This window comes from Camelus bactrianus, chromosome 2 (genome assembly GCF_048773025.1).
Source record: "Camelus bactrianus isolate YW-2024 breed Bactrian camel chromosome 2, ASM4877302v1, whole genome shotgun sequence".
NCBI classification, from domain to species: Eukaryota; Metazoa; Chordata; class Mammalia; order Artiodactyla; family Camelidae; genus Camelus; species Camelus bactrianus.
The window spans coordinates 58,948,733-59,070,504 of record NC_133540.1 but is presented as its reverse complement, the minus strand read 5'-3'; the positions used below and the strand labels follow the sequence as shown (position 1 = coordinate 59,070,504).

The following is a 121,772-nucleotide window of genomic DNA, read 5'->3' as shown; positions in this document are numbered from 1 at the left end:
CATACTATTTTTTTTAATTGAAGTACAGGTAGTTACAGTGTGTCAACTTCTGGTGTACAGCACAGTGTCCCAATCATGCATACACATACATATATTCTTTTTCATTAAAGGTTATTACAAGATATTGAAGATAGTTCCCTGTGCAATACAAAAGAAACTTTTTTTAAAATCTATTTTTATATATAGTGGCTAACATTTGCAAATCTCAAACTCCCGAATTTATCCCTTCCCACCCCCTTTGCATGGTAACCATAAGATTATTTACTATGTCTGCAAGTCTGTTTCTGCTTTGTAGATGAGTTCATAGTGTCCTTTCCTCTCCATTTTTTTTTTAAGATTCCACATATGAGTGATATCATATGATATTTTTCTTGCTCTTCCTGGCTTCACTTAGAATAACAATCTCTAGGTCCATCCATGATGCTGCAAATGGCATTACTTTATTCTTTTTATGGCTGAGTAGTGTTCCATTGTATAAATGTGGCACAACTTCTTTATCCAGTCATCTGTTGATGGACATTTAGGTTGCTTCCGTGTCTTGGCTATTGTATACAGTGCTGTTATGAACATTGGGGTGTATGTATCTTTTCGAATTAGAGTTCCCTCTGGATATATGCCCAGAAGTGGGATTGCTGGATCACATGGTAAGTCTATTTTTAGTTTTTTGAGGAATCACCATACTGTGTTCCATAATGGCTGCACCAAACTACATTCCACCAGCAGTATAGGGGGGTTCCTTTTTCTCTGTACCCTCTCCAGCATTTATCGTTTGTGGACTTTTGAATGATGGCCATTCTGACTGGTGTGAAGTGATACTTCATTGTAGTTTTGATTTTCATTTCTCTGATAATTAGTGATATTGAGCATTTTTTCATGTGCCTATTGGCCATTTGTATGTCTTTATTGCTTGTTTAGTTCTGCCCATTTTTGGATTGGGTTGTTGTTTTTTTCTTATTAAGTTTGTTTTTTTTCTTATTAAGTTGTATGAGCTGTTTATATATTCTGGAAATTAAGCTTTTGTCAGTCGCATCATTTGCAAATATTTTCTCCCATTCCATAAATTGTCATTTTGTTTGGCTTATGGTTTCCTTTGCCGTACAAAAGCTTGTAAGTTTGATTAGGTCCCATTTGTTTATTTTTGCTCCTATTTCTATTGCCTGGGTAGACTGCCCTAGGAGAACATTGCTAAGATTTATGTCAGAGAATGTTTTGCCTTTGTTTTCTTCTAGGAGATTTATCATGTATTGTTTTATATTTAAGTCTTTAAGCCATTTTGAGTTTATTTTTGTGTAATTTACATACTACTCTTAAGGAGTACATCCATAGCACAAATCAGGTGCACTGATGGAAAAAGAATTCTGTCTTTTATTCATAAATCAACATATATTTGTGTGCTAAAAACTATTTGAAAGCTATTTATAGATATGAATCTGTTGCAGTGAATTCATGAGGCTACAAAATGTACATATTAGCAAAGTGTTGTTAAGAAAACCAAGAGTCCTCTATTCAAAGTAACTTTTGAAGATGTTAAAAATACTTTTAAGGCAAAAAAAAAAAAAGATGGAAACTAACAAAGCTGAAAACAATACTGCAGATACTATCTAGCTGGAATTCTTTTTTTTTAAGTTGATATGTTTTTCTTTATTGGACACTAACAGATATTTACTCCATTGCTTTTCACATTTGTCTTTGCACTGTGATGGAATTTCTAATTACTGAAAGAAGACAGAGTTTAAGATTTAAAAAAAAAACAACAGTCTTTGGCACATGAAACAGAAACCTCCTGAAAAATAAAAATGATAGGTAGATATTCTATGGATTACTCATCTTTTATCACTGAATTAAGAGGTAGAACCTGTATCAACCGGAACATTGGGTGTCCTCCTCCTCCCTGCCTTATTATAATACCTGTGAGAAACTTGACATAAAACAGGTGGGCAGGGAGTGTACGTGTACATGGCTTGAGGGGAAAGTTAGCGGTCATTAGGGGACACAGCAGCTGTTAACGCATTGCCTTATGATAGGTCATAAGCTGATGCAAAAAATGAAAGCCCCTTCTTTAGTTCCTTTAGTAAACAATGCACAGTTTTACAGATTTTCATTTCGGTTTTGGGGCCAAAAAACTTTGCTTACTACTAGAAACCCATTGAATGAGTTGTTAAAAGATTTCTAAAATTGGTAGTCACAAATACAAAGCCTGTGTTTTATTAGAGATTACTTGATACTCCAGTTCTATTCTCCTAAGTACCCTGTTCCTGCGCAAGTTTGTAATTCTGCAAAAACTCCCCAACGTGCATATGTACAGATGTTGGGTTGCAGCCTCCTCAAGAGCATCCTGGGTGTAATCTGAAATGTGCCCCGACATAGGCAGAGGGCAGGCAGAGGCCGAAGAAAGAGGCAGCCACCCCAGATTGGCAGGTGGCAGGTTTAATAAGCAAGGGGACTCACTTACCAGGTTTGTCTCGGGTGGTGGCCGCAAGACCAGTAGATCTCCGCAACACCTGCCGGGATCTTAAAAGTTTAGAGGCCTTAACTGGGTTCAGTCACATAACCAGTCCAGGTGGCCTCAACAACACATTTCTGTTTCGAGGCTGGATCCGTGGAGCAGCTTCTGGGAGCAGGGGAGCCACGCAGAATATACAATCCAAGCACAGAGGAGCAGGTGGTGGGGGCTCCAAAGGCCCGTGTCCAGCCCTTGGGTCAACTGGCGGTCACATGGGTTTGATGGCCTCCTCCAACACAGACACTCTGCCTCAGGTAGTCTGTCAGGTAACTGACGGAGATGACCGCGTCAGTGACCAGCCGTTTTCTTATAAGTGCATCATCACTGCTGGGATATATTTGCGGTTTTTGCTATTTTCGCTTTTCAGGTTTGTATTATGTTAGCTCAATAGACAATTTCTTGTTGATAATTTGATTAGTGTGTGGTAATGTATATGCTTATTTTTACACTATAATTTTCTATAATTAGATTTTATATATTTTTTTATTAGAACAAAATGATTATACTCATTGCTAAAACAGAAATATGTACAACCTACACTTCTACCTTGCTTGTAACACTTACTGATGATTTGGCTAGTACATATTGCTAATTTAAGTAAATAGAATTAATGTAAGTGCAAAATAATAATTAGGTTCTTTTAAAGTTAATAGACTGTGGCTTTAAGTTCATGTGTTTGAGCTTATTCTCTTTAGAATTATATAATAAGCAAATTCTATATGTTCCTCTCAATTCTTTATTACATAGAAAGTTGCTTTAAGTCAGGGATTGTATCTTGTCTTTTTAGTACTTACCTTATTTAGTACCTCACATATCTTGAGGCTTCTGTCCCAGGACAGGAACACAGTAATTTAATTTAATTTAATTTAATTTAATTTAATATAATTTAATTGAGAACTTATTAGCCTTTCTTACAATCCTTTCAGAATGACCCTTGGGAAAACTATAAAACATTGTACCAGTTTGGAAAGTCTGTCCCATTTTTTAATGCAATTTTTGTGGATTTTTTATTTTCTGTATTCCAATTTCTTTCATATCTTGCTCCATTGGAACTTATGCCTTATGACTTGCATAGTAACAATAGGAAAGGCCCATTACTATGTGTTTCCTATTGAAACCTGAGTGATTTAACTAGTCTGAAAGATACTGTGCCTCTAGACTGTCTCCTGTTACCAGAAACTGGTAAGTAATTGTTTGCAGAGTCAAGAATAACAGGGAGAAATGGAGAGATGGAGGAAAAAGATGTTTATGCAAGAAAGATCAAAGTTTAGATCTGAGTTATTTAATTGGGACCCTGAGTACTGTGTCCCCAAGCAATAAGAGTCTGAAAGGGTGTTTTTTCCCCCAAATGAAGTAAACCTAAATTGTCTTCATAGAAACTCTGGCAGTCTTTTGGATGATAATTTGGGAAGGAATGGGAACCAAAATGGGATGGAGAACAGGTAGGAACAAGAAGGGTGACTCTGAAACAAAAGACTGACTGTACATCATTATAGGAGCTGCCCTTCCTTCACATGAGGCTTTGCAGCTGTTGCTCCCCAGATCTGGAAACCCTTTTGACCCCTTCCTGTCTTCACTCACTGAACCCCACTTGTCCAGAATTCAGCCCAAAGATCACCTCCTCCTGCTACACTGCCACTTACCCCTCAGTCCACATCTATGGACTCATGAGGTATTTCTCTACGATAACTTAACGAAGGAAGGGAAAAACAGAAACTGATTTTAAAACAAAATTATAGCACCAGCTGGACTCCTGTGTTGAAGGGAAATCTTTGTGGGCAGAATTTCAAGCCGAACATTTGTCTAGACTGTGAGACAGCCAAGAGATGTAGACCTATACAGCTTTATAACCTAGTTAAATGGTCAGGGACTTGGATGGAACAGGATTGGAAGGAAGTTGGTGACAAAGAGGTTTAGCAAACAGGTATTTGGATGGATTTCATGAAGTGGACACAGTGTGAAGATATTTGTATTCCATATGAATACACCACAGGGCATCTGCAGCAAAAAATGTCTACCTTAATCAGGAGGACAAAGTGAGCCATCTGTGGATGTCAGCCTCCTTCCCTAGCCACCCCAGTATTTGCTCAGTGGCCTACGTACAAGGTTGCTATACCTGAGAGGACAGAAGCGATGCTTGGGCTGAATTACCGTGGACATGCCCTCACCAAGGCTGAAATGGCTACATGACTGAATTCCTAACCGGTCCTCAGCTGGGACCTACTATGATTTCTCAATGTGGCATTATTCCTCGGGGAAACAAGGCACCGCTTGATAGCAGGTTAATTACACTGGACCCGTTCATCATGGAGCAGTCTGTCCTCAGTGAAATAAACACACAGTCTGGGTATGAATTTGCCTGCCCTGCCTGTAGCATTTCTGCCACCACCACCATTCTGTGGGCTTACAGAATGCCTTCATTACCATAGGACTTCCACATTTTTTCCAATCAAGTAACTCATTTCTAGTCTTGGTGACTTTGAGAAGAAAAAAAAAAACACTTTTGGTTTTATTGACTCACTATTTTGAGGAGGGGTTGCTTTAGGAAAAGTGTAGAGGAAATTTGATTTAATTTCTGCTTTTCCTTTTATCATTTTCTTCCCACTACAGCCTTTAGGTTTATTTCTTGCTGCTCTTTTTATAGCTTCTTAGATTGTAAGCTTAGTTTACTTGCAGGTTTTCCTATTTTTCTAATAAATGCATTTAAGACTATACATTTTTCCAGTTTTAATATTAAGTGCTTTCATTGCTATGCAGTTTTTTTTTTAAGGGGAGGTTTATTTATTTATTTTAATGAATGTACTGGGGATTGAACCCAGGCCCTTGTGCATGCTAAGCACACACTCTACCACTAAGCCATACCTTTCGCCCTTGCAATTTTGAAATAGTTCTCAATTTCCACTTATTTCCTACTTAGTCCATGAATATTTATAATATATGTGTTATTCAAATTCCATTTCTAGTGATGTTTTATCTTTTTGTTAATTTCTAACTTCATGAACAAAGCTTATGTGTTAACAAGTTAAAAAATATTTTTGAGATCTCCTCTGAGGCCTAATATAGGGTAACTATATTGTGAATCTTCCATATGAGTTCTAAAATAATACATATTCTCATTGGGGTACAAATTCTTTATGACTCTTAATTGTTAAAAAAGAAAGGCCTAGGATCTGGAGGCAGAATAGGGAAAAGGAATATGCCTCTCCAGTTACCACTAGAATTCGATCAGTGCTGCTGGCATCTGCAGAGGATATATGAGAAGTTGCTCAATTCAGATGGCTTTACAAGTAAGACCAGGTGACATAAATATAAATCTTCTTTTTTGTAAATGAATTTTCCTTCCACCTTGACTGAAGCTAGCGCCTTTGCTAGATGTAGGTAAGTGATACCAACAGTAGATAATCCAGTATCATCATTGGTTCACTTATCTGTGAAAAACCGAGTTCTCAAATGATAGTCTGAGGACATAAGTGAATAATGTCTGCAAAGGCAGGTTGTCTGAAAGCCAGTGGAAGAAATTGCTTTATTAGAAGCTAAAGCACAAGTCTGAATGTTCATGCCCTAATCAAGGATGTGACACACAGCTAAAACTAGCATGAGGCAAGCGAGGCACTTGCCTTGGGCACAAAATTTAAAGGGGCACCAAAACACTGAGTCAATGAGATATTTTAATATATTAAAAACTCAAAATTAATGCAAAAAATCCATGATGAACAGAATATCAAAATTTTAAATAAAGAAAGGATTTGACCCCACACATTAACGATTCACCTCACATCACCTCACCCTAATCCCAGCCGTGTCTATGAGTTGGTCAGGTGGTTAAATGATGTCAGAAGAGACAGGCAGTGTAAGGTCAAATCTACCTTGGGGTCTTGGAGTCAAAAAATCTTGCGTTGATAGTTATCTAATTCCAGACTTGAATTCTGACTACGTGACCTTAGATAAGTTACTTAACCTACTAAAGTTCGTTTCTTCATCTGTAATAGGGAGCCAATAACACTAATCTAACGAGGTTTTTGCAATGACTAAACAAGGCAACACAAAGTGCCTATGCTTTGGACCCAAAGAGGCAGATCCAAATTTTGTGGAGCCTGGGATTATATAATTTGGGAGACTTTAAGAAAAATATAATAAAAAGTTAGGAATACAAAATTGGTGTGGTAATGAATATTTAGAGTGAGGAAATAAGTCATAAGTAGCAAATTTTTTAAAAGCATAAAACTCCCCCCAATAAAACATATTTAAAATTAGTTGCCCCTATACATCACTGTCATACTTTTTTCTCCCTGCCAGCTTTTTGGCTACATTCCCTTTAACTATCTTTTCATAGGACAACAATTTTGTAATACTTTTTAAATTTTTTAAGATGGGGGTGGATAATTAGATTTATTTGTTTATTTTTTTAATGGAGGTACTGGGGATTGAACCCAGGACCTCATGCATGCTAAGTATGTACTCTACTACTGAGCTGGACCCTACTCCCCTTGTAATACTTTCTATAGAGAGAATGGAAAAGATCATATTCTGTAGCACTGTAGTTTAGAAAAGTGTCTCTAAGCTTTACAACTCACTATTGGTAATGTCATGTCAATTCTTAAAAGTGTTTTTCGTATATGAGCTGTAACATTTGGAAGACTATTCCACAGACTAGCTTCTGGGCATTCATTTCACGTGTTGCTTCTTTTTACTAGCCACACACCCAGGTAACCTGGGGAGTCAACAAAGCAAGAGAACTCTAGACACTGCAGATGGAAGGGCGTCCTGGGGCTGCTATGTCCACACTGTAGCACAACGAACTTCACCACAATGTGTGAGAATCTTGGTGAGACAGAACACTTACTCTTGGTGAACTAGTTCATTAGTACTACTTACATATTACAGCCTCTTCATATTTGAATCTCTGTTCTCACTTTGCAGAAAAAAAAATTCTTAAACAGCTTTATTTGTATCATTTACGTACAATAAATTTCACTCATTTAAACTGTACAAATGATTTTTAGCAAATTTATAGACTTATGCAACAATCACCACAATCCAATTCAGGACATTTCCATCACCCCAAGAGGATTCCTCACACTCATTTGCATCACTCCCAATTCCACCTCCAGCCCCAGGCAACTACTGATCTACCTTCAGTCTCTATAGATTTGCCTATTTTGCATTTCTCTTTGGTCCCAAGGTCTCTGATCTTTGCCCTCCAGCCCTTGCACAGCACTTCATTCTCTGCATATTGTTACCCTTTCCATCTGTATCCACAGCTTCCGGACTTTTCCTCTATTGCATCTGTTTTAAGTTGCTCTTCCTCTCTATTAGCATAATTTCATTTATTCCTTGTTGACTGAGTCTCTAATTGAAAGCAGGAATTGTGCGAGCACTCTGACACAGCACCTGTCCCGCTGCAGCTATAATCTATCTGGAGAGCCAGACATAAATGTAAATAAACAGTGTGGTAAGTTCTACAAAATAGGCAGGTACTAGGTGCTATGGAAAGGATTGGAGTAACAATAATAGCATTTATTGAGGACTTGGGTGTCAGCAAACTTGATTTAGCTTAAGCTTCAGGGTCTTCCCTTGCACAAGCCTTTCAAAGGCACCTGGTTGGAAGGAGGTTCCCTAGCAATGCAGTCATTCGGTGATAAGTTTTTGCGATATTTCTAAAAGTAAGATATTGTAACTGGAATCACTTAAGATCACTGTCTGGTTCTTCTTCAACCACCCCTCTGTCACATCTCATGTCAGATGGCTGAGTAGCCATGGCCGTTTTCAAGATCCAACAAAAAGTAAGGTGAGTTGGAGATACACTTAGTTTGGGTTTAGGAGGGTAATTTTATGTGGCTCACAGTCATTTCCATGTATTATGAAGTATTGCTAGCCATGCCCATGCAGGAATGCCTTCCAAGAATACTCCTATCACCTACTGGGCCAACTTACCCAGTGTTGTGACAAAAGGGCAGGGCTCCAGAGATTGCACTGCAGTGTGAATGTGCCCTATGGTGCCAAGTGACCAGAGTGTGTGGCTGGTAAAAAGAAATGATGCTTGAAATAAATGGATACAGAACCTAGTCTGTGGAATATTCTTCCAAATACTACAGCTCATGTATGAAAAATACTTGATAGAAGTTTGCCCAAATTTAAGAACAATTGTAAGAACTGACATGACATTACTAATAGTGAGTTGTAAAGCTTAGAGACACTTTTCTAAACTGTCAATGATATGTAAAAACAAATCAACATGCTAGAGAAAAGACAATTATCTTTTCTATCCTCGCTTTAGATAGTATTACAAAATTGTTGTCCTATGAAAAGGCAATTGTAGGGAATGTAGTCCATAAAAAGCAACTGTTGGAAAAAAAGTATTACAGTGACGTATAGAGGCAGGTTCTGTGCTCAGAAATGGACACTTTCTCCTCTTCTCCATTTCTCTCCAAATGAAACTCATCTTTTTTTTTCTTTTTTCCCTCAGCTCTACTGAGGTATAATTGACAAATAAAAAGTGTATATATTTAAATTATACAACATGATGGTTTGATTTATGTATACATTGTGAATGATAACCACAATCAAGTTAATTAACACATCCATCACCTCATAGTTACCTTTCTTTTTTTGAGGTGGTTAGTACAGTTAAGATCTACTCTCTTAGCAAATTTGAAGTATATAATACAGTATTATTAATTACAGTCACCATACTGTACATTAGATCATCAGAAGTTACTCATAATCGAAAGTTTGTACTTTTTGACCAATATCTTCCTACTTCCCCACCTCCCAGCCCTGGAAACCACTGTTCTGCTCTCTGGTTCTATGAGTTTGACTTTTAGATTCCACATATAAGTGAGATCATATAGTTTTTGTCCTCCTCTGTTAGACTTATTTCACTTAGTATAATGTGCTGCGAGTCTGTCCATGTTGTTGCAAGTGGCAAAATTTCATTCTTTGTATGGCTGAGTAGTAAATCATTGTGTATCTATATTGTCACCATTGGCAGGATTTCCTTCTATTTTTATGGCTGAGTAATTTTTATATATTTTATATATATTACATTCATTCCTTGATGGACTCGAGTTATTCCCATATCATGGCCAGTGGAGCAAAGGGAACCCTTGTGCACTGTTGGTGGGAATGTAAATTGGTGCAGCCATTATGGAAAGCAGTACGGAGGTTCTTCAAAAAAATTAAAATAGAACTACCATAGATCCAGTAATTCCACTACTGGATATTTATCCAAAGGAAATGAAACAAGTATCTCAAAAAGATAGCTGCACTTCCGTGTTTATTGCAGCATTACTCACAATAGCCAAGATAAATTTATTTATTGGGAGCACTAGCTAACAGAAGGAAAGAACTCGGGTTAAAGTAAATTACTTCCCACGTGGACTCTGCGTTTAATGTGTCACTAACTGTGCAGGGCAATGGTGTTTAGAAACACGGGTGCTAGTTAACAGATATGAATCAGTCTTTAATGGTGACAGAATGTTTGCTATCATAGAAACTGGCATCTTCTTTCAATAAAGGATCTCATTATTAGGAGAGATTTGCCATTTGTTGCATTGTTGGCCAGCTTGATTCACTCAAGCCTCTTGCAGATTGAGCAAATGAAAATACCGAATGCCCAGCTAAATTTGAACTACATATTAAGAACAAATAACAGTGTATCACAGATATTTCTTTTTTAAAAAAAAAAATAAGTGTGACCCATGCAATATTTGGGATATACTTTTACTAAAAAAAAAAGGTATTTGTTGTTTATCTGAAAGTCAAATTTAACTGAGCAGCCCATATTTTATCTAGCGACTCTGTTGTAAGTAAGCTATGTGAAAGCTTGGATTAGGTTGCTCTTAAACAGTTCATGTTTGTTTTTACGAACAAAAAGTCTCCAAGAAAAAACATTAGATTTTCCAATTGTTGGGAAGACTAAGTTCTTTCGGTTCCCTAGCTCCTTCAGTTAAAAACGTGCTTCAAAGGAGAAACCAATTTGGCTGTGGGAGAGAGTGTCCCAAAGAGCTCTGGGAGGGACGCCACCTAGTGAACCGCAAACCTCTGGCTGAGGTAGGCCTGGGCGACCGTCACCGCGCTCACCAGTGAGCAGAGGATCCAGCCATCGCAGCCCACGGCCCACTCCTCGAGCCAACTGAGAGGTGGAGCCATAGCGAACCTGCTTTCTTTCCTTCCTTTCCTCTCGGCCCGGGAGGGAAACTTCCAGAGAGACCGTGCCTCTCTCCAGATCCCTGACGCTCTTTTCCGCTCGCCCCCACGCGTCCTTGCCCTGTGGTGGGGAATGGGGAAGACTGCCCCTAGGGCACCAGGATTAATAGCGAGTTTTGAAACCAACAGCTCGCAGGTGCGAGTTGCCGGCTCTCGTTCATTTCAGAAGGCGCTTCCACGGGGAGAGGCGGGCCAAGCATCCGCGCTGCCCCCTCGAAACGCGAGATGCAGGGGGCGGGTCCCTCGTGCCCTCTTTCTCTAACCCCTCCCTTTTTAAATTTTGGTCGGAGGAAAGAAAACAGCCTCGCGCCCGGGTGTGAGCTAAGAAGGGAAAGGGACACACCCTCCCTTTAGCCCGTCCCGCCCCGCGCTGCGCGGTTCGGGAGGCGGGAGGCGGGGGCCGGGCGAGGCTGCGCCCGCGGAGGACGCCAGTTGCCAGCCGCCAGGCGCCGACCATGGCTCGCTGACTCGGGCGGGAGCGCCGCGCCGCGCCGCGCAGGATGATGCTCCGGAGGGGCCCCTGGCCGTGGCGCGTGAGGCTGCTGCCGACCCCCAGGACCCTAGGCCGAGCGTATCCGCGGCCGCCGATGCCCCAGGTAAGCCCAAGCTCGGCGTCGGGGGAGTCGGCTGGAAAAGTTTGCGTGGGGCAACTTCGCGGGAGCCAAAGCCGAGCGGCTGGGACGTTCACTGCGTTTTGCTGTCTTGTTCCCAACCACGAGGTGGGCGCCGGGGCCGAGTCGGTGTCACCCCCAGGGATGGAAGGGAGGAAAGACCAAGACTGCGGGGACGTGCGCCGGCGCATCACCTCAGTTAAGTTGGGGTGCGGGGACCACTGGGCGGTGGCCCGGGGAGCAGCACAGTTACCCCGGGAGGCGCCTTCTCCACGTCCAAACCGCGGTCTGGAGTAAGTTTTCAGAGCCGCTTTACTGTCGGCTGGGTCGTTGGTGCCGAAGTGGCCCAGACGGGTTAAGAAAACGGTAGAACCGAGCGGAGTGACTGCCCTGAGCGTGCACTGTCGTAGGCGAGTGAAATTTCCATACTGAAAACTGGGAGCACTTCCCTTTCAGAGAGGGAAGAAAAACTCGCGTTTTGTTCCGAGACCCGAGAGACGGGTGAATCATGAGTGTGTGCTGGTGAGTAACAGTTGGCCTGACACAGTTGTAGTGCAGTTTGTAGAACCGTTGCTTGAGGGAGGGAGGAGAGTGGATGTGAACTTTAAAAGACACAGGAAGACGGGGGGAAAGTACTGATTGTAACTGGGCTTGTGATGGAGCCTGGAAGGAGACCAGGAGCCCTCACTTTGAGCCTAACGAGGAAAGACAGCCTTTTAAATAAAGCCTTCCAGGTGTGTGCGTTGGGGAGGGCGTTGTTTGAGTTTTAGTTCTGAACACCGCCTCCCCACCCTCATAAATCAGTTTCAGATTGTTAACGAGAAAAAGATTTATTTTTTCTTCTCAGTTGTGCAGTTTGAAAGAAAAGCAGAAAGTAAACGATGCCGGTTACCATTATCTTGTCTCTTTCACTTCCTGGTTTTGTTTTGTTTTTTTTTTTTTCCTTCAATTCTCACAGGTCCTCAGAGTTTGGAATGATGGAGGAAACATTTAAAGGCGTTTAAAAAATGCCTTCCCTGAATGTCTGAAAGAGGGAGGGCATTTTGTTCCTTTGAACTAGGAAAGGGGCAAACTTCTTAAAATGTGAAAGGGTAGACCTAATAGAGTAATTGGAGAGAGGCTTTTTCCACTTTGTGAAATTTGCTCTTTAATTATAAACATTGCACTTTACAGTTAAAGATATACCAAACAGTAAAACAGCCCAACACAAGGAACCCCCTTCACTCTGTGCCATTTAAACTTTAATGATTGATTCAGTTTCTTCTTAAATCCATGTAACACTTTGAGTAAGATGTTTATGGCTCCCAAGACTGGCTGCCCTTTCTCAAGTAATTGTCAACTCTAAGCTCCTTTCTCCATGTTCCCCACCTGATGCTATCCAGGGTGGTGCCAATGCATGCCCCAGCAGGAATTGGACACTCCTTAAAAGAGGTAGAAAATGACACGGTGGGGCTTAATAGGGCTTAATCATAGGGGAACAGTGGTCAGTACTTTGTCTTTAGGTAATCATCTTAAGAAGTCTTACTGTTTCTAATTTGCAGATTTTTGTTTTTTAAGTCTTGGCCGTCCATGCTATTAAGTCAGTTTGCGGAACTTTAGAAATAGCTGCCTTCCATCATTTCACTTGTCTGGTTGAAGACCCCCAAAGAATAAAGAGAAGCCTTTGAGTTTGCTTCTTTATATGCTCTCTGAAATTGTACCGTAAAGAAACTGACAGAAACATCCTGGCCACCTAGGAGATTTAGCTAGGGCTACTGAACCATTTTCTGCAAATCACACTAACTCGTTGTAGGGACATTTTTCATTCTAAGGTCTCACTGTTTTTTGATTGCCCTATTTGATATGAGAAGTCTTATGGCTAAAAACAAGCATTATTTCTATATATTTTTGCTTATCAACATTCAGAGCCTCTGAAAGCAGCAGGGGGGAAAAAGAGAAAAGGTGATATATGTGACCTGACAGCTCATAAAATCCTTGCTTGAAAGGACTTGTCATTAATAGTATCTCAAATAAGCATTCCCGATTATATTTGGCTTTTTCTGAAAGTCTGAGTGTACTTTATAGGAACATTTAGTAATTTTGAATAATAGCCATTTATGCTTCACATGGTAGGTGAGTAATTGCCATTGTTTTGTGGGTAAAAAAAAGTTTGTCAACACGAATGTGTTTAGGATAGCAGAATTGCTTTTGAAAGAACACATTTCGTCTGAAGCATGAGAGAGCGGGAGCATGTTGTATTACCTTTGGTCAAGGTATTGCTTGCTGTCCATGGTCACGTTCCAGGGTCAGCATCTCTGCTTGTCAGCAGCACTCCGGCTGAGTGGTTGTCACGGCAATCCACGGCTCCTGCTGGCCGTTCTGTTGTGGAGGGCGCAGCCTTGAGTGATTATGGTACCTGGTGAATTATCACTAAACACAAAGCTTTTGCCTAATCTTGCCTTTCTTAATTTGGGTCTTGGTTGGAGAGACTCCCTGATATGATTTCAGGCTTCCAGTACAGCATTTGAGTCCCTACATAAGCTATGTTTAAAATTTTTTAAAAATCAGGTGTACTTTGCAGAGAAATTTAAGTATTGAGTTTGCTTTTTTGAAAACTAGAAACAAAGCGTATCCATGTTTTAATTCCACCATCAAATGTTAATTTAGAATTTGTCTTCTATCTTTTGAATTAAATAAACATGTTATTCTTGCTTGACACTTTCCTACCATTCTACATCTTGTGTTTCTACTTGGCGCATTGCGTTCTGTAATACCAATTTCAGAGCTCTCTCCCAAGGGCAGTGATTGCTTTTACATTGGTGATTGTACTTACAGTGTAGAAAAGACACAGATGCTTTGCTCTCACTAATTGTAGACCACTTTGTCTATTAAATGTTAAACATTACCACTTTCCCAGCACTTAGATATTAGTGCTGGAGTTTTTGTTTGGGTTTTTTTTTATTTTTAAACTTTACTGTTTATTGCAATTTAACAATATTCTGTTTTACAGCTAACTCTAAGCTAGGAAATCATTTTGTAGCTTGGCAGATAAATATTTGCTGAATGAGGTCCCTGTGAAACTAAGGGAGACAATCAGAGGCTAAGTATTGGTCTATCTAATAGCTATATAAACCAAATGTGTTTACTTCGTACAGTGGAAATAAGCAGCTAATTGAGTTGATGATGGGCAGTTAAAACATCTGAGGGCCGAGCTGGCCCCGCCCCACTGAGCTCCTGAGCTTAGCCAAGCCGTTCAGTCTGTTTGAGCCTATTTTACTCCCTTTTCAAAACAAGATTTGTCTAATTGGTCTCCAAAGCCCTTTCCATCCTAAAATTGCCATTTATTTTATTGAGGGTTGTAAGTATACTATTGAATAAAATATTGTCAGTGTCAGAATGTTTATCTCAATGGTGGAGAATCCTCTTTTGTGTGATCTTAGGCAGTCAGTAGAGCGGCAGTTTTAACTAGTGATTGTAGTAACTGTTTTCCGCCTTGAAAAGAAATTGGAATTTGATGGGGTGAGCATGTCATAATGGTATTCTGTTATGAATTGTCTTGCTCTAATACTTCATTCTGTCATTGCCTGTGATTTCATCTGTGAAATAGTGCTTATTTAAGAGTATCTAGTATTAGAACCCTAAAACCATTATATACTAGGCAACTTAAACTAACCTGCAGGCTGTAACCAATAGATAAACAAAATAGCATTATCTCAACCGTATTCTAAAAATATCTAATTTTTGATCCCATTTGACACAGTATTTTCCTGGTTTTTTAAGACAAATACTAGCTCTCTGTTCTCTGAGCTCCGTATGTAGACTGCGTGGCTTGGGACCCCCACCCAAATGTTTTACTGAACTGTTCATTGGTGTACCTTTTAAGAAACAGGCCAATGAGAGGTGGTAGTCAGTTAAGAGGTGCCCTTAATGAGGACCCATGGGAGAAACTGCTGTCTAGCTTTAGTCTTAGAATCATTGGGTTTCTCCGGCAGGTGCTGGGTTTACTGTGCAGACTGAGGTTAACAGCCAGTGGTGGTCTCTTATGCACTGGCTGCCGGAAAGCTTAGGGTCAGATTTTCAACCCACCTGGTAACAGATGTGAAAGACCTTATGACGTGCATTTTCTGTGTTTACCATGCACGTGGTTTCATCTCTGCCTTTGTTTCTCCCTCCATTCATATCATCACCCATTTTTCTGTAATCATCTTTCAATTGGAAAGAGTGGTGCATAGGTAAGGGTTTGTTAAATTTCAAAAATCAGCTCTTTGGTGTTGGAACAAATCCAATCTGAGTAGTTAACGGTGGAAGTGGGGCAAAGCAGCCTCCACATTGACACAGCCTCCTTGGGGCTTCACCTGTAGAAAGTTCGCCACATATACTGACTGCGTTGAATTGAGTTGCTGTAAGAATCTACTTTTGATGCCGTGGTTCTTTGTTTTGACTGAGATATGCTTGACAAACACGGTTGTCTCTTAAAGATGGTGGTCCTGAAGTTGTTTGCTCTTCTCTCACATTTTCATTCCTCCTACCCTCACCTGTCCTAAATGTTACTATTTCCTTGCTACCTCCGCTGTCCTCAGCTGAGTAAAAGTAGAGTTTGGGTCAACTACTAAGGCCCGTTAAATCTCTTTATTCTGAGTTTCCCTATTTAAATTAACTCATAAATTGATGTTCTTTTATTTTACATCATTTTCCCCTTAGCTTACAGGTGCATCATAAAGAGAGTAGAAAGCATGAGTCCAGCTTTTTTTTGGCAGCTCTTTAGGGGATGATTGGGACTCTATCTAGGATTCACAATATTGTGAGAAGAGATGTGTGAAATCTCCACTGTAAACCAAGTCCCTTGAAGAGAATTTCTCTGAGTAGATCTGAGGGCAAGAAATAGGGAGCAGTGAAAAGAGAGGCAAGAGATGGAGCAGGAGCTGAAATTTTCATGGCCTGTGAGCAGAAACGAGAAGTGACATAAAACATTGACAAAAAACTGACAGCTGCACAAAGCTTTATTGTGGCAAAATTAAGGGAGGAAAAAGTCTCTAAGATTGGCAAGGGTCACATGGTGAGTATGAGTTCCACCTGAAGGTCTTAGGATGCTTACCAGATTGAATAGATGGTTTGGTTTATAAAACTGCTGTGGACCCAGGTGGTAATCCTAATATATTTAACTCCACTGAGAACTCCCAATTATTTTGTTGTAATAGGGGCGTTCTTTATAATGAGTGCCTTGCTCAAATTGCATTTCTGGGACCTAAAGATGAATTTGCTTATTTTCAACCTCTTAGGCATAGCAGTAAATAATAAATGTCCTGAACTCTGTTTGGAGGAAGGAAGGAGTTATCATTCTTCTTGACGAATCACTGTTGTTTTTCTGACTCTACGTGTATGTGTATGTCCGTGTGTGGTTGTCTCTTCTGTTAAATATTTTGTTTAGTTTTGGTATATGAGTTTCTCTGGTAGATGAGTGGGATATCTGAAGAGGGGATTTTAAAAGATGTTGGTGAATAACTGCTTTTTCTGCCAGTAATGCAGCTGGAATACAAGCACGCATTTTTATTAGACTGACAGTAATGTGACCATAAACCTTGAAAAAAAAATTTGTTTCAGAAGGTAAGTGCAAACAGATCAGCCTAGCATTGGATCCCTAAGCCCTTGCTAGAGGATATTTGTTGTCACATTTTGTAATTTGATAACTCATCTCTGCAACCCTGCTTTGGGAATGTCTCAGACAGTGTATCATAAAGCAGTTTTCATTTTTCAGGAGAAAGTACGGTTTCTTTTGATCTTGTAAATATGCTTTTATGGGTTTGTTATTAGTGAAACTAAGGTAAGAAAGCTTTAAAACACAACCTTCAGCTGATCCAGAAATCCTTTGGCCTCACCCCTCCAGTTCGGCTTTCTACTCCGTGCCCTACCAGTCCCACGATCCTGTCGCCATGTGCTAACTCCTCTTGTTGCATGTCCCTGTGAGTGTTTATAATGTTTCACAGGCAGCATTGCCCACCCCCCATCCTCCCTTCTTCACCCTCCTGAATTCTACTCTTCCTCCAAGTCTGAGTCCCAGTACCCACCCCACCCCAGTGTTTGAGGTCCCTATTGGCCTCTACCCGCGGGATTAATTACACTGTCCTTTTCACGCCCACAGTATCTGCAGCATCTCATTCTACTGTGAATTGTAGTTGACTGGGTTCATGTGATTTTCCCACCTGGATTTTCTCAGCTTTTTGTGATCAGAACTGTTTCTCCTCATCTCTTATGGCCTCTGCCCTTCCACAGTAGGTGCATAATAAATGCTTGTTGGGTAAAAGAATGGAGGAATGGATGATAAAGAACTAAATATTATATAGCCTGCCTTAATGATGTGTTCGCTTTAGGTCTTACATTCTCAGTTTCCTCCTCTCCACTCCATCTAGCCGGGGGAACACCTGAGGCGTTCTTATCTACCTCTCATGATATGAGCCTTGATCACTGAAGATTATTAAAAAGTTAATCCAGATAATGTTTATATGTATCGTGTTTTCTATTAAAGGAAAGCAGTAGTCTTCATTGTATTTTGGTTCTTTGTTTTATTTCAGATATGCTTTCACATCAGGATCTTTAAAGGACATGATCAACATAATTTAATGAAACATAAATTCTGTAAGGACCACTTGGCATAGAAATGTATTCTTGGCTATTCTGAAAGTGCGGTGGTGATTTAGGATGACTGTGGGGAAGGGAACGCTTTTCTCCCTCTACCAAGACTTTCCTAAATGGAATTCTCAAAGTATTAGATCATGTTGGTTTTAGTTTTGTGAAGTGCTGTTTTGTGACTGCCAAAAATTACTAGTGTTGATACTAAAAGCTTAATCATTAAAACTTACATAATTTAGAACAGTAATTTAAAAATCAATTATAGGAGTAGGCGGTATAGCTCATTGGTAGAGCATGTGCTTATTAGTGTGTATGATGTCCTGGGTTCAATCCACAGTGCCTCCATTAAGGAGGAAAAAAAAGAAATAAAATTAAGCTTTTTTTAAATAAGAAAAAAAAGTTTGAAAAAATCAATTATAAACATGTTTATTTGTAAAATACAATTCCTGGGCAAAATAGAAGATTAACCTTTTTGAAAACCCTGCCCCCTCAAAAAAAAAAAAAGGAATATAATTTTTGACATTAAGAAACATGCAGACCCTTTCCTATTACAAGGCCCCCATTACCATTCAGAAGTGGGGCATACTCCTTTGGAGCTTGGAGTTGCTGTGAGTAAGATTATCATCCATTGGTCTTCGTGCCTGGGGGCAGTTTAGGGAGTCCCTTCAGGATATGTAGCAGAATTTGTTAAGTGCTGTTAAATGTTCAAGTGCTGGATAGATAACCCTGGACAGTGGTTGCCATTCATCTGTTTTACTTATACAGCCTAGAATCTGAGTCTTTGAATAGACTTTTTATGACTCTAGAAGGTTCATGCCATTGTCCCCATACTCCTGGACTTCGGGGGCCGAGTGGATGAACAGAACGGCCCCACGGTTCCTGCTGTTGCTGCTTGTGCTGCCATCACCCTCCCCAGCTCCAAGAGCTGCTTCTGGCTTGATTCCTAAAAGTGTTTTAGCTGAAAGTTTGGCCTCTGTTTTCCCCATCCTGGGGTTAGGTTAGTTTACTCTGAGATGTATGTAGGTGCCACTTCTCTCACTTTTGGTCTTTCATAGCTGAGTCCTGGTCTGTCCCATTTTTGTTGCCCATTCTTCCCTTGTCCCTAAAGTGGGTTTTCACTCTTATCTAAGTCCTGAGATCTCAGCGGAGGAGTTGTGGTGGTTTATGCTAGGTCTGAAACCTCGCAGAGAAGATCCTTATATGTTACATGGAAGACTAGGTACCTACGTGTAAAAGAGAGATGTGTTCATTCACTAGTTGGCTGGTAAGTCAAACATCAGAGATGATACTAAAAGAATTCAGAGAAAAAACATCATTAGAAATTGAAAAGATGAAAAGAGGTGAGATTTCTCAGCTCTGAGAGCAGGATAGGGAAGGGTTTAGTAGGCACGTTTGGAGAAGGAAGAAAGGGTATAAGCACAGAGAGTGGAATCTGAAGGGGGTTGGAGGTCCAGTAGGCACTCTGATCGGGCTGCAGGGAGTATTCTCTGTGAAGGGTGGTCCTTGATTTGACTTGGATTAGAATTTTAGACTTCATTTTAAAACCTTACAGTAATTGTGTTTATTAAACTCTGTATCTCAGACTGATACCCTGCAGAACATTGATTCCTGTGATGTTACAGAAAAACAAATTCTCTGTCCTTACAAGTTTGAAGAATTCTGGGCTAAGCCATACCACGTTAAATGGTTTCTTCACTACACACCTCTGCTCATGGGCATCAGCACAGTCTCAGAGTGGGAAGGCTGATCACGGACCTCTGTTATTCCACAACAGTCCTAATAACTTCTCCCAGAAAAGTGGTGCACAGGATGCAATTTTGGAGAACACTGCATTAAAAAATTAGGTTGGGGATGGATTATGTTGAAAAACACATGAAATCCTCTTACTTCCTCGCCTGTTTCCTCAGGCCTAACTAATCATGCCACTCTGGCAAGTGTATTGGACCATTCCTAATGCTGCATTCTTCAGCCTCCTCTGAGCCAGTATGTGACCAAGTTCTGGATAATCCCACATGGCATAGAAGTGTAACTTCGGGTTCACATCTTTAATTAAGAAACTGACTTCTCTCTTCTACCATTTTCTCCCTCCCATTGGGCTAGAATATAGACGTGGAAGGGGTGAGCTAGCCTGGACCCTGTGGAAGCATACAACCCTGTCGGTGATGGTGGAACAACCAGATAGAGGGGACCTGGACCCCTGGATGGCAGTAATGTCCTCTTACTCACCCTCAACTGCCTACCTACTAGAAAAGCAAACATCTCTCTCCAGTCCCATGTGTTTTGGGGTCTCTTTGTTACAGCAGCTTAGCTTGTGCCTTATCCTGTCCAAGGAAAGAGCAGCCCAACCAGAAGTCTGAGAGGAGAGAGTCAAGCAGAGGAGCCAGAAAAGAAGTAGAAGAACCAGAGAGATGATGAGACCGATGCTATTGGAGGCTCTCAGAAAGCACTGCTGCAGAAGCCCCAAGCATGGTTACCCATGGTTGAAACCTGAAACTGAAAAATGACCAATGCATGGATAGAATGTGTTTTATAGAGCCATCTCCACCTGCTATGCATGTGTTTTATTCCTGGTTAAAAGTCCATCTTTGACTTCATGGCTTCATAAATAAAACCTGTCTTGGTTACTAGATGAGAACCATCTTCTTTTTTTCTTTACACTGAGATATAATTGCCATAATACATTATATTAGTTTCAGGTACACAGCATAATTGTTTGGTTTTCGTATGTTATGAAAAGATCATCACAAACCATCACCACACATAGTTATAATTTCGTTTCATGTGATGAGAACTTTTAGGACTTACTCTTAGCAGTTCTCAAATACAGTGCAGTATTTTTTTATTGAAGTATAGTTGATTTACAATATTGTGTTAGTTTCAGGTATACAGCAAAGTAATTCAGTTATATATATATTTTTCAGATTCTTTATAGGGTAATAGAAGATAGTGAATTTAGTTTCCTGTGCTAGACAGTAAATCCTTGTTTATGTATTTCATATATAATAGTGTGTCTGTTAATCCTGTGCTCCTAATTTATGCTCCACCTTTCCCCTTTGGTTTGTTTTCTATGTCTGTGAGTCTGTTTCTATTTTGTAAATAAATTCATTTGTATTAGTTGATTCCACATATAAATGATACCATATAATCATCTTTCTCTTTTTGACTTACTTCACTTAGTATAATAATCTCTAGGTCAACCCATGTTGTTGCAAATGGCAATATTTCATTCTTTATAGCTGAGTAGTATTCCCTTGTGTATATATATACCACATCTTCTTTATTCAGTCATTTTTTGATGGACACTTAGGTTGCTTCCATGTCTTGGCTATACAATGCAGTATTATTAGCTATAGCCACCATGCTATAAATTACATCCCCAAGATTCACTTACTTTATAACTAGAAGTTTGTACCTTTTGACCTCCTTCATGTGTTTCACCCACCCCTCAAATGGCAGGATTTCCTTCTTTTTATGGCCGAATAATATTCCATTGTGTAGGTATACACCGTATTGCCCTTATCCGTTCATCCATTGCTGGACACTAATGTGGTTTTCCTGTCTTGGCTCTTGTAAGTAGTGCTGTAGTCAACATGGGGGTGCAGATGTCATAACAGATAGTGTTTTCATTTCTACTTCCCAGAAATGGAATTGCTAGACCATATGGTAGTTCTATTTTTAATTTCTTGAGGAATCTCCCTACTGTTTTCCATAGTAGCTGAACCAATTTACATTCCCACCAACAGTGCACAAGGGTTCCCTTTTCACTCCGTCCTTACTAATACTTGTTATTTCTTGCCTTTTTGAATATAGCCAAACCTCAAACAAATATGAGGTGATGCATCATTGTGGTTTTGATTTTCATTTCTCTGATTAGTGATGTTGAGTACCTTCTCACATACCTGTTGGCCATCTATATGTCTTCTTTGGAGAAATGTATGGTCAGGTCCTCTCCCCATTTTTTTCCCTATCTGTCCTTCCTGTCTGCCTATACTTTGCTCATTTTACTACTTGTTTGGCACTTGTAGACTCCCTTTTATTAGGGCTTTTTGTGTATATTATCAGCATGCCTGCCTTCCCGCGTGAATATATGAATATATTTTTTCTCTGTACACTTATAACTCCTTAAGAGCATGTATTTTATCTTTGGGCATATATATGTGTATATATATATTTCTTTGGTATTCCCTATTCTGCTAGTACAGGTGCTTGTAGTGGTGCTAAATCATGAGGTATAAGAAGATATAGGAACTGGTGTTGGTAAACTTCTGTAAAGGTCCAGATGGTAAACATTTTAAGCTTTGTGACCTGTGGTTTCTGTTACAACTACTCAGTGCTGCCACTGTAGTGCAGAAGCAGTTATAGACAATACATTAATCAATGGGCATGGCTATGTTCTAGTAAATTTTATTTACAAAAATGGCGATAGGCCAGATTTGGCCCATAGGCCATAGTTTGCCAACCTGTGGTCTGTAGACTCTATATGAAGATTTTGGCAATAGCGATAGAAGATGCATCTGGATTTACAGTGGGATGAGAAGTGAATACATAAATAAGGGCCGATCACAAAGTCATGGTCACCTTACCTGGAGCTGGAATAACAGGAACTGGTCCAAGGGAAAGACAAGGGGAAGAATGGGAAGACGTCTAGGAACGTCAGCAGTTTTCCATGTTTAGACTTGTACCTAACTGTGAGGCCACGGTGCCTGGCAGGTGAGAGCAGGAGGAGCATGGACAGCTGGGACTGAGATAAGGAGCTGCTGCCTGAAATCAGGGGACAAGTCAGAGTCCTGTGGTTCATCCTCATTCCTGTGGGGGAGGTGACATGATGGGTGAAAAGTTGAGGACTTGGATGAGTGATGTTCAAGAGGTAGTGTGTTGGCCAGGCGTTTATTCTTCTAGGTTATTTCTCTCTGGAATTATTAAACCACGGACATCATTTCTCTTTCATTGGAACCCAGCTTTATAGCTTACAGTCAGTGCATGTTTTTCTTCCCTTTTCCTTCCCCAAACCTTTTTAAAAATGAATTTTCTATTATATCTGTTGATTAGAACTGTGCTGCTGAAACAAAAGACCCAGCAGTAATTAAACATCTGTATTCTTTAAGTCAGTTTTCCGTCTCTCAGGAAATGGTTCTGAGGTCAGCTTTTCAGGTGAGCTGTAGCTCTGCTCCACACAGTCACCCAGGGACCCTAAGCTGGCCGGTGCCGCCATCATCTTCAACACAGGGCTTTCAAATTCACAAGAGCATGGAAGGGTTTTTTAAGGCTTGCAAAGTGTTATGGGCTAGGCTTGGCAATGTCACACAACACTTGTGCTCACGTTCCAGTGAATATTTCATTGACTGGGTCAGGGGACCACATTGAGCTGAACAGGGGCTGAGAGATGTAGTCCTGGCTGGGGGCCACATTCCAGTGAAAACTTGACAACCGTGGAAGAAGGGAGAAAGGATTTTAGTGGACATTTAGCTGTTCTATTGCAGCCCCCTTGGCCGGAAACAGGACAGTTTTGCTTTTTGTGGCCACTCAATTTCCACGGCTCTGTTGTGCTTCGTTTGCATGTGCTCCTCAGCAGGAGAGATTGACAGGGAAACTTTATTTCTCCCTGGAAAACTTAAAAAGAAAATGGTGGAAATTCAGCATTTTTAATTTGGGCTAGAACAGGAACATCTGACACCTCACTGGGTTCATTATAAGCTGCCCTCGGGGCTGTAACTTAATAGGAAAGGGTGTGGTCTCACTTGTTCACTCCAAGCTAAGGAAGAGAAATAAATTCTAATGATTCAGTTAGGATTTGAAGCCAGAATTCAAGTTTATGCAATGACACCTGATAAGGAGGAAAAAAAGTATTTTTGAGAGAAGATGCTGACGATGTGGTCTTGCGGAAGGACTTCCTTTAGAGGAGTTGTGGTGATTAATAGTAAAGGGGCGGTAGTAAAAGTTATAAAGGTATCATAGCTAGCATATGAATTTAGTGGCATTTTGTAGGCTAGCCTATTATAAGTATGGTCTAAAAACAGAGAAATCTTAAACAGATACTTAGGATGGTTGAAAGATGCTAACTGTATGTCTTTGAATAAAATGTGTCTTACTATATAACATAATACCAAGACTGATCTGCTATAGTTCAGAGCATATTCAGAAAGAGATTTACTAGCATGACCTTGTGACCTTGTATAATGTCTCCTTACCACATTATTAGTCACATCTTTTTGGCTTATACACAGGGTTTTTAATTTTAATTGATGAGGCTTGGATATCACTGTTGATCAGTCTTAAGTGCATAATTTTGATTGACTTTGAAATATTAGAAGTGTTTTCCTTTCTTGTTGTTTTTCATGCACTTCAATATAGTTATTGTTTTATATAATGAAGTGGCTGGATTGCCGTAGATACCTCTATATTCCTTGAACTTGTACACTGTGTTGTCCATGAAACATTAAATCAGGCTCCAGTGAAAGAGTTGACCAAAGGGCTATTATATATATATATATTAGGTAACATATAAAAAAACATACGTTAAATGTGTGTGTAGTTGGGAATATATAATGTCACCAGTATGAACATATTATGATACTATGAATTGGGCCTGGGCCTGGGCCTGGCTATGTCCAAACATAAAAGATCAGCCTAGGTCCTGTGGAAGTGTCTTTCTGGAGGCTTTTTTCTCAATCTCTACTGCAGCAGATTAATCTGGGCTTCGTAAGCATGTATCAACCATTGCTTTCAATGTAGTAGGAAAAAAAAACAATTCAGCAGTGCGAGAAGAAGGCAGTCTCTCCTGGTGGGGACAGAAAAGTGGAAGACAAGCAAATCCCGCCTGGTAGGCAGTTGTGTGCAAGGGATTTGGGCGTTGCAGTTGGCCCACAAGCCACCTCTGAACACTGACTTTCCAGAACGCTAGTGCAGCTCCTAACTCATTGGAGGGAGTTTGCAGAATCTTAATCACAACAAGTGATTGGGGGAGGTATAGTTCATTGCTTAGCATGCATGAGGTCCTGGGTTCAATCCCCAGCACCGCCATGAAAAAAAAAAATCACAGCAAGTGATACTCCTGTTACATTGCACCACGCTTGTCAGACTGCATCAGGGCCTTGTGTCTTGTCATTGGGACAGTGCTTTAGAAGGGATGCTGACAAACTGCTGGGACAGAGGTGCATTTAGAGGGCGAGTAAGATGTTAATAATTTACACTGAAGATGATTAAAGGGGCTGGACATTTTTAATCCTGTGAAAAGATAAAGAAGCAAAATATTTTCAAACATCTGAGAAGGTACCATGTGAAAGAAAGTTGTCATTCTGTGTTGCTTCAGAGCAAGGAAATCACTCCTAAGATTGGGCAGCATTGGTAGGCAGAGTTCAGCTCAGTTTAAGAAACTATATGTATATTCTGCCTGTTTGCCGGTGCATAGACTGCTTTTTAAAAAATTGAAGTATAGTTGATTTACAATATTAGTTTCAAGTGTACAACATAGCGATTTGATATTTTTATAGATAATACTCCATTTAAAGGTATTATAAAATATTGGCTGTATCCTCTGTGCTGTACTTTACAACTTTGTATCTTATTTTATACCTAGTAGTTTATACCTCTTAATCCCCTTTCCTTGTCTTGTGTCTCCCCACAACCCTTCTCTCCAGTAGTAACCACTAGTTCTCTGTATCTGCAAGTCTGTTTCTGTGTTGTATTCATTTGTTTTATTTTTTAGATTCCACGTGTAAGTGAAAACATACAGTATTTGTTTTTCCTCTGACTTAACTTCACTAAACATAATGCCCTCCAGGTCCATCCATGTTGTGGCAAGTGGCAAAATTTCATTCTTTATGACTGAGTAGTATTCCATTGTATATACATACCACATCTTTTATCTGGCCATCTGTTGATGGACACTTAGGCTGCTTCCACGTCTCAGCTGTTATAAATAATGCTGCTGTGAACATTAGAGTGCATATATGTTTTCAAATTAGTGTTTTTGTTTTCTTCAGATATATATCCAGGAGTAGAATTGCTGGATCATATGATAGGTCTATTTTAAATTTTTTAAAGAATGTCCATACTGTTTTCCATAGTGGCTGGCACCAATTTACATTCCCACCAACAGTGGGCTAGAGCTCCCTTTTCTTCACATCCTTGCCAACATTTATTATTTGTTGTCTTTCTAATTATGGCCATTCTGACAGGTGTGTGAGGTGATATCTCATTCTGGTTTTGATTTTCATTTCTTTGATGATTCGTGGTGGTGAGCATCTTTTCATGTGCCTGTTGCCCATTTGTATGTCTTCTTTGGAAAAATGTCTATTCAGGTCTTCTGCGCACTTTAAAATCAGATTGTTTGGTTTTTTTTTGATAATTGAGTTGTATGAGTTCTTTGTATATTTTGGATATTGACCTCTTACTGGTCATATTTTCAAATATCTTCTCCCAGTCAGTAGGTTGTCTTTCATTTCGGTGATAGTTTCCTTCACTATGCAGAAGCTTTTATGTTTGATTAGGTCTCATTTGTTTATTTTGCTTTTGTTTTCCTTGCCTGAGGAGACAGATCCAAAAAAATACTGCTAACACTTTGTCAAAGAATGTACCGCCTGTGTTTTCTTCTAGGAGTTTTATGTTTTCCAGTCTTACATTTAGGTCTTTTACCAATTTTGAGTTTTTTTTTTTTTTTTATGCTGTGAGAAAGTGTTCTAATTTCACTCTTCAACATGTTCTAGTTTTCCCAGCAACATTTACTGAAGAGCCTGGAGAGACTTCTCCTTAAATGCAAGACTCTTAGGTTACTAGACAAACTCAGGCAGAAGCTAGAGCAGCACCGGAGAATCCTCTGGTGCTGGAGATGCCTTCTCTGCTCCAGGAGCCTGCTTGGTGAAGACACCAGAAACAGGAAGCAAAACCCCTTTTCTTCCTTCAGTGTCTCTTCAGTGCCCCCTACCGACAAAATTTTAGTGCCAAGCAGCAAAGGAAAAATACTTAGAGAACCCAGATCCATTTTCACCAAGCAGTGGAAAAGGGTGGATTTGGAGCTTACGGGCAGTAAATTGATAACCATCACAGGAGGAGTGAGGCTTGGAAGTGGCAGCTGCACTCCTGGGTCAGGCCAAGGTGAGATGGGAGGCAGACCAGACTGGCTGGGGCACTGGTAAAGGAGTGGTAATTTTGAATACAGTGCTATAGTCTAGACCAGAAATCGGGGAACTTGACTGTTCTAGAAACAGAGAATCCAACCCAAACGGGAACAGATATGGCAGAGAGACAGCAAAAAAAAAAAAAAAAAAAAAGTATGAGATTTTTAAGTGTATGAGGAAGCTAGACTGAGTAGAGAGGATGATGGAGAAGCCAAGAAGTAGGCTTAAGTAGAGGTGGTTGGAGCCTGGGTTGGGTCCAGGTCAAAATGTGAGGTCGGCTGAGGTGACCTCTGAGGTTCCTTTCATCTCTGGTGTTCTGTGCGGCCCCTCAGGTGCACAGTCTTGACACCCATCACAAAGCCAGGGACTGCTGCAGTCTGAGGACTCATCAACCCAAACAGCTAAAAACTGAATAACTGCTTGCTGTACATCCCTCACTGCCCGCCCCTTACCGCCTGTCGTCCCACCAAGAAAAGGCTTTGGGTTGTTGGTAGTGTATTAACCATTTAGTTGGGGTGGTTTGTGTTTTGGCCTTTTGTTTACATGATATCTTTAATCTTTCTGTGAAGGTTTGGGTTTAGAATGTTTGCTGGGAGGTGTCGCCTGGAGGCCACCCAGGCGTGCTGCTCGTAGCTTGTCGGTTAGAGCCTCAGCGTGGATGTGCTGCTGACAGGCCGTAGCCCTTCTTCGCATATAAAATTCGCTTTGTAATAAATCCAGGCAGTTTTGTTTAATTAGTTTATTCTATTTAGTGGGATTGTGCCGCCATTTAATTAGTGAAGTCTGAGTTTGTGCCAGCGACTAAGCTTTGTAATCAGCCGTTGTGATGTCTGCAATTATGTGGAAACGTCCAAGCCTAACCTCTCTTGCAGAGAAATTATATTATCTTTGAAACTGAATTAGGATGAAATATCTTGATAGTTATAATTATTCTGCTTATTTAGAGATATTAGATCTCAGAAAAAGTCTTTTATGGGTAGAACAGTGACAATTTAAACTATTACTGTTATATTTTAGCATAGTAACGCTCTTGGTTTTGAAACTTTAGAAAACACCTTTGTGGTCTCTGCTAGTCCTCTCGCTTTCTCCTTACTCTTAAATACATGGTTACAGCAGAGTTGGCCATCTTAGTAGGCATGACTGTCATTCAGCTGATCACCTGACTGAGGAATTTGGAACTGGGAGTAGGATTGCTGTCTCTGCTGGCTGCTCTTTTGAATAGTGGAGTTGTACGCTTGGAGCTATCGGGTAATGATCATTTTCTACCATGAGGACCAGGAAGCAGTGCACATCATTTTGTGGCAGTAAAGCAGAATGACACTGATGTACAGAAAAAAAGAGAAAAGAAATATGGATCAAGAGGACTTCCGAGTCTTCTTTTTTTTCTTTTTCTTTTGGTTGGGGAGGTAATTAGGTTTGTTTGTTTATCTTTAAGGAGGTACTAGGGATTGAACCCAGGGCCTTGAGCATGCTAAACACATAGTCTGCCATTGAGCTATACCCACCATCCACCTCCCAGGACTTCCCAGTCTTAATATGACCCTCCAGTCCCTAGTTCTAGTCCATTCCCAAAGCTCAGTTGAATCCTTCATTTAGGCTCCATGCAAGACACTCCTATGTCCTTAGAGTAAACTCTGATTCTTGCTAAAGTGAAGTCAAGTTCATGTTTATTCCTTTCACTGAAATAACAAATATATGAAGATCTTTCAAACTTATTAAAAAAAAAAACCCACTAAGATCTCAATGGGAAACAGGCAAAAGGCATAAGTGATTCTTGGAAAAGTAAATTTAAAATGCCTAATAAACATACGAAAAATAGTAAGCATCACTCACTGATAGTCACAGAAATGCAAAAACAACAGTGCAGTAGACCCCATTTCCTTTTTTTAACCTATCAAATAGCAAAGATAAACAAAGATAATACTCAAAGCATAATGCATGTCATGATGCGGGAGCTCTTCTGGACTGCTAGTGAGAGTGTAAAGTGATTGTATAATTCAGAGTCCCAACAGGAAACAGATGGCTCAGTCAGATAAGGGTAATTAGAGGAGCCTTTATATACAAAGGACTATTCACAGAGCTGTGGGTGCAGGGGAGCTGCCAGGGATGGTGCAGTAACCCTGGGCTGGTAGTGGGGATTGGAGTCAGGTGGACCCAAGGCCACTTCGAGGGGAGTAGGAGCCCTGAGTTGAGGGACCTGGCCGGACAGTCACTCAGAAATTATCTCCTGATTATTCCTTTAAGTATTATCATTCATTAAAACTGGCATTGCAGAATTCTCAGTCTTCCTGGTCCAGCTTAAGCCTTCAGGTGCTTTTTTTTTTTTTTTTTAAATGGAGGTACTGGGGATTGAACCTGGGACCCCGTGCATGCTAAGCATGCACTCTACCACTGAGCTATACTTACCCACCCTCAGGTGCTTTATTAAATTATTTTTTAAGAAAAAGCTAGTTTTTTCAGTCAAGCCCCTAGGTATTGTTTTCCCTCTTTTTCACTGGTGGAAATTGATGTCAGCACTCCTTTTGCTGGACTCATAGTTCACATGATGATGGCTAAGATGCAACAGAGTCTGGACACCGCCATCAGCTCCTGCTGTGCATACTGCACAGTCCCCCTCCCTGAAGTCCTGGGAGGCAGTGCCCACATCATCCCCCACTTACTGAGCATCTCATGGAACACTGAGGTGTAAACCCGGCCTGTCCCCTCTCAGACCTCCACTCCCAAAATCTCTTCTGTTTTATAGTCACAGAATCTTCTCTCTCTTTGAAAAAAAATTATAAAATGGTATATCTTCAGGCTTCGATTGTGCTGATTCAATTGAAAAAGAGCTTTCAACTCTACTAAAACTTGATGGGTTCATAGTCTGAAATGTGTACTTGAGTTCTATAAGAGCTATGAGATTAAATTTTAAAATGTACCACAAAGATGACCTAGCTGTACCAATTACATGTGGAAACTCGTTTATGATCTAAACGTATAAAGTTGCCTATAGCCTTTTTAAAAGATTTCTAAGCAAGTAAATAAACTTTAAAATTTTTTCCCTTGTTTTTATAATATATCTTTTTTGAAGAGTGATTTACATATGAATTTTTTAGGGGGTGGGTAATTTGATTTATCTCTTTATTTTTAGAGGAGGTACTGGGGATTAAACCCAGCACCTTATGCATGCTAAGCATACTCTCTGCCACTTGAGCTATACCCTCCCCTATAAATAAACTGTTGAATAAAGTTTCAAGTAAACTTCTTCTCTGAAAGAAGTAGTTGGCTTTCAAAAGAGAAAATTAAGTTAATGTCAATTAATCTAACTTTAATTAATCTGACTAATTCTTGGTGCGAAGTCATAGTGTCAAGTGTGACTTAAGGCAACCTGAGAATACTGGGCAAGGAACTTCAAAAGACAGTTTGGGGTCAGCATCATATTTTTTTGTAGCAAGATTATAGCAAAATTATAGTTAATCTAATATGTAGCTGGCTCCTGTCACCTAAAATCAGTCATTCAATCTCCCTCTCCCCCACAAAGAAAGTAGTCCACTGTCTTAAATTTTAAAGTTATTCTCTTAAGTGCTCATAAAATAATACATAGTAGTATAGTTGTTGAAATCTGAATTTCAAGATGGGTGATGAAAATTTGATAACTCACTGAGAATAACTTATTATCTTAATGTTTAAAAGGTACTTTCTGTACACATGACCTCACGTAACTTCTGTACAACCTTGTCATATGGTTATTACTCTTTTCTAAATGGGAACACTGAGGCCCAAAAATGTTAATTAAATTATTCACACAGTAACTTATGGAGCCAGGACTTAAATCCAGGTCCTCTGGTGATGAATCCCATATGTGCTTTCAGTAAACTATACTGCCCCAGTTTTTTCCTCTCTCTTTTGGAGTGCACAAATAATAAACTAGACTTGGGCAAACCCAGGATTAATCTTACAGAGGAAATTCTCTTAATTCCCAGATGATAAAAATGAACAAGACAAGTAGCAAGAAACAGCTTGATGTTTGAAGGTACCCCGATTTTCATGTCCATTTCTTTCTATTTGCGTATCCAGACCCTGCCCATTGGAGCCCTGCCTCCAGCATTCCTTAACAGCTCTGTGCTCTCTCACTTGTCTGAGCTTTCATTGGTACAATGCCACTAACACTTGATTCCACTGTTTCTATCGTCAATGATTATGGGATATAGAATGTAGATTTCCTGCTGTGTTTTGTACTTGTTAATTCAGTTAAACTAGACATTCTCTGAGGTCAGGGACCATGTGTGATAACTTTTGTACTTTGAAGTGCATAATTCCGGATTAGAAACTCCAAGTGTGGGGATTGATTTCTGTTTTTCCTTCACAGCATACTTTATTTGTTGGAACTCTGACTGAACCTCACATTTAAAGAAAAGCAGGACCACTGTGTGGAGTGAGCACACAAAGTTTCCAGGCTTTGTGCTTACTCAGGGGCGCACATCTAAGAGGTGGCATTTGTATCGTGGACATTGTAGACAGGTCAGTTTATGATGCTTTTCTCTTAAATGACCGTAAATGTATCAATGGAAGGAGAACTGACTTTTATATTCACTCAAAGACCACTGTGGGTCAGTGCGAAAATCCTGACCACTGCCACATAGAGGAGATACGTGTATTACAGTCAACTTTAAGTTTACCCAGAGATTGAGTCAAAACAAAAATATTTGAAGTCTGACTGAAAATGGCAATTGGATGGGAGGAGAAATAACCAAATCCCTGTAATGGAGCATAAAACTTTTCTAAAATTACTTTCACAACAACCTTGAAAAAAAAGTTTATTGGAAATAAGAGTATTCTCTTGAAAGATAGTTCTAGGTTTCAATAAGAAACAGTGACTAAATGACGAATTTGTAAAGCTGTGTTTTAAGTGTTACACCATGATTGAGTTCACACTCTTAACTTTTTCTAAGACCTGGGCACGTATGAAGACACATCTAAGTTGGGAGAGGGTATAGCTCAGTGCTAGAGTGCATGCCTAGCGTGCTTGGGGTCCTGGGTTCAATCTCCAGTACTTCCATTAAATAAATAAACAAGCAAAAACCTAAGTACCTCTCCCCTGCACAACAACACCCACACATCTAAGCCTAAGCTAGAAGCTTTGTAAATGAATTAAACCGAAAAGTATTTTCTTTTCTCAGACGTTATAAGTAGTAACTTTGCTGCCTTTGTACTGAAAAAACTCACAGTAGAACTGAAAACATACTAACTATTTCAGTTGACATATCTGTCAAAATTAGAAGCAAAATCCTGAGTAGTCAATGACTGTAGTATCTAAAATACAGAAACTTCAAAGAGCTACATCCAGTATGTAAGGGACAGGTCTAAAAAGGTTCATTTGTTTGTCATGTAAGAAGTTAGTTTTTTTAAAAACCACTTCGTTTAATGGTCCCCTTCATCTTCTGGTCATAGAAGCCAGATGCCAACTCTGTGATGGCCTCTTCACCTTCACGTCCTAACTGAAGGGCAGTGTGGAATTGTGCCTGACCTGATAAGAATACATCTTGAAAAATGTTATCACCTATTTCTCATCTTTAAAAATATTCATGCTAAAGGATGACACATCAAAGGGAGAGTGAAATTTTGGAGCCGGTGGATGTGTCTCATCTGGCTGTGCTGATGCAAATCGTCAGGTGGCTCATTCTGTTTCCTTGGGCAGCAGTCTAGAAGTTGAGTGTGACTGTAGTGGCACGGTGTTTGAGTCACTGAACTCGGTTGTTGTTTTACTCCACGTCAACTAAACTTACAGTTCTGTGTTTTCTGTTGAGTTTTTGATGTTTACATTCTGATGCTAAAATCATCAGTTTTTAGCAAAGCTTGATATTGGAAATAGCCAAGTGAAATAAAATTTTGTTTTCCACCCCCGACCCCAAATTGAAGATTCTGTTAGCAATTTTTATCTCTTATGAAGGGTTACATTTCCTAGTTTAGGACCCAGCAAAAATTCTTTTGACAAACTAGTTCCTTCCTGTTAGGTGATAAGAGGGAAGTAAGACAGCCTGACCTTCCTGCCAGACCTTTTGAAGGCAAGAGCCAAGCTTTATGCCTCACTATGATAGCTTTCCTTGGCCAAACATCAACAGTTCTTAGCTTTTATTTTTTAACACCTGTTTTAAATTTTTGGTAACTCCATATTCTGTGGGAACTGAATGGGATCATAAATAATGATTGATAAATCAATCTGTAATGTCAATGCAGTTAAGATTTTCATGGAGGAGGATGAGCACAGCTCAGTGGTAGAGCGTGTGCTTAGCACACATGAGGTCCTGAGTTCAATCCCCAGTACCTCCATTAAAAAAAAAAGGAAAGCTTTTCATAGAACCTGATAAACTAATTTTGAAATTCATTTGAAAAAAATAGAATAGTCAAAATTTTGAAAAAGAACAATGAGAGGGACCTGTTCTAACAGGTGTCACCTAAGATTAGCATAACTAAGACTGTAGTATTGATTCAGGAATATCTAAATGGATGAATATCTAAAAAACTGAGTAGAGAAACAGACTATATATTAGCGGGAATTTAGTATTATTAAAGGTGCATTTCAGACCAGTGAGAGAAGGGTAAGTTATTCGGTTAATGATTTGGGGATAATTGATTATCTATTTGTGGAAATAAAGAAGTGTATGCTTGTACTTCATACATTCATAAAACAGATTTCATATGATTTTAAGAACTCAATATGAGAAACTTTGGAAGTACTAGAAGAAATTATAGGAGAATATTTACAATCTTAGATATGAGCTATACGTGAAAATATTGATCAATTTCATTTTAAACTATTTACACCCAAGTCATCAAATTTGTAAAAAGACTTGTCCCATTATTAGCATATTGGTAAAACTCTTAATAAACCAACCCATACTTTTAATGGCAGCATACTATTTCATAATGCAGCTGTACCATTGTTCACATAACAATTCTCAGTTGCATTTCAGATTCTCACATAAAATTCCTTATACTCTCGAATGAATTTGTTTTCTGAAAGACGATGCTCTGCACTGGTTCAGAAAATCCAGGAAAAGCATGAACTAGAAGACCCTCTTGATCCAGATCCTTTCTTAGCATTTCACGTTTGATTTTCTGATTAGCTTAAGAAGTACCCTTTCACATTTGTTCTTTTTAAAAAGTGACTTTGTAAAATTGCATATTAATATTGCTCTTAAAGTTAATTCATTTTTAGTAAGTATTTTATTGTTACTAATTTATTTGTTCCCCTATTTTATATGTGACTACCTGGTAAACCATCAGGAATCTAACAAGGTATAAACAATCTAGAATTAAAAGATTTTCAAATTTAAGTACTGGAATCTTGTTTTCAAGGGCTGTGCTTGGGTAAAACAGATGAAATAGACACCTGTGGCAAGTGGTGCTGGGGTTGCAGACTGGTCTGTCTGTGCTTTCCATCTGGCCATCCCTTTAGGTTTATGGGGCACCTCTGCAGATTTCTTGAAACATGCTTTGAAAACCATTGATTGACAGTAACGGTGCCTGGGTGAATAAAGCAGAGAGGGGTAGTGAATCAGTGAGTAGACTAGTGAGTTCCCAGGATTTAAGTGCCAGTCTTCTTGAAAGTGAACGTATTGTGCTTTTGGAAGGTATTTTTGTGTCACCATCTTGTCATTCTTCTAACAGTCCTAAGACTACTGATGCCCTCATAAATTTCTTTGAATTGGAGCCTAAAGTATAAGGTCTTCAGCTGCTTCTTTTACCTCAAGGTGAGGTCCACGCCTGACCCAACAAGTCCCGCCTTATGTGAATGAGTTGGGCTGACGCTGCAGAGAACCCCGCTGGTCAGAAGGCAGGGTAGCGTGGTCTGACTCCCTAGTTCAAGGCAGTAACTAACTGTGTGCTGGCGTTTATCTCTTCTGTAGGAATAATTTTGTAAGCAGTATGTCTGCAAAAGAACACTTGTCACTCCCTCACCCAGGAGGTGCTCAGAGCTTCAGTGTTTTCTCTCTTCTACAGACATGGATGCCACGCTGGGTACCTCAGCTTTCACCCCACTTGCTTTAGTTTAAAGCAGTAGAGAAAGCCCTTGGGTCCAGCCCTTGGGCAGAGAGCTGCAAATAACCTTCACCTCCGTCACCATCTCCTGTTCGTCTGGGATATGGAAACTAAGAGAGACAGACTTTCTTTTATTGAATTGAGTCTTTTCATGAGTGTTGCTTAAGATTAATTCCTGGGTGAGCTTTAATCACATTGCTGATGATGTTTTTCTGCTGCTGACCAGTCGGTTTTATGAGAGCAGGGATCATGTCCCTTCTGCGTCCGTAGGGCCTGGTCTGGTACCCGGCACATACATGTTACTTACTGTATGAATTTTGTCCGTCTGCCTGACCATGTGGGAGACCTCATATTTCTTTCTTAGACATGGCCTGTATTCAGAGCTGCTTTTTCATATCTTAGATAAGAATGCTAGGAACATTTTTGTTTCTTCCCCTCTAGTTGATACAGATCCAAAAAAATTACCATTGACATTTCATCTGGTGGTAGGTTCCCCACATTGTTTCTTTTTTTAAATAGGGAGAAGTACCCTCAAAAGACAAATTCGTATCAGTTACCTGTTTTGTTTTTACTATTTTGTGAGGGAATATTCTTAAAATATTTTCTACTGTAAGACTGTTAGAATTACTATTTTTATTATTTTTATTGAAGTTTGGTTGATTTACAATGTTAGTTTGAGGTGTACAGCAAAGTGATTCAGTTATACACACACACATATATACTTTTTCAGATTATTTTCCATTATAGGTTATTATAAGATATTGAATATAGTTCCCTGGTTTTTTCTCCATTATATTTAAATTCCAGTGTTAAATCCAAGGGCATTCTGCTTCTGGGTTCTTGGTGTGTGGCCTGTTTTTTATTTTTATGTTTTTGCTTTTTCTGGGGGGAGGAATTTGTGGGGCCTTTTCTTTGCCCTGCCCTACAAAGAAATGTGGTGCTCGGAAACGTCATAACGATGGGCCTGGGGCAGATACCTTCATGATTGTGCTGGCTGTTGGTGGGACCTTTGAATCTGGAATCTTATGTTCTTTAGTACTGGGAATTTTTTTTAATTGATGAGTTCTGATGTTCTCTGAGTGCTTCCTCACTTTGTGGTGCCACAAGATATTCTAGCTCATTTTATATTTTTGCTGCCATAACCTTGGACTTATCTTTTTCTCCAAAGAACCTAGGTTTCCTTTAGTGGCTATTGGTAATTTAAGAACCAAGATATGGTGGCTGCGTGTGCTCCTTGCTACCAGTTGAAGACCCAGCTAGTGAGAAAAAAGTAATAAATATATGTATTATCCCTGTGTATTTTGTAACACACTATACATATTTTATGTAACACATATATATATACCATGAGTTCATATGTGATCCCAAGATTCCCATCTAACATCAAGGGTTAGTATCTAACAGTGAGGAACCTGTCTGCATTTTCTCAATTTATTTAATAATTTGTTCCAGCCTTGAATGCATAGAAAATAGAAATTTTAAAATAAGCATTCTGTGCCACTGCTTAGAAAACCTACTCCCTAGAGTTCAGTGTTTGTTTATAGTTCTTTTTTAGGTCAAAATTACATATAATGAAATACACACTTCTAGTGTGTATTTTGATGAGTTTTGATAGTGTTTATTTAGACCTGTGTAACCTACATCCCGATAAAGATGAAGAACATTTTCATCACACCAGAAAGTTCCCTCTTGCTTTTCTCCATCAGTCATGGGAAAAACTTAAAAGCAGTGATGTACTCGTGGAGATACTGAAGGTAAGAAAGCCAAGAAAAAACATTTTTAAAGTATGTTCTGTGTTATAAATTCAGTGCTTTTTTAGGCATTGACTTGGGAGACTCCACTCATGGTTTAATGTTTTCTTTGTTATTTCTAGACAGTAGACTAATGTTTCTTTCAATGCTGGAAGTGCCAATGGTGACTTCAAGGCTGGAGCAAGTGGCTCTGGGTGCATGTGCAAACACAAACACATCTCACTTCACGTCAGTCAGCATTTAACTACATAATTAAGAAAAAGGGGGCACTTTCCCTAAAGACTGGGGCCAATGTGCAGAGAATCACTAGAGTAATAAGAAACACTGTAGTCCAGTCTTTGGTTGAAAAGCGAACTTGGGGAAAGACAGCAAACACCCTTTATTTCTAATTTCCTCACGAAGCTGGGTAGAGCAGCTGTTGGAACTTGCAGACCCACTTGCTGCGGCCCTCTTGCCTCTCAGGTTTGTGTAAGACTGAGGGGCTGAATGATTGAGGTCACTGCCGGGCCTTTGGAGAAGTAAAGTAAGGGTGTCCCATTCCCTTCTGTGTCCGCATCTAACACTGATCAGGTAAAGCACCCAAAGTATGATTGTTTTTAGTAGAATTTATTTAGAACACCAAAGTGAATGGTCTTACTCAGAATGGTGGAAAAGACTTATTTGTCAACTGGCTCTATGACTGAGAGAACTTGATCATCCTGATTGTCACTGCAATAGTCACCTGTATCTCCTACTTTGGATCTAGTCATAAAGTGAGCTAATGGGGCCACATTAGATGTTTTAGCCATTTTGAATATTTCTATAATTTGTTAACTTCTATAATATAATATAGTAAATTTTTTTCTAGATCATTTTGCTCATTTGCTCCCTGGCATTTTACCAGCAATATGCAGTCAGGGAGGCAGAATTTAAGTCTGTAAATTTCCCTGGTGCTGCCTCTCTGCCTTTTGAATGGTGTAGTCAGTCCAGGGTGGTGTTAACACTCTGAAAGTACTTGTCAACTTGACTTGTTCCCAGACACAATGATCGGCCAAGTGTCTCCTGGTCTCACTAGAGGAGGAAAGCCTGAGGGGAGAGGTGTAGCCTTACTTCTTCCATGTACATTTAATGACACCTGCCGCCTGGCAGGCTGCCACTTCCCTTCTAAAAATTCAGATCTCAGACTTTGTAAAACCGGGTGTTTACTGTGGCGTGCTTTTGAATGCTCAATAAATATATGACTAAAGAAATCACTTCACAGATTCTGTTCAGGTTGTTGGGAAGTGTGGTTCTGCTGTGAGGGGTCCAGCGGGTCTGGTTTGCCTGTGTTCTTCAGGAATGTCTCAGCGGTCTACCTGGTGGCCTCTCTGCATGAGATTCTGCAGCTTTCTGTGAGCGCAGGAGGGCCAGCATGGGCCTTTTGGGCAGGTTACCAGACTCCGGCACTAAAGGAGGACAAGCAGCCTCTTGACCAGCCCCTGGAGAGAGCGCCTCACAGACAGGGTGGCTCAGCCTGAGATGCAGATGGAAGGGGGGTGACCAGAATGACATACGTCCCCAATTAGGACACAGATGGGGACAGTGGGGAGGACTGGTACTACAGTAAATATGAACGAGGGTCTTCTGGAGTTGAGTTTAAATCTCAGGAACACTGAGTCAAAATTATCCTTTACTTACGATCTGGGCCCTTGATGTTTCACATTGCCACTGAGGCCTGATGAAAAAGGATTTGTCTGAGACCTTAAAGCTGAGACTTCTCTCACTGAATTCCTTTTACTTTTAAAATACATACATGCAGTTGTCTTTCCGTAGTCAAGTGGCTAGTTTTGTTCTGTGATTTGGCATCAAAGGAATACCTTGTGAGAGTGTTTCAGCAGACTGCTCTCTGTTCAGCATCAGCCAAATGTTGTGTCAGAATAAACAGGCTGGACATTTATCATCTCTGCAGAATGCTTAAATTTAATATTTAGAGGAAAAAAGCATTGGATGTCCTTGACATTTACCATGTTTAAAAAAACCCAGCTATCACTTCATTTGGAGAAAATGGAGAAGGTAGAAGGTATTCTTAACGATGGATATTTAATTAAGCCTTGTTGTCCAAGAACAGAACTGAGTAACACACCTTACAGTGGAATTTGAAGCCTTATTTATTAAGTGCTGAGCTTTGCTGGGGATTGACTGTCCAATCAGGTGAAACTTGTTATACATCGTTTCCAATCCAAACCCCATTCCATCCCTCCCAGCTTTATTTGGTCCTCTTGGACCTCTTTTGGCTGCACGTCTCATATGATAGAAGAAGTCTAGGGAAGCTATGGAAAACACCAGAACGACTGGAAACGACTTGGCAGTCTTTACTCTTTTTTCCGAAGTCAGGTATTTTTAGCTCCCAAGCACGTGTGTTTAGAATATTCTGTGGTTTTTGTGCTGCAGTCGTGTTGGGGGAAAGCTGTCTAGAAGGTCTTGGAGGCGGCTCTGCCATAGGGCGGTCTTCGTTGCTGGGCCCTCCGGGTGGCCCAGAGGACTCGGAATCCTGGGTCTGTCAGTTCAGTGGGCTGGTCCAGCCCCAGTCAGAACAGAGCTGTGCGGGCCCAACTTAGACCTCTTCTTAAAACCATGTTATTAATTTGCAGTCAGCAATGTTGTATGTTAGCTACAGGACAGTGTTTTCCTTGTATCGAGATATTTTGGAGACGCCAGTAAATCAGAAGGTTGCTCACTGAACAAGGACTCAAGAGATGTATTGTCCAGACTGCGATGAACAACCCATTTCTCCTACAGGAAATGCAAATTCTTAGTGATTAAATAGCAAAGTACTTCATGGTGACTCAGGAGACCTGGGTTCTAGTTCTAGTTCTGCCTCTACCTGTGCAACCTGAGCAGTCCTTTTACCTTTCAGGGCCCTGGTGCCCTTGTCTGAAAAAGAAGGGATAGAACCAGGTGACCTGGAGTCTGAGCCTTGGCAGCTCGGACACGGCGTTTTCCTTTCCTTACTGTGCTCCGTGCCTGTGATAAATTCCAGCTGTCCTCCAGATGCCAGGAGTAGCCTGCATTTTCCACTTTCTCCTTTCTTGGCTGTTGAAGTGAAATGGTCAATTCATAGATTAAAAGCTATTTTAAAGATCACTCCAACACAATCATCCATCTCATGCTTTGGGGAGCCCACACTGACTTAAAAGTGATCAGGTCTTTGGGGCCGAGACGTTGCGTTAGGTACTTAGACATCCCTGGGTCCCTACCGGCTGGTGGTAGTCAGAGGTCTGCAAGGGGGCTAGAAAAACCCGATTCCTGAACTTAGCTTGGAGAGCAGGATCTAGTTGGGATGGACTAGAATTGAGAGGCCCACAGCCCCTCCATGGGGGAATTTGGGGAGTTTTGAGACATGTTTTTATTATCTTTTAATTCCATGACCCCGTATGAACCTCAGTTCTAAGGAGGCTTTTTCTGAAGACTTAATTTAAAATATATTGAGGAGTCTCGTTTGCTTCCTAGTGGATGTTCCTTTTCTGACTTGCTTGTTTGCTCTTAGGTCTGCTAGTCCGCACTGGTCCGTCGGGAAGCGTGAAGGGTTTGAGATGTTAAGCTACTGGTGCAGCCATGTGGTGGATGTATACACGTGTGTGAGTGAGCGAGCGCTGTAGGAAGATGGCATCTGGGCGAGTGGAAGGAGTGCTGCTGCAGCCAGATCAACAGCTAGAGCTGGTCCCCGTCCCTGGGCCCACAGGCAGCGCGTGGGGGCCTGTGGAATTTCTCTATGCAGGTTTCACCCCACCGATGAGACAGAACAGTGTGTTTTCTTCATTTAGAGGCAGTAGCTCCCTTCTCTCCTAAAAGGAGGGAGAAAAAACCTTTGTTCCTTTGAGATAGGATGGAAAGGGTCCTGGGTTCTGACCCTAACCTTTTAGAATGTAAATGAATCTTTGTGAGGGCAGATTAAGCATTCTTCTCTTCAGGCTGTTATGACTGGGCGATGTCTCCAAGGTGTGGGCTTCGGTAAATACCTAGAGAGCTAGCCATAGCTATCTGGAGATAGCTCTTTGGGAACTCAGCCTCCGGGCCTAGTCTGGGCTGCCACCATTTGGCCTTTTGTGGAGATAAGTTTTATCATTCCTTTCTCAGAGCAGTCAGAGAGTCACTAGACAGATGGCTGTAGATCTAGTCCTCAGGGTATGTGAAAAGCAAAATGCATCTAAGTGAAGTGAAAGCAAACATTCTTTATCTTTATATCGTATATATTTCCATGTCTCAGGAGATTAGGGCTTTTTACAGAAGTATTGAGAAATCCAGGGAAGTTTTATGTCCCCACATCCACCAAGGATGCTTACACAATTCTGATATTCCTTTAAAAAAATTAATAGCAACTTAATAAAGAGGTAAAAGGAGTAATTCAGTTGCTTCTATATCATGAGAGTGAAGGTTTCTGGGAATTAGGGCCAAATCTCACTGTGATCCAAATAGAAGCCATAGTCTAAGCCTGTATTTTTTTTCTCTCTCTTTAAAAAAAAAAAAAAGCTGATGGTTTGAAGGTTCATTCTTTTTATTGGTATTGCTCATGCTGGTGAAAATGAAGCAGATGGCAAACTGGGGCATTTTAAATTCCACTGCTGGCTAAAACTATAAGAAAATAAAGCCCTCTGATTATGCTACATTGATCAAGTGATTAAAATGAGAAGGATCATTTTGTAACAGAATTTCTCCTCATCTTGACTAGACCCGTGACATGAAAATTCTAGAATAAAAGGACTGTCATTTAAAAGAGACTATTCATTAATTTGTTTCATTCATTCTGTTGGTCTTACGATAGATCATTCATTTCAGGCTGCTGTGACAAAGCAGCACTGACTGGGTGGTCTAAATAAGAGACATTTATCACAGTCCTGGAGGCTGGAAGTCTGAGATCAAGGTGCCGGTAGATTTGATTCCTGGCAAGAACCCTGTTCCTGTCTTCTCTCCTTGTCCTCACCTGGTGGAGAGAGAAAGCTCCCGTGTCTCCTCCTTTTCCTCTAAGGGCACTGATCCCATCATGGGGCCCCACCCTCCTGATCTCATCTAAACCTAATTGCCTCCCAAGACCCACCTCCAGATACCATCACATTGGGAATTAAGGCTTCAACATATGAATGAGGTTGGGGGGGAGACACAGTTCATCCATAACAAGATTTGAGAGTGACTTCCAGGAAAAAGTGGCAGCTTCAACAAATACATAATGGTTTCCTAAGAAAAAAGAACACAGGAAAAAAAAAAGAGATATAAACCCACAAGAATAAAGGAATTGGGAAACAAACAGCAGCAACAAAATATTGGCGTTAGAAAGCAGAGGGACAAAAATAAAAAGCCTGGATTAGTTATGTATTGTTACATAACAGAATATGTCGAAAGTTAGTAGCTTAACGACTGTGCACGTTGCTGGTCCTGTCTCCGGGGTCTGGAATCCAGGCATGCTGCAGGGTCTCTCTCAGGCAGAAGTCACCTCAGGGCTTCCAGGCTCACCCAGTGGTTGCTGGCAGAGTTCGGTTCCTCACCAGGGATGGGCTGCAGGCTTCCCTTCTCGCTGGCTTTTGGGCAGAGCTTATCTGCAGTTCCTTGCCCCCGGGCCTCTCCAACACAGCAGCTTGCTTCATCACAGTGTGCAGGCTGAGAGGCAGCAGGGCTAGTCCAGCAGACAGAAGTCAGAGTCTTTCAAAACCTAATCATGGAAGTAACATCCCATCACTTTTGCTGTATTGCATTTGCTCGAAGCACGTCACTGGGTCCCACTAACACTCAAGAGGAAGGGATTATGCGGGGGTGGGGTGTGGAGTGCCAGGAATGGGACCTCAGAGAGCCATCTGTTTTTCATTATTGAAATATTTATTGAGATAATTGCAGATTCACAGGCAATTGTAAGAAATAATACAGAGAGATACAGTGTACACTTTACCCATTTTCCCCAAAGGTGTTATTTTGCACAAGTAGTGTAATAGCACAGCCAGGATGTCAATATTAACAGTGATGTAATCCACCAGCCTTAGTCACATATCCCAGTTTTCCCTGTACTCATTTGTGTGTTCAGTTCTGTACGAGTTTGTTCAGTTTGGTCTCATGTGTGGGTTTGTGCATCCGCCACCTTGTGTTGAAGGATGGTGTTTGAAAACCACATACAGCTGCCCGCCTGATGATTCATGTCCCTCCAGCGCAGAGATACGTTCACCTCCACCCAAGGCCCCAGAAGCCTCATCCCGTCACAGCATGAGCTCGAAGTCCAGAACTGTGTCATCTGGATCAGGTCCAGGCCTTTGAGAGCAGCACTTTGAGGCCAGTGCCTCTCCTTGTGCAGACCTGTGAAACTAAAGAGACAGGTTATCTGTCCCCCGCCCCCCGCATCAGCTGCTCTGATGACACTTCGTGGGTGTGAAGCAGCAGCTGGGCTGCACCTGCTCCGCCTTCCCCTCCATCCTCCTCGGTGTCTCAGACTCCTGGGCCAGACGTGTGTGTTTCTGTCTGTGAGGGAGGGCTCCAGCTTCTGCAGAGTATCCTTGTCACCAAGGTCAGGAGCAGCAGGAACTGACAAACTGACACAAATTGCAGTCTGTCTTCATGGGCTCCAGGTTGTGCTGTGGTTTTTAAGCTTTTCTCTCCTCTGCTTTACATCCATCTTCCTTTCCCACCTGCCTGCCCTGTGGACTTCAGCTTCAGAATCAGACAGCCTCATAGAAACCGCTTATCCAGTTCCCACAGTTGCATGAGGCCAGATCTCGGGAACAGATCTCTCTGGTCACACACACACTCACAGAGATTCGCTTCTTCAGTTGAATCCCAACTGATAAGGCAGTCCAGAAGGCTTATCATTAGGCAGCGATGGGCAAAGCCAAGAAACAGCCAGTTCACACCATTTAACTTTGGGATTTGATGGAACAAGTACTTCCCAAACTATGGTGGGCTGTAAGCTGAGGATTGATTGAAAATCTGATTAAGAAGCTATTAGACCCCAGGCTCTCTTTCTACTCTGTACAGCTGGGCGGGCGCCCTCTCTCCTACGTGGAAGGAACCCATCCCAGAGTTGTATTTCCTTGGGCTGGGGACATGAGGCACAGTGGAGAACAGGCCTACTCTGGAAAACAGGAGGATGGATTGAAAGTTCACTGACTGAGGTTGAGACTCCAGCCATCTTTCTTTAACCATATTGCAGAAAGCTGGCCCCCAGGATTACCTACTCCAAGCAGATTAGAAGAGCCTCTTGTGTGGATTCTGGCCGTCTGGCCAACCCGAAAGAAAAGACTTGAGGGTGCTGGCAGTGTATAAAATCCTGGGTAATATAATTTTCATAGACATGAATTTATTTGCTAGGTCTCCATGTGTTAAAGATGTAATTTAAAGAAGATGGTTTTAGGATGCATATACTCCTCAATGAAGAAGAATCATCCTTTATCTGTGAAAAACTTTCTCCCAAGGGCACATCTGAGAAGGGTCACTACATGTAGTGCTGAAGGAGAGGACATTCTTGCCTAGTGACACTTGTCATTCACATCATTTCCAAAGATCAGTGAATGATGAGTGTCAGCATTTGTGCACCATCATGTCCACTTAGGACAAGAAAAGGAAGTACCTCCAACGTGGTGAGCAGTAGCTTAGGAAACTGATGACCACAGAGAGGGCCTAAACCAAAGACTTAAGTTCAAAGAGAATGCGTGTAAAATGAACGTGTGTTGAGGCCATTGAGCTTCGGAGTTCTCACTCAACAAACATTGGTGAAATGAATTAATGAATGAATGTCGTGAGACCTGCTTTTCCCCATATTATTTATATTCTCCTGTTTCTAAATTACCTTTCTAGTTAACTTACTTCCTTTCCCACTGATCAGCTTTGCTTAAATTGTAACTACCTCCTGCTAGAGAATTTTACGTGTTACTTCTTACTGCTTTATCTTAGTAGTAGGACAGACTTTTAGGTCTTGATTATGTGTGCTGTCCTGACTCATGTCCCTTTGGCTTGTATGGATCTTGAAAGTCTTGCCAGTGGTTTTCACCTCTGGTAGACTCTATACAGAGGGGCTGTATTGTCCATCATCTGAGCCATTTATTACTCAACAGAGAACCAACTCTGTGGACATAGCCCAGATTCAGATCTTGTCGTCTTTCCTTCCACCCAGCCCAGCTCTGTTTTGCTCTCACGTGGACCTGACACGCACCTTAAACACACGTGACTTAGTCTGTTTTGCTGACTTTTGGATTTTCTTGAGAGCGTTGCAGACTTACGTCTTTCATTTAAAATACCAGTAAAGAAGAAAATGAAAACCTCTGATAATTTCACCACAAAGGAATAACCATACTAATATTTTGATATTTTCCTTCCAGCCTTTTCTCTGTTCACAATCATGTCTGCACATGTTTTTAAAAACACGTGCCAAGGTACAAATGTGTACAGTGTACTTTATGTGGATTTGTTCTCTCCCCAAGAAAGAACGTGTTGTAAAATTGCAAATGATACCTCACTTTTAGACAGTTTGTGATTATGAATTTCCATAATTGGAACATGGGCTTTAATTTTGTTCTTTTGCATTATAACTGCATGAATGCATATGCAGTTGACAAAAGTCTAAATATACAATTTCATATTGAAAAGTCTCCACTCTTTGCACCTCTCTTAATTTCCTTCTTTGTCCCACCCCTATTGTAATCTCTCTGCTCTGTAATATCAGTATTAGCTTCTTGAGGTACCCATCTTTGCCCAGTTTTATAAAATAACAGTGATATATGCAAATTATAGTCCATGTTTGCCTCACCTTTTTGGCGCCAATGCTTGCAAAACTGAGCTATAGTCTGGCACAGGGGCATCCTGAGTGTTTATTCCTTAGCTCATTACTTTTACAGTGAGTGTTTTGGCAGGACAGGTGTCTGTTCTCTTTGGTTTACTGCAGAATGTTTAGCATCTCTGTCCATCATGTTTGTAACACCTGCCAGTCAAGATGGCAAGCAAGAAAGGCTCCCCTTGCATTTCCACATATGCTTGAGAGGGTGGGAGGCAGCAAACCACATTTGGTTAGCTGATGCACTGGGATCCAAATTTGGTGTAACAGAAGTGAAAAAGTATAGTTGTGAAAGTGCTGGTTTTGAAGTACAAGAAATTTGAAGACCACCTGTAAATACTTTTACACAAGTGCATTAACACTGTGTAGTTTTGGATCTAACTTCTTTCAGATTATCATTATCATGAGACTTCCCTCGTGTCATCAATGCTTTCTTGAAATCAATTTTAATGGATGCATAATGTATTTTACAGATTCATAATTTATTTAACCCTTTTGTCGTTATTGGATAGTTGAGTTGCTTCCAGTTTTTTTTTTTTTTTTGCTGTTTTAAATAATATTGCAGTTAACCTCTTTGTAGTGATAAAATCTAATTAGATATTTATTAAGCCCACAATAAGCAATATGCAAACATTTTATTTGCCTACTTTTGACCTAGTTTTATATCTCCTATAGGTAAAGATGCTCTCAAAACTATTTGGGGAAGATCAAAATAAGAGCAATTTCCTATATTCCTTGGGAAAGACTGGGCAGTCTTGTTTTCACATGTAACTTCTTGGTATTTTATGTGTAGCAGATGTCCCCAGTCTTTGCACACATCCCCTTTGCCCACTTCTAATTTCAATTGTAGCTTTTATGGGTGGTGTCTTGCAAATTCAGACTCATCTTCCACTGCCTGTGTTCACCTCAAACTCACATACACCCAGTCTTCCTGTGTTCTGCAAGTGCAGCCTGGAAGGGCAGTGGAGTTAGTGCCCCTTCCCCTCTCCGCCCACTCCCCCCCAACCCCGACCTGGGGACCACCCTCCACCATGCTAAGTAAATGCTCCAGCCTCCTGTCTTCCAAATGGACAATTCTGGGAGATATTCAGAATGCTTCTCTTGAGTACTGGTGGGATTTGTCGCCTATTGTCTACAGCAGCATCCTCAGTAATGCTTATAGATTGATTGGGTTTTCTTCCTTCCCTGTCTCACGCCTCCCATTCTCTCTCTCTCTCACTTCGTCAGATCACCTCTAAAATCAGTTACTTCACCCACATCCTTGTCTCAGGCTCTACTTTCGGAGAAACCCAAACTAAGACTCATATAATAACTTTTTTTGGTTACTGTGTTTCTTATTAAATTAATATATTGCACTTTTACCTAATTAAATGGCAGGTGAAGAAACAGCCCAGTAATGGAGGGGGAGGGTACAGCTCAGTGGTAGAGCACTTGCTGAGCATGCACAAGGTCCTGGGTTCAATCCCCAGTGCCTCCATTTAAAAAATAAATAACTAAATAAAATCTAACTACATTCCCCCCCCCAAAGTATACAGTGCTGTATGTCAAGTATATCTCAGTAAAACTGGAAGGAAAAAAATTTTTTGCAGATACTAGTAAGTATAAAATAGATGAACAACAAGTTTATGCTGTATAGCACAGGGAACTATATTCAATATCTTGAAGTGACTTATGGTAAAAAAGAATATGGAAATGAATATATGTATGTTCACGTGTGACTGAAACATTATGCTGTACACCAGAAACTGACACATTGTAAACTGACTACACTTTAAAATATATATGTATAAACTTAAAAAAACGAATTATCATTAGCAAAGATTTATAACCCCTGGGCCAAAGTAGGAACTGTAGGAGAAATAAAATATGACCTGACTGAGGATATGGTTTTTCTAGTAAATATCATTAGTCTTTAAATAGTTGCATTACTCATAGTAATGGCCTTTTCCCATACACTCTTTCTTGCTTATGACTTAACATACAGCAAAGAAAATTGTCGACTTAATAATAAGCTTCCTAGAGGATGCACTTACTACCCTCCCCAAACTGATGTCTGCTATACCAGCCGTCCCAGTTGGTTTCAAGTCCATTACTGAATATTGAATCTTTTTCTGTGTTGTGCTGTTGCTCTTGAAATGAACAAAGCTCTTAGGTTTTCAGTGGAGTTAGTCTGTAATTGTGTTTTGGGCTCATGTCTGAGAAATTACAATGGCCGTAATCAGAGAGTGAGAGTGGTGCGGCTGCGCTCCCTGAGTGCCGAGGTGCCTTACACACCCGCTCGGCTCTAATGCTTATGCCAGCCCTGCGAGGCGGTGCCGACAGCCCCATGGTGTAGGTGAGCACCTGGAGACTTAGAGAAGGTCAGGTACCTGGTCACATAGCTGTTGAGTGACAGTGTGGATGCCGGCCCTGCCTGCCTAACTTAGCTCTGCTTTTGAATACTTCATGCTCTCTAATCAGCTCATTCTGAGGCCTTTAGGGATTGACCTGATGGCCCTGAGGACAGTGTTAGGGGCACTGCCAGTGAATTCACGGTCAACTTCCAAGCCTTCTGTTCCTTCACTGTGTGCTCACGGCCCTGCAGACGCCAGGCAGATGCCTTGATAATCTCCACCACAAGGATCAGCTTAAATTTTGGAACCCCGCAGCAGAGGTTCACAGCGACTCTTTGCGGCTCACCAACCAGAACCCCAGTAACAGGTCACGAGTGAGGCCTGTCCTCCCCTCCTACTGATTTCTTTCTTTATTGCACATTGTGGGCAGGAAACAGGTCATCACTGGACAGGACTGATCTGACGTTATTTTTCTATCCTTTTTATTCAGTTATATCACACAGAGATTTTAGTTGGTCCCGTTCACTACTATAACTTATTGTTCACGTGCTCTAAAGAGCTATTTATGAACTCCAAGTGACTTACATATGTGACAAGAGAATGAGGTAAGGCGAGAAATGTTTGTCGAGAGCCTCCCAAATGCCAGATGTTGTAATCTCACACAGGCGTAAATTAATGTTCAGTTTTTAACATAACTGAGTCTGTGCACCAGTGATTTGATGGCAGTAATTGTATGTTTTTTTCTCTTTGTTATTGATATAAAGAGATTGCGAGAAGACTAAAAAGCAGCTAACCAAAAACCAAGCCCTCATAAGGGTGCGTGGCCTAATGAGTTTAGCTTATTTCTTGTGTTTGGTTGTAATAACGATGTTCATCAGAACATTTCTGGCCATTTTGTGCTAAATATATTTTTAGAGTTGGTTTCAAAATCTGGCCTTACTATGGAATAGCTTTCATGTGTATAGGATACCATATTTAAAATTGTTCGCTAGCCATGTTGATGAAGTAAATATTTTTACTCCAGCAAAAAGAATAAAGAGCATTTATTATATTAATAACACTTTGTCTTTATGATGCTTAATAATTTACAAACCCTCTTCCTCTGTGCCTTTAAGCACTTCCAAGTGGAAAAGGGGCAGTTTGATCCCCACTTACAGATGACGAGACTGAAGCTCAGAGGGACTAAATAATTTGCTCAAAAAGCCACAGCAAAACTAATGCAACATTTATAACAAACTATCCTTCAATTGAAAAAAAAAAAAGAAGAAACCACAGCATCAACATCGTCTAGCTATGAGCTGTAGTAAACGTCACCAGTTTGATTGAATTTTTTTCTTTGATTTTCCATAACTATTAATAGACCGAATTGGTTGGAAAGAAAGAATGGGTTAAAGAGGAAAGATTAAGAAACTAGAGAGTGTTTTTAATTCTGAATTATACAGCTGAAGGTTCAGAGTCTTGGTGGTTCAAGAGTTTATATACTCATTCTCCATCTTTATCTCAAATACGTACATTTGAGAGAAGATAGTGATTACCCTAGTTGTTTCTAACGCACCATGCAGAAATGTTGCATGATCGATAGAATGAAGGCTGTGTAACATTTTGAAATGCTTAGAAGAAAAAGTGCGAGAATTTGGGTTGGCAGCACTGAATTATAAAGCCCTGAGAGAAATGAACATAATGTTCTATAGTAGCTGCATACAGAAGAAATAAAGCAAATTTTTATCCCCCAAGATTTTACAGAAAAACCATAATAAAACAAGGGACAGAGTACATAAAACAGCGCATTATTATTTTATACTTGTTCCTGCTTAATGCCAAGTCACAAATTATAATGTCACTACCAGAGTTATTACTGAGCAATAATTAAATCACAATGAAATGACTTCAGTGTACTTGCATCTCTGTAGTTCATCTGTAGAAAACATGAACATAAAACAATGTGTGGATTTTATGGCATTATTAATAAATACTTACTTTTCTCAGTTATGAAAGGAATCTATGCTTATTGTAAACAACTTATAGGACTGGAAGTCAGGAGTCCATTCTCCATATCCTCTCTCCCTTCCCACACCCAGTGGTAACATGTTTGTTTCTTTTCAACAACAACAAAAAATGTAATAAGGAAGAAAAAGCTAATATTTCTGAAATTTGGGATGAAATATGTAAAATAACCAAATTATTTATTAGCAAAGAGTTTTGAATGGATGGAAGCTAAAAAGTTAAAACCTGCTAGGAAAGATCTTAAAGGAACTTTAGGACTTTGAAAAGCAATTGTATGACTTCAAGGATTTTTTTTTTAATAGAAATGTCAGTATGATTTAAACTTGAGGATCATCTGAGGCATTTTTTGAAGTTATTTAATTTTGTTAAAATATGCTCTAATCACTTCAAGATTAAATCATGGCTCTGTGGATGGACTCAGAGCACCCTAAACTCCATCCATCATAGACCCTACCATACAGCAGTACAACTCTGTTTACTCATCCGTCTCACAGTGTAGGGGTTATATCTTGTTTACCAGTATATTTCCACGGTCTGGTACATTACATAGCAAATATAATAAGTGCTCCATAAATGGTCTTGGGTGAAAGGGAAAGAGGATGCGGGATGAGATGAGACTCATCAGACTGAATGGAACACAGTTTCCATTGGGTTGGAAGAATCTTGCTTTACGTTATCTGCCCTAGTTATTTCCTTCATGATCTCTACAGAATGTACTGGTTCTCAGTGCTACAGTTTAGGAGGGATTGAGTTTTAATCTTTTTTGTTGTTCTTTCAGTTACAAATGAGTGTCCTAGATTAGGGTTCCTACTAGCCAGTGTCCTACCTTCTGAGGCAGCGCCCCACGTGAAATGCAGATGTCCGAGACTGCGCCAGTCCGGACTTGTCAGTGCTGTGTGCTCTCAGCACTGGATTCTCCCTCCGTCACCTCCTTCCTGGCTAATTCTACAGTTCTCAGCTATCCCAAATTCCTTCTAGAAATTTCTTACAGAAAATATGCAACATTTGAAGATTTTTCTAGCAAAGAAAATTTACAAGAAAAAATTCTTATCACAATTTTCTTTTCCTTAAAAAAGCTACTTTTTAAAAAATCAGAAATGTTTCATTTTTACTTTCTCAGTCCTCCCACCTCTCATGCCACCATTTTGTACAATTACCTATACCCTTTCCACTACAGTCTTTCCACTATGAAAATGAAGCTACTTTTAAGAGTACAAAGGCTTTAAAGAAGAGATTTAGTAAATTTAATATTCAGAATTTTATTATTCAGAATCATGGCTCTTGTACATAAGTGGTATATCAATTGCTACACAGATAAGTAATTATAATTCTGAATGCTCAGATTTATGAAAAGTCCTTTGAAAGCCAGGAGTTTTTGAAAATAAAAATAATAATATTAGAGGCAATGTGGCCTGGTGACTTTGAAGTCAGAGCAGCCTGAATGTGAACTTGGGCCCTGCAAGCAAGCTGTTTAACCCTTGCAGTCCCATTAGGGAAACAGGACGAAAAACACCTACCTCATGGGATTTACTTGAGAACTAAATCATGTGACACAAAGTACTGCTATACTGATTTTCAATAGATGGTAGCTCCTTTCTCAACAGTAACATTACAGTTAAAGCGATATAGAATATTTGTAATATCCCATATCTTTCCTATTTAATGAGATGAATTTTATTGAAAACAACAAAATCCAACTCTGACCATCTTAACAAGAAAGCTATTGGAAGGACATTTTAGTAGCTTCTACAAGGAATAGCTGGATGCCCGTCTTCGGGGAGGACTGGAACCAGGGCAAGTCCATGAACTTTGCAGCGGGGATTCACCTGTCTCCAGGGCAGCCCTGTACGATGCTTCAGCACCCTCGGTCACTTCCTGTGTGTTCAGGTTTCCAGATTCCTAGGAGAAGGTGATTGGCCTGGCTCGGGTCTGTAGCCCTGGTCAGCTCAAAAGGCCAGAGAGTCTGGCCATTGGGAAGTCACTCTAGACAACCCAGCTGCCCAATTTTGTCTCCTCTGTGTAACACTTGAAGTTTTTTTGAATTATTTTTTAATTTTAATTCATAGAACGTAGCCTCTTGAGGTAGGGAGCAAAAGCATGTGTGTATTTTGGTCACTCATTTACTCATTTAACAGGTTTTTTTTGAACACTTACTATGTGCCAGTCCCTGTGCCTGATTTCACAAATGAGTAAGGTTTTATATTATTTATGACTAGCCTAGGACATGCAGTTAAAGGCAGACTGATTTTTCTGCAGTTTTACTTCAGAGACAAAATCAGAGTAACTCTGAAGTGTGATTGCCAGTAGGTGCCCGGCGTAGTCCGTCCTTCACTCCCCCCCATCATCCCAGTCTTCCTGTGAGAACCCTACATCTCTTTTTAGGAAATGATAGTTTTATTTATTGACATCTGTGTTTTCTACATCTATGTGTAATGTTAGTTTTTGTAATTGTTTATGATTTTTCACAAGGACAGAATTTCAAAGATGATAGTAATGTAGAAATCACCTTGTCCCATTCCACCTTTTTCAGATGAATAAACCGAGGCTGGAGTGGTTAGGTGGCTTGTCAGTCACGCATTTTGTCCCAGAATCAGGACTGGTGCTTCAGCTGTTACTTATTTCAATCCGGTCTGTTTCAGAAATCTGGTCTTTCCTTCTTCACATAAGAAAATTTTCAGGTAATCTGTGGTAAAGATATATGGAGCAGAAATGAGAAACCTCTGAAACAGGAAGTTATAGCAGATACTAAATTTCTCTGGGAAAATGTTTATACCATACCTACCAATTCTTTTTTTTTTTTTTTTTTGCAGGGTGGAAGGTAATTAGGTTTATTTATTTATTTACTTTTTCAGTGGAGGTACTGGGAATTGAACCCAGGACCTCATGCATGCCAGACATGCACTCTACCATTTGAGCTATATCTTCCCCCCATACCTACCTATTAACATTAAATAGTCTCCCCCCCCCTTTTTTTTTTAACTAGTATGAACTTTCATCATAATACCCGCTATTTTCTTTAAGAAATCATGACCATAATACATAAGTGACATTGTTATTTTTCCAAACAAATGCACGGTTACCAGCTCAGCTGTGTAGACTGACTGACGCTCTCAGGGTGGTGCCTGGGTACGTTGCCTCGGGTGTTTCCATTTTGTAAGCTCCAGTTTGAGTTTCAAAGAAACAGCTAAAGCTTAAAAAGGGCAGATGCTATTGTCTCCAGCTTTTGGAAGTTAAAGCTAGGTTTTAAGATAAAGATAAATGGGAGCTGGCAGAAGTGTTAGAAGAATTTGCTGTTAATTGTGTTTTTAAGAAGAATTCTATTTTGAGGAAGCCTGGGTAACATCTTTGCAAGATTAAACTGAGGCACATTTGCTGTGTTTTGTTATATCATGATTACATCAGGTTCCTTTTTTTCTCCTCACACAGCAGTTTTTTAAGTTTGTGGATATTTATTAAACATTAAAGGGTAAAGATGAGAAAAGGAAGAATCGTGGAGATTAACATGTGGAAAACAATACTAACATTACATATTAGAGTAATGGATAATGATTCCACTATGCACTTTTGCTAGGAAGATTAGTTTTTTTTTAAATTTCTAATAAAATTAACACAGCTCAAGATGCACCACAGCTTTCAGTTCTAATCTTCTGACCATTATCATTGTTTCTAAATTTAGTTTTCTGAGATTTAAAAAAAATTTTCTCAAAAGATACTAAGTTTATCCCCAAGTAAATCATAATTCTTCAAGTTTTTCTATGACCAGTAGGAGATGACTAGTGCTTACTGGCACGTATCTGGGAGCATTTTGGAAGTAATGATGAAAGTTTAATGTTTTGTTGAAATATTGAGAGTAACCAACAAAGCCTAAAAGGTATTGGGGAAGAATTAAATTCATCTCAGTAATTATTTGAGGACAAGGCAATGTGTTGTGTGATTTCGGGGAATTAAAGGGTCTGGGCTTTGCCTCATCAAATGGAATCCATGAAGTACTTTAGGAAGTGAATAGCTTTTGATGGAGTTCAGGACACGCGACCCCCAAATATGACTCATTGACAACAGGACGTAAGAGTCAAGATCCCTCCCTGTTCACTTGAAGTTAGTGGGGAGAGGCCAGTGGAAGTGAACACATAACTGATTTAATTGCAGCTCGAGATAAGAACTAGGAAGAATTTGAAACAGGGAGAGGTAAGGGGCAAGGAGTCCTGCAGCAGAGCAGCCTGGGATGGGGTGATGGGGGTTCCAGCTGAGGAGGCAGCACGTGAGCCAGCCCTGGATGATCGGGTCAGTGGTGCAAAGACTGGACGGAAGGGGATTCCAGGCAGAGGACCAGCAAGTGCAAAGTCCTCGAGCAAGAAGGAAATTGAAGAATTTCAGGAACAGAGAGGAGGCCACTACAGAAAGAACAGAGCAAAGGAAGGAGAAACAGAGGAAATCAGAGAGGTAGGCAGAGGCCAGACAGGGGAGGAATTGAAATTTTATCCTAAGTGCAGTGTGGGCTACTGAGCATTCAGCGAGGGAGTAACAAGATGTGATTTATGCTCTTAGAAGATCATTTTGGCGATTGTATGGAGGATAGATTGAAGAGGGTGAGAATAGATGCCAGGAAACCAGGTCAGAGGTACTTCGAGGAGCCATGGAGAGGTGCTGGTGGCTTGGAGAGGGTGGCAACAGTGGAAGTAGGAGGAATTTGATTGATTTGGAGTTTGCTTTTGAAAGTAGAGTGGACAGCACTTGCTGAGGGGCTGTATGTGTGAAAAGAAAGGAATGAAGAAGGGCCCCTTGGTTTTGAGTTGAGCAGCTGAGTGGATGGTGGGAGCATTTACTGAGATGAGGAAGAGTCAGGAGGGGCTGATGTGGGAGAAAACCCTTCTGATAAACTGGGGTTTTCTTGAGAGAGAGGAAAGTGAGGTTTGGAGAGGTGAAGGGCCTGGGCCTGGTCCTGCAGATGGAACCAGGACTTGGATTCAGTCTGACTCTGACCTTTGCACCCTTGTCTGGCTTCATGGCTAAAATTTTATGGATCAAGTCCAGGAGGAGGGCATTCAAGGCAGAGGAAATTATGAGTGACAAAGTGGGCAGCCTTGGAGCAGCAGTTCGGGACTTACTGCTGGAGAATTATTTCTGGGTCCTTGTTAGGGAGGGTCTCAGAGAAACCTAGATCTAGTTTCCTTCTCAATCTCCCTAAGTTAAAATTTAGTCTGTCATCTTTAGAAGTTTTAAAGCTAGAGCATTTCTCCAGGCTAGACAGCTTACTCAAAATTTGATTTGAGGAACATGGCTGCTTTTTCTTTTTTTTTTTTTCTTTTATCATACTGAAAAAGAATCCTCTACAATTTTTCTTCTGAAGCCTTATTTTTAGCTGCAAATTTGCCCTCTTTTCCCCTGAATTGTATGAACTGCCTTCCCTGGACTCTCCCATTATGTGAGCAGACTTGTTATTTCAAGAGTTACTGAGTTTCCCTGTTTCACAGAACTCAGAGCATTTAGAATTCCTTTTAATTCTTTATGTAAGAGTTTGTTCTCTTCATCTTTTCTGTCTGGATATTCAACCTCCAGGTAGAGATCAGTGGCAGCACAGATGAGACCAAGCGAGGGTAATTTGCCATAGAGGTAATTTTCCTTCTTTCAGAGGAAGCAAGTTGTGTAAATAATTTCTGCTCAGTGCCCATCTTGTCTTCTGCTTAGTGTAGTATTTAACACCACACTCTACACAGTTAGGCAGTTGACTTGTGGCTTTTGATGATGAATAACATATTTCTAGTTTATGAGTATTACCCAGTCTCATGCTTTGGGAATTAGGAATTTTGTTTTTCAGCTTGTGAAGGAAAAGCCGGGCTGGACTAACGAGATAACTCACAAGTCTAAGAATGTGAAAGAAAAGCTGGGCTGGGCTAACAAGATAACTCACAAATCTAAGTATCGAAATACTGATCTGAGTTCTGGACTAACTTGTAAATCTAAGTTAATTAGTGTTGGTTTGCTGTTCATGTTTTTTTTTTTTTGCTAGCCAGCTGGATTTTCAAAGATACATATCTGGCTTTGAAATGTTGGTTTGCTGCCTCTCTGCCTCCACTTTTGTGATGATGATGCTGCTAAAGCTGTTCCATGCCTATTGGCTGAATACCCCAAGCTTGTACTTTACCCTATAAAACCTCATGCGCATGTCTTGGAGGTGCTCAGAGCTTCAGAGCAGAAGCCCCTCTGAGCCCGCCGGCGTAATACATCTGAGTACTCCAACCCTCCGAGTGGTGCTTGTTTCTTGGCTGGCCTGTCTTTTCCGTAACAAGCTATCACACTCCCTTTTCTGTTTTTTCCCCCCAACATTGGATAGCTGGATAGGAATGTGAAACGCCTTCATCTCACTAGAGGTCTTTTTAACTCTGAAAATGAGTTACTAATAGAATGAAGTTGAGTGCCTGTGGCTTGTTTAGTAAATATAGTGATAAATATTGAGTCTCACAACACATGCTTACATGTTTTTCTATTTAAAAAATGCAGGACTAAGTGGATGAGGAAAAAGAGGAGGTACAGTGTCACTTATCAGTTTATTATCCCTCTGCTCCAAATTTACCCTTCTTTGCTTTGTGATATTGGCACTGGACCCTGTAAACTTTTCCCCTTTGCCCGCCGATGCGGCGTTAGGCTGCGTCAGTAGAGGGACTGGAGAGAGACCGCGGGACGCGAGCAGCGGGAAGTACAGGTGGCCCTTCAGCTGTGCGGGTTCGCTTACACGCCGATGCTCTTCAGTAGTAAGCAGTCCTGCCCGGTCCGCGGACGCCGCGGAGAGCTGCCTGTCAGTTGTGTGTGGGTTTGCACTGCGCAAGGGGTCGGCGCCCCAACCTGCACTCGTTGTTCAAGAGTCAGCTGCGCTTCCGTTCCCGGGTCTGATTCTCGGTTCTTCAGGCCAAGAATTCAGGGGTCCTCACAGACCAGTTTAAGCAACACCCTGGAACCTTCCTCTCCCCACCTGCCAGCTGTTTCTTAAGGCGCTCCAGCTGTATCCTGGGCCGCCTTCCCTCCGAGAGAGCTGTATTGACAAACAGCAGGCGCCTTGCACAGCGCAGCGCCGGCTGGTGCTCTCCTGGAAGTTTCTGTGCCACCAGCAGCGGCGTGTTTCTCACTACGGGGTAGCTACACCCTCTTCGAAGGGGTCTGAACCTCAGCCTTGGGGAGAGAAAACTCCCCCGAGACCCCACTCTGCCTCAGCCTAGATGTGTTATTAAAGCCCAGAGTGTAGAGCACAGACCTGAAGCAGGGCCTCCCTCTGTCACTGGCGTTTGGAGCATAGAGCAGCAGACTTTTTTGGTAAAGTACCATATAGTAAATCGTTCAGACTTTGTGAGCCACATATGGTATCTGTTGCATACTCACTCTTCATTTAAAAACAAAAAAAAACCCTTCAAATTAAAAAAAAAAAAAGTTCATGGGCCATAGTTTGCTTACCCCTAATTTTTTAGTATGAATAAATTCTCACTTTTTTAAACTAGAGAAGTTTAACCTGAACCAGACCTAAAACAGTGGGAATTTTAGATTTAGCATGGACTTTTGCATAGCAAATCACCGCAAAGCTAAGTGTCTTAAAACAGCAATAATGATTTGTTACTTTCACAGTTTGGTGTGGCAGGATCGGGGAGCAGCTTGGCTGGGCGGTTCTAGCTCAGTGTCTCCTGCTGGAGCTGCTGCTGGAGCTGCCGCCACGTGGCTGGCTGTCAGCTGGTGGCCTCAGTTCCTAGTCATGTTGACCTCTCCACTGGGTTTCTTGAGCATTTTCATAATGTGCTGCCCAGAAACAGTGATCCAAGAGACCAAGCAGCAGCCACAGTGCCTTTCATGACATAGCCTCGGAATTCACCTGTCATCACTTCTACGGTATTACGTTGGCCGCACAATTCAGCCCTAATTCAGTGTAGGAGGGCATTACGGAAGGGTGTGAATACTGGGATGTGTGGATTATTGGGGACCATTTTGGAAGCTGGCTACCACAAGACTTTTACATGTACTTGTTTGGAAGTGTATGCAGTGATGCTTACTAAGTTAGTAGTGTTGACAAGAACAGAATCTTAGAAACCCAGCTCTTTATTTAGAAATCCGATTAATGAAATAATGTATAATTAACACACAATTACATATAAACAGCAGCTTCTAAAGTGCTCAATTTAGGTAAAATTATGCACAGTATAATGCACAGCTCTCTACTATCCATTTAGTCAAGTTCCTCTTAACCGCATTCCACTTCTTCCATCTGTAAAACATGCAGGCATGCTGAGTTCTTGAGGCTCTTCCCATCAGTTGAATTGTTGACTTACCAAGAATCAACTGTTCATTCCCAAGCATGTTTATATTGTATTTGTTATTGTAATTATGTACTTTATAAATGGTGTATAAACCAAAGAAATATGACTGTAAGTGTACCTTTATGAAAATTAATTGAAATACTCTGGACAATTTAATAAATATGAGTTATTCAAATTTATTGTTGAATTAGATGTGGACAAGCCAACAGTGAAATCCCAGGGACAAAAATCATGAAAATCTAGAAAAATTCTGAACTGAGATTGCTTCTCAGGAGTCCTAAAGGTCTTTCTTTAAAGAAATGGAAACTGGAGATGTCAGATGGTGCCTTATGGATAATGGTTTTTGTAGAATATCAATCAATGGGTTCCCTCTCAAAGGAAAGACTTTAACTGTACAACAAAATATTGGCAAATGAATGAAAATTTATTTGTTTTGGGTGTTAAAGTGTTTAAGATATGTTTGCACTATTCAGCATATTTCCTCTTATTACCAGCTAACTACTGGTCATAATTGCATTTGATAAGAGGAACTCCCACATCTTAAACTAGAAAGGACTTTGGAAACGTGGTCTGAGGACTTATAGCTTGTGTTCCAGAGGAGCCTAGGGGTTTGGAAAATTTCTCTGGGATTCATCTTAGGGGGAGGTAAATTGGTGGGATGGGTAGGGAGAGTTACAGGGTGGTCAGCTCACTGGGGCTGTGGTCTTTCAGAGCAGTTTCTCATCTATGTATTTTATACATTCCTCCTGGGTAGGAGTACATTTGGACATTCAAGGATTTCACATTTAAAAAAATATTTGAAGCCACTTACCTTATTCAACTTATTAATTATATCCCTGAACAAGTCCTGAAAGAAGTTGTGGGATTTGCCCTTGCGAACGTGGCTAGAGTGAGTCAGTGAGAGAAGCACCAGGATAAAAGCCCCGGTGAGCTGATGCCCTGCGGTGCTTTGCTTCTTCGTGGTGCTCAGTCTCCTCGATAGATACAGTAGTTTCTGAGAGCATTCTTTGTTTGTTTTGACATTCTTTCCTTTACAAGCCCTTTAACCTTATATTGCATTGAAATAAACTTTAACTGAATCTTGGCTAAATTTGAAGTGAAAGAAATCTAATGGGAATTTACATTACTGAAATAGTGAATTTCTGTTGTCAAAAACTGCTGTTTTGACAGATTAAATTAAACTCAGTTATATTTTATTAAATACTTTATTTCATCTTTTCCTGCATCAAGCCCATCAAGTCTCCGTTCTCCATTCCCTCCTTGTGTGAGTGCCTGCCTCCTTCCCTTCTCTTGACTCTGCTGAGCCTCCTCTCAGATTCCACCCCCCTAGACCTTTCCTCCTTTTCGTCAAGGCATGTTTAAAGAATGTTTTTCTGCTCCAAATGACCATTGCACATGTAATATGCCCCATGCTTCTAAGCAACCCCCTTTTTTTTTTCTTCAGAGGCTATGTTTTCACAGCCAGAGGGCTGGCTTCTTGAGGGCAGCATTCTGTCTCTGTTGTGGCTCCCCGTACAGTCCTAGACTAAAAGTCACTCTTCCATCCTGTGTTGGGTTAAATTGTCCTTGGTTTGCATATTATGGTTTCACAGGACCACCTTAAAAAAATAATCTTTTCTGTGCTTAGATCCTTGTCAGTTTCCTTTTTGTTTTTGTTTTTTTTCCTAAAAGAAATTATTGGATGCCAGTAGACCTAAAAGAGCATCTTGCCATAAGATGTGTTCTGCTTTATAGTTATTTTCAGGAGTGACTGATGACATTTTTAGTTGGTTTTTAGTTTTTCTCCCCTTGGAGTTGTCTGTCATTGCCAGGTTTTGTTGCAGTGCCATCTTGATAGATATCAGGGCATGGTGACCAAGTGAATGTCGGGCTCTGAGGCTCATACTCCCAACTGATGACTATGAAACTATGATGGAGGCAGAAAGGGGTGAGGTTAGAAAGTAGAGATGTAAGGGGCAGATGGAAGATAGAAGTGCATACATTGTATTTTGGAAGGAGTCCAAAATGAAATATATATAATTATAAATTCATAACATTAGAATTGACAGAAGCAAAGAAATATCTGTTAAAGTTTAAATCATGTTGGCTTTCAGTCAAACTCTTTTGTTTTTCATTTATTTGAATAGGGCACAATATTTTACAAGGAATTTTTAAAAGAAACCCTGACTATGTCATTAAATAGGCCCGCAGTGGTATAGATTGAAAGCGTTCTGTGTATTGGTTTTGCAGATCCATGAGCAGAGTTCCCGCTGTGCTGACCCACAGCCTCAGCCTCCTATCCTCTCCAACACCCAGGCATCAAAGCGAGGAAGCCGACTTGATTAGCTCCATCTGGCCAGAACTCTTCATTCTTGATTCTCTTCCTTTCAGATAATTCTTGACAATAATTAGTTTAGATAAGGAGCAAATAATTGGTTATGTACCTCCCATGTAAAGTTTTCCTTCCTAAGTGATTTCTCTCTCTGGGGCTCTATTTTACTGTATTCTCTCCATTGTTATCTGTGCTTTCATTATTCCTGTACTAAGTCTGTTGTAAAGAATTCTCACAAATGAGAATTTAAATGTCATTTCAGGAGTCCAGTTCAAATTTAGCTGAGCATCTTGAATAATAATCATATAGGAAGTGCATTGTCCCTAAGTCTAATGAATTTTCAGAGTGAACATTGCTATGCTGTTAGAGCCCAGTTCAAGAAACAATATTACCAGCACCCTAGAAGCCCCCTCATGTTGCCTGTTAGTCGCTGCCTAAACCCTGAAGTATAACCACCATCCTGCCTTCTAACAGCATGGTTTACTTTTGCCTATTTTTTGCAACTTACATAAATGGAATCTTAGAACATATACTCTTTGTACTGTGTCGCTTAACGTATTTGTGAGATTCATCCATGCTGTTGCATTGCTAAAGTCTTGCATCTGATGAATATACCTCAGTTTATTTATTGTATTGATGATGAAGATTTCTGTAGCTTCCAATGTTTGCTTATTATAGAGAGTGCTTCTAGGAATGTTCTTATGTTTGTCTTTTGAGCACATACGCAATTTCTTCTCCTGGTTTATATCTGGGAGTGGAATTTCTGGGTCATTAGGTAACGTGTGTATTTGGAGATAACTGCCAGCTTTTAGAGTGGTAGCTGGCACACTCACCAGCAGTGTATGAGAGTTCCAGTTTGAACATAGATTTAGTCTCAGATTCCTAGCCTGGGGATCTGGCCCAACGTGGAGCAGATGTCTGGTCAGTTGTGATGAAGGGACTGGGGATATCACATAATACAGACATGGTTTGGGGGACCCCACCATTGCTACACTCTAGGTGGAATTAGAGGCAGTTTTTAGAAAATGGAGGATTGTGTGAGCTAGGTAGATATCCCAAAAAGCTTCAACATATGTACAAATTAGATGGACAAAGGAGGCTCTGAATTGGAGATACATACAACTTTGAGTCATCAGCAAAAATAACGAAGTTGAAGCCATGTGACTAGGTGAGATTCCCCAAAGAGAATACACAGAGTGAGGTGGGAGCAGATAGCCTAGGCTGGAACTCTGGAAAACACCAACATTTAAAGGATGACAAGAAGAGGACTCTCTGAAGGAGGCTGAGAAGATACAATCAGAGATCTCGGGAACGTGGTATCATGGAGGCCAAAACAGAGAATGTTTCAAGGAGAGAGTGATCAAAAGTGGCCATTTGCTTCTGTGAAGTCAGTGACTAAAAAGTTTTCAGTTGCTCTGGAAACAAGGAGAGCAGAGGCCTTCTGAGATTAATTTCAGGGAATGATGGAACAGAAGCCAGGTTGTAATAGGTAAAGAATGAGTGAAAGCTAAGTAAGACAGCAAACGTGACCAGCCCTTTCATATCACTTAGCTAAGAAGCGAGAAGCGGGTGGGGATGTAGAGAAGATGGTAAGAAGGTAGGAGAGGCAGGAGCAAGCTTACCTGCTGGTGGGGAGAGATCTGATGGAGAAGATACTCAGCAAAGTGAGGTCTCTAGTGTAGCAGGAAGGGTTGGGCTCCCAAGCTCAGGAGAAGTGTGTTAGCCTTAGGGAGACACAGAAAGACTTTATCCCGGTAACAATGAGAAAGCAGGGAAGGATGGCTGGATTGGTACAGAACTTTGAAGGAGCTGGGTGGCTCAGCACACGACTGCTGCTCAGGAGGTATTTGTTAAATTAACTGTTGACTGAACAACTTTGTATTTTTATGTGTTATATACCGCAGTTGCATTGATCAGGTCCCTGCACATCCAGATCTCCCGTGAAAAGGGATCTGCTGCAGAGCTTCTGTCACTCAGGGGAGCAGTCACTTCCACGTCCGCCACAACAGAGTGTGCAATAGCCTGGAATTATGTGCTTGCTAAAGAATTCCGGGTATGTTCCCTTTATCAGGTGCCCATCGGTTTCCCATTATGGAACCACTACCTTTGTCATACAAAGCTCTTCAGGTACTTCTGCAGTATATAAAGTTGTGACTATAAACATAGACACTGATTTAAATAAATATGTGTATATATTCGTTCTAACATGTATATAAATATATACATATTATGTATATACATGTGTAAATACACAAATATACGTAAATGTATACATAATGCGTAAGTATATACACATATGTATAAATGTATACATATTAGACCATACATAGCTAAATAAATACCTTTAGTTTGGGAAAACAGATAATAATTATATTGACTTTGCAAAATATTATGACTGCATCTTGGAGTTGTTTTTAGACCTTGAGCCATGTTATTTTGAGTATCTTTAATAGTGATAAGCACTTACAATTTGATAGTTCTGAATAGCCAGATGTTGTTAGGAACCAAGCCTGGTGCTTTTTCTTATTCAGTTTCCAGCTTGTGTCTTAAATCTTTTTAAAGTAAATTACATGATCTAATGATATCTGTGGGATACAACTGAGCGATCCCTGAAAAAAAGCAGTAATAACGGAGTTTTCACTTGAGGATGTGGAAAGGGCAAATCGCAGCACCATATTATTGTCGAAAGCCTCATACTGAGACTAGCATCACGTGGGGTGCTTTTGGAGCAGAGTAATTAAAGTCCTCCTCAAGAGGCTTTTATTTAGCAGTATTCTGTTTTCATTTTATTTTTCTGTATCAGTGTATCACTGTTGCCTTTCAGCTAAGAAATTTAAATATGAACGCTTCTCTCTGATTTATATTCATTATGTAAGTTATGCTAGTTCCTGCTGTTGTCCTTGGCAGGTCAGTGTCTCCCTTCACCCCACGTCAAATAGTTGTTTCCTTTTCGAAGTCATGCTGCTGCATCTTTATATTTTCAAATGAGCTGGGCTTCTTTTGGGGTCATACGTTCTATTTCTCGATACTTGACATTTTCCAAATGCATGTAGAATGTCAGGTTGGAGCACAAAAAGCTGCTATTGCCACTCTGAAAGGATGAAAATAGTGAATTTTTTTAAACTGATTTTTTTTCCTTCAGTCACACTCAGTGATGTGTTTTTAGTTAAAAGGCAGTGTAGTGGAGTTGTTGTGATATATTCTCTACTAGACTTTAATACTGAAAGTAATTGATCATTTGTTAACATTCAGGAGAAGCAGTATTATTCAAATTTGACTGTATAGGTAAGTTTGTTTAACAGATAACTGATGCTGTCCTGAAAATGTGAGCCCCCTGACTGGATTAGTAAGTGATCGACTTCTCAAGATGGGTCATGGGTGGGATGTAAATTGAAAGAAGGTGCTGAGTTTGGGTGAGTCAGTCTTGAAATAATTGACTTCTGCATGTGTAGTAGTTTGTGTACGTTTTCACAATGGTCTTTTAATAATACTCTTCTAAGAAAGGGTTGTCATAGGATGAATATGATAGTTTCTTTTTTAAGCTTTATTGACATGTCACAAGAATGCCAATAGTCTTAGAGTTTCTGAATACGAACTTGTAAAGGGTACATAAAATTTTTAATTAAAAAAAAATTTCAATTCCCTAAGTAACCATAGTTCTCCACTGGCATGCAAAAAAGTTTTATTTAATGTTTGATCCCTTGTTAAGGGGAACTTGTCAGTTCTCTCTATAAATGATAGTTTTGAGATTTGCCTGCACTTACTGTTTTTAGCACTGTTTTATTTTGAAATAATTGCAGATTTATAGAAAAGTTGTAAGGTTTTGTTTCTGAACTGTTTGAGAGTAAGTTGTTGACATGGTGCCATTCCCTCTCAAACACAAGAACATTCTCCAGCTTAACCATAAACAACCAGCAGAATCAGAAAACTAACATTACCACTATCTAATTCTTAGACCCTGTTCACATTTTGTCAATTTTCCCAGTAATATTCCCTGTTGCAAAAAATTCAGAATTACACTTGAATTTAGCTGTCTTGTCTCCAATCTGGAATATTATCACATTATTTCCTTGACTTTCAACCATTTTGACTCCTTAGAAGATTACAGTTATTTTGTAGACTGTTTCTGTTTAGGCCTGTCCCGTGTTTCCCTGGGGTTTGATTCAGACTAAACATCCTTGTCAGGAGTCCCACGAAAGTGCTGCGTGTGTCCCTCATGCTGCGCGATGGCAGTTTGCCCCATGACTGACAGTGTGCACTTTGATCACTTGATTAAGGTGGTGTCTGCCAGACTTCCTCCCTTTGCACTTGCTGTCTTTCCCTTGGTATCTTGTGTGGAGGCATATTAAAACTACATAAATGTCTTGTTCCTTATCACACTTTAATCTTACTTATTTACTTAATTATATCAGAGTGGACTCATGGTTTCCTGTTTTCTTCAATGGATTATAATCTGTTACTATCATTATTGATTTTAATGCTCAGATGGTCCTGGATTTGATCACTGGGACTCCCTGCAAGCTGACTGGTGCCCCCTTTTGACATGTCTCCCATTGTTCATTGAGCACTTCCTTGCTTTCTAAGCTCGTCTTGTCCTCTCCATGCCCCAGCCCTGGAATTAGTCATGTCTCCAGGGGGCTCTGGTTCCTTTTGGATAAGAATGGTATTTAGAAGCCCAGACCTGGCTGCTCAGTACGCTCATTATTGAGAGTGTTATTCCCCATAGTCCCCTCAAAAGTTATTTTTTATTTGTTTATTTATATGAAAATATAAATATATAAATTTAAATCTTTTATATTTATATACACATACATTAAATATTTGCATCCTTTTTAGAAGTTCTGTGTTCATGTTGTTAGTTTTATTTATTTATGTTTTTCCATATTAAAAACCATGAATTCATACCAATACTTCCAATTTCATTCCAGTACTACAGGGTTCATTCTAGTGCTCTCTCTTTCCGTAGTGTAGCTCCCTTCTTTGACGGAATAGATATGGTTATTCTTGATCTAGTTGCTTGTTGGGTCAGTTTTCTGGTGTGTGACAGCCTCTCACCTCTGCCACCACACCTTCCCCTGCACGGATACGTTCCTCACCTGGTTCTGAGCCGACCTTCCATGGGGATGCCCTCCTCACCCCATTCAGGCTCTGCTACCCCACACGAACCCCGCTTGCACTACGTGGACGCCCTCTTTGCCGGGCTGAGGCTCGGACACCCTGGTGCCGGCTGCCCCGCTGCGGGGATGCCCTCCCGCCACTCTCGGGTGCAGACTCCCCACCTCGGGCCACTCCTCTTCCCACACATACCCTTCTCAGAATAAATCCTTAAAGAAATGTGATGCGTCCCAAGTAGGAAAATGAAGTTAGATCTTTACCTGACACACGATGGTGAAACTGTAGAACCCCAGAAGCAGAAAGGGAGAAAAAAAACTTTCAGAAAATCTTAATTTTACACAAGATGTGTTAATGGAGGCCAGAAGGCAAAAGAATATCTTCAAAGTTCTGAGGGGAAATAACAACCTGGAAGTTTATATCCAGTAAACTATCATTTTCAATAAAATTAAGTCTGAGCGATTAAAAGATTCTTACTGAAAGTTTTTCTCAGGAAGCAGGAAAGTGAACATATAAGAAAACAGGATGTAAGAAGAAATGGAGAGCAAAATAGTTGGAAAACTTACAGATGAATCTAAGAGACAATTACTATGTAAAACTGTCAAGATGTCAATTTGGGAGTTGTAAAAAGTAAGGTATTGTGATTGTGATTGATACTGTCTAAGATCCTTGTTCCTGTTCAGCAGTAGGGTAGAAAAATAAACTACCCTCGAAACTAAGTAAGAATGTCTCAGAATGTAAAGGGCAAACACTGAAAGGATAGAAGGAAAAAAAAAAAAAAAACCCACACCATGTGTACTTCCAAACCAGTAGAGAGAAAGTAATATAAAGAAAGAGTTAAATTATTAGAAGACAAGAAAGAAGAAGGAAGCAAAAGAAAATCAGGATAAATAGAAAACACAAAATAAGAAGACAGATATCCAAATTTATTCAAGATAACAATAAATGTAAACAGATTAAACTCAACAGTAAAAAGGACAGAAATCGAATTTATAACAGACGGGGTTTACTACTCACACACAGGCTCTCAGTGAAAGCACTGCTCAGAATTTAACATGGATGGAATAAGAATGCAGAAGAAATATTGAACAAGGAAATGCGTAAAATATGAGCTTCAAAAAAGAAGAAATCTCAATCATTTTAAACCGTATTTGATGTACCCCACCTACTGTGGAGTTCTGTGGAATGTGTGAAGCAAGCACACAAACTCCTTAGTTACATAACTGTTTTGCTTTGAAGCTTCTCCTTGAGTTCATTAGTTTTCCACCCTGTGGTGCATCATGATTTTCTGTAGAACCTCACACTGAGCTCCCAGCTTTCATGATTTCTTTTTGCTTCCCTGGACAAAACAAAAATCAAATGGCTATACAGCAGCTCTCTTTTGATGAACTCTTCTGACTTGTCTCGAGATTTATATTTTAAATCTGCCTAGCAAAAATGGCATTTGTAGCACACAGTAGGCAGTTCTCTTAATTAATACTCCAGTCTCTTTCAGGTACTGCATGAGTCATCGCTGTTAAAATAAATTTTTCTTTTTGATCTGGGCAGACCAAGAAGAGTAGTTAATACACAAGACTGAAACAGAAAAGAAACAGGAGTAGTACCTACAGCACTTGGCTGGTAACCAGCAATAACTTTCACCTGTTGACTTGCACTGTCTCAGCCAGGCCACATTTGTATCCCTTCTGATAAGCACTTGGCATATAAGCCAGTTCTCTCGACTGACCTCAGCAGGACCCCTGAAATTATATTCTTGTGTGTGTGTGTGTGTGTGTGTGTGTGTCCCTTCCTTGGTTCCTTCGTTCCTTCCTCCCCTCGGTCCCTCCCTCCCTCCATCTCTCCCTCCATCTCTCTCTCCCTCCCCCTCTGTCCTTTCTCTTCTTCATCCAACAAGGAAATGCTTTTGAGAGCAAAATTGTAAAGAAAGATTACAACCCAGAGAGAAAATGTTAGGCTAATTTGCTTTCCCTGCTCTAGTCTGTTACAAAACATTGAAATATTAGAGTGTATTGGCCAAAAACAAATTATTTGCAACTAATAAATTAGTTTCAGCATTATTGTATGAATGCAATTGCTTAATATTTGTTTGTAATAGAAGCACCTAATATCTTTTCCCTCTGATTCAGATCACTGGTACCTGGGAGCCTTCTTTACTTGGGTTTCAATAGTGTGGAGCTGGTTTTAACAGCTGTTTCTGTCTTCCTAGGACCCCTGCCTTACTCTTCATTTGGAAACAGAGCCCACTGCTCCCTGCAGGTGTGGGCACAGCACACGGTAACCTGAGCCAGGTGCAGTTCCCCATTCCTTTTGCCACCAGGGTGACAGTCCAGCAAAGCAATTTAAAGAGTCGGGGCTTCTAACAGCTTGACTGTGTCACTTATTAGCTGTGTGACTGTAGACAGACTACTTAGTCTCCCTGTGTTCCAGTATTCTGATAATTAAAATATGAGAAATAACCTGCACATGGATGTTTGTAGCAGCTTTATTCATAACTGCCAAAACTTGGAAGCATCCAAGTAAGTTAGTCGATAAATTATGGTACATCCAGGCAGAGGAATATTATTTACACTAAAAAGAAATGAGCAATATAGACAATAGTATTAGAATCATTGAACTTGCTGAGAGACTAGATCTTAATTATTCCCACCACAAAAAAGAAATGAAAATTACATGATATAATACGGAAAGGAATGTACACATATGGATAAATGAATCACTGTGCTGTTCACCAGAAATTAACACAACATTGTAAATCAACTCGAACCCATTAAAAAAAATAAAGTCTACATAAAAAAAGAAATGGGGAAGAGGCATGCTGGGTTAGCCCCACAGCTTGTTTACCAACTCCAGCTCTCTAGTGACTTCGTATTGTCAGTGCAGAGTTAATTTTCATGATAAGTTAAGTGATAAATACATTTGAATGGAAAAAAGGATAGGAAGCAATAGTGTGTACCTCAAATGTTTGCTATGAAGATTAAATAAGATACTGCATGTAAAACATTTAGTTAATACAAAATGGTGGGAGGGACCATTCTAGACAGAATAACATGTGTTACGCCCCTGAGACCAAAAAAACTTGTCATGTTCTGGGAACTGAGGGATGACCAGAGTAAGGTAAGCAAGGAAAAGGGGAGAGTGAGATGAGATTGAAGAGACAAACAGTGTCTAAGTCATGTAGCATCTCATCTGTCATGATAAGCTTTTATTTTGTTGAAATGTGAAGGGAATCCATCGAAGAATTTTAAGCAGAGGCTGTGGTGATGCTGTTTACATCTTAAGATCACCTTTGCTGCTTTGAGGAGGGTAGCATGGAGCAGACCAAAGGTAGAAGCAAATTGAGTTTGGAAACTGGTACAGTAGATGATGGTGGCCTGAGCCAGAGCATTAACAAAAATGCTTAGCATGCATGAGATCCTGGGTTCAATCCCCAGTACCCCCGTTAACAAAAAAAAACAAAAAAAAGGAAAATGGATAAACTGTAGGTAGAATGGATGGCTTGATGGAATTGACAGGCTCAAGATGACCCCTGGGTTTGACTTAAGCAGCCAAGGAGATGGTGGATCAGTTATTGCAGAGAAAGAAGAGGAGGAGGTTTCAGGGGGAAATCAAGAGTTTTGTTCTGGATAAACTCACTTTCAGACGTGTGTGATTATGTAAGGGGAGATGTTAGTCAAGTATTTGGATGTCCTGGTCTGGACCTCAGGAGCGGTCTGGCTGCAGAATTGAGGGGCTAGCGATAGAAGCCTGTTGGGTAGTATATTGGGTTTTTTTTTTTTTTTTTATTGAGGTATAGTTGATGTACAATATTACATGGGTTTCAGGTGTACAACACAGTGATTCACAATTTTTTAAAGGTTATAGTATCTGCTTATAGTTACTATGAAATACTGGCTATATTCCCTATGCTGTATAATGTATCCTTATAGCTTATTTATACATTGTAGTTTGTACCTCTTAAAATAGGTTGTTACCCCTGTCTTGCCCCTCCCCCCTCATTGGTAGTGTGTTGAAGAGTGAATCGGGACCTTAAACTTACACAGCACTGTATGTCAGTTGTATCTCAGTGAAACTGGAAGGAAAAAAGTATTTAAAAAACAAAGCACGAATGGGAGTTGAGGTTGAACCAGTGTAGACAAACTTTTCAGGAGAACATATGAACAGGACAGTAACTGAAGGGATATGTGGTTAATGGAAGGTTTGCACTTCTTAAAGATGAGAATGATTAGGGCATATTTGCCTGCTGATATATTGAATGTGTAGAGTGTGAGAGGCAGTGATTAAGAGGAAGCTAAGATTTTGAGAAAGCTTTGAGGTATATAAGACGGCGAGCACCTGAGGAGGGGTTGGCCTTTGAAAAGGAAGGTCACTTGATTTCAGTAGGATGGAAGGAGGTGATGGTGAGGACAGATGGAGTTCTGTAGGTTTTATGGTGGGAAGATGAGAGAGTCGAGTTGGCCATGCAAGGTGGGTACACTGGGCAGGGCTTTGCAGGCAGAGACAGGAATAAGTGCAAAGACATGGAAGCAGGCAGCAGTGGGCCACAGTCAAGACACTGCACTACACCCCGCCAATCTGAAATAGAGGGTTGGGCGGTGGGCAGTGCTAGTGATGATAAGGTGAGGCTGGAGAAGTGGCAAGAATCAGCTCATGGAAAGTTGTCTTTGGTATTGTTTCTCATTGCAATGGAGAACAAATGGAGGTTTTTAAATCTAGAAATAGTTTGACTTTATGTGATTTTAGAAAGTTGGAATAGATCTTAACCTGGAATGGATTGGTGGGAGAGGCTAGTTCGGAAGCAGTTACAGTGATCTAGATGAGATGGTAAGGATCTGAACTAGGGCAGCAGAGGTGGAGACAGAGGGGAGAGGATGGAGTTGGGGGCTCTGTAAGAATTAGAACTAGTAGGCCTCAGTGACAGTTCACTTGTAACTAATGGTCTACCAGTTGTTTTATGGAATATTGTTTAGGATAACTCTTAGGCCTCTAGTTCGAATGACTGGTAATTAGTGGTGTGAGTCCATCAAGACAAGGACTGAAGGAGAAGATCAGGTTCCTGGAAGACCAAGACAGTTTAGCTCAGGAGGTACCTGTGGGCTGTCCCACTGAAGACATCTGGTCAGCCTGTCTGGGGGTGGTGAGCCTGGTTGCTCCAAGGATGCCCAACTGTGTCTGTTATCCTTCAATTCTGAACCTTAAGATTTGCTTATTTGGGTTCAAACTCCTAATAATTTGGGGTTCTGTTAAACAATATGAAAAAAAAATGTTCCCCAAAGAAGTTTGATAATACATTATTAGGATCCTAAAACTATTACTGCTTTATGATCCAGTCTACCCTAAAGAAAAGAAAATGCAAAGATTCATGTGCAAAGATGTGTAGAATCAATTTAGTTGTAATGGTGAAAAACTAAATATGATATGCATAGAAAATAAACTGGAAGGTGTACGTCAGTGTTCACTGTGATGATTCTAGGTGATGGCACTACTGGTGACTTATCTTCTTTTTGAGAGTCTGTGATAGATTTTCTAAAATGAGCATGCAAGGAAAAACTTTGTAAAGTAGTGTATATAATGGAAATGTCCAGCAATAGGTAAATAATAAATTCTGTTTTATCTTTATCTGTAGGATAAGTGGCTGTGGAACTATTTAAATTATTTTGTTTATGAGAAGTTTTTAATGAGTTAGGTCAATGCTTATAAAACATTAATGATCAGCTCTCAACTCTACGATTATATGAGCGTATATATCTACGAAAAGACCAGCATAAAATAAGTCAGAGGTTGAGATTGTGGATGCTTGTTTTCCCTGTTTAACAAGTTTTCCACAATGGCTCTTAATATATTTTTCTTTTTCTTTTTTTTTTTTTTTTAAGTTTTCTGGTTTCTATAGGGCTTTTGCTTATTCTTCTACTTTCCTTGAAAAAGTTCTATTTTTTTTCTACCACTTTAAAAAATTGTAGATTGAATGGTTTCCTTTAAGTGTTTGACAAACTCTTAAGTTTCTCATTATCATTGTCTTCCTTCTGAACATGACAAGGATCTTCACATGTTCTAAGAATTCACTGAGTATAACATACCAAATCTTGTTTAGCTTTTCACTCATTTTAACACACACAAAAAAAAATGGTTTAAAATTTCTTACAATAAACTCTGTTACTTCTGCTCTGGACTATTTAAAGGTAATTTGGGGGAAATGGTAAAAATATGATTCTCATACAGTTATACGAATAAACATGCATTAAAGAACTTATTTTACTCTCATGATATGAAGGAACTAGGCAGATACTATATCCCAGTTAAAAGGAAAATCAAAACAGCACAAATTTATATGGAGAAAATAATTTAAACTGAATTGCAGATAGAGATAAAACATGGTGTTTGGGGTCGGGGGGGTCAATTAGATTACTACCAGATTAGACAAAGCCTATATACCTGTCAGTTACCTTCAATTTACAGACAGTTCCAGAATGGCTCCAAACCAGTGAACAGGGCTAGAAAGTGATAACTTGAAAAAGTGTGCTGTAGACGATGCACCACTTTCTATTGAATGCTTTTTCTGCCAGACCCAGTACTGGACCCTGGCCAACTCTCCACTTACTTGAGCCTTGCTGATCACATTGTTCTCTCTTGTTTTTGGTACAGGGAGACCCATGTGTTGGTTTTGAACATGGAGCAGAGGTGTCCATTAGGTGTTCATTTACACCGTCTTAAATGGAAATTACATCATTGTTTTATTAATATTTTTAATCTATAATGTGACAAAGCTCTAGAAGCAATCAGATCTCGTCAGTTGGCCCCAAAACGTGACTATGATACGTCTCCTTTCTACTAACACTTGACTCCCTTTTCCTTTGATGCTCAAACAGATCTCTCCTGTATTAATGTTTCCCCTCTTCTAACTATAGCCCTGCTTCCTTTTTTTTTTTTTTAACTGTCAAACTTGTCCCCTTCTTTTTCTCACAACCCATTTCTTCCCGAACCCTCCTCTGCCTGTCAAAGATTACAGTAGCTGGTACGTCTTGAAGCTGGGCTTCCGTGTTGGTTCTGACAGCAAAGCCTGTGCTCTTCCCACTGGACGATCCTGGCCCCACAGGAAAACCTCAAGAGGAAGTGGCATTTGAGCTGGGCTTGGTGTTAGGCAGAAGTGGGTGAAGAAGGCACTTTAGTTGGTCAATGGCACTCAGCTGGTTGGGCTGGGGCCCGAGTTCCCGCTGTAAGGGAATAGTAAGTGATAGAGCTGTAGGATGGGTCGGCTCACACTGCGCATGCTGGGCTCACAGACGGTATCTTTAGGCTTCCTTAGTGCTTTGTTTTGTTTAACCTTGTAGCAGCTCCGCAAGATGGATGTTGTTACCCCCACCTAACCCCTGAGAGAACGAAGGCACAGTCCTGTGACTTATCTGTGGCCTCCTGCTATTGAATGGCTGAACTGAGTTTAGAATCCCAGTCTTTTCAACTCGGGGCTCACTATTCTCTCTACTTTATGTAAGCTGGTGAAGTCTCAAGGGTTTTAAGGGTGTGGAGTGATTAGAATTGTATTTAGGAAAAATACGTGATAAAAGGAAAGCCTAGGTCATCTTTTGACCTGATACCAAGTATCATTTGAAGGCAGTAACCCTTGTCCCAGGTCTAAAATTCGGAATTCAAAATGATTCTATGCAGAAATTTAGAAATAGTGTCCTGAAGGCCATGAGGGTCTGCTAGAACCCAGCTGCTCAAAAGTGGTCCTTACACCTGTAACTTCAGTGTAACCCTGGGGCTTATTAAAAATGCAGATTCTCACACCTCTTCATTTGACTTATTAGATCAAAAATCTCTGGGGGTGGAGTCCAGGAATCTGTGGGTTTTTTTTTTAATTCTTATTTTCATAAAAGAGTAGTTGATTTACAATGTTAGTTTCAGGTGTACAGCAAAAGAAATCTGTTTTACCAAGCCCTGTCTGTCCAGTGGACAGTATTGTCATTTCCCGGTGACTCTTAGGTGCAGGAGCGTGAGGAGCTCTGGTATTTCTCTCCGGCCACTCTGCCCTCTTTCAACATGTCCTAGTTGTCAAGTGGTTGCCTCTAAAATGATTTCCTCAATAGTAGTGCAGAGACTTCATCAGCACATTAAACAATACATACTTTATGATCAGGAATTACCATCATTGGTACCTATATAAACTGTCTTTAGCAGACTCAAGCATAAAATGTAACTCACATGTAAAGGTCGTAATACATAGGGAAAAGTCTGGAAGGATACACACCGTTCAGGAAAAACTACTCCTGACACTTATTAAGGAATTTAAGGTAGGCTTTTTTCAAGGGCGCTGCTACAGTGGGAGTTTGCAGTAGGGGAGAGAGATTGGGCTCACCTCTGAAGACAACAGAACAGTGGGGATTTATATCCAAGAGCAGTAGTTAGGGTGGGTATCAGTGGATGGGAAATGACTAAGGATGGGGTGATTCTTTGCCAAGCTGACCTAGCAGGATTCTTGTTGAAGGCAGGCTGGGATGATCAGATAATACCTGGGGAATGGCGGAGGGTAAGGAACTTGATCAGATATTGAGGATGGGGGATTCTAGCTAAACCAATGTGACCACATTCTTGCTAAAACTGGGCTCCTGGAGGGCATGCACAGGGACGGGGTTTAGTCAGGCTCAGAGGAGCCCGACTAAAGTTTGGTCAAGGAGAGTCACCACTACGGTGATTATCTCTGGGAAAGTTGTGCGATTGTGGAGAAGAAAAGGGAGGGGCTTTAACTGTTACCCTCTACATGTTTAAATTATACTTTCATACACGGAGAACAATTTATATCATTACATTTTTTTTAAGTATTTTGGTAGAGAATCAGTTCTGATGTATTTTCACGTGGATACGTTTTTCTCAGTTTCACTAAAAGTAATACACAGCGCTGTAAGAGCCCTCATCCGCACCTGGAACGCCTGCGTGTTTTCACTCATTGAGAGTTGCATCATCTATTTTAAGAAATAATGAGCTTTTTTTCCTTCTCATTTTAGTAATGAGTTATATTTTTAGAAATAAAATTCAAATGACCAACTTTATATTGATGTCACAGGCGATATTTTGTTGAAACCAGTTGCCTCTATTGTGTTTAATACCAGAAATACACATTTGAATGATGAGCTTGTTTTGATTTTGAGCATACTGGAACATCATATGAGAATCAGTGTCTTTGTTTTATTTTTCATATCAGTGAACACATTTGTAACTACTGATTTATTATTTTAATAGGGCACCCTTACATAAATGAAAGCTTGAAAAATACAATTTATAAAAGAATTTTTCATTGCATAATTACTGGCAAACTTACTGTTAATAAACTTTTTGCAAGGTGAGACGTGAAAAAAATGGATCAATGTGAAACAGCTACCATGTTGTGAGTGTGGTAGGAATTCCTCTGGGACAAGTTCTTTCTGAGTTCTGAATGCCTCTGAACCGGTTCTTCAGTTCCCTTTCTCTCTACCACCACAGTCTCTTCACACAGTATCTCACCGTGGTGTCATTTGGTCTTCCTTACACACCAAGATCATTGTAAACACAAACACCACTACAAACCCTAAAAATAACGTTCCATGGTAAGGCAGCCATTCACGTGTTCTAGACCCAGCGGCGCTGCCGGGTGGAGCTCTCTGTGATGATGGACGATTCTGTTCCTGTGCTGTCCAGTGTGGTAGCTACTAGGCACGGAGCTGTTGAGCGCTTGAAATGTGGCAAAGGTGACCGTGAGAAACGGAATTTTTCGTGTTACTTAATTTTAATTTAACTTTAAATGGCCACACGTGGCTCGTGGCTACCGTACGGGGCAACACCGAAGGGTTTAGTGAGCGTCTCTAAGGGCTCACCTGGGAGTGCGTGGGACGCTAAAGTTTTCGTCCTCATACAACATTAAAAGAAGCTTCCGGTAAAGACATTTATTTCATTCAGCCTCCCTACTTTTTCTGAAAGAAAAAAATAATCTTTTTTTTCTTACAGATTTTGTGTGTGAAACTGTGTGGAAATCTGAAATACTATCAATCAAATCTGTATAGTACAGTGGTGCCACCTGATGGTAAGCTTTCTTATCACTTTGATTCCTCGGCTATTTCTGTTCTTCCAAATAAAGTGAGAGGGGTGTTTCGTGCAAAAGAGACTTTTCTTGCATTGTTCTTCCCACACCCTGCCCTCAGAGTTCAGTTCCTTCCTTTTCTGCTCCCATAAGATCTCCAGTGTCTTTTGGCAAACTCCTACCCCAAAGATCAAAGGAGTTACAGATGAATTAGAAGCAGTTTCTACCATCCATCCATTTTAACCTGGGAAGACTCTAAGCAGATAATTAAAATATTAAAGTGTAATATGTGGTTAATAAAATGTTATAGTATGGTGGGGAATATGTGAACTAGTATAATGAAGGCACTAAATAGGAGCAATGTAAATTATTACAGGATTTCAAAGGGTTATAAATTCCATATTTAGGCATTCCTTCTAGAATCTATATTGTAAAATTTTTTTAAGTAAGTTTTATCCATTACTCTATTATCATCTTTTTTTTTTTCTAACAGAAATCACAGTTAATTATAGACATGGTCTTCCCTTGATAACACTTACTTTGCCATCCAGAAAAGAGCGCTGTCAGTTTGTAGTGAAACCAATGTTATCAACAGTTGGTTCATTTCTTCAGGACCTACAAAATGAAGACAAAGGTATCAAAACTGCTGCCATCTTCACAGCAGGTATATATATGTTTTTTTCAATTTTGCCCTTTTTTCTTCTTCTGAAACTTTGTTTTGATTCTTTACTTTTCTCAAAAGTTGATTTTTAATTCACTGTATGATAAATGGTTGGCCTTCAGAGTCCTTCATTTTTCTACATCAGTAATGTAACAAAAAAAATAAATAAATAAGGGGTAGGGGATAGCTCAAGTGGTAAAGTGAATGCTTAGCATGCACAAGGTCCTGGGTTCAATCCCCAGTACCTCCTCTAAAAATAAATAGATAAATAATTCTAATTACCTCCCCCACCCCCTCCCCAAAAAAGTTGTCAAAAAGAATTAACTCTATTGAATAAAAAATAAATGGAATAAGTTTAATGCATGTTTTAGTTACTTATTTCATAAACTTAGCCCCAAAATTTTCCTCTGAGAAAATTTTAATGACACAGTCATTAGCATCTAGTTTTCAGCAAAACTTGGATAATTAGAAAATGAAAAATGAGTTCAGTGATTAGATAGCCAGTGAATAAAATACACAAATAGTTTATTAATCTTTGTTATAAAGTGATTATGGTCTAGTGTGGTTTTTGACAGAATTAGTTCTCAGGAAGAATATGTATATAGTTTTAATACTAACAGAGGTGGTTAATCACATAGACATTTAAAATTTAGGATATATTTAGGATATAGAGAAGGATATATTTAGGATAAAGGGAAGGGATAAATTGGGAGTTTAAGATTTGCAGATAGTAACTACTACGTATAAAATAGATAAACAACAAGTTTATACTGTATAGCACAGGGAACTATATTCAATATCTTATAGTAACCAATAGTTTGCACTCTTCATTGGAGTATTACATGCTTAGAATAAACTTATTTAAAAGTTAATGATTACTATTACAGTTCTGAAAAGGAAATAAAACATTCTTCTTCCCTGTCCAAGTGCAGGACCAATTAAGGAATAGATACAGAAGTTAGAAAACTCAACAGATATTTATTGAACACCTAACAAATGTTGACTTGAAATAAATGGACTGCTGGGTATTTCTCCAGCAAAGATGGGTTTATTCCAGATCAGTGGAAAATTGTATTCAGGATCTGCAACCATAGCACGTGTGAAGATCGCAGGGCAAGGGAAGGAGACCGCTTTTATATAGGGGAAGGCAGTTGGGAGGACGGTAGGTAGCATGCTGGGGAAGAGGAGCCCTCCTCCTTCTATTGGGCTTTGCTATCCTCCCGGGCTGTGAGGGCGCCCCCTCTGGCCTCCTGACTGTGTTTAATCGAGTTTGTGTGTAATCTTTTACATTAACACATGCTGGGCACTGTTCTGGATACTAGAAGTAGAGCAAAGCACAGTAAAGTTACAAGCTCCCTAAGAGCAGGAGTTTTTATGTTTAAGAGGAGAAAGAAACAAGGGAAAGAAATGACATATATACTATGTTAGATGATAAGTGTCGCAGAGAAGAATAAAGCAGAGCAGTAGGGGAGGGCTGCGTGGGAGTGTGTGTGTTGGAGGGAGATGCTCACTAAGGTCGCATCTGAATACAGACCTGGGAGAGATGAGAAAAGAGGTGAGTGGGAGAAGAGCTCTGCAGGCAGAGGCCCTGAGGTGGGAGCAAGTAGGAAGGGAGGGACACCAGGGAAAGCCCTAGGTTTTGTAAAGTAGGTTGTTGTAAGGATTCTGGATTTAACTGGAAGGGATGTTTCTTCCTGGTAAAACCCTGATCAGAGAATAAAGTTTTAGTTTATGAAATAAAAAATACATTTTATATCAAGACAAGGAAAATTTGAACATTAAAAAATTTCTCTGCCCTTTGGCCTCCTCTGTCCCCACTGTGCATTGTGTATCTGCCTTATTCACCCAACAAACCTCTCCCAGCGGCAGGAAAACCTGCTCGGCCATAAGAGCATCAACAAGACAGCTCCCTAAAAGATCTTGTAATGAGGCGTAGATCTGAATTCTGTAGACGTCATGTAATGTACAGCCCTCTGTCTCAAACTTAGCTAACTGTGCCTTGGCTTCTAACAGGCTGATTGGTTCTCAGAGCTTCCTGAGATGCTCTTCCTGGGTTATAATCCTCAAACTTGGCTCAAGTAAAATTTTCCTTTTCTTTCTAAGATCGACTGATTAATTGTTTGGCAATAAGTTGTATGGCCATGATGTCCTAAAACTTCACCCATGACGTCAGGAACACTGGACGTCCCCTGGACCTTCCCTACAGGGCAGGGCCTGCCTTCCTCAACTTCTGAGAGCAGGCGGATGCACACCCAGAATCAGAAGGGCACTGAAGCACAGTGCTTGCCTGGAGAATGCGCTCACCGCCTGTTGGTTAAGTGAATGAAATCAGAGAGGTTAAAAATTGACGTGTACCCTGTTTATTTCTAATAAATAATCTGAGTAGCTTAGAAACATAAAACACAAAGGAAAACACTAGAAATCTTAGAGAAAAGGGGCTCTTCAGACTGAGTGAAAACACTTTATTGGAGTTTATATCAGTATCTGCCCAAGAATAGATGAAAAATTCATCACTATCATTAGCTCTTGAAAAGTGTTTCATATCAATCTCTTGCTGTTCCCATACAGTGTGAAGGATAATGTAGTACTTCAACTGACAAATCATACTCAGGTGATTTCTTTTCATAGTACTATTTTAAGGAGCAGATTTGAAGTCATTTAAATGTAAATTTTTAAATGACACTTGCAAAGTCAGATAAAAACGATTGGTGTGTTGCTGATTGTCTTAAAAAGAGGCTCTGTGGGTGGAATTTGCCTGCATGTAATTGGGGCTTGAAAAGAGTGTTCTAAGCTTATCACAGTTTTGCCCATAGTGTGGGCTGAATTATTTGGCAATTCCTGGGAAGATGATCTCACCCCAGCTGATGAACGGGAACCCAAACAGCGAAATTCTAGGAACAGACCCAGGTACAGACTTGACTTGCTGCCTTCTGGAACAAAAGAACTGCCAAGCGCCAGACAGGAGGCCGGCAACCAGGTTCTTCCTGACTTTACTAGCAGTGTGCCTGCTGTCATGCATATTAATGTAGCTGAAACAGCTCTGGTTACATGTAGCCAAGCTCGTGCCAGGCCAGGCGAAAATACCCACCCTGGGCTTTATATCACATAGTTGTATAGTATACATAGTGTGTGTATATGTAGTCTGTTCTGAAAGAACAATTATGGAGAAACCCCTACCAATGCCAGTTTGTTGCTTATTCAGTGAGTTTGCTTTCTTAACACCTGGGTTATATTAAAGCTCAAAAATACAGCAACAAAAACTAGGCTATATCAGAAGCTGTGCAAAGTGCACACTGACTTTGAAATTTTCCTAGTTTTTTTTTTTCCTGAAATGTTCCTAAGGTATTTGTAATTATTAGTAGAATCTCTCCTACCTCTCTCCACCTCCATAAAATACAGCACACAAAGGCATATTCACTCCGTAGGTTTAATTATGTTCGTTACTATCCCAGCCACCTACCCCCCTCACAGTTTTGCCTTTTTATCTTTCCTGAGCTGGAAAAGGAGGGAGCCCTGTGTGGTGGTGGTTTGTGGTGCTGTTTGGCTTCCAGGTTTTAGCTAACACACATCAGTCACCTCTGGTAATTAAAAATAAGAGAAAGGTAGGTTTTTAAAAATGTTACTCCTGCCTGTATGCCTTCACATACCAATCAGACATGGACTCTGGCTAAGCAGGGGGATGTCAGCAGGCTCTCTGGTTGGAACTGACAGAAGGGTCTGGTACTCAGAAGAGGGCAGGAGCTGAAGGAGGAGTGGAGTAAAGAGGTTAGCCTGGGATGGCCTGATGGGCTTTGCTGCTGACCCCCTCCCACCACCAGCTGCCACCTCCACTGCTCTGGCCTTGCTGTGAAGAGTTCCCACCTCCCCGGAATTTGTGCATAACTGTCTGCAGTTAGGGTCTCGCCAGAGGCATCAGTCTGGATCCCAGCCCAGCTGACAGAGTGGGAGAGAGAGCACATGCCTGTTCTCCTTGGTCTAGTGTCGTGAGCAGTGGAGCAACAAGGAAAGATGCCTCCCAGTGGGAGCAGTATTGGGGACCCCCTCCCAAAGGCCAGTATCCACTACTGTACTGTAAAGACCTGGATTAGTAAGTACGTTTCTATACGCTGGGAAAAGGTTCTTACTGTTCTAAAACAAGGACATATTTTTTCATTTTCAGATGGCAGTGAAATTGCAGCTTCAACCTTGATGGAAGTTTTGCTAATGAATGATTTTAAACTTGTCATTAATAAAATAACATATGATGTGCAGTGCCCCAAGAAAGGTAAGAGACGCAGCAACTATCTTAATACCTCCCTTTAGCCCTGGGCCTTTTTCAGGCAGCCAGCTTATCTTGAGAATCTTTTTAGCTAGCCAAATGACCAAGAGGGCTCTGAAGAACCAGAGGTTAAACTTTTCCGGCAAGGGTGTAAATAATCAGTAGAAGTTGTCTATCAGGGATTTTTTTTTTTTTTAATCTTTAGGTTTTTTTTTAATTTCTTGTTGAGGGGGTAGGGAATTAGGTTTGTTTGTTTATTTTCAGAGGAGGTGCTGGGGATTGAAGCCAGGACCTCATGCATGCTAAGCATGCACTCTCCCACTTGAGCTATGCCCTCCCCTCATCGGGGATTTTAGTCTCGTGTATCCTTTTTAGACAAATTTTAAGACTTCATTTTAGCATCTTGAATGCTTAATCTGACATTACTGGGTTAAGAAGAAGTGGACCTGAAAATCATGAACTCAAGTGTGTACTCTTGTATGGCTGTTAACTCTTTTGTTTCTTTTTTCTTCTTTTTTTTTAAGTAGACTGCTTTCAGGGCAGTTTTAGGTTCACAGCAAGACTGAGCAGAGTACAGAGTTCCCATACGCCTGCCGCTCCCCCAAAGCCTCCCCCACTGTCAAGCACCGGGGTGGAACATTAAACTACTTTAATGTCCGTGGGGTCTGTCTTTCATTTCATATTAGTAATTTATCTTTTTTTTTCTTAGTAAGCCTGGCTAGGAATTAATCAATTCCATTGATTTCTGTTCTAATTTTTATTATTTCTTTTTGTCTGTTTACTTGGAATTTAATTTGCTTTTCTTTTTCCAGTTTCCTAAGGTGGAAAGTCAGATTTTTGATTTTAGATGTTTCTTCTTTTCTAATGTATGCATTCAATGCTATAAATTTCTCTTCAAATGCTGTCTTTGTTGCATCCCACAAATTTTGATAAGTTATGTTTTCATTTTCATTTAATTCAAAATAGTGTTTAATTAATCTTGATTTCTTCCTTGAACCATGTGTTATTTAGAGGTATATTGTTTAATCTCTGCATATACTTTGGATTTTCCAGCTATCTTTTGTTATTTCCACTTTTAATTTTGTTGTGGTCTGAGAGCATACATTGTATGATTTCTGTTCTTTGGCATTTATTTGGGTGGGCCTTATGGCCTAAATGAGGTCTATCCTGGTGAATATTCCATGTGAGCTTGAGAAGAATGTGTGTCCTGCTGTTCTTGGATTGAGCTGTCTATAGACATCAGTTCTACCCAGTTGATTGATGGTACTGTTGAGTTCAGCTATGTCCTTACCGATTTTTTTTGCTGGCTGAATCTCTCCGATAGAGAGGTTTTGAAGTTTCCAGCTTTACTGGATTCATTTCTTTCTCTCTACAGTAGTTGCCTTTTATATTTTGACACTTGTTGTTAGATTATATATTGCTTAATATATGCCTAACTGACAAGATTAGATTCCTTTAGAATCTATTAAGGTAGGCTCTGGTAAAATCATTTCTCTCTTTTTTTTCCTTTTTCAATTTTATTATGTATAATTACTACAGTATGACTGCACATACACATTATATTGCATGTAAATACATGTATACAGTATACATTTGTTAAGTTTACATATATGTACTAATTACTGTTTCTAAGAACAGATTAGATCTTTATAAAATCGTTTCTCTTGAGGGCAGCCTTGTTAAGAACGAAATGCTCTGGTGTATTTCAAAATGGTAGTTTTCTCCTCCCTGTACTAGAAGGACAGGGTATTTTTCTCTCGTCTTTGTTAGGAGAACCTGGTAGAACTCCTGGGGGTAAAACTCCCAAAAGAATGGGCATGTGCCCCTAAAGCTGTGTCCCACTGGATTTTTTAACTCAGAGTTGTCCACACCAAACCTCCAGTAGCTTGTCAGTTACAGTTCACTGGTTCTGTGAAGGTTTCTGCTGAAGGGTTCCTGCTCTGGTAAGTTGTATATCTCTGTACATCAGTCTCTTCAGTTTTGTGTGCAGCCATTTGCCCTGTGACCTTGGTTTTCTCATGTATCTAAGAAGAGTATTGATTATCAGTTTGTTCAGCTTTTTACCTGTTGTTAGGATGGAGTGATGACTTCCAAGCTCCTTATATGTCAGACCAGAAACCAGAAGTCTTTTCTTTTTTAGAGAGAGTTTTCCTTTTCGTCTCAAGCTATCATTTCACCGGTTGCAATATACTTTTGGAAAGTTCTCAGCCATCATTACTTCAGGTGTCTCTTCTGTTCCTCTCTCTTCTCCATCTGGTATTCCCATTAGGCATTTTATACCTTTTGTATCTGTTGTATAGTTCTTGGATGTTCAGTTTCTTTTTTCCTTTCTCTTTGCCTTCCAGTTTGGCAGGTTTCTATAGACGTATCCTTAAACTCACTGATTCTTTCCTCCCCTGTGTGTTGTTTACTGATGAGCCCATCAAATGAGCCCATCAAAGGCATTCTTCATTTCTATTACAATGTTTTTGGTTTCTGGCAATTCTTCTTGATTCTTTTCTAGAATTTCCATCTCTCTGTTTACATTACTCATCTGTTCATCCATATTATCTACTTTTTCCATCACAGCCTTTACCGTGTTAATCATATTTGTCTTAATTTTTTGGTCTGAATTCTAAAATCTCTGCCATATCAGATTCTGGTTCTGATGCTTGCTTTTTTTGGTCAGAGTGTTTTTTCTTGCCTTTTACCTGCCTTGTCATTTTTTGTTGAAAGGTGGACATGATGTATTAAAAATAGAAACTGAAGCAAGTAGATCTTCATTGTGAGGTTTTATGTGTATCTGGCCAGGAGTCTGGCTGTTTACTGTGTGCTGTAGCTGTAGGTATCAGAGGCTTCAGTTTCTTCTAATGTCCCTGTTTTTCTCTTCCCTGCTGTGTTTGAGTTTCCCTAGAAATCCTTTCTTAAATAGAGTCTGTGTCTTGCACAGAACTGGAGCCCTATGGATGTGGTGTTAAGGTATTAGGGAGGAAAAGCATTCTGTAATCTTATGGTTAAACCTCATGGCTTTTATTGGGCCAGGATTCCTATACTTAAACCTTCAGAAAAGCTTCTTAGCCTTATTCTCCCTCCCCTATATGAGCCGGGAAGGCTAGAGGGGTCTGGAGTTGGCTAATTGTCCTTCCTCCAGGCCAAATTAAGCTCTGGTAAAGTACAGTTGTCCCTTGAACATAGGTTTGAACTGCATGGGTCCACTTAACATGCTGATTTTTTTTTCAATAAACACTGCAGCACTACATGATCCACGGTTGGTTGAGTTGTTGGAACCGTGGATAGAGGGCCAACTAGAAGGTTATATGTGGATTTTCAAGTGTGTGGTGGGTTGGTGCCCATAACACCCACATTGTTCAGGGGTCAACTGGCATTTCCTTGGTATGGATAAAGTAATGCTCAGGGCTATTTAAAAATGGTTATATTCCTCCTCTCTCTGCTGGAAACAGGGAGGTATTTTTCTGATTCTCTGACCTTCACTGTGGGAACCAGATGGGATTCCTGGAGGTAAAACTCATGAATGTGTGGGAGTTTTTATTTCTCAAGCTAGTCAGCACTGAGCCTTCAACAATTCATCAATTATAGTTTAAGTGTTCCTGCCAGGATTGGCTCCAGAGGTTTCTCCTCCCAGTAAGCTGTGATCATAGACTACTGGGGGTGAGAGGAAGTAATACTTGAGTCTATGCCTTAATAAATAGATGATGAGATCAATAAATCAGTAAATAAGGGAAGGTCCATGTGTATAGTTAGAAAGCCAAGTACTGACTGGTACATATGGGAGGGCTGCTATAGTTGAAAAATCATTATTTGGCAGCCAAATTCAGGCAGGAGTCATCAATACCAGGAGTGGGATTACTGGATCATACAGTAGTCCAATTTCTAGTTTTTTGAGGAACCTCCATACTGTTTTCTATAGTGGCTGCACTGATTTACATTCCTATGAATAGTGTAAAACGTTTCCCTTTTCTCTACATCCTTGCCAACATTTGTTATTTGTAAACTTTTTAATGACAGCCAGTCTGACAGGTGTGAGGTGATATGTCATTGTTTTGATTTGCATTTCTCTAATAGTGATGTTGAGCATCTTTTCATGTGTCTGATAGCCATCTGTATGTCTTCTTTGGAGAAATATCTGTTTAGATCTGCCAATTTTTTGATTGGGTTTGTTTTTTTTTTTAATGTTGAGTTGTATAAGCTGTTTGTATATTTTGGATATTAACTACTTGTTGGTCACATTCCTTGTATATATCTGGAAAAAAATGAAAACACTAATTTGAAAAGATATATGCACCCTAATGTTCATAGCACTGTTTATGGTAGTCAAGATATGGAGGCAACCCAAGTGTCCATCAACAGATGATTGGCTTAAGAAAATATAAGATACACACATACACAGTGGAATACTACTCAGCCATAAAAAAGAATGAATCTGCTATTTGCAGCAACATGGATGGACCTGGAGATTATGCTTAGACAGAGAAAGACAAATACTGTATGATATTATTTATATGTGGAATCTAAAAAAATAAAACAAATGAATGTATATAGCAGAATAGAAAACAGATATAGAAAACAAACCAGTGGTTACCAGTGGGGAGAAAGAAGGTAGGAGGGGCAAGATAGGCATAGGGGGTTAAGAGATACAAACTACGGTTTATAAAATAATAACAAGGCTATATTATACAGCATAGGAAACTATAGCCATTATTTTGTAATAACTTTTAATGGAGTATATGTTAAAATACTGAATCAATATGCTATACATCTGAAACTAATATAATACTGTAAATCAATATAATTCAATTTAAAAAAAATACGGAAATGCTAACAGAAAAATGGGAGTCAATTACAAGGACATAGGAGCCAGCTTAAGGGGGCTCCTACTAACCATATCTGGTACAGTTTGAACACCATCAGCTCCCATGTCCCTGTGACCTGCCCCTGTTTTTATTTTGAGCATTTTCTTTCTGGTATAACTAGATGGGCCAGAGTGACCTTGTACTCCAGCATTGATATCAGCCACTTCTCTGAAGATCCTTGGAAGAAAAATATTTTTAAAAATTTTAATTGTATGTTTGAACATTTTATGGAATTGTCAAAGACAGACATAGAGAAATTAAAATAAATCCATCTCAACAATTATGAATATTCTTCTATTCTTGATTCTTTTTTAAAATCAGGACAGTATTTAAACCCAAAGAGAGAAGGATGGAAGAAGTTGAGAAATATGAGAATGAATACCCATGTTAAAATAGAAATTTCATGTCCAGTGAGTTCCCAGCACTCTGGAAGGTCTTCCACTTCCTGTTCTCTGGGCTTAGCTTTTGAGGGAGCAAATGGAAATAAAACATTTTCAGGGCATCTCATTGTTCTACTTGACCTTCCTCTTCCAGATAAGCGCCAGTTAACTAATCTAAATGGCCTAGTCACATTAAGCAACTTCCATTCTCACTTTTTGTGGATTTTCCACGTCCCTGACTCTGCTTAAGCCCCTAATGGCCTCTGTCCCTCCCTTAAAATGCCCAGCCACCTCTGCACAAATAGAAGTTGAGTTCATGCTGAATCCTCTTCCCTTGTGCAGCAGTTGCTGAATAAAGTCTACCCTTACCACTTTGACCAGTGTCTGGCTTATGCTCCACAGCCTTAGAATCCTGCCCCATCTATACCTTTTTTCTGTGTGTGCACCTTTTAAATATCAATACAGTTTTTATCAAAACAAAAAGGCTCTAACTGTTCTGCAAATCTCAAAAGCCTGGAAGGAAACTTCTCGTTTTTACCTCTTTGTGTCAGTTTTAGCCTAGAACATAGAAGGGATTGAAGGTCATAATGAAGTCTTGAAGAAGTGGGTGGAGACGGAAGGAAGAGTAACTTCAGGACCGCTGACACAGGCTGGAAAACCACTGGGCTAACACTGACTCTGGGATCATAAACCCCCGTGTCTGACATTGTGTGCTGCTGCCTGGGGGAAGGACCCTCTTTCCTTCCTCTCACCTTGTCCCCCCACCCCAAGTTCTCTTACAGTGGTGGGGGACAGTTATAACCCCTGGAAAGGTGTCAGTACAGCCCAATTTTATGTGGATTTATAGATCCACGGAGGTGGAAGGATGAAAGAAACCTGTAGTCAAAAGAACTCAACTCTTGTGTTAAAAACTCAGAAACTGACTCTGGTCCATGTGAACCTCCTTCCAGATCTACACCTTGCTGAAAAGAACTTACACTTGAATTGCTTTTCCAATGGGTGTGATACTTTCATTTACCTGTTTGGACACCAGCTTCCCTCCCCAGTGGACCTTAAAATGACTTTTGGATAGATAGCTGGGGTGAAGGGGGAGGGATCTTAGGTTAAGTCAGGTATAAAAGTGAACCTGTAAACTAATGTGTTACCAACTAAGGTTGTAAGGTTGGATTCTGGCAGATGGATACTCCCTTTTCCTGTATTACTTTTTCTTTTAAAGAAACAGTACTAGTTATATTATAAAAGAGAACAGACAAAAACATGAATTTTAAACCTATTGTCTGGTTATTTGTTATTCCAGAGAGATGAATATAGTCACCTGAGACAGGAATAAAGGCCAACACCAAATGTGTCCCCCCCACCCTGCCCCACCCCAGGAGTTGGGCACACCCAGGCATCCAGCCGTGGAGATTCAGATGTGGTTCCCTGGACTTACAAACCCTGGAGGAAAAAAATGTGGCCACTGCCTTATGTTTCCCCTGTGTCTTTTCTCAGAAAAGCTGAGTCGTGAGCAAACTACTGAGATGGAAAACATGAAATCCTTGGTTCACAGACTGTTCACAGCCTTGCATTTAGAAGAGTTTCAGAAAAAGAGAGAGCACCATCTACTGGAGAAAATCGACTACCTGAAGGGACAGCTGCAGCCCCTCGAACAGGTTTGGAAGCGTCGCAGTTGAGTCTGCTTGCAAATAACACCCAATGTTTGAGCATGCGCCACATGAGCATTTTTCTGAATGCTTTAATTATGCTCATGTTCTCCTTTAGTCCTCACAGTGAGCCTGGGAGCTTGGTATTGTTACCTTCCTCACTCAGAGGATGGTAGCTCAGCGTGAACTTGAGCCCTGGAGGTCTGAGTCCTGGCTGCCACCTTTGCCTCCTCTCCACAGATCGGCCATTGTGTCCCTGACCTGAGGGGAGGGTGAGCTGGGATGCACCAGCTGGAGCACCCACAGTCCCACTCTGCCCAATAGAATCACAAATGGAAAGTTAGCAGTGGCTTCCTAAGCTCTGAAGTTAATCAGTGGTGGAGGGAGGAAAAAAAGTGTTTTGATTTAAGGGAGAAAATGCATTTTTGAAAACTGATCCCATTGTGACTTTTCAAAATGGATAGGTATATGTATCTTTGTGTACAAACAGAAGGTTTCTGGAGAAAAGAAAGTTTTGATGTGATTACCTCTAAGGGTACTTAGGGAACACCAGAGAGAGGGGCCTTTCTATTTGGATTGTGAGCCCACATTTTAATTTTTTCTTTACTTTTTAGAAAGTTGGTGATATATTTACTTGCATTAAAGTTTAAAAAATCTAAAAAGGTGGCCAATGGAGTTTTCCTCCTACAGTCCTCCCAGTACCATATCCCTACAACTATGAATTGCTTCAGATTTTCTTTATCTATGTACAAACAAAAACAAATTATTGTTTTGTTCCCTAAAGGTACCTGCTATTATACACTATTCTCACCTTTTTTCACTAACAGTATATCCTGGAAAGATCTCCATTATAGCTGTATGATAGCTTGATGGAAAAATGTATATCCTTCTATACTATTTCAGTTTTTTCCATGAGCAATTATTACCTTTATAATTTAAACAATGGTTTATCAATGAACTATTTTGGCAATGTGATCACTCATTAATGTATATGTTTTATAAATTCTTGTTTTTTTCAGACCTATTTAATGCACTTTTGTTCCTTTTCTTTTTTTAAAAAAAATTTTATTACATTTTTTTGGAGTTTTTTTTGGGGGGGTGGAGTAATTAGATTTATTTACTTACTTATTTAAATGGAGGTACTGGGGATTGAACCTAGGACTTCGTGCATGCTAAACACACACTCTACCACTGAGCTATACCCTCCCCTCTTTTTCTTGCTCTTTTCCCTTAAGTCAGTGCGCACTGTAAACTGAACAGTCATTTTTCCCCCTCAGATGAAAGCCAAAATAGAAGATCGTTCAGAAGCCAAAACCAGTGGACTCCTGTGGGCTGGGTTAGCAGTGCTGTCCGTCCAGGGCGGGGCAATGGCCTGGCTCACCTGGTGGGTGTACTCCTGGGATATCATGGAACCAGTCACCTACTTCATCACATTTGCAAATTCTATGGTCTTCTTTGCATACTTTATAGTCACTCGACAGGTGAGTAGTTTTGTTAAGGAAATGGTAAGTTATAACATCTTCTGTAAATAATTCCTGATCCAAGTCAAGTAATGAGCATTAAAACCTTTTTACTTACTGAATTACTGCTGTCTGGGGTTTTATCAGCTGTTAAATTTCGTTGTTTCCCAGAGCATGGAGATTTTTATATATAGCACAGAGAAACTATACTTAACCTCTGTGGAGAAGTACATAGTACAAGTTACCAAATTCCTCCATTGAGATAAACCCATCAAACTTACATACTCTGTGCATAAATAAAATTGAATCTGTATTGCAAACCACCCAGTAACTTCAGTTCTATCACATGATTATTTTGCCAAAAATCTCCATCTTCCTTTTTCTCTTTTCTATCCCAGTATGTGTGATTTCTCTTCCCAGCTTGCTTGCTTTTGAAAGGAGCAGCTGATCTCAAATGAGACTAAATGTTTTACTTGTGTTGCCTTATGCTCGCTCTGATGGCCACTGCAAATATTTTACCTTCCTTTACTGCCTGCCTTTGCGTTGTTGTTGCTAAGGCAATATGTTCATTTAAAACATGCTCTGTCGCTTTTTTTTTTTTCAGGATTATACTTACTCAGCTGTTAAGAGTAGGCAGTTTCTTCACTTCTTCCATAAGAAATCAAAGCAACAGCACTTCGATGTAGTGCAGTACAACCAGTTAAAAGAAGACCTTGCTAAGGTACCTTACTGCAAATACGACATTTTATAACTGGTCTTGTTTGGGAGCCAGAACTTAATGTCGGGGAAACACAATCCGTGGCTCATCCCTCACTGGTTAATCTTGTCCTCGATAGCTTCTCTGGACTGTGGTTTGTTCAGTGAAACAGCTGACATGTCTGATACTAATTTCCTCCAGCTTTGTTCTTGTCTTCTGTATTCTACATGTGGGTAGCTTTAAGTGTGTATGGAAATTGTCTTAAAGTTTTTAGGAGAAAACTTTTTCTAACTGAATACAGGTTTTTAAAGAAAAAAGTCCAGTGTCAAACTCAAATGCAGATTTTGTAACTGTTAAGAATATAGAAGTAGAACTTTCAGAAGGTGGACACATTGATAAACAATTTTAAGCTCTCTAAAGGCATTTACAAGTTTCTCCTCCTTAAAAATAGAATCAGTATGTTATTCCTCCATTCATCTTTTCCATCTTCCAGATGCGAACACAGAGGTGCACACCGCTAGAGTGGGGAAACCAGGGTAGGAAGCCAGAAGTTGGACTCTGCAGCCTGTGCTCTTAAGAACCTCCATACAACATGTCTCTTAGGCAAATTTTATCTCTGGCCTCCCAGTGGTCTCATTAGCTTTGTTCAGATGGTGACTTCTCAATTTTATTAGAAAAAAGTTTTTTGGAGGGGAGGGTAGAGCATATGCTTAGCATGCAGGAGATTCTGGGTTCAAAACCTAGTACCTCCATTAAAAAAATAAAAGTAATTGATTAATTAATAACCTAATTACCCCCAATTTTTTTTTAATTACAAAAGTTTTGGTAAAAATATCCTCCATTGCTCAATGCATGATCATTCAATAGCCAGTAATCATCATGTCTTTTGTTACCTGTACCTTCTAAATGACCTATCCCTCAAATTTAAATAAGGAAAGATATTTCCTTTGTAGTCCAAAAATTGGAGATAAAGAGCCTTTAAAAAATATTGTTAAATTCCATATAATTACTTAGGAAAAATAAGATGCTTTTTAAAAAAATTTAGTGGATACTCCTACATTTAAGTAGAAGGCTAAAGGAATGTTCTTCCAACTAGTTTATAGCCCTGGGCATTGAAGGTTCAGAGGAGCACCCTGTGAAGTTTTTTTTTTTTTTTTAAGTAATAAAGTTGAGGAAAAACAGGAAACTGATAAATCAGAGTAGGTTTTTGTTTTTTGTTTTTGAATATGAACTGGGAAAACCACTGTAAAGGCGAAAACTAACATAACAAGAACTCTAAGGACATAATAGAAACCTCGAACTCATGTTTTACAAAAGGATCCACATAAATTGTAATATTAATAGTAGGCAGTTGCCACTCATAGTTTAGATCTATGTATTGACCTAAGGAGATGTTGAAGGTATAGAGTTCCTCGTGAGCAGTAATGCTCATAGGCTTGCAGTCCTTTCTGATCACTGCCTCTTTTTCTTCCTGTGGACAGGCTACAGAAGCCCTGAGACGGGTGCGCCACTCTCTCTATTTGCAGATGCCAGTAGAGGAACTCAATGAAAAGAAGTGATCTTCCATTTTTAAATGTCAGTGAATTTTTGCATTGTGTTCATTTGCAACTTAGAAACTGGAACTTTCTGAGTCCTGTAGTTCATGTGAATTTGACTATTTCAGTCTCTTTTGTTAATAAAAAAAAATGCCTGCAAAACACAGGTATTCTTTAATGTTCTCATTTGAGATTTTTGGTTTGTGGATTTTCATGGCTCGTTGAGGTTGCTGCCAGAAGGAGCTTGGACGCGTCCATCAAAATTGAAGCATCTGCTGCTGCAGTTCAGCACGTGAGTTAAGGTTCCTCGTAAGTGTCCTGTGTTCGTTCATTCCCATGCAGAGGTGAAGTGGTCAGTGTGCCTGGCTTCACTTTGATTCTTAGGCTTCATTTAAAATCATCTTGCCATTACTTTTTAAATTCGTAGTTGAAAATTTTTATCATTAAATATAGCTAAGATTATTATAAATTGTCACTTGAAATCATTTGTAGTCATTTGCTCTTATAGGTAGAACCAAGGAGATGGCAACGCCTGTGAGTAGGGGGTTAAAGGACAGGTAAAATGTTCAACTGACGTGAAGTTCCTGTTATGACACAAAAAGAGGCATAAATGTCCCACTGACCTTAGCATAGAGTTGGCACATGTTTTGAACTGCAACTGAAACGACATAGGCAAACTGCTTCTGAGCTAGCAACCCTCAAGTTTGCTATAAGAGCCTGAACATAACCATCTTCAGTCTCCAGTAGGTTATTAACGGGCTACTCAAATTTTATATATCATATTAGTAAGAATTGAATCTTAAAAGTAATATCTATTATTCCATTAACATAACAGTCCGCATTGAGACTGCTGGACAGTGTATAGTAACTTAACACAGAAGGTACTGACAGAATCACTCTGCAAGTGTAGCCTCTACTAAGAAGTCACTATGTTTTATGTTTTCTATTTCCTTCTCAGAATGCCGTATCTATGCATGAAATACCACTTTTTGTACAAGACTATAATGCTCACTTTGAAAAAAATGAACTGTTGTTTTTTTTTAAATGTGAGTGTTCAAGTCCTATACAAAAAGTGGTAACTCATATGTAGATTTACATGACCAAGTAAAACAAGTCATCTATAAATTACGCAAATAAGAATGTGAATTAGAAAAATTTAATAAAACATGAATTTCAAATATTAAAGAAAAACTAATACTTAGGATTCAAAAACCCTTAAAAAGATTAAAAAGTTTCATGTAAAAAAGTCACAAAATAAAAGTTAAATCAGCCAGATATTATGAGTAACCTTCCAATTTACTATAAAAGTCAAGTATTAGAAATGCTAATGTATTTTTAACTTACAGAAATTCCCTGAGGATTTCATTACTACATATCAAACCCCTTCACCATGTCCAATATGAACTATTTTTTTTAAAGTTCTCTCATTAAAGCTTAAAACATTTTAAATTGCTATACCATAAACTTCAACCTGGGGATACTTCTTTTTTATAAAAAGAAGGGAAAATCTACTTTGAATACAGATACATAAAACAAAACAGCACCTATTATTTAGATTTTGGAAAGAAATGCAGCTTCTTAGTTAGCATTGAGGCAAAGCAGGGAACCTGCTTCTTTCCAATTGCATTTGGGTCTTTACAAAAGTCTACTCGGCGCTGAGAAACTTTCCTATTCACCAGTGTGAGGAGTTCTGTGAACTCTAAGGAGGAGCCAAATTTTCCCAGCATCTCACACAAATCTTGAATGTACCATGAGCCGTTCACAGTTTCCCGATGAGAATAATAACCTAAAAAAGATAGGAGAGGCCACTGAAGTTTTCTGGTTTTCAGTTACTGGGACTGAAAAACACCTTTAAAATGTCTAAGTTCTCAAAAATCCTTGGAGAAGACTAAGATGTATCCAAGACATAGTTTAAAATTTTTTCTGTTGACTGTTCTCAATTGGGAAAAAGATTAATTCCATATGGTTCTATGAAAATGGGGCTAATGCTATGTAATTTCCTAAAAATTCCCAAGATAATATTAGCTAGGCAATGATTTTTGAGACTAGAAAAAAGAAAAACATAAAATTATTTAATGCAAGAGCAGAGAACAAGTGTTAAAATATTTTTCAACAGCGTTTTCCATGACTGTTACCACAATAACAGTATCACCATCAGTCATGAATATCTTCTGTGGATACTATTCAATGTAATTCGCTTTGTAGCTTTATTTAACATAGTTCTCAGGAAGGATTTTTCTACAAGGTGTTGTACTTTTAAATATCACTCTGATCACCTGGTACAAGGAAATCCATTTTAAGCCTGAGAGCTTCACGACAAAATCACATGTCCCAACAGGAAAGACCTCACCTAAATCAAGCCAAGGTGAAACTTACAGGAACTGAGCCAAGAAAGCCAACTGTAGGTTTGTATTAAACACCCACACACCTTCTGCCACCGAGTAGCACATGAGGAAGTCAGCTCCGGCAGGCAGCGTGTACACCGAGGCCGCATCCACCTGGGTTACGTTGGCATCCGGCACGTCTGTCTGATGATCCACGACGTCCAAAGGAATGACGGGCACATCGTGCTGGTTTCCCCGACACGCCTGCGAGACAGGAGCACAATCCCCTCCTTCACGTATCTGCTCCTCCCAGTGCTTCACGCTGGTGCGCCGTCAGAGCTACGTCAACAAGCTGTTCCACAGGCACTTCTAAAGCAATCCATTCAGGCTGAGAGCAGACCAAAGCTGACAGGTTTTTTTTCCTACTTATGTTTTTTTTTATAGTTAATGCTTAAAAAATTAGCATTCTCAACTATACACCAAACTGTGTTGATTGAAAGGAACACTGTAGAGGGCAAAGCATCTGTGGTTTTAAAATTCCTTACGGATTACCCACACCCTAGCACCAAGAGTCACCCTTTCTTTTAAAGGCTTATATATAGTATTTGTTTGTTTCTATTTAATCAGGTAATATATTCCCAGACTGGGTTTTGCTTGCCAGGCTGCTGCCATAAATAGTTAAGGGTGAAAATGATACCACGTGATGTGCCTTCTGCCTTTTGTTCCTATTTTAAAGTGAGGGCTCAAATCTTTACCCACTATTCTGACTCACACAAGGCTGACATTAATTTCGACTCTTAAATTACTATTATGGGCTGAATTTTTTCTCCTCCCCACCGGGCTCCAATTTATATATTTAAGTCCTAACCCCTAGTATCTCAAATGTGACTATATTTGGAGATACGGCCTTTAAAAAGGTAATTAAGGCAAAATGAGGTCATATTGGTGGACCCCAAACCAGTATGACTGGTGTCCTTATAAAAGGAGACCAGGACACTGACACTCACAGAGGAAAGACCATATGAAGACACAATGGACAAGAAGCCACCAGCCACCTCCCAGCCAAGGAGAGAGGCCTCAGAAGACTTCAACCCTGCTGACACCTTGATCTCAGACTTCTAACCTCCAAAACTGCAAGAAAATTAATTTCTGTTGTTTAAGCCACCTAGTCTGTACACAGACCTCAGAGATACTGCAGGTATGGTTCCAGACCACCGCAACAAAGTGAATATCGAAATAAAGCAAGTCTCATGAATTTTTTGGTTTCCCAGTGCCTATAAAAGTTATGTTTCCACTACAGTGTAGTCTGTTAAGTGTGCAATATCATTATGTCTAAAAACAGTACAGACTTTAATTAAAAAATTAAAGACTTTACTGCTAAAAAATGCTAACCATCACCTAAGCCTTAAGCTAGTCATATAATTTTTGCAATAGTAATGTGAAAATCACTGATCACAGATCATCATAACAAATATAATAACGAGAAAGTTTGAAATATCATGAAAATTACCAACATGTGAGAGACACGAAGTGAGCAAATGCTGTTGGAAAAGTGGTGCTGACAGACTTGCTTGATGCATGGTTGCCACAAACCTTGCGGAAAAAAATGCAATTATCTGCAAAGTGCAATGAAGTGACGTATGCCTGTACTTTGTTCTGGCAGCCTTAGTACACGTAATATAGCGACCTAACAAGGTTCTGCTGTCGTATTTACTGTAAGTGCATCCAGCAATTCTGAAATGGTTAAGGAATCGTATGCTGTAAAAGAAAGCTCTGATGGATTTCAGTTATCAGATAAATAGAAGATCCCTAATAACTTATTTTTACAGGGAGATTTTTATCTTATTATCAGGCTCATTTTCAGACCTTATTTTCTACTATCTTCAGCAACATGTGGGACGCTTGGACTGCGATGCCGTCATTTGACACATCAACAGCAGTGACAGTAAGAGCCAGCCTTTCCTGGGGGCGTGCCACGGGCCAGGCACTGCTGGGAGTGCTCTTCATTTGTCAGGCCAGGTCTATTTATCCTCACAACCACCCTGTCAGGCAGTGCTATTTTACCCGTTTCACAGATGAAGAATCTGAGCCACAGAGAAATAAAATAACTCAGCAAAACATTTCGCTCCTTTGTGGCCCACTGGTTATTTCCAGTTATCTTGCGTGACAGTGCTGGCCACTCCCATTTCCATGAAGCAGTCACCTGTCATTCTTGGTGATTTTTCTCCTACTTCTCTGAGGGGCCACCCTCCTCAGTATCTTTCCTCTGCTCATTCTGCACTGGTGGCCCTCAGCTCCATTTTACACTCATTTTTCAGGCTATACTTGACAAGGGGAAACTCATCTACTCCTGTGGTTGCCAGTACCATCCATCTGTCTCATTACTACCAAATTTGTTTCTCCAACCCTGGCTGCCTCTCTTAGGTCTAGGCCTGTATCTCCAACGACATGTCCCACAGACCCCAATGCAGCTGTCCAAACACAAAAGCTGGAAATCACCCTTAACCTCTTTTCTTAAAGCGCCCCCTACCCCATCCCCCTCAAGGTCTGGCAGGGTGTGGCATGGGGTTGTGTCCTCCATGCTGTTCATGGAAATATAGGACTGCAGCACTGGAGCATCGAGAATTCTCTTTTTTGTTCAAAATCCTTATTGAGGTACCAGATGATGTTATTCAGGCCCCCAAATATTTTTATCCTTAACAGCAGTTTGGTGGGGGGGGGGCAGCATCTTGGTTTAAGGGAAAATATGAAAGGATGAAACAAGCTAGGACTGGAAGTCTTTACACCTGCATTCTTCCCACTGACTGCCATGCTCTCCAGCCCCCAGAACCAAACCTGGTCCCAACAGGCGCCCTTGCATTCACTCCTCCATCAGCAAATACCTCCTTTCGCGGCTCTGCCCTGACTGGGCTGGGCCAGGGAGTAGCACATTCAGAACTGTGAGTCATTTCCAATGTCAATCCAAGTAATAAAGATACTGGGAACCTTTTTATGTAAAGAAAGAATTACTACTAACAGCTCAAATTGCAACTCTGATTGTTCTGGATTCAAAAAGGGCCTTTCCACTTACTGGAGACAATTACTTCTGAAATTGGCTTTAGTTCTTTCTAATCACACACACAACCATGAACTTTATAGTTAAGACTATAACATAATCAGTCTTACCTGAATGATAAATATCTTGGGTTTTCCAACCAGGCTCTGACACCTGTCTCCTTTGAACAAGCCAGTCAACGTCTGAATTTCAATTTTGGCATCATATGCGTAGATGTGGTTGCCTTCACCGTGACTCAGGAAAACACACAAAAAGCAATCGGCATCTACATGGCTAGTAGTTGATGCTATAAAGGCGCCCAAAAGTTATTTAGAAATGATAATAAGGTGCTTATTATCTACACATAAAAATTCAGTTTACTAATACTAAAGTTGCATATATATGACTGAAGGAGGGGGAAATTTTGTTATAAATATAAAATGAAATGAAATATAACTTATTTTAGTATTTGATCAAGCAATAATCTATACCATACTGTATCTGATTTTTTAAAAATCTAAATGATTAAAGTTCAAAGTAACAGAGTGAACAGATTTTGTTAGCTTTTCCAAAACACAGAACAATGATATGAAAAACCTAAACGGATTATAATGGGGAACCCCCTTCAAGATCCACATCATTTTGGCAATACAAGTTCCTCTAAATCAGCAGAGAGTGTCTTAAAGCAGTCTGGGAAGACCCAGAAACTACTACTAATGCCTCCCTATGTGTCGCTGCACCTCCAAGGAGCGCAGCACCTTCACTGTGTGTCCTCAGCGCTTAGAGTGTCCAAAAGAGTGTTGAGACAGGAGACACGTCCTCCAAAGCTTAGGAGCAAGGGAAGTAAAAACCTGCTAAGCAACCAGTTGAAATGATCTAGAGATTAAAGAAAAACTGATATGAGGTTCGTCAAAAAACTAAAAATAGAGCTACTACATCCAGCAGTTCCCCTTCGGGTGTTTATCTGAGGACAACTAATTTGAAAAGATACAGGCGCCCATTTATTTGAAACACTAATTTTAAAAGATACAGGCACCCATCTATTCACTGCAGCATTATTACAACAGGCAAGATATGGAAACAACCTAAATGTCCATTGATAGATGAATGGATAAAGAAAATGTGGTGTGTACATATATAATGGATTACCATTCAGCCATAAATAAACCTTGCCATTTACGACAACATGGATAGACCCTGAGGGCATTAAGCTAAGTGAAATAAGTCAGAGAAAGACAAACACTATATGATCTCATTATATGTGGAATCTAAAAACCGGCAAACAAAAGCAAGCTCAAAAACGCAGAGAACAGATTGGTGGCTGCTGGGGCAAGAGAAGGGGGTTGAAAGGTATAAACCTCCAGTTATAAAATAAGTCATGGGGACATAATGTACACAGCACGATGACTGCAGTTAGTAAGTACTATACTGCATATTTGAAAGTTGCTAAGAAAGTAAATCTTCAAAGTCCTCATCACAAGAAAAGTTTCTGCAATTATGTATGGTGATAAGTGTTAACTAGACTTACTGTGGTGATCATTTCCCAATGTATACTAATACCAATCATTATGTTGTACATCTGAAACTATTGTTACATGAAAAGATCATTTCATTCATTTCTAGAGCAGCAGTCTGTAACTAGTGGCATACAGACTAACTTTGGAGGCATAATACTTTGCAAGGGTCTCTGAGAGGCACAGAGGAAGGGCTCAGCTGTCTTGGAAATTTTAACATGTCAAATGCAGACATTTTCATTATATATATATATATATATATATATATATACACACACACACACACACACACATTTGGACTCTGTTCTAATTGACCCTACTCTTATACTCATTCAACTCCCCTCATTCCTCCTTATGGAACTTAGTGTTCTTTGTGTCAAGGACCATGTCTTGGTGGTTTTTGTTTCCAAGTGCTTAATAAACAGCCTGGCCTATAAACATGTGGGTAACATAATCAGAAAAGCACAATCAAAACCTATAACCCATGCTAAATTAACTGACAAGACTTTCTTACAACACAATTAATTATTTGGACCTGTCTTTACACATAGGATAATTAAAAACTACTCAATCCCATCATAGGAAGATAAATAGGAAACATACTTACCCTCATGAATTTTGAGCAGTAGTTCTTCTGCTTTAAGATCGTTAAAGCATTTCACTTCAAATCCTAGATCTGAAAACCTGGTGACAAACTGGATATTAGCTTATGAGCTATTCAAAGCTGTCACAATACCCCTACTTAATTTGAGGAATCTACACTTTTTTTATGATATATAAATTGACCTTTAGGGGAAAAGAAAGAAATCAAATATGCCAACAGTTTTCCTTGATCACCCACAGTAGGAAGGGATTTATTCATGATAACTGATTTAAGTTAGAATACTGTCATCTACTCTATAGACACATTTATAACAATGAAAAGACTTAACATTTAATAGAACAAGATTAGGCAGAAAATTCAGGCAAGTTCTTGAGGGAGGCCCAAGTGAGGTCCATCCTCAAATGCTCCTGCTGTTACTTCATCGGTGCGGACAAGTTTTGATAAGTAGTTATCACTTAATAAATCTCCCCAGCTTGATGTGCAGAGAAAGCTGCGCTACCTGCGCTGAAGATTGTCTCTGTCGGCGCTAGTGCCCCTCCTGTCCGGCAGCGTCAGGTGCCAGAAGAACCTCTCATGATTGAAGATTAAAGCAACTCCTCTCCTCTTGTGGTCCATTTTGTACTTTTCTGCTGGATCAAACATTTCTCTGTTTATGAAAATTAAAAAAAAAAAAACGATCACTCTAAGTCACTAAATAATGAGCTCCTCCAAACCCAAGGTCAAGGTGTGGAGCGGAGAGAGGTCCGCTGCTTCCGCCTCCTCTGCCAGGCGGACACACCACCGGCAGGGCCCGGGAAAGCCTCACTGCCAACCAGTAAGGAAAGTCCGGAAATACCTCGGTACCAGCTGGTGAGCAGCAGCAGTGCTGGGCGCTCCTCTCCAGTCCCTCTGCCTGGTGTCTTTCCTCCAGGTCTACAGGATCCAGCAACCAAGGACGTCAGCCCCACCCAGGCCCCAGCCCTAGCTCCCGGGCCCAGGCCTGGCTGATTATCAGTCTAGTTCCCTTCACAACCAGGGCAGCACATCTACAAAGCGATTCTCCCATTCCGAACACCTGATCTAGCTCCCAGGTCCCTTTCTTGCTTTAACTGCTGTAGGCTGATCATGACCACCAAAGGAAAAGACCTTTATTGGAAAAGAGCATATTTTTACCTCTTAGGGAAGGCATCTGTTTCTGTCATGTTTTGTTCTTCACCTGTTTAAAAAAAAAAGTTGGTGTTTATTAATTAACTTAGTTTTTGACTCATGGTTTTAAAACATGTTAGGAATTCCCAGCCACCTTGACTCCCATACCCTTTCTGTTTTGGTTAGTTTAAAGGTCAAAGTTTGTGAGAAGAGGTAAGGAAGAAGGAATATTAATAAATTAATTAACCATAAATTAACAGCTCAATTCTTTCTCATTCCTAATTACCTGCAAAATAGCAAAGTACATTATAAAGAGAAATGGAGAAATTATTGAAATACATTCATTGCAAAATACACCTAGAGTAACAAACATAGCTGTGTGATCACAGAGGGCAAATGAAATATGAAATTGCTTTATTTTGTAGAAAACGCTTTTGCAAATATTGAGAGAAGGAATTAAAGAGGAGAACTGAACACAGTATGTAGTTATTACTGGAATACGCAGCTGCCTGGCAGAGGTGGACATTTGATGGAGGAAGGGAAGGGGCAGTTTCAGATTTTCATCTCATGAATGACATGTGCACTCATGACCCTTTAAGGGGACCCTCTGCTCCCAACCTGCAATCAGATTTCCTCACCCCCAAGTCAGCCTCTCACTGAATTGAATCCCTCTCTACTTCCTGGAACAATACTGTGCAACAGAACTTTCTGGAATTACAGAGTTCCCTATACCAGAGCCACTGGCCACATGTGGTCTTGAGCACTTGAAATGTGGCTAGTACAACTTGGGAACTGAATTTTTAATTTATTTCTATTTCAATTTAAATAACCACATGTGTCACAACATTGTAAACTGACTATAACTCAATAAAAAAATAATAAATAAATAACCACATGTGGCTATTGGCTTCAGTACTGGACACCACAATGAATCTAGCATCTTCTACAATGAGGGCCCATATGCTCTTGAATATGGTTTTACCTGATAAACTTCACAGCTTAGAGGGGAGGGGAGAGAAGATAATGAATAAACAGAAATATTCAGAGTACAGCAAGATGCACCTCTCACTTGAGGTCTTTGAAGGGAGCACGATGGACCCCAAGGGTGGACTCCTACCCATCGTCTCTGAGCCAAGGGGCCGTATTCTCTCTTCTTGGAGTCTTCCTCACACCTGATTGTTTGAACCTCACGTCTCCTCACTGGCAAAAATCCACCCAGGGAGGGAGGGTGAGATGAGATGGGGAGTTCAACCAAGTGCCCTTTACCAGTCACTCTCAGCCTGTTCCCCCTGAAATCCACCCAGCATTCAGACCCAGCCAAGACCCCACAAAGGCATTCCGCTCCTCCTGTCCAATGGGCCCCCATCAGTTTTTCTTAACCTTTTGCATCAATTCCTGGACTGGACAATAAAATGCAGATTCCTCGATCCTAACCCAGACTTACAGAACCAGAATCCTGGGAGAGGTGGCAATCTGCATTTTTAACTAGGTGATTTTTACTCACACCCAAGACGAAGAGTCAAAGGCAGCATCTCTAATGCATCTTCCACACTCTCCCAGGTTTCTGTGCTACTCCACACGCTGCTCTACCAGAGACGCTTCCTCCTCCACACCCTGCTTTACGAGGGGGTACGTCCTACCAAGCTCTGCTCTACCCAGAGACTCCCTGCTGCACACACTGTCCTACCAGGGACAGCACTTACTCCACACTTGATACCAGAGGTCCTTCCTACTCACACACTGCTGCACAGGTCATGCTTCCTAGTAAGACACACCCCTACTCGGGATACTGACCTGGTGAACACACCGCTCTACTGGGGATACTTCCTGTTCCACACTGTCACGCCCAGAACACCTCCTCCTCCTCGCCCCGTTCTACACGGTTCCTTCCTACTCCACACAGCGCTCTACCAGGGGTTCATCTCCCTCTCCCGACCCTACACATTGCCTTCCCCGGAATTCTTTCTGTTCCACACACTGCTCCACGGAGGACACGTCCTTCTCCACACCTGTTCTACCAGTGACACTTCTTTCCTCACTGCTCCCCGACGGATACATCCTCTCCTTCCTACTCCACACACCGCTCTACCCGAGATGCTTCCTACTGCACCCTCTGCTCTCCCCGGGCCCTCCCTCCTCCAGTGTCCTACGTGGGTAATTCTACCCCACACTGCTCTATGTGAAGTACGTCCTACTAAGACAGCGCTCTACCCAAGGACACCCCTTTACCTGGACACCTCCTACTAGACAGCGCTGTGCCCGGGGACACCTCCCTATCATACACGATGCTCACCAAGGATACTTCCCGCCCCACATGCTGCTCCACGGGGATCCGTCCCACTCCGCACACGGTCCCCTGGGACACTTCCTACACCGCTCAGTGGAGGACACTTCCTAGGAAGACTCCCCTCTACTCAGGGACACTGTCCTACTGAGCACACAGCTCTCCCAGGTTTACTTCCTACTCTACATACTGCTCTACCCCAGATGCCTCCTATCCCATTAACCCCTCTACCCGGAACACTTCCTACTGTTAGAGCAGGAGGAGAGCTAGATATGAGCAGAGAAAGGGGACACAGACCAAAGGGCAGTCAATGGGCAGAAAGGAGGGCCACAGGCCAAATGCAGGAAACTAGACATTATGTAAGCACCAGGGGTCCCTGGCAGAGAAAGAAAAGCAGGAACCTCTGGGCTGATAAGTGGTCACACCTTTGGGGGTGCTAAGTGGCTCAAGGACAACAAAGAAAGGTGGGAAAAGGCAGGAATCTCCAGTGTCCAAACGTTAACCTTTTGCTCATTATGCCCTCATTTCAATAAAATTAGCTTTGCAGATTAGAAGTACCCATCATGCACTGATGCACCTTGACACTTCTGATCCAGACTAAATAAGGACAAAAATCCCTTCTCCCTTTGGGAAGGTGGAGTTGGGATGAAAATCAGGGAATATGACCCCAGACCCTTCCCTCCCTACTGAATATTCCGCCCACTAATTTTTACACCCTATCTAACCAACTTGCCAAAGAAACCCAGGGCAGCCACTCACCTGAGCCTGCCCATTCTCCCCTTGAGTGTACTATCCATCCTTCAATAAATTCCCACTTTACTTTTTTAACCACCACATCATTTCTGAATTCTTTCTGGGATGGGACAAGAACCTGGAACACCAGTTACATTCACCGGTAGCACTACAACACACACCGACACACCAGGGTAACCTAGTCCACACACTGCTCTCCCGGGATACTTCCTACTCACGATGCTCCACTGAGGATACTTCTTATTCCACACACTGTTCACTGTTCCTCCTGGGGTTACTTCCTACACACACGCTGTTCTAACTGGGATTCTTCCTACTCCACAAACTGCTCTTCCCTGAATACTCATCGCAGAACTTGCCTACAGAGATTACTTCCAACTCCCCACGCTGCTCCACTGCGGCAGTGCAGGGATTTCTCTCCTTCCATTGACAAAAGCATTCCAAGATCTACCTCCTTTTAATAACATTCCTCCTTATCGTTAAACCAACTATGCAATAAAGAAACAGAATCACTCAAACTAGACACATTAAATCCATATCTGAAAGCCAATCACCTTCACCTCTCAAGAACCCGCAAGGGTTGGAAAGCACGTCTCTTTTGCAATGCCCAAAGTAGCAGGAGACCCAGCAGTTCACTTTTTGCAGCCTTTGCACCATACTGGCTAGTGAGCTTGAGGCAGCTTCAAGTGTACCCGGCAGAAGCTGTGCCCAATAGCCTTTCACCAAACTAACTCAAGTTCTTGATGGTGGAAGCACTGGAGATGCACACTTAATTGGGTCTTCACAGTTCCTTTCTCATAGTCTGAGGAAGGAGCCTCACAGTTCTCCCAGCTGGGTGGAATTTAAGTAGTGCATTTGGGTTGTCTCAAATATTGCCCCCAACTTATAGATTTTGGAAAGACAGCTAATTTTAAGTAGCTCAAGATTAATCTGTTTTAAACGACATTCAGTTTCAAAGTTAACAGATACGACAATCTCAGTGAGGCATTTTTTTTAAAGTTTTTTTTTTTTTTTTTTTTTTTGCTGTTACTGTTAATATGATGGATGCAGAAAGAAACTGGGCTCTGGTCCTCGCAGCTTCTAACCTTCACTTAATACAAATAAGGCAGGCTGTATCCTGTAATACCAATTACTGACCATTCTGTTCTAAGCAATTTGCTGAATCGGAAGAGAAAGCTATGGAGACGGACAGAAACTGCAGTTCCAATACTTTTCTGGAGCTGACAGATTTTCCCCAACTTTCAGAGAAAATAACCTGTGACTCTGTCGTGGTCACTTTAAACTGTATGCACCCAGCCGATAAGCTTTCAGGAAGGGTGTGCTTTAAGGAGTATCATTATACTGCATGAATACAAAGAAACTAGCTAAGAGGTTACATAGCTTTGTTGACATGAAGAAAACAACATTTAATTGACAGGGTAGGGGTGGTTAATAGCTAAGTGGTGGAGCGCATGCATGCCTGAGGTCCTGGTTCCCTAGTATCTCCATTAAAAAAAATCTTAATGAGGGAGATACCCTATATAACATATATAATATATTATCCTTATATAAGGATTTATAAACTCCTGTTCATTTGTAATCTACTTATCAAAAATGACTCCGTTATTAAATCTCTTGACTTCTTCTCACTTCTGGCCTCGGATTTAAGCAATCTTTCCACCATAATGCAACCACCACCTTTGCTCCTTAAACCAGTTAATTTTTACAAAACCAACCAATCACTCCCTTTTCCTCCACATAATGGAGGAAATGATAATAATAATGCCCCAGGCTACCATCTGTGGATGGCGTGGTACTTCAGATAACTTTATCTCACTCTACTCCACACTCCTGAGGCAGGGAAAGTGCCAGAGGCTTGTCCAAGGTCTGTGTCATGGAATTGGGGCTGAAAGAGATTCTGCCCGTAGACTCCAAAGTCTCTGGACTCCGGGTCACCATGCTAAAACCGCTCCCACCAGAGACCAGAAACCTTTTTAAACTAAGTGTTCATCTCTCCAAACTTCTGTATCTACTGTCATTGTCTTCACTCATTGCAGTATCTATGAAAATCTAGCTACACTATCAACAATTTGTTTAATAATCCTGTATTAAGTGACTCATATCAGGCCTGGAATACCCTGGAAAAGGGGTGGGTTGGAGAAAGAAAAGGAAGGGAGCAAGCAGGAAAAGGACTGTGATGAAAACAACGGAGGGGGACATGCGGTGACTCGTAGTCCCTGCAAGGCTTTCCCCCTCTCACACGGGTTCCGAAGGGGAAACGGCCACTAGACAGACAGTACGCTGCCTGTTGTCCAGGGCAAAGCCATTTCCTGAACGACCCATGGAGACTTCTACAACTTGCCCGGGGAGCAAGGCTTGTTTTCTGCAGCAAAGTATAAAAAGCTCTGAAATGAACGCATTCTCCCAGCGCTTCGAAACCCCCTCCCCCGCCGCCGCTTTCCCTCCCCCCGCCCCATGGCCGGCCTCAGAGTTTCTAAACCTTATCAGTAATATAATTAGCAAGTGAGAGGGAAGAACGTGCTAAAGCAAGCGTTTAGGAGTTGATTATTTTGTAGAGAAAAGTTGTTGCGGCTTTAACTCAAATTCACGAATAGCTGCAGGTTTCCTGGACGCACACGAGCCACGCGGGCTGTGCAGCGGCGGAGGGCCAGGCTTCTGTCTCCGGGTCCGGTGCCGGCAAGCCTCTGCCCCGGCACTCCCGCAGGCCCGTCACGCTCCACTGTTACCGCATGCAACCACTTTTTACTTAGAAGTGGGAAAACGAAATGAGATACAACCGCTCCAAATCAGCTTTTACTATGACCAGGTGCAGGAGACGCCAGGACCCACCAGGCCGGCCTTTTATAGTTTAAATATCCCGACGCCGGGAAAGAGATCAGCGCCCAGAGACAAAGACGGCCGGGGCACGCCCCAGCGCCGGGCGCCGCCAACCAGGACTGCAGGGAGGCTGCGGCAAGGTCCCCGAGCTGTTTTTCTGAGCTCCAAAGCTAAGCTGTCCCCAGGGAAGCTGGGCGCTTCCCTCCAAGACTCTCAACTTCTTCCGGCCGCCCAGCAAAGCCAGAGGAGCCCGCGTCCCCACTCTTGCCCGCGCGCCCCCTCAGTACCCGCCGCCTACCTGCACAGCCCGTCCCTCGGAGCTCCAGCGCCGAACTCATGTCGGCCGAGGGCGCAGCACGGACTCCCGGACCGGCCCCAGCTTCCTGCAGCCTCGGCCGCAGCCCCCGCCCCTTCCTCCTCCCACTCCGCCCCCGCGCCCGTGCTCCCTGCCCGCCGCCCAGTGGGCTGGGGGTTTGGGTGTGGCCGCGCCCAGGGCGGGTGCCTGAGGCCGAGTTAAGGCCGCTGTCCCTCACTCGGGGCTCGCGGGGTCAGGGCCTCCGGGGAGGCAGGGGAAGCGGACGACCGCTTGCCGCCTGGAGAGGTGCCAGTTCCTATCCCAAGAACAAACGGCCCCGGGGTAGGAGGCGGTAGGCAATTTCAGATCACCTGCGGGAGCAAGGGAGGGCCCGCTCAAGCCCCGCCCCAAACGTTTGCTCTTCCCGACTCCCTCAAAGGTACAGGGGCTTGTGAGTGCTTTCCTGTTTCTGCGTAGTCCTTTTCCCGGTGCGAGTTATTTCATAGGACTTGTAATAGTTTATAATAGTTTACAGTATTTTAAAACGCTCTTTGTATAGCGGATTCGAGACAAAGTAAACTAGAACAACGGGATTTTCAAGTCTGGCTTTCACAGGGAGAGTTAATTCAGGGAAGGAATCATACAGAAACTCAGCGGATTTTGGGGTCTACAGATTATGGCTTTTATTGAGCCAGAGCATGTTTGTTCCATTGGATTGTTCCTCTTTGGGTGATGGGGTATTGTGTAAATTTACTTCAATGAACAAGTCTGAGATTGGAAGAAAAGGCGTCTTCCTCTTTTGTAACTCCTCTGGGCCAGCATTTAAAAAGTAACCAACATCGGACTAGGGGAAAAAATGTGTTAAGGCACCGTTTGTTTGTTTCTCTCTTTCCTCTCTCTCTTTTGGCACAGTTTCTAAAACATTACAATAAGTACAAGGGATCAGTCTTCTATAAATATAAATATTGCTCTATTATTTGGGAGAGGAAATATAATCTAACTTGGTATCTTTCCCTACGTGTGCTTGTGGTTCAAAAGTCTTGCTTGTTCATTGAATAGAAAGTGGAATCAGCGGGGAGGATATAGCTAAAGTAGTGGAGCGCATGCTTAGCATACACTAGGTCCTGGGTTTAATCCCCAGCACCTCCTTTAAGACTAAATTAAAAAACCTAATTACCTCCCCCCTAAAAAAAAATGTGGAATCAAAGGAGAATTTTACTCACACCATAACAATTACTGTTCATCTCACTGTACACAAACTATTTCAAGAATCACTGTCTTAGTAATTTATTCTGCAGTGAAGACATGGAATATCAACATCTCCCTCATTTTGCACTGCAGCAAAAATAAGCTACTTAGGAGTAAACCTACCGAAGGAGGTAAAAAGACCTGCATTTGGGAAACTATAAGACACTGATGAAAGAAACTGAAGATGACAAAAACAGATGGAAAGATATACCATGTTCTTGGACTGGAAGAATTAATATTGTTAAAATGGCGATACAACCCAAGACAATCTACAGATTCAATACAATCTGTATAAAAATGCCTTTTTTCCCAGAACTAGAACAAATAATCTTAAAATTTGTACAGAAACACAAAAGACCCTGAAGGGCCAAAACAGTCTTGACAAAGAACAGAGCTGAATCACATGCCCTGACTTCAGACTATACTACAATGCAACGGTAGTCAAAACAGTGTGGTACTGGCACAAAAACAGACACATAGATCAATGGAACAGGATAGAAAGTCCAGAAATAAACCTACACACTTATGGTCAATTAATCTACGAAAAAAGAGGCAAGAATATACAATGGAGAAGAGTCTTCAATAAGTGGTGCTGGGAAAACTGGACAGCTACTTGTAAAAGAATGAAATTAGGACATTCTTGTTACACCAAACACTCTTTGACATAAATCACAGCCAATATTTTTTTCTGATTCGTCTCCTAAAGCTAAGGAAACAAAAGTAAAAATAAATAAATGGAACCTAATTAAACTGAAAAGTTTTTGCACAGCAAAGGAAACCATTGACAAAATGAAAAAACAATCTACTGAATGGGAGAAGATATTTGCAAATGATATGACCCATAAGGGGTTAATAGCCAACATGCATAAACAGGTCAACATCAAAAATCAAACAACCCAATTAAAAAATGGGGAGAACTGAATACTCATTTTTTTGTGGGTTCTGTCTGGCAGAAGTCCCACTAAGACAGAATGAATTAATTGAGACTCTGTGGAAAGTCAAGAGAGCGAGAGGGAGTCAGGGATCAGCTTCACGAGCCTCTCAAATGCTCCCACATTTATTATGCACAATCAAAGGAAAAATCATCAATAGTTGTGTCATGGGATGTAGAAGCTTAAGGAAAGACAGAACCCGGTAGAGATTATAGAATCCACAATGAGTACAAAGGCTTAACTAATCTTCAGGACAGACATGGGGAGAGGGGAACAAGGTACACTCTTCAGACATAAGATGTTGATTACAAAACAGACAACCAGACCAGCCAGTTCCTTGCCTTGGGGGTTACAGACTATCTAAACAGCAGAAATCATGCCCAGTGTTTATAGCTGAGGGCATAGGTCTTTGCAATGAGAAGAGTAAACCCTAAACTATGGACCTATGCTTAAAACAAGCCATGTCCTGCGTTTACAGCAAGGGACACAAAATGGCTTTGCCATTGGAAGCAGCCCTAAGCTAGAACTTCAACTATGCAAGCAAGGCATTATCTCTGCTTTTTACAGCAAGGAGACAGGAGTGCAGATGCACCAGCGCCTGATAGCAAAGCACATTTGTTTTTCCTAAAGGTCACAAGCAGCTGGGGTCTGTTACAATTTATTAACCCAATCACGGGCTCCCACAATTTTTCCAAAGAGGAAATGGAGATGGTCAACAGGCATATGAAAAGATGCTCAATATCACTAATTATCAGGGAAATACACATCAAAATCACAATGTCACCTCACACCTGTCAAAATGGCTTTCATTAAAAGACCACAAATGATAAATGTTGGCAAGGATGTGGAGAAAAGGGACCCTTGTACACTGTTGGTGGGAATGTAAATTGGTGTAGCCACTATGGAAAATAGTATGGAAGTTTCTCAAAAAACTAAAAATAGAACTACAACGTGACCCAGCAATTCCACTCCTGGGTATATATCTGAAAGAAACAAAAATACTAATTCAAAAAGATACATGCACCCCAATGTTCATAAGCAGCATCATTTACAATAGCCAAGGTATTCAAGCAACCTAAGTATCCATCAACAGATGAATAGATAAAGATGATGTGATACACACACACACACACACACACACACACACACACACACACACACACACACACTGGAATACTACTTAGCCATAAAAATGAAACTTTACTACTTGCAGCAACATAGATGGACTTGGAGGGTATTATGTTAAGTGAAGTAAGTCAAAGAAGGACAAATGCTATGTGATATATGTGGAATTTAAAAAATACAACAAACTAATGAACAAAACAAAAAAAGAAGCAGACTCACACGCAGGTATAGAGAACAAACTAGTGGTTACCAGTGGGGAGAGGGAAGGGAGGAGGGGCAATATAGGGGTAAAGGATTAAAAGCTAGAAACTATTACGTAAAAAGTAAGCTATAAGGATATATTGTATAACACAGGGAATATAGCTGATACTTTATAATAACTATAAATGAAGTATAACCTTCAAAAATTGTGAATCACTATACTGTATACCTGTTAAAATATAACACTGTACATCAGCTATGCTTCAAAAACAATTCAGTAAAAAAAATAGTCACACCAACAAGATTGTACTGTGTAGCATAGGGGAATATATACAGGATCTTATGGGGGCTCACAGCAAAAGAGAATGTGACAGTGAATGTATGTATGTTCATGTATAACTGAAAAATTGTACTCTACGCTGGAATTTGACACAACATTGTAAAATGACTATAACTCAATAAAAAAAATGTTTAAAAAAAAATCACACCAGCTTGGAAAAAAAAATCTCCCTCATACGGTGGTTGTGATGATTGAGTTAAATTACTGTACTCAGAACATTATCTGGCTTATGAAGAGCTCAATAAATTATTTTATTGCCACCATCTTAGGCTAACTGAAAGCAGACCTTTGCCTTCTTTTGGTTTCCCCTTTCTGAGCAGTTGCTTAGTGTATAGTAGGTGCTCAACAAATATTTATTCATTGAATGAGATTCAGGGTCTCAGCCTTTGTACTCTGACCTTCATCCAGTTTGAATGCGTTATCTGATCACCAGCGCTTTCTGGCCTTTCGCCTAGTTTTCAGGCTCTTCTCTGCTGGAGTCCTGAAAACACTCCCTCTATAGAAGCGGAACACCATTTATCTAAAAGGAGCTGATGGAAGGAATTTTTTTTTTCCCCTGAGTATCTTGTTATCTCAGAATACTGTATTGCTTTTATAGCAACAAAATATATAATTTCAAAGTAAGATTTTGTCTACCTTAAGACAAATGCAAAGCATTAGGATACTTATTTCAGTTATGAATGTTTAGTTTTTGCCTTTTAAAGCAATAGCTGAGGGGATCCCAGTAAAGAGGGGAAGTACCTGGGATTGGGAAACAGGCTGCCGAGGTTCTAACCCTGACTCCACCATTTTATCAGCTGGGAGACATTGGTAAGTAAGGCAATTTAACCTCTCCCAGCTTCAAATTCTTCTCTGTAAAACGGGGACCAAATTTACTCAATCGTTTTTGAGACAGTAACTGCCAACAGGAAGTTTTCAGCACATTATTTTTAGCTGAAGATTACCTAGACCAGTTCTCAAAGTGTGGTCTCTGAAGCAGCAGATTGAACATCATCTGGGAACACACTAGAAATGCAAACTCTTGAGACCTGCAGAGTCAGACCTACTGAATGAGAAACTGGGGGTGGGGTCCAGCAGCATATTTTAACAAGCCCTCCAGTGACTGTGCTGCATGCTTCTGTCTGAGACACAGACTACTTAGACTCCTACCAAGCAATCTCTTCCTTTTCAAAAAAAAAACCCAAAGCAAATCCATATTATTAAAATAATTAAGATATACTAAAGACCAAAAGTTAACTGATAGGATGGCTTGATTCTTGCCATTATGAATAGTCACTTTTATGGAATTTACTGAAACTGAAGATCTTAGCCAACTGTTACCTATCCAAGGAATGAAATTTATGGAATAAAATTCAGAGATAACTCTTTTAACACTTAAACTTTAGCCTTTTTTTCAGTGTTTATCCCACCAAACCTTGTTTTTTTTCTATATGAATCACAGAAATACCAAATTTCTATAATTCTAATTCCTACACTTAAGAAAACCTGACAGCCAACAAAGAAATGTTTGTAAAGTTGTCAGCAAGACTTCGAAGGATGTTCTGGAAATCTAACAAGTCCAAGACAAGAAAGCGTACCATCACTGTGGCCTGTATGCAAAGATGACACTGCTGATCCGGTTTTAGTTATTTTCATTGATAACTATTTTTCATATACTGGTTGTACCAATTCAGTGAGGAAAAACAGCAAACTAAAGGGGCTATTCAAATTATTATAGCCAGGTGTTATATAAGACTTGAATGAAAAGATTGCAGGCAATACCTGTTAGTTTTGAACAGTACAACATAGTACATGTGGAAGGATCTTACAAAGTAGGTTTCACTCTACTCCCCAAAGTTACTGAAGTCAGTCTTCTAAAGAGTTGTTTTTATAGAGACTCCCTTGTTTTCATTTTGTTAGATGTTATTCTAGTTTTGTACCAGGATAAAATAATGACCATTTTGACCTTCTGATAATCTTGTGTTTCTGTAAATACTGACAGAAATCCAACCTTTTCATTTTAGGGAGAGGTAGTTATAAACTAACAAAACAACTTTTTAATTAGTTTTGCCAGTCTAGATTAGTCTAGGAGGTCACTGAAGGAAACCCTGCTCAAGATGTGTTTAATTTGCTTTTGCTCTCATATTTCAATTCTGTCTTCATTACAGCTTTTTTGTGCCTCACTTTCTCTACCTACGAAATGAATACAGCCACACCTGTCCCTGGAAGAAGTGTGTCAAAAGACTTTAAAGAGACAACCACCATTTGAAGGCAATATAGTTTTATTATTTTTAAATATCAATATATGTCTTGCAAAGAGCTACTAAAAGCTAGTTTTGTTTTGTTTTTGCTTTTTATTAATGTATTCTGCGGATAGGGAAAACACCATCCTTAAATGTATAGTATATACATTATAGTATACACATCCTTAAATGAAAAGTATATGCCTTGTTATATATAATTCAAGTAAAGACAGTATGAACTCATTCAGCTTAATATACATATACACACACAGAAAAATTACAGATATGTACATGTGTTAATAGACAGATATTTCCTAGCTTTGTTTGCTGGGAGGGTCTAGAAGCAGTGACATCAAAGTAGCAACAGGCATATGCAATGTCCAGATCTTAGCTCCCAAGTTCCATTACAAACCATTCTACAACAAAAGGAACCTTTGAGAAGAGGCTGGTTCTAGAGCTGCTACTGGGAAAATACAAGGTGAGCCTGAAGCAACTTTCCTGCTTTCTTCTCAGAAAGTATAGAGGTGCTCAAATGTCAAAAGGATGGTGTGGGTCAAAGAGACAAAGGAGCAAAACCTGACATAACTCCCAACAGCCAAGCTGAAATGTGTGAATATTACCCACAGTATAAAATATACATTGGTCCATACTGATACAAATAATTGAATAATAAATGGGGGAGACAAGAATTTCAAGTACTACATTTAGACATACTCCCCCTTCCAGGAGGTACAACATAATCTTGCCCACCCCTCACTTCCCAGAGACAGGACTTGGTGACTAGCTTCCAAGGAACAGGAGCACAGAAAGGGAAAAATGGTAACTTCACAGTGGAGAAAACTAAGACACTAACTTACCCAAGTGTCCAGAGTTAACACAACATCAAGTTGACAGCATTCAACTACTGATATGATTTGATGAGAAGAACTCTTTACTTACGTGGTTTTCTTCCTAAAAATCCACAACTCTAGTCCAAAAATGAGGAAAACATCAGACTAACCCAAAGTGAGGGTCATTCTAGGAAAACACCTGACCAGTACTCCTCAGACCTGTCAAGGTTATGAAAAACAAGTGAAGACGGAGGAATTGCCACAGACCAGAGGCCTACAATAACTACAGTGTGGAATCCTGGAGTGGATCCTGGAAAAGAAAAATGCCATTAGTGGGAAAAGTAGTGCAATCCAAATAAAGTCCGGAGTTTCGTTAATAGTAATTACTAATGTTGGTGCCTTAACAAATGTTTCATGGCCATGTAAAATGCTAACATTAGGGGTAAGGAGTATACAAGAAGCCTCTATACTATTTTTGCAACTTCTCTATAAATCTAAAATTATTCCTAGACAAGTTTTTTAAAATCGGAACATTAAAAAAAAAACAGCTTTTACTGATAATTGTACATAATGTATGACCGTCAATTAGATATTTTACAAAGACATTCTGACTTTGTCTTCTTGAGAAAGCCAACGCTGCCAAGAAAATCCATGAATCTATTATAAGTTTCAAGTTACCTGATCAAGTATTTCAGCTGGAGCCCAGTTTGCTCACTTAGCTATGAGGGATATGTTGCTTTGTCTAACAGAGGACACATCTATTACCAGGACAGCAGCCACCATCTCCATTTACGAAGCTATCGGGTTCTCAGCAATGACATATTTTCAAAGTGGCCCTTTTCCCAGAAAATATTTCTCGTTCTCCCAGTTCTGCCCGTAATGATTTAAAAAGAACCACTTCTCCTGGTGCTGTCTTTCTCTGACTTTCTAAGCAGTTTCATCTTAGTAACTTTGGCAGCAGGTTACGCAAATGTGAAGGCTTGGGACCCTGGGGTAGGGAAAGCCAGTGGCAAGCAAAGAGTGACAGAGGAACACAGCTGAGCTTTCCAAGGGACTGAAAAGCTTTCAACACTCACATTTTCAGAGGCAGCTGGAAGTTCCAGAATTTGTCCTTAAACATCTGTTAATAATTTTCAAGTGAATGAGAGCTCTATAAAAGAGTTTTGTATCTTGCTTTTCCATCTCTTTTCACTCCACAGTTAAAGACTTTAAAAACCCAACAATATCAAGAACAATTTTTATTAAGGCCACTACTAGTAAAAAGTCTACAGTCTTAAAAATATCCCAGAATCCCCTATAAAGAGCAAGTACTAGGGAATAAATACCAAAGCATAACAGCATATAATGCTCTGATGTGTGTGTTAAACAACTTTTCATTTGTCTCATTAAACCCATCTTTTCTCCAATTAGGCAATTTGTCGTGAGTGGCTCATAAAATGGGAATGGCTGTGCTTCTGAATTTTGCTCATGTCACCTTCTAGGCACATTACATTAATACCTAGATATCCCAGTTTTGCTTCCTAAGAGGTCCCAGCAGATGGTTCCAACTTTAAAAGAGAAACAGACAGGGAAACCTTGTCCTTGTAACTACTGTCATTAACAGAAGGGTGACTTATTCACGGGCTATGGAAAAACAGTCTATTATGTGTTAATTAAAACAGAGTAAAAATAAAGTCACATCCTTCCAGGAATAAACGTATATTTTAAATTTTACAGTAAACAAACATACTTATAAGTGAAGATTTCCCCGTATTTCCAGATAAGATAATGTTGAACATACCTTATAATAAATTTTACATTTGACCTTATTTTTTGGTAAATATAGTTGTGAAAACTGAGTTACAGACTCCTTCTTTTAAAAAATTCTCCCCTTAACATGCACCCTTTTCTCAGATTGGTAAAGACAATTTGGCACACCAAGGCAGCAACATCCAAGAAGACAACCTCCATTTGTTTCTTTAGTTTGAAGCTTTAGTGTCAAGGTCTTAAAATAATCCCTTCACAAAAATAAGGCAGCTTTATGCTGTAAAAACAGTTCTTGTCAAAAGTTATGTTCTTCTGTCCTCATCTGCTGTCACCACCTGTCAGCATCTTCTTTAAAGATCAGTCTTTTCTTCGTAGCGACACCTACATGCGGCTCGTTGGCTGTCCAGGTACGGCTTACAGCCCAAATGTATAACACTGTCAAACAAGAGCTCCACTGTGGTTTCACACGCTGCAAGGTAAGAGAGTGACATCACTGCCGGGCAACTGCAGAGCATCACTCTCTCTCACACATACCACATGTTTCAGCAGAGTCTCAAGCACAGCCTTGGTGGGCACTTAAATCTATCTTAGGTGGAAGTCTTCCCAAACCTTCACAAACTAGTAGCCTATATACACAAAGCCTTTCAGCTTCAGCCTCTCTACCTGTCCCTACCTTTAGTTTGCATGCAACTGGTTAACCCAACTTTTCGTACTAGACAAATGAGTCTCAAAAGTATTGATCAGTTCATCATGGTTAATTTTCCTTTTATCTGAAAATTATCACCAATAGAGATGCCTGACAGCACTCTTAAGTTTGCATTTTAAGGAATGATTTTTAGGTGCAGAAGAAATAACGGTTAAAAACAGAAAAACCTCAAAATATTAAGGCCAATTTTTTATTTGTGCTTTTACTTTAAACACATCATTTAAGATGCTTAAAGTAAATGAACCCCGGTCTCTTTCTTTGATCAATATCCAAATTTAGCTTTGGAGGGGAGACAAAGGAATCAAAGGTGTTTTTCTTCTGGTAGGGTTTTTTAAAATTTTTTGAAAGGCTATAAAAAAGATAACAGATTATTTTTCTAACTCTAAGAGACCTGGAATACCCAGGTAAGATTATCTTAATATGTTATACTTAGAGACATAGCGTAGAGTGGCTTTTAGACATCCAAATACTTACTATAGTTTCTAATATTCATGTTAAAAAAGAAACTTTTCATTACAAAAGCTTGGCATTTTCAAAGGTTTCCAAAAGACTGTGCCATTAAGGAATACAGTCAACCACAGAAGTGCAGAGGTTATGATTATTAAACAGGAGACTGAAGGAAACTGGTTTCACCATTTGGCAACACTAGTATGTCCTTAGAGAGGAAATCCATCTATCTATGCTTCAGCCAAGCATTCAAAGGGATTCAGAGGCTGTGAGTTCAAGCCTCATCTGGAGCAGAGATTTCTTTCTTGTTATTACTTCCTAGTTATTACTAGGACTTCAGAATAAAACCTATGAGACTATTTGAGGAAGTAGATAGAATGCAAGTTTTAGAGTCAAAAGAGTGTAATTTGGGACAAGTTACTTCTTTCTGAACCTCAGTTTCCTTCCTTGAAAAATGGGTATAATGCCAACTACTACTATTAGGGTATTTTGTGAAGATCCATGAAAACAAGTCTCAAGCATCTAGCACAGTATCTTATTGGAAGTGCTTAAAAATGGTAGTTTCCTTTCCTACCCCTTTCTCATTGCCCTTCCTCTTCCAATTTCAGTTCATTGTTTGGTTTGTCAGTAAAGAAATCTTGTTAACAACTAGTATTTGTACAGCAGTTCATATTTCGACAAATATTTCACTTTACCCTTATGACAGCTCTATGAGACGGGTATTATCGTTCTCATTTTGTAAATGAGGACACTGAGACATGTTTTCCCTTTGCTGACTTGGCTCTGTACCCCTTCACTGCCACAATCATCACGGTGAGTATGACTACATGCTGAGTGCTGTGAGTCCTCTTAGCAAATCACTGAGCCTGGGGGTAGTTCTGGGGGACCTTCCCGACACTGATACATATGAAGAGACAGAGTTAAGACTCAGATCTTCTAGAACTTCCTCCTCCAGATCCAATGTGCTACACTCCAGAACTCACTGGATCCAGAGTCTCACACTTTAGGCAGGGCATAGATCTTAGATGAATTCTTCCCTGCCTCACACACCCTCCCCCAAGGTTTCCTAACACTTATTTCCATAACTGTAAATCATTTTATATGACAAAATCACCGACTCCTCATCTCAGAAAAGTGAAGGGGCTGTGTCACAAGAGATAAGGTAATACACAGAGAAAGATTTCTGTTGGTAAATCCTGTACTAGCACAGAAAGCATCCACTGAAATTTTACAAATCGCACTCATCCCCATCCCACCGAATCAGCCTTACCCTGAACATGCTGAGCTAGTCCTAGTGTTTTCTGCACATCTCGGCAGATCTTGGAGAGGCAAGACTGGAACTCCTCATCACAGTCGTTTTTGCTTTTGCCGCAGGTCTCATAGCACCTGTCGTGTTGGTTGCAGCACTTTGTCAGGGAAGGGATGCCAATGTTCAGCTGAAAGAGGCATTTGGATGGATAATTGTTGATGAAATTCAAACCTTCTCTGAAGTAGTGAATTCAAAGAGACTTAGAAATCAAAGACAATGATTGTTGTACAGATAATTTTCAAAGTTAGTTTCTGCCTACAAATGTTTTCCAGGTTAAACATCTCTCCATTACTCTCACCTGCACCCACCCATGTCACTCCATCGTCTCCCTCTTAGCCATGCCTCAAAGCTCCCTATTTTGCAATGTTAGAATATTCAGTCGTTGGCTGGTAAAGAAACACAGCTTCCAAGTGTCTAAAATATAGTTTTAAAAACAGAAAGATAAAGCTAAGACCTTTAAAAGATTTCTCCAGGGACTAGGCAAGTACAATTTTGGGATATTCCTAAGTATTTTATGCCTCCTCCCCCCACAAAATGTACTATATATGAAATGTCACTGATAACTTTTACACTTCTACAACTCAATTTTTTTTTGTGGTTTAATCTTTACAAGTTCATCCATTCCATAAAGATACTATTCCTTCGAATCTGTAACTTATCTTTAATTATTTTAAGTAACTTTATATGCAAAACCCTTGTGTCTAGGAATCACTTTTTTTTAACATTTTTTATTGATTTATAATCATTTTACAACATTGTGTAGGAATCACTTTCATAAAATATTTTTTTCCCCAAACTACTGGCTCAGATTCAGCCTCCCCCACAACAAACACACAGCTATCCAATTGAACCCAGTTTTAATACAGAAAATATTACACTTTATCTATACATTTTCATCCTAAGTAGTATTAACTTCTATACCCCAAACTTTTCAATCATGTTTGTGACGTGAGGAAATGTCATTTAAGTGGTATTAACAACTACAATATTAAAAAAAATGACTTTTACTCCATTTAGTTTCATTAGAACTCATTAAATGTGTTTTAGCTATGAAAGAATATAATAAGCCTGATAACTATTACAACAAGCACAATTATTTGTGAGCCTGAGAACACATCGATGTCTTGCATTATCAAGAGTATTACGTACCAATCATAAAATTTATCAAACAGAAAATAATATTTACATGAACACCAAATAGTGGGGAGCCACATCCATTTGGCGGGGAAGGTTTATATCCGTAACGTGGGAAAGGCTTAGATCCTATAAAAATATAAATGGTATAATTAATTTTCAAATATGATAGAAAATACATGCACAAAAAAGTCTACAATGTGCTAGACTAGCCTTGAAAATATTTACTATTTCTATGCTGACAAAAGTAAATATATGTTTATTAGAATAAGCATTAAGAATGCTAATTTGTCTACTAAATCATTTTTACTTCTTCTATAATAAAACATACAAATGTATATACGTATATGGCAGTTCCTAAAATGCTATGGTGGTTCATAAAATGTCATTATATCCGTAAGCATACACCATACAAACATATAAAAGCTTACTCTGGACTTCTGTTGATTTCAGAGTTTACATGCCAAACTGGGTCCACAGTATGAAAGATAAATCTACCCTATTTTCCTGTACATTCTAACACTTACATTTTTAGATTAAAACCTATAGGGCAAGAACTGTATCTTCCTAATCTCACAATGTTCCACTGCACACAAGCCTCAATAACCATTAACTAGAGCCTAAAGCTAAGGAAAACAAAGTCATCTGATCATTTAATTACCTTAATACCATTGTAAGACATTACAGGACCACACATTCTACCCAGATCCAACCAACCACTGCACAAACATACTCCTCTGCCAGCCAAGGGAAAAGGCAAGGAATAAAGATAGCTTGGTAAACTTTATTACTCCAGTTATACTCTCCTTAACAGCACCAATGTTCAAAAACAAGGAGAAAGATGACATTATTAAAGCAATCTTAAATGCTGGAAGGTATCTCAGAAATCTCTCTCCTCATGTAATATAGAAATCACCTCAATATACCAAACAGTCTGAATTTCCCCACAATCCTCCTACAGTGTTAGGAAATAGCCTGTTCCATTATGGAATGGCACTAACCGTTTAAGTTCTTCTCTTTTTCTTGTAAATTCTACCTGTAAGTAATCCTCTGCACCCCTGGGGAATACAGAACAAGCCAATTCTTTATTTTACATGATGATCCTTTCAAACGTCTGGGACTACCATCTATCTTTACTTCTACCAATAGAATATCCCCAATTATTCCAAATATCACCCGGAGTCAGATCCTTAGGAGAGACACAAAGTATTCTACCAGCTTTCATTCAATTAGCATTACTAGGAAACATAAAGGTAAGTTTACCCTCCAACCATAAAATGAGGAGAAAAAAAGCAACCCTTCCAGAAATCAGCCATCAAAATAAGTAACCCACTCAAAGTAATGACCTAAAAATGATTTAAGTTGCTAAGACTCACATGCTCAACTGAGGTGACCCAGTAGAGCCTCAAGAGAGCACAACCCCGTGGAGACACAAAGCTATAACCTGCTCTACCCAGTCTGAAGAACGACTGTACAAAAGGGAATGGTTATGACGGATCTAGAAAAGAGGTGCCAATGACAAGTTTCTCTAGCACTGCCCAAAAGGAGGGTTGTTTCTGGGCCGCTGGAAGATGAAGATCACAGATAAGTCACTGTGATCCTTCAACTCCTGCTTTCAGTCCTTCACTCTTAGGAAAACTCTTCATGAGTTGGCTTTCCACTTCAAAGGGCTACAGAGAGAGGATAGTCATATAGATATGATATATAGATACTTTAGTATCTAACGGGCATCTCAAACTTAAGATGTCCCTCCGTTCACCCCCAAAGCTGCTCCATCCACAGTTCCCTCTTCCTAGGCAACAGCAACTCCATCCTTCCAGGTGCTCAGGGAAAAAAACCTCAGCCATCTTTAGCTCTCCCATTCCCTTATACCCCACATCCAACTCAACAGCATGTCCCGCTGACTCTACCTTCAGAATATTCAGACTCTAACCACTTCTCACCACCTCCAGTGCTGCCATCCTGCTCTAAGCCTCCACAGATTATTGCCATAACCTAAGCAGTCTCCCTGCTTTGGTTTCCCCACCCAACGCCACCTCCAGTTACAGTCCAAGCTCAACACTGAACTTGAGTAAGCCTATCAGAATACATGTTGGATCAAATCTTTCCTCTGCAAAAACCCCTCCAATGGCTTCTCATTTTATTCAGAATAAAAGTCAAAGTCCGTTTAGTGCCTATAAGCCCTATATAATCTGCCCCCAACCCCAGGACTTCTCTGACCTCATCTTACTACTCTGTCTCCTCTTCTTCCTTCCTCACTCCATTCCATCTGACCTCTCTGCCATTCCACAGACACTACAGGTCTGCTCTTGCCTCAGTGCCACAGAACCTGCTCTTCCTCTAGGTAGACACTCTTCGTCCTGACATCTACATACTCACTCCTTCATCTTCTAGCAATGCCTTTTCTGACCACATCATTTATAGCACACATGACCTTCTAACATATTACATCCCAACCTACTTATTTTATTATCTGTCTCTCCATACTAAAATATAAATTCTTTAAGGGCAGTAATTTTTGTCTGTTTTGTACCCCCAATGCATAGGACAGTGTCTGGCATATGGTTAGGTTTTCAATAAATATTTGCTGCTGAATGAATGAAAAGAAAATTGGAAGGCTAATCTCCATGGCAGTTATAATACTCATGATGAATAAAGTGGTACTGCTGTTTACCCTTCAGTCTCTTCTGAGTTTGGTGAGCATTTATTAGCTTCCAAAGACTGATCACTTCCAGTCTGTCACATCCAGAACATGGCACCCCAAAGTGAACACCATTAGGAACAATGGGCCTACTTTGGTCTGGGTAAAGTACTGGTACTAATACAGCCCAAGATAGTCAGTATATGTTTCAGCTATGTCTCAGCGCTAAGATACATTAGACAGTAGGAAAAAACCATCAGTCCTTTCTAAAATGAACTTTTTAACATCTACTCAGCACTTCTGCCATTTAGTTTTTAAGTCTAAATACTAGATTACAAAATTCTATCTCATTAGTTTTAGTTCATCTGTCAGGATTGTTCAACACATTTTAAACCTAGAGGTATTCACCCAGTGTTACTAGTTATGCCCAGATATTCACAAACTTGAGACATTGATACTAACCAGGACAGAGGTCGGCAACACCCTGCTAAGGATGTCCTCTCTACAAGCAGCCATAACATCATTAGTCCAAATCTTTGGGTAGACCACTTAGCCAGCTGTGACTTCATCTACATCAAGTTTCATTTATTGTTTTTTTTTGGGGGGTGGGAGTGAAGGGGAAGGTAATTAGGTTTATTTATTTATTTTAATGGCAGTGCTGGGGATTGAACCCAGGACCTTGTGCACGCTAAGCACGTGCTCTACCATCAAGCTATACTCTCTCCCCATCTAGATCAAGTTTTATCCAGCTTACACTTCTGATGGGAGTATCAAAATGTTACGTAGTTTAGATAGAAGTGAGTACTGGGCAGGGGGAGAAGAAGAGGAAAGAACAATCCAGAACACAAGGAACCTGAGCTGTTAATCAACCAGAACACAGGGAACTTGAGTTGTCAACCGATCAATCAATCACAAAACCAGGATATAAAAACAGGAGGAAGGAGGAAGCAGCACCATTTTTCCTCTCTTGGATTGGCTCA

General features: G+C 40.2%; 3 protein-coding genes across 7 annotated transcripts in view; 1 reads left to right on the top strand and 2 right to left on the bottom strand.

Annotated features, from left to right (window-relative positions):
* Positions 1-10,993: 10,993 nt before the first annotated feature.
* On the top strand, positions 10,994-91,327 carry MCUB (mitochondrial calcium uniporter dominant negative subunit beta). 5 transcript variants are annotated; one of them, XM_010953668.3, is made up of 9 exons: positions 62,450-62,573; positions 67,839-67,920; positions 75,605-75,680; positions 76,171-76,341; positions 80,498-80,602; positions 87,318-87,478; positions 88,747-88,950; positions 89,534-89,650; positions 91,108-91,327. In XM_010953668.3, the coding sequence occupies exons 1-9, from the start codon at positions 62,551-62,553 to the stop codon at positions 91,183-91,185; spliced, it is 1,017 nt and encodes a 338-aa protein (XP_010951970.3). In that variant the 5' UTR covers positions 62,450-62,550; the 3' UTR covers positions 91,186-91,327. The 5 variants fall into 5 exon arrangements, with proteins under 5 accessions (XP_074198535.1, XP_045371731.2, XP_074198529.1 ...); XM_074342434.1 differs by lacking the exons at positions 62,450-62,573; positions 67,839-67,920 and adding an exon at positions 10,994-11,307; XM_045515775.2 differs by lacking the exons at positions 62,450-62,573; positions 67,839-67,920 and adding an exon at positions 54,131-54,355.
* CASP6 (caspase 6) lies at positions 90,821-106,239 on the bottom strand. The gene is made up of 8 exons (XM_010953671.3): positions 105,915-106,239; positions 99,790-99,832; positions 99,137-99,283; positions 98,641-98,717; positions 96,651-96,826; positions 93,590-93,749; positions 92,706-92,947; positions 90,821-91,745 (listed from the first exon to the last, which is right to left on the bottom strand). The coding sequence occupies exons 1-7, from the start codon at positions 105,952-105,954 to the stop codon at positions 92,709-92,711; spliced, it is 882 nt and encodes a 293-aa protein (XP_010951973.2). The 5' UTR covers positions 105,955-106,239; the 3' UTR covers positions 90,821-91,745; positions 92,706-92,708.
* Positions 106,240-112,070: 5,831 nt separating this feature from the next.
* The window catches only part of PLA2G12A (phospholipase A2 group XIIA), a 16,916-nt gene continuing 7,214 nt past the window's right edge, over positions 112,071-121,772 (bottom strand). Inside the window, exons 2-4 of the mRNA XM_010953672.3 lie at positions 118,204-118,280; positions 116,979-117,144; positions 112,071-115,024 (exon numbers count right to left, since the gene is read on the bottom strand). Coding sequence (XP_010951974.2) covers positions 114,906-115,024; positions 116,979-117,144; positions 118,204-118,280 — 362 coding nt within the window. The 3' untranslated portion in view covers positions 112,071-114,905. The remainder of the gene's footprint in view (positions 115,025-116,978; positions 117,145-118,203; positions 118,281-121,772) is intronic.

Coding starts and splice junctions, on each gene's coding strand:
- CASP6 (XM_010953671.3), bottom strand. CDS start 105,954: ATGAGTTCGGCGCTGGAGCTCCGAGGGACGGGCTGTGCAG. Junction 93,750..96,650: donor CCAAGATATTTATCATTCAG/GTAAGACTGATT, acceptor CCTGTCTCGCAG/GCGTGTCGGGGAAACCAGCA. Junction 92,948..93,589: donor GTGCTACTCGGTGGCAGAAG/GTGTGTGGGTGT, acceptor TATCTTTTTTAG/GTTATTATTCTCATCGGGAA.
- MCUB (XM_045515775.2), top strand. CDS start 54,146: ATGGGGGTTCCAGCTGAGGAGGCAGCACGTGAGCCAGCCCTGGATGAT. Junction 76,342..80,497: donor TGCTGCCATCTTCACAGCAG/GTATATATATGT, acceptor TTTCATTTTCAG/ATGGCAGTGAAATTGCAGCT. Junction 87,479..88,746: donor AGCTGCAGCCCCTCGAACAG/GTTTGGAAGCGT, acceptor TTTCCCCCTCAG/ATGAAAGCCAAAATAGAAGA.